The sequence below is a fragment of the Ranitomeya variabilis genome, chromosome 6, assembly GCF_051348905.1.
Source record: "Ranitomeya variabilis isolate aRanVar5 chromosome 6, aRanVar5.hap1, whole genome shotgun sequence".
Classification (NCBI taxonomy): Eukaryota; Metazoa; Chordata; class Amphibia; order Anura; family Dendrobatidae; genus Ranitomeya; species Ranitomeya variabilis.
Genome location: NC_135237.1, coordinates 564,805,846 through 564,950,024, shown reverse-complemented (window position 1 = coordinate 564,950,024; position 144,179 = coordinate 564,805,846). Strand labels below are relative to the sequence as shown.

The 144,179-nt window shown below is 45.7% G+C and overlaps 3 protein-coding genes across 3 annotated transcripts; all 3 read left to right on the top strand.

Annotated features, from left to right (window-relative positions):
• Positions 1 to 25,652: 25,652 nt before the first annotated feature.
• LOC143783088 (exosome complex component RRP41-like) lies at positions 25,653 to 36,393 on the top strand. The gene is made up of 3 exons (XM_077271343.1): positions 25,653 to 25,910; positions 26,439 to 26,645; positions 35,681 to 36,393. Exons 1-3 carry the CDS (start codon positions 25,740 to 25,742, stop codon positions 36,050 to 36,052), a joined length of 750 nt encoding a protein of 249 aa, XP_077127458.1. The 5' UTR covers positions 25,653 to 25,739; the 3' UTR covers positions 36,053 to 36,393.
• A 7,977-nt stretch (positions 36,394 to 44,370) lies between these two features.
• LOC143783087 (GPI-anchor transamidase component GPAA1-like) lies at positions 44,371 to 74,878 on the top strand. The gene is made up of 13 exons (XM_077271342.1): positions 44,371 to 44,435; positions 53,727 to 53,816; positions 54,021 to 54,200; positions 54,645 to 54,756; positions 55,822 to 55,969; positions 56,149 to 56,250; positions 57,343 to 57,539; positions 57,673 to 57,869; positions 59,971 to 60,124; positions 61,064 to 61,135; positions 61,226 to 61,422; positions 73,699 to 73,869; positions 74,191 to 74,878. The coding sequence occupies exons 2-13, from the start codon at positions 53,743 to 53,745 to the stop codon at positions 74,432 to 74,434; spliced, it is 1,848 nt and encodes a 615-aa protein (XP_077127457.1). The 5' UTR covers positions 44,371 to 44,435; positions 53,727 to 53,742; the 3' UTR covers positions 74,435 to 74,878.
• An 11,793-nt stretch (positions 74,879 to 86,671) lies between these two features.
• Positions 86,672 to 121,516, top strand: LOC143781649 (uncharacterized). The gene is made up of 5 exons (XM_077268361.1): positions 86,672 to 86,891; positions 107,092 to 107,252; positions 114,358 to 114,759; positions 117,868 to 117,941; positions 120,044 to 121,516. The coding sequence occupies exons 2-5, from the start codon at positions 107,189 to 107,191 to the stop codon at positions 120,131 to 120,133; spliced, it is 630 nt and encodes a 209-aa protein (XP_077124476.1). The 5' UTR covers positions 86,672 to 86,891; positions 107,092 to 107,188; the 3' UTR covers positions 120,134 to 121,516.
• The last annotated feature ends 22,663 nt before the right edge of the window (positions 121,517 to 144,179 follow it).

The following is a 144,179-nucleotide window of genomic DNA, read 5'->3' as shown; positions in this document are numbered from 1 at the left end:
TTATTTCTTATGGTAGTTTTTGAGCAGTCTTGTGGCATCAGTTACCATGGCGACCCTAGTATTTCCGGTTCCCCAGGTGATCTGCATTTCCGCCGCCTATTATTATTTAAAAACCAGCCTGCCACACCATTCACTATGCCCCCTGAGGAAGGATAACATCCGAAACGTGCGTTGGGGTGTGTGCACGCTTTCCAGGAGCCTCTACACTGGTGCCATCTATCATTAAGGTAGTATTGTCCAATTTCATGTATTGTCTATTTTCCTAGTGATGTAACATGTGCTCTAATTCTTGGAGCATTATTTATTCTTTTAGCTTCACAACTCCCTTTTTGCTTAGACACCGTCTCTTAGACCGCCACATTGTGACGTGGGGATTTTTTTCTATTGATATCACTATTGTGTATTGAGTAACCTGGTTTGCGTGCATACCTGCCGTTTTTGTACCATTGTCATGTTGGTTGCATGTACTGCATGTCATCCCTTGGCCTGATGGCTTTCTTTTTGTCCTTTTATTATTATGTTATAATAAAGTAATTTTCACTTTTATATGCATATTGGACTGTGTTGGTCATTTTTTTCTCGGCATTTTGTTATGCCATGTGTTGCTCTTCAGAATCTTAAAAATAATAAACGATGCCCAGGAACAACAGGATGAAGCAAACCAGATGAAACTTTTGGATACTGATTCATAAAGCTGCAATAATGAAGAGTGAGAAAGGAAGCTATGCATAGCACCCCAACAGGAGGAAGCAGTGTGGTGGCCGCAGACAGAAGGCATGCATCCGTTCCCCCTAACACCCACATGACGGAAGTTGCCATTCCAACTGTTAGATCTTCCAGAGTCTGGTAATATTTTAAAGACTCTGCTGATAACTCCAAACAGGCAATTTCCAGCACCTGCCATGCCCGCATCAGCAGGGGTAGCAAAACTACCTTCATGACCACCAGCATGATCAGGCACATGGCAGCAAAGCACCTGACTTTGTGGGCCAAACCCCAGGCTCCAGGAACACTGTCTGCAGGTGACACCACTGCTTCTTCCACTGTTTTGCGTACAAGCCAATCCACAGTCCATGCGAAGATGCCTCATGCCCTGCACCTGTTGTTGCCCATAGTCAAGCAGCACCATCAACAAGTCCGTCCACGTCCTTGTCCCAGCACAGCCTTCAATTGTCTATACCCCAGTCACAGGAATGCAAGCGGAGATAAGCAGTCAACGCCCCAAGGCCACAGTATTAAACTCTCACATTACTCATCTGCTTGCGCTTGAAATGTTGCCTTTTAGGCTCATTAAGACGGATGCTTTCCAGAACCTGATGGCAGTGGCCATCCCAAAGTACTTGGTACCCAGTCGCCAATATTTCTCCCGGTGTGTTGTACCGGCATTACAACAGCATGTGTCCCGTAACATAACCCGTGCCCTCAATAATGCTGTTACTGGGAAAGTCCAACTAACCACGGACACGTGGACAAGTGCTTGTGGACAGGGACAGTACATCTCACTGACTGCACACTGGGTTAACATAGTGGAAGCCGGGACCCAGTCGGACCTTGGGATTGAACATATCCTCCCGACGCCGAGGATTGTGGGCCCTACGTCAATCAGGGTTGCCCCCACAGTCTCATGCACCTCCTCCTCCTCTTCAGCCTCCATCTCTGAAATGAGCACATCAGTCAGAAGCTGGAAGCACTGCAGCACTGCCTCAGTCAAGCGGCAACAGGCTGTGTGGAAGCTAATCTGCTTAGGTGACAAACCGCACAATGCTGAAGAGTTGTGGACAGCGCTGAAAGAGCAGTCAGATTTTTGGCGGTCGTGTGTGACAATAGCTGGAACATGCTGGCGGCTCTGAGGCAAGGTGAGCTCACACATGTACTTAGCCTGGCCCATGTGCTTAACCTCGTCGTGCAACATTTTTTCAAAAGCTACCTGGAGCTGCCGGATCTGCTTGTGAAAGTACGCCGTCTGTCCATTTTAGAAAGTCAGCTACAGCTTCAGAAGTCCTTGCCACGCTTCAGCAGCGTTTGCAGCTTCCGGCTCACCGACTGGTATGTGATGTCCCCACACGTTGGAACTCTACACTGCATATGTTGGAAAGGATTTGTGAGCAGAAGAGGGCAGTTGTTGACTACCAGCATCAACAAGGCCGTCTTTATTCAGTTTAGACTCCGCACATAAGACCTCAGGAGTGGACATGGATGTCAGACATATGTACAATCCTGCAAAACTTTGAGGACTGCACCAAAATGGTGAGCGGCGATGATGCCATAATAAGGCTACTTTCACACTTGCGTCTTCTGGCGGCCGTCACAATGCATCAGTGTGATGTATCGACAGATGCGTCAAAAATAGTGAAAAACGGATGCAACGCATCCAGTATTTCGACGGATCCAGTATTTCGACGGATCCGCTAGACGGTTCCGTCGAAAAACTGGATCCGTTGTGTTCGTTTTTACTATCCGTTTCATCCGTTTTTATGACGGATCCGTTTTCCATGCCTAAAAATGGGAGTCTCCCAAATGTGATTGGGTACTGGAAAATAGGGAAAACTATATGTTGACTGTTTTTACAGCCCATCTTTGAAAGGGTTTAGAGTGCTTGTGAGGATTGCGAACGTAGTTACTGATATGATTTTTGAGACCAATCGGCTGGATATAATAGTTCGGGAGGAGGCAGCAACAAGACGGAGGAGGCAGCAACAAGACGGAGGAGGCAGCAACAAGACGGAGGAGGCAGCAACAAGACGGAGGAGGCAGCAACAAGACGGAGGAGGCAGCAACAAGACGGAGGATGCTTCAACAGCGACGTCGCAGACTATGGATACATCCCATAAACGCACAGCGGATGACCCGATGCGTCTATTCAACTCTCTACATGGAGTTGCGGCAGAACCCGGAGAAATTTTTTAATTATGTTCGGGTGAGGCAAGAACTTTGATGTTTTGCTGGAACAAGTTGGGGATGTCATCCAAAGGCAGGACAGATGCATGAGGTCTTCCATCTCACCGGCGGAGCGGCTGATGGTGACACTGCGGTAAGCCTACTTGTTATGTTTTTTTTTTATCATTGTTCATATTTAATGCCATGTAAACATGTTTTAACCTATGGAAAACCACATCAGCAGTGAACATGCTGCAGAAAACACTGCGCTGAAACACTGCGCTGCATTTTCTGCAGCATGTTAATTTTTTTATTGTTTGCGGCCATTCCACAGTGTTTAACACCTGCTCCATAATAGGAATGCACAGATGTAAAAATGCTGTTTTTAATGTGCACAACAACAGAAGAAAAACTTCCGCAGTGCCATTTATTGAAACTTTAAAAAAAAATAATATTTGTGTAAATTGCTTAAAAATGTTATGCTGGTCTTTGCAATTTATACTAACATTTTTATTTGTTTTTCACAGATTCCTTGCTACAGGAGAATCCCTAACTTCACTACATTACCAGTTCCGCCTTGGAATATCAACAATTTCCGGAATTGTGAAAGTGACCTGCCTGGCTATATGGGATACCTTGCACCAGGAGTACATTCCTGTTAGAAAAAATAACCCTTACTTTTTCAAGTAATAATACGGTGAGGATAGAAAAGGAAAGCAATATTGAATTGTGTGGATAAAACAAATCTTATTTAATGTCCATTCAAAAAGTGATTACAAAAATGAAGAAAAAGTAAATTCATAAGTTCATAGCACATAAAATTAAATATTAGATTATAAAAGAGAAATCAAGCATTGATCTTACATATGGTCTTGAAGTATGATGTGGTCTGGTCCATGTGGAGAGTCTCAAGAAATGAGAGATCTGGCCCACTGGAGCTGGGTCTGGCCTTATATACTCTTTTGACCCATAGACTTACATTGGTTACTATTTTTCTACCTCATAACCACATATGGTGATCTACCGCTATGTCCATAGCTCGTACCATATTAGCAGAACCTAGTAGCTTGCATAATGGTTCTGTACATTACCTCATTCCATATTGCCTAAATATATTTTGTTTGTGTTAGTTACAAGTAACTATAGTCAACCACTTATAGCCTCAACTTGACAAGTATCCTCTAGCTTTGACATACAAAGAACAGATGTAAGCCAAGATCCCCAGAATAACTTACTATCACACACTACTTAGAGCTTTTGAATTGAGCTCTGCATGTACGTTAAGTAATCAATAATATTATTTTATTATTAATATTTTACATTCCCCCCTGATTATGATTTGAGAAATATCATAATCAATCCTAAACTCTTTCTCTCACCATTCGTATCACATTCATTCTTTATTCTGAAAACCTTGAATTAACATCTGTTTTGAATGTCATCTGAATTTTGAAACCTCTAAAATTAAATAAGAGAGTTATATTTTCCTTTTTAACATTTCTCTCAAAATGTCATCTTCCTTTTTCATTTCTGTCTTTATCTATTTATAAATGTTCTTAATTTTACACATAACTATTTGATATATTATACACAGCAAAACTATAATAAATATCGGATTAGATAATACATTTCCTGCTGCCATTTTCGCTGAAGACTGTGACCAACTAGTTACTGATTTTCCTAAATTTCTCCACCAAGATGAGCCTGAGATACTTGTCCATTCATGTTCAATATCATTTAAATTCCCTTGCTCATGTCTGAATACAATTTCAGCTTCTTTTAATTGTTTTGTTAATAAATTTAACAAACCCTTGTCTTTCTTTATCTCATTTGTCCACATATTCCAAGGAAAATTATTAATTTGGGACAAATTGAATTGTATTGGAAGAAGTTTTAGATTTCTTGAACCTATTAACGTTATATTAATACTTCATTCCTTCTTTTTTTTTTAATTCGTTTATTAACCGCATAATAAAAGTATACAACATACACATTTGTATTCAATGGTAATACAATCAGTATAAAATATGTGCATTGTATATATAACTAAGTATCATAACTATGTTTAGCATATCATTTACTCCATTTGAACCAAACAAACATAACATGGAGTCATAAGAATTTAGTTTTTAAACCATAACTATATCCTATTAACTACCTTTCTGCCGCGTAATACTAACTCAAATCTATCTCTGCTTAACCTCTATAGAAAATATAATACCCTGCCTCAGAGTGACAACTATGAATTTAAATTTATAAAGTAAGGTGAGAGGTGTTCCATCCGCTCCAAATTTTTTCAAATTTACCTGGACATCCTCTATTTTGATATAGGGTGCGTTCATATGGAACAACTGAATTTACCATCTCCACCCAGGCTCTCAGGGAGGGGGACGAACCCCCCATCCATCGCATTGCTATTACCTTCCTTGCCAAAAAAAGTCATTCCCGTAAGAAGATCCCAATATGGTGTCCCCAGGTCTCTTCATCCCACACCCCAAATAAACAAATTAATGGTTCAAGAGGAACAGAGGGAACTACCATGGACGAAAGCAATGTCACCTCTCTCCAATATTGAAGGATAATAGGGCAATTCCACATCATGTGGGCAAAATCTGCGTCTGGTGAATGACAACGCAGACATTCCGAGGAGTGGAGTCGACCCATTTTGAAAAGGCGCGTGGGGGTTAAATATGACTGATATATTATGTACAGTTGAGTCATTCTGTTGATACCCCAAGTGGGGACTCTAAAATTTCCTCCCATTCTTCTTCCTGTACCTCAGGAATAAGTCTCTCCCATTTCCCCCTGATGAGTCTTATAGCGGATCCAGTCCCCACTGATAGCATGTAAGTATATAAGGAAGAAATAAGGCCTTGGGGACCCTGGGACTTGAGGATTCCTATCAATGGCAAAGAAGAAATTGTACGGCCCGCATCCACCCCCCTCATGAATGACTGGAAAGCTGACCTTAATTGTAAAAAACGAAAAAATTGGGATCTTGGAACATCACACTTAGTTTGCAGCTGTTCAAAGGACACAAAGGTCCCCTGGTCATACAAATCCCCCACCGAGGCAACACCCCGCGGTACCCAGAAATCAGTAGATGGGTGATCCAGCAGTGCCGGAAAGTAATTTTTTTTCCATAGGGGCATTTCTGCTATAATATCCGTAAAAGCAACAACTTTTATTTGTCTCCAAACTAATCGTGCCAGCCGAAGCATGGGCAGTAAATGAGGTGTTAGTTCTTTCTGACTCTAAGAAACTCAGTGGGCACTCCACTCGAGCAGAGTGAAGCAGATGGTGTTCAGAGTTGGGGAGACAGCCACCAGGCATCCATGTGCTTAATGTTTTAACCTGTCCAGCCAGATAGTATAGAAAGAAATCCGGCAGCGCCGCTCCACCCCCCGTTTAGGTCTCTGTAAAACCGACAGTCTAAGTTTGGGCCTAGATTTCCCCCATATAAAAGAAGTAATTTGAGAATTTAAATTGGCAAAGAGGGACTTAGGTATTGGCACTGCGCTATGTTAAAGGCGATAACTAAGTTTAGGGAGTAAAATCATTTTTATTAGGTTAATACGGCCTGCAACCGACAGCGGGAGCTTTGGGAGAACTTTCACATTTCCCTCAATACAATATAAACCTATTGTCAGATTTTCAGCATGTACACAGGATGAAAAGTATGCAGAAACAACTTCTTTTTCTGACATAACTTGGAAACAAATCTTATTAGCGCTTATTGGTGTCACCAAGTCATGTATCGTGTGTACATTCTCAACTCTGGCATGACATGAGGTATGATTATGGAAACATGAATGATAAATGACTTTATCCTGTCCAGGTAGACACATTACTTTAGAAACAAAATTTAAGCATGAAGAAATGTCTAAGGCTACGTTCACATTTGCGGTCAGCGCCGCAGCGTCGGGCGCCGCAGCGTCGCCGCATGCGTCATGGGCGCCGCAGCGTCGCCGCATGCGTCATGCGCCCCTATATTTAACATGGGGGCGCATGGACATGCGCTGTGCTGCGTTTTGCGCCGCATGGCCGCAAGCGTTGGACGCAAGAAACGCATCAAGTTGCATTTTTTTTGCGTCCAACTTTCGGCCAAAAAGGACGCATGCGGCGCAAAACGCAGCGTTTTAGCGTGCGTTTTGCCGCGTTTTCGTTTGCGTTGTGCGCTGCGGCGCCGGCGCTGCGGCGCACAACGCAAGTGTGAACGTAGCCTTACTGTTCAGTGTTTGTACCGTCAAATGCAAAATCTGTGTACTGTAATTGATAGAACAATTGTGTATGACTAACAGGAATTCCCAGAACAGTTATAGGAACCAGGGTTTCTTCTCTTCTCGACACTGGAATCAGTGATGTTCCTACACAAATGTTCTGTTCGCATCCTAACCACTTATTTACCCACAAATCTGTATGATTTAATGCAAAACTATACTCCGTAGGCAAATTTCTCATTAATCCTAAAGGTGTAATTCCACTTTGTAAGGCTTGTGCAATCGTTTTCAGATTGGTGGAATATTCAATCTGAATTTCTAGACATGTTTTGGCCACTTGAGATTCCTGTTCACTTTCTATTAAAGCCAAAGTAGCATCTTGTAGATGTGATACAGAAGATCCCAATACAACAGCAGTGTTCAAAACCATCTTTTCAAGGACTTGATTCAAACTTTTCTGAATCTTTACTCCTTTACCTCCAATATACCCAATATTTTCCAAATCTGATTTAAGTGTATGTATGTCCATAGTGTTAATTAGACTTCCTACTGTACCTAATCCCCCCAAAATACCTTCTAACACTCCCCTCTTACTTCTAACTTGTGCTGGGGTTCTTTTCCCAAACCATTGTTCTATTCCCATTTCCATATTAATGAGATATGATTGACATTGAGGATATCTAGAAGAAATTTTCCAATAAGACATGTTAAAAGTCCATATCATAGTCATGAACACTCCATCTCGTAATATAGGTTTAGATTGGAATTGGTTAATTTGGAAAGGAGTAGATGGTTGAAATCTTGTCTGTGTGCAAACATTATCTACTGCTGACCATATATTTACATCTTTACATTGTTTGTAATTATTTTTCGTTAAAACGCAACATTGGTAAAGTCCAGAATCCTTAGGAGATGGATTATCTACAGAAAAAATAAATTCTTATTCAACCATCTCACATTTCTGGATTGACCTCTGTGTATAACATTTGTTGGACCATTTGAAAAACTTCCCAAAAATAATCTATCTTTGGTCCAGGTTAACAGGGATTCCGAAGGTAACTCTAACCTTGTGTTGCATTTTAATGACAAAGGAGACATATTTTCTTGGCTATGTACTGCTTGTGGGATAACCCTTACTTCTGGAACTATAGTATTTGTTACTGTAAAAATTACAGATACCTGTACTTGCACTGGTTCTCTAGTTATCTGGAAGTTCCATGTTTTTACCCAATCTTCATCTCCTTCTGTAGTAGAAAGTAATAAAGGATCTAAAGTTTTCCCAAAAAGTTGTGTTTTTAACCAAATATCTGTTTTGGATGTTCCAACTTTTCCTTTTGTGATCATATCATTTGTAATATCTCCTGACCACACAGCTTTTTCTTCGCCTTTTATCTCTATATTCCAGTATAACACATCTGTAGGATTACATTCCCATGTGCCTGTCTTATTATTGTGTACATAATCTCCTTGTAACTGTATAAACCCAGTCTTAGGTCCTGTGGTAGCATGTAATGTTATGTTAGTGTCGTGTATGAAGTGTAACTCAATACAGCATTTTACCCCATAATAACCCATGCAAATGTTTCCAGTAATATCTACTGAATTGTCCGGTATATCTTCATCTTTTAGGTTTTGTAGACTTGATCCTCTTGGTTTCCTCGAATGTAGAGTTCTTTTGAAAGGTTCATTCACTTCACTAATGTCTGTTCCATGATGCAAGATATCTTCTGCGTAGATCACAGTTGAAATAGTACAAAGTAGCAGAAATGTGATTCCCATCAGATAGTAACTTTTTCTGGGAAATGTCGTCTTCTCCTGAAGGATTGATGTTGAATCTCTTCCATCAAGGACATGGTGTTTCATATTCCAGCTCTTATTGGAATCCATTTCTTCCTAAAAGAAATGCAGTATCATTATTTTGCAATATACAATTTGCATTGATCGACATGTACCCACACTCTTTGTTGTCTGCGGGTATTTTTAACCACATTAGATGCTCGTTGCACAAGAATCATCACCTGTCCCATGGTTTCAATGATATCAAAGGGACCTTCCCAGTTACTTTCCCAACGTCCATTCTTCCTGAAAGTTTTGATCATCACCTGAGCCCCTTTTTTGAATTTGGATTCATATGGTGGCTCCATTCTCTGCATTCTTGATGTAGCATGTGGAAGAATCGTTTTCAAATTTTCCTGCAACAATTGCAACCATTTGGACCTTGCAACAGCATCTTTTTGAGGTGTGGACAAAAATGGTTCATGTGGAAAAATCAATGGCATTTTTCTTCCTGTCATTAGTTCAAAAGGAGTGAACTGAGTTGGAGAAGAAGTTGTTCCTCTTACACTCAACAATACAAAAGGTACGGCATAAACCCAAGTATTGCCTTTGTCTAATAGCATCTTGGCAATTCTGGATTTTATTGTTCTATTCATCCTTTCCACAATACCAGCAGACTGTGGATGGTAAGGTACATGGAACTGTTGTTGTACCCCTAGAATAGTACAGTACCCCTAGAATAGTACAAACGGCTTGCATGATTTAGGTGATCATTCTTGGGATTCCCCAAGTACAAAAGACATGATTAACTAATGCTCTGGCTGTAGACAAAGCATCATCTTTCCTGACAGGTAAAATTTCAACCCATTTAGAAAAAACATCTACTACAACCAATGCATACCTGAGACCATTATTACCTGATGGTAACGGACCAATATAGTCGATTTGTAGTGTAGACCATGGACCATCTGCAGGTGCGGTTCGGAGTAGTGGCGGTTTCTGTCCTTTTGGTCTTGGATTAATTTGGGCACAAATGAGACATGATTGGACAATACTTTGTACTGTCTCTTCCATTTTTTCCCAGTAAAATTTCTCTCTGAGAATGTCTAACAATTTTTGTTGGCCCAAATGACCCAAACTTTCAAGATTATATTTTGTGAACTCAGATGTAGCTGTTGTGGTACAACAGGACGCAACTCCCCGTTTAAGTCATGACACAAAAACCCGTTTTCTCAAACAAAGGGAGGTTTTGAATCAACCCGGGAAGCAACAAGAGATGTATCTTTTTCTTGTTCTTCCGCAAAAGAAGGGATATGCGTGTCTGTTCTTTGAACTGCTAAAAGCTCAAAAGTCTCAGGATGAAACACTTCTTCTGTCAGGGCTGCCTCTTTGGCTAACCTATCTGCAGTAGCATTTCCAACAGATAATTCATCATCAGATTTTTTATGGGCAGGTACTTTGACAATAGCAAAACCATTAGGGTTTTTTTATGCTATTTTAAAAATTGTTTTCAGTGTGTCACTATGCACAAGAGTCTTATTAGAAGTATCTACATAGCCTCTTTTTTCCCAGACTGGCAAATAATCTGTCAGTGATCTCACAACATAGGAGCTATCACTGTAGATTACAATGGGACACTGATCATCAGCTTCGTTCAGCTGTAGTACCATTTTTACTGCTTCTAGCTCTACCCTTTGAGCTGAAAAATGACTTGGTAATTTGTGTTTTACAACCTGTTCTCTTTTGGGATAAAAAAATGGAATATCCTCCCTGATGAAAGAACTAAAACAACTACAAGTGGATGTCGCCTGCATACAGGAGACGAAATTCCAAAATGGTAATTATCCAAACTTTTCATACAGGGATTTCCCACACTTATACAGTTCATCAGCAACAAAGAAAAAGGCAGGGGTAATTACCCTGATAAAAAACACAGTTCCTTTTAAATTTGTTGAGGAATTCACTGACCGGGGGGGTAGATACCACATCCTAATATGCAAAATAAACTCAATTCTAAGTACGATTGTGAATGTATATTGCCCCAATATCAAGCACAAGAGCTTTCTTGATAAGATCTCCAAAAAAATTCAAGCAAAAAAAAAAGGGAAATCTATATATTTTAGGAGACTTCAACATGGTACCCGATGGGAAGCTAGACTCCTCATCCCTAACTAGACATCTCACAAAAGACCTTAGTAACTGGTTACTAAACAATGAGCTCTATGATACATTTAGATGCTTGAACACATCATCTAGGGAATATACACACTTCTCCTCGGTTCATAGGACATTATCAAGAATTGATTTATTCCTTACAAACATTTTTTCCCTTACCAAAATTAAAAAATCCTCCATTTTAGACAAATCGTTCTCGGATCACTCTCCTCTCCTAACTGAAGTGTTGACCGGACCTGCACTCAAAAATAATGCTCTATGGAGATGCAACGGTTATTTATTGAACATCCCAGAGTGCAGGGAGGAGATCGAAACTTCCCTAAAACTATATTTCGAAGAGAATGAGACTGAGGGAATGAGCCCTTTTACAATATGGTGCTCTCACAAAGCAGTGGTGAGAGGAAATATGATCCAACTGGCAGCAAAAAATAATTCAAAGAAAAGAGAAAAAATTAAAACCATTCAGACGCAGATTAGGGCAAAAGAAACTCCTCAATAACAGAGATCCCAACTCCCAACAAATACACATTGAAACCCTCAGACTAAGACAGGAACTAAATAGGGTTATTATGGAGGATTTTGAAAAAATTACAAACAAATCAAAATTTAAAGCATATGCTGAAACAAACAAACCCACAAAACTTATGATGACCAAAATGAAAAAAGAGAATAAAAAGTAGAGTGAATAAAATTAGAACCCACACTGGAGATACAAAACATCACCCACAGGAAATTGTTGAGGAGTTTGCAAAATATTATAAAGACTTATATAATATAAGCTCAGAATCTCAAACAAGAATACAAAAAACAACAGAATTTTTGAACAGACTAAAGCTCCCACAAATTGACACTACTGATTTATCCTCCCTAAACCTATCCATTAATGATCTAGAAATTAAAGAAACAATAAAATCACTAACATCCCAAAAATCTCCCGGCCCGGACGGTTTGATTAACGAATACTTTAAGAAATTCGCAGAAATCCTTGTAACTTGTATGACAACAGTTTTCAATCAGGCATCACAAACAGGTCAGTTCCCAAGGGAAATGCTGGAGGCCACCTTCATAATGATCCCTAAATCTCAAAATGACAAAGAGGAGGTTAAGAACTTCAGACCAATTTCACTTATCAATACAGATATTAAGATTTCTTCAAAGATTCTGGCCACAAGACTGAGAGATTTCCTCCCTAAATTAATTAATAACGACCAAACGGGTTTTATTAAAGATAGACAAACTTCTGACGGGTCAAGAAGACTCCTTAATATTGTCAACAGAATCAACTCCACACACACCCCATCGATTCTTATCGCGTTAGACGCTGAGAAGGCGTTTGACCGAATAAACTGGTCTTATTTAAAAAGTGTACTCTTAAAATTTGGATTTGACAGATCATGGTTAAACTCAGTTTTTTCCCTTTACTCTTGCCCAAGCGCCAGAATCTACATCAACAATAACCTTTCCAAACCTTTTGGGATAAGAAATGGGACGAGACAGGGATGCCCTTTATCGCCCCTACTTTTTGCTTTGGCAATTGAACCTTTGGCTGAAGCGATACAAAAGAATGTTAATATCACAGGATTTGATACCCCAAATAAACAATTCAAAGTTAGTCTGTTCGCGGATGATATGTTGTTGACCCTTATGGATCCACTCAATTCCACTATAGCACTTTTGGAGACATTGAAAGATTTTTCCCAAATCTCAGATTTTAAAATAAATAATCATAAATCTAAGATACTGGAGTTCTTCCTGCCAAAAGATACAATTAAATCTATAAAGGAGATATCTGATTTCTATTGGGAAGAGGAAGAAATTATTTATCTGGGGGGTCACATTCAGGAAGACTATATCAAATACAGTCAGAGCGAATTGCGACTCAATTTTGTCTAACATAATAAAAGACTTGCAGGCATGGGAGAAGGTGGGTTTGTCATGGTTGGGAAGGGTCTTAGCAATCAAAACCATTATATTGCCAAAAATGTTATATATCTTCAGGGCACTCCCCGTAACTTTCCCGGCAGTCTTTTTTAAAGACTGCAATAAAAAGATCTTCGAACACATTTGGAAGGGTAAAAGGGCCAGGGTTTCCAGAAACATTTTATACAAAAATAAGTTTAATGGGGGAATGGGAATCCCAAACATACGAGCTTACTATATGGCAAATTTGATTAAACAGAGTCAACATTTGCTAATGGAAGGCATAAAACCTGCATGGTGGGATCTGGAGACCCAGATTCAGGTTACTAAACCCCTGAAGATGATCCTTCTTGAACATATACTCAATTTAAATAACTATAAATTAAAACACCCAATTCTTTCGACAATTGCATACGCTTGGGGATCACTGGCCACCCAAAGGGATAACGATATACAAAATCCGAGAGACAAACTCCCTTTAACACTGATAGCTACAGCTTTGGGGACCACTTTTCCCGAAAATTGGTTAAAGAGTGGAATTGACAAGCTGGGTGATCTGGTCAGTAACAATAAAATAAAATCCTTCTCAGAAATTAAAGAAAAATATAATATCCCGTCTGAGGAAATTATGCAGTACTTCATCAGAAAAGAACTAGTTAAAAAATTTATTGATAGAACAACATTAAAATCAGAAATCACGTTTCTCCTAAAAAACACAAATCATAGGATATTCTGGAGTACAGGGTTAATTTACAAGTCTTTCAACAAAGACAATGAGTTTAAGAAAAACCAATATATTCTCAAAGGGAGAGAGACATCCAATTTAGGGCCACTAGGAAAGATTGGGAAAAAACCATAGGTCATTCATACTCATCAACAATTTCATTTCCTATACACGAATCATATTTCAAGCTCTTAACCAGATGGTATTTAACCCCATCCAGAATCGCACATTTTAACGTTGATGCGTCTCCGCTGTGTTGGAGAGGTTGTGGATGCAAGGGTGATATAGCGCATGTCTTTTGGTCGTGCCCAAAACTTGGGAACTTGTGGAAAGATATTTCTGAATATATTAGCAACCTTATCAGTAGAGACTTCGTTCTCTCACCGCCGAAGTTATTGTTCTCCCTGGATCTGGAGGATATCCACCCCTCCACTAGACATGTTATTATCCACCTTCTGCTGATAGTAAAGAATCTAATCGCTACACTCTGGAAAAGTCTCGAACCCCCTGACGTTGTGGACAGGTTACAAACACAATGCGCTAGATTTTAAATTTGCTGTAATGAATGATTGCATGCATAAATACGATAGAAAGTGGAACACCATCCATCAAAGTTCTAATTAGCAGACAAAGATGTCTGGAATTATAGAACGCAGAGTTTATTCCTAATGTATATAGTTTACCTTTGTAGAAGTTAGTGACAATAGACAGAAATGGAGACAAAAATCTTCATAACTAATAGTTCTGTCTACATTCTGGTTACTTATACTCCTTTCCTTCCCCTCATCCCTCCATTCCCCTCCCCCCCCCCTCTTTTCCTACATACTGGTTATTTCGATGAAGCTTATAACAATATTACATAAAGTATGGTTGTCATGTTAAAAATTTCAATAAAAACACTTAAATGAGAACCATTACCCATATATATGGTGTTTTGGTTGGAGAACAGATTCCCAAGAAGTCATTGCTATCACCATGGGAATACTTAGCCAATGTGAGACTTTCAAAAGACCAAATTTGGATTACTCATTTAATAGCTAAAGGAGAACACTCCTCTTCGTCTCTTTTGGGTTTTGGCTGTCTTGCTCCGATCTGGTATAGAGATAATGGATTTACTGATCAGGTTAGTTGCAACTTTAGAGAGAGGAATATGGTGGATGGACATGACCAACAAAAAAGTGCAGTCACATGAGACAAAAGAAGTACGGGATATACACTCTATTTTAGTCTCTGCTGTAGGTCAGCTTTTTGACTTCGACACAAGATTTGTCAAAAACTTGATACCTCATATAATCAGCAATGGACAGAAAATATGCATGACGCCCACTGAGATAGCCACACTGGTCAGTGCATCTCCTTCTGAATTTGTTGGATTTGCTAACATTGCATATTGGAAGTACCTCATAAAAGACATCCAAATCCCTGATGTCAGGCATTTGAATGCATGTGGTATAAAGAAAGAAGAGGAGAAATCCCCACAAGGAAATCCAGAACCAGATAAATCCTCCAAAACCACGGAAAAGCAAGACGAGGCCACAACAGAAACTGAAAAGACTAGCCCCTCGGAGGGTAAGAGACCTTTATCTGGAGAGAGTACTGCATCCTTTGAAAGTCTAAAAACACCATCTGAATCTTGGGGTAACATTATGGATCAAGTGGATCCCTCTTTTAGAGCATTGAATGAAGAACAAGGCAAACTTCTTGATAAGTGTTTCAGCAGAATAACTTCCCCTTAAATAGCACTCGAAGAAGCAAACGATCAAATTGACGATGTTTACAAGAAGTTCAAACTACTTGAAAATATTGTAGAAAGATCAACGAGAACTATAACTGAACTCCAAGGCATCATTGAGAGTCAAAGAGGAAAGATTGATGGACTGTCCAGAAGGATCTATGACACTGAAAAGGTTTCCATCCCTATTCCAGCTGTACCAGCACCTAAGCACACACCCATAAATGAGCAGCTTTGGGGTCAAACCGAGTTCTATATAAAATGTCTTCCAGACTCTATAGCACCCGCTTATCTTGAAAGGGCAAGGAAGCTCCACGCTGAAAACAATGTTGAAAAGATTGAGAAGCTTCATAAGGCTCTTCGGAAACTAGTCGAAACATAACAATATACAACCAACTATTGCAAACCAACCACCAAACCGACAAATGGGCCCAACACACACAGCCCCATCCAGCCAGCACTGACGCAGACACGCCCCCGTCCATTCACACTTCAAAAATATGTCAATCTTCTACCTCAGACAAAAAAAATAAAAATAAATAAATAAATCACACACATTGAAACAGTCTATTATCTCAGTCACACATCAGGTCTATGTGTAGTCTTCAAAACTTCAGCCATACATTCCAGTTTTTGGTCAGATACCCTTGGTGTAGACAGAATTTTGTGGTTTTTAAAATTTTAAAAAATACATCCCACTTATTGAAACAGTCTGATATCTCAGTCACACGTCTCGTCTATCAGTGGTCTTCAAATCTTGGCTTTTCAGACATACATTCTAGTTTTTGGAATGATACCCATGGTGTATACAGTATTTGGTGTTTTTTTTTAATTTTAAAAAATACATCCCACATACTGAAACAGTCTGTTATCTCAGTCACACATGGTCTTCAAATCTTGTCTAATCAGACATACATTCCATTTTTTTGTCTGATACTCTTGGTGTATACAGTATTTTGTGGTTTGAAAATTTTTAAAAATACAGGCCACATATTGAAACAGTCTGTTAGCTCCATCCGTCGGCCATTATATGTGCGTTCTAAAAAGTTTTTTTTTCATGCACACATTTGAAATTTTGGTCTAATACCCTAGGTCTATACACCATCTTGGTTAAAACAAAAAAAATTCTACAGTGTGGTAGTTCCTTGACACGCCTCATCTATCTGTGGGCTACAAAGTGTGCTTTTGAGGGTTCCATTCTCCTTTTTTTGCTGTGTTACTCTAGCTCTAAACAGTAAACACTATTTTGCCATGAATTTAAAAAATAAATTGTTTCACCCCCCCCCCCCCCCCCATAGGGAAATGTTGGTCAGCCCATACACTTAGGGCAGTATTAGTCTAGGAGACATGCTCCTTGGTAATGGGAGTTTTGTTTAGGAGGCCCTCCTCCATGTTTCTTCCAAGGGGGACATGGGATGCGTGCTAATTTGGGTCAAGGCGGCCCTTGCATTGAATGCATAAGGAACCTGTATGGCAGGACCAACTGAAGACTGTGAAGTGGGTTTTCCTGTGGCTATCCAGTATCTGGGTTCAAAGGCTTATTGGGGTACATATGACTTGATAGCAAGGCAGGCTTTGCATTCAATGTAACATTTTTTCAGGAAGACCACCTGTACCTCTCATGAAAGGGGTATTGTGGTGTGTTGTAATTCTTGGCAGCCCAGCCACTCACTGCATAGAAGACCCACTGTTTAATAATGGCCCTTTAAGAATATTAATGCTGCCTGATGCCCCTTTAAAAATAGGCTTTGTGACTTTAGAAGAAGTTCTTCTGTTGGGTGTCGAGTTCCCACCTCTGCACAGGGGGAATCTCAAACCACCTCCGCTGCGGTCTCCAATTCTACATCAGCCGCAGTGGAGTCTGCTCAGTGGAGACATTGGTCCCAGCGTCTGGCTCAGGCTGATACTGGGTGTCTGGTTACTACTGTTCTTCCAGGCTCTGCCTTTGTAGCCAGTACTGGTCAGCGGCGAGCGGACGTCTCTGGGACTAAGTCCTGCTTTTCCCCTTCTGAGCATGCCCAAGGTATGACCTCTCATTGGAGGTCAGGGGTCACATGCTCAGGTACTGCAGCAGCTCCCATTGGTCCTCTAGGAAGGTCCTGAAGTTGCTGCAGCTATAAGGCCATGTGCACACGTTGCGGATTCTGCTGCAGATTTTTCTGCAGGAGATTTGGAAAATCCGCAGTGCAAAACCACTGCGGTTTTCACTGCGAATTTTCTAGCGGTTTCTTCTGCGGATTTACACCTGCAGTTTCCTATTGGTGCAGGTGTAAATCCGCTGCTGAATCCGCACAAAGAATTGACATGCTGCGGAAAATAATCCGCTGCGTTTCCACAGCATGTGCACAGCGTTTTTTTCCCCATAGGTTTACATGGTACTGTAAACTTAGGGAAAACTGCTGTAAATCCGCTGCGGATCCGCAGCAAAATCCACAGCATGTGCACATACCCTAAAAGGTTTGCATGGCCACACGGCCATGCGCTAGTATCAAACCAATGTCTATGATATCAGAGCCAGTGTGGTCATGTCTGGATGCGGCTAGGTTTTGGCTGAAATAAGCCGCTAGAATACCGGCACCTCCGGTGAGGAGTTGTCTGTTTTCTCTGACTGCATGACCACAGTTTGCTCTGGTTGGTAGCTGTGTACCTCTGTGAGGTTAACAGGGCACAGCATCTTGTTCTCAGCGACTCTGTGGAGTTAACAGTTGGCTTATACTGCCATTTGCCAGCAGCAGGTTCCTCTCCTGCATGGTGGACCCCGGGTTGCGAACGAACCTAATTATATATATATATATATATATATATATATATATATATATATATATATATATATATACACACTCGGTGCGTTCCGCCAACCCTAACATCCTCCTTCAGAAATGTAACAAGATGTGTCTCCTTATGTGTCACACACCACATGGCCAGCTAGGGATGCTAAATGTTACAATGACATTTCCAAGTGAATGCATTTGTATTCATCAAAAACGCTGCGTGTGAACATAGCCCAAGTTGGGGAGGAACATTTTGGTCTGGGGTAAATTATTTTGCCTTTTATACAAGTCATTACCCTGGAAAGGATGTACCTTAACATATTTCCCAGCAAAATCCATTTTGGTTTTGTATTTGTATGTTTTTTGGTGCACCTGTAAAAATGGCGTTAAACTAGGACAACATTGCTTACAGCTGGGACCTAGAAATGGGGTGATCCCCATGATGTTCCTGTGTCATTTGAGCAGTGTTTCAATCATTTTCAGATGTTTTTAGACCTTAAAAGGACCCCTGGGAATGATCGCGGTAAAAACACTCGGTTTCCCCATAGACTTACATTGGGCTCGTTGCTCGGGTCGAATACCCGAGTATTCCAATCCGCTCGACCCGAGCAACGAGCACCCGGCCATTTTAGTGCTCGCTCATCACTATCCATTACTCAAGATGGCTCAAAAACATCCTGCAAAATCAGTTAAAGAGTAAAAAAATAAAATTGCACTAGACCCAAGTTTTGGCCAACATCCTCCACCTCTCCTCCACTGGCCCACGGCCCGCAGCCAAACCCACATCATCCTGACCAACATTGTTGGCAAACAAAAACACCCTCCAACTAACTAGCCAGCCAATCTTTTTTTTTTTTTCAGGATACAATGTGGGCTCAAACAAACAAGACAAGAAAGAGGTGCATTTTTCAATTAAAGCTTTTGGTTCAGAGATGTCTGCACAACAGCCTCATATACCCAGAATCCCACCATCTGGCTGGTGTTTTGGGTTCTGAAATACATTTTTAACCAGAGACTCTGGACCATGTGATGTCCCCACCCTTTATTCCCTTTAGTCAGTTATCCATGTGTCCACTCGAGTTTCTGCTCCTTCACCTTTTTCTACATCCAGTCCATGCCCTGATTGCAAGTTCCCCCACTTTTTTTTTCTTTTTGCTGCTATAAATCATAATTATGTTTTGGCGCATTAAAATAATATGCCCATTTTTCTTTTTTTTTTGGCATACAAATCTATAAGTTTTTGTGTATAAAAAAGGCCTTGTCTCATTTGTAACTTTAAAAAAAAATTGGGTTTATTTGTTGTTTTAATCAGTAAATCACACACTCAACACTAAAAAGCATCAGCGGGAAAGTGTACAATTTTGGCTGATGATTATAGTCTGTGAAATGTGCAATATACATGGAGTTTCACAAACTATTAATATAATCACCCAGTTGTATTTACACTTTATTAGTTAATAAAATGGAGGACCCCAGAAAAACAAATGTGCACATGTTGAGTAAAATTTCTGCATTTCTTGGATGCAAAAACGCGTGATTTTGGTGAATGTCTGCCTGACATGAATTAAGTCAATGGTGAAAACGTAGGATAAAAACGTGGAGAATTGACATGCGATTATTTTTTGCACCAAATCTGCAAAAATACTCAAAATCTGCATGACACGTCAGACTTCTCGTTCACTTTGCTGGCATCAGATTTTGTCACAAATCCAGGAAGAAAAAATTAGGCAAAAGCGCACCAAATCTGCAACGTGTGCGCACAGCCCTATAGGTACGAGCGATATCTGCAAAAAACATGGATACTCGTACGAGAAAAACCATTGTGTGAACAAGGCCGAAGGTGTAAGTAATGCCTGATAATAAACATAGTGGGTAAATATACAGGACGTACAGCCATGGACCGCTGTTGTACTATTTCCTGCAGGTTTCTGGAGGATTTGCCTCGTGACATAAATGCGCTTCACAGGTACTTTTATTATTTATGGTTATTTTCTTCCCTTTTTTATATTCTATAATGTTTTTAGTTCTTGGAGAAGGCAAAGAGCACATCAGAATAAGTGATGTTTTTTTTCTTTTTCTGTATTCAAATGTGAATTTTTCCCTGCTTTTCCTGTTGTATGACGCAGTTTTTGTTTTGTATTACGGCGCTGTAAGTTCACTTTCTGCCTCGTCTGTTTCTTAATTCAGTCTCATTTATACTGAACGTGATTTTCAGATACTGTATGGAGCCCTGTGTGGCGTTTTCGCTTGTATCCCCCTTATTATTGTCATTTATAAACCTATAATTGAAGTTTAAACACTTTCGTGTTTTAGTTCAGTAATTTTGTTTTAAATTTTCACATAATTTGCTGATTTTTGTCTTTTTTCCATCTTTTGCCCTCAGTTATTCATCTCCTCTTTCGTTCTTGGAGGATCTCTGTATGTAGTCACTTTTGTGCCGTCATTTGCTGTCACTATTGATCATTTGTCCGCTCTGCGGCATTTTTCCCCCTCATCTCCGCAGTTTCCTCATTTATAACACCACGTGTATTATTGAGATTTTTGTCATTGTGGCGTCCTGCACTAACACTACAGATTTCCTGACATTTCAGCGTCTGTATATAGCTCTCAGACACAGCTCTGACTGATTTTCTTCACAGGAGCCATCATGTGAGGTAATTTTACCTCACAAAATCACTAAATCCCTAGACCATATTCCCACTGACGCCATTTACAGCAAGCAGTGCTGTCTGCTGTCTAACTACCAAAGCTTTGCTGTGTAAATGCGTCACAGACAAGTTTCCTGCCCTCACACAGCTCACACAACCTCCTCTCTACATCGCACGTGTGATTAAAATGGCGCCGTCAGCTTCACATCGCTCCTTTTATACCACAGAGGACAGAGCGTCATCGCAGAGATCTCCAGCGACACCTGGTGGTGGGAGGACGGATTGCTGGATAATATTACACAGTGTGCGATAGGACCTTCCGTGACGTCATGCCCATGTGACCGGCTCGTAGGTGGCTGCTGGTACCTGGTGCTGTAGGACCTTCCGTGACGTCACGCCCATGTGAGTATATACTGCGCGGTGCTTCCTGGTGTCAGGCTCCTCCTCCTCCAGCTGTGAAGTGTTGTGTGCAGAAACATTGTATAAATAAAGTTGTGAGAGACTTCATAGTGTGTGTGGATGCAGCAGTGCGGAGTTTGCTGTTTGGCACATGTACAAGTGACTGAGTGGTTATTGTCAAGCCGAGTTTGCCATGTAGCAGAGCTTGCCGTGTAGCAGTGCAGAGTTTGCCATGTAGAAGGGCTAGTGTGCTATGTAGCAGAGCCGAGTTTGCCATATAGCAGACCTGAGTGTGCCATGTAGCAGAGCTAGTGTGCCATGTAGTAGGATTGAGTTTGCCATGTAGCGGAGCAGAGTGTGCCATGTAGCGGAGCTGAGTGTGCAATTTAGCAGAGCTGAGTGTGCCATGTAGCAGAGCTGAGTGTGCCATGTAGCGGAGCTGAGTGTGTGTGCCATGTAGCGGAGCTGAGTGTGCCATGTAGCGGAGCTAAGTGTGCCATGTAGCGGAGCTGAGTGTGCCATGTAGCGGAGCTGAGTGTGCCATGTAGCAGAGCTGAGTGTGCCATGTAGCAGGGCTGAGTGTGCCATGTAGCAGAGCTGAGTGTGCAATTTAGCAGAGCAGAGTGTGCCATGTAGCAGAGCTGAGTGTGCAATGTAGCAGAGCTGAGTGTGCCATGTAGCAGAGCTGAGTGTGCCATGTAGCAGAGCTGAGTGTGCCATGTAGCAGAGCTGAGTGTGCCATGTAGCAGAGCTGAGTGTGCAATGTAGCAGGGCTGAGTGTGCAATGTAGCAGGGCTGAGTGTGCCATGTAGCAGAGCTAGTGTGCCATGTACTAGGATTGAGTTTGCCATGTAGCGGAGCAGAGTGTGCCATGTAGCGGAGCTGAGTGTGCCATGTAGCGGAGCTGAGTGTGCCATGTAGCGGAGCTGAGTGTGCCATGTAGCAGAGCTGAGTGTGCCATGTAGCAGAGCAGAGTGTGCCATGTAGCGGAGCTGAGTGTGCCATGTAGCGGAGCTGAGTGTGCCATGTAGCAGAGCTGAGTGTGCCATGTAGCAGGGCTGAGTGTGCCATGTAGTAGAGCTGAGTGTGCCATGTAGCGGAGCTGAGTGTGCCATGTAGCAGGGCTGAGTGTGCCATGTAGCAGAGCTGAGTGTGCAATTTAGCAGAGCAGAGTGTGCCATGTAGCAGAGCTGAGTGTGCAATTTAGCAGAGCTGAGTGTGCCATGTAGCAGGGCTGAGTGTGCAATGTAGCAGAGCTGAGTGTGCCATGTAGCAGAGCTGAGTGTGCCATGTAGCAGAGCTGAGTGTGCAATGTAGCAGGGCTGAGTGTGCCATGTAGCAGGGCTGAGTGTGCAATGTAGCAGGGCTGAGTGTGCAATGTAGCAGAGCTGAGTGTGCCATGTAGCAGGGCTGAGTGTGCCATGTAGCGGAGCTGAGTGTGCCATGTAGCAGAGCTCAGTGTGCAATGTAGCAGAACTGAGTTTGCTGAGTAGCAGAACTGAGTTTGTCATGCAGAATGCTGTAGATAAGCCCCTGATGTCGGTGGGCTTAGCTCACCTTCGATTTTGGGGGTGACAGATTCTCTTTAATAATACACACACACATCAATAATAAAGTATTTTAATGAAATTAATACACACATGGGGTTGTAAAATCTTTATTGTACGCTCAATCCACCTGAAGACCCTTGTTCTGTAAAAGAAAAAAACAACAATATCCCATACCTCTCCGGCGCTCAGTCATGTCCCACGCTGTAAATCCATCCGAAGGGGTTAAATACATTTACAACCAGGAGCTCTGCTAATGCAGCTGTGCTCCTGGTTGTAAAAACTGGGGAATGAATGGGAAGCAGGGGAACGTAGCTACCTAGACTTGCGGTGCTGCGCCCCCTGGTGGCATAAACTGATATGAACTCTAGCGTGGGAATTTTTCTGAATATTTTCTCACGCTCAAGTTCATATGAGTTTATAAGCCCCCACCGAGTTTATTTTTTTGTGCCCTGAGCTGATGTTTTTATTGATATCACTTGGGGTAGATATAACGTCTTGATCTCCTGTTATTGCGTTTTATTTCAATATTACAGCAACCAAAAAAAAACAAAAACGTAGTTCTGGCTTTTTGAATTATTTCTCATTACGCCATTTACCGATTGGGTTAATTAATTTTATATTTGTATCGCACTTTAACAAACATAAGAATACAAAATATGTATATATATTTTTTCATTATTATTTTAAGTGGGGCAAAAGGGGAGATTTCAACTTTTTTTTTAATATTTTTTTTTAAACTTTTCACTGTATTTCAAACTCCCGTTAGGGGATGTGACCCCTTGATCGTCTGATCCCTTGTTCTGTACACAGCAGCGCTATTAGTTTTGTTGTATATAGCAGATATCACCGTCTCCTATGAACAGAAGCCACGTTCACAGGAGACCGTCAGGGCAGGCACGGGGGTCTTCAGCAGACCCTATGGTGTCATGGTGCCCCAGGATTGTGATGGATGTGTGGATTGACCCGTCCTCCTCCCGGCACAGTGTCACAGATTAACAGCGGCATTTAAGTGGTTAACAGGTGGAGCGCCGCTCTTTAATTTTGTCTTTCATTTTTTATTTTTGCATCTTTTTAGCGTAAAATATTTCATGTTCCGCTTAAAAATTTTAACTTACCGTAATTTAATTAAAAAAAAAAATCTGCCGCCGTTTGTCAAATCACTTCTGGGGGGAAATGGAAAACACTCGCTCTAAGGGCTGTCCCACACGTCCAAATAATTCCGGTACCGGAAACAATCGGTACCGGAATTATCCGTGTCAGTGTGCCCCTACGTTTCTTGTGTACATCAGTGTGGCACACGTGTGCAGCCCGTGTGCCCACTGGGTACCACACGCACCGTGCTGGGTACCACACGTACGAGCATCTGGTGCTGAATCCGCGATTCATATGTTCCCTGCAGCAGCGTTTGCTGCAGAGAAAATATGAATAATAGTGTTTAAAATAAAGATCTATGTGTCCGCCGCCCTCCCACCCTCTGTGCGCCCCCCCCCCCCCCCCCGCTGTTCAGAAAATACTCACCCGGTCCCTCGTTGGCTGTCGGTGCTTCCTGGTCTGGCCGCGGCTTACTGTATGCGGTCACGTGGGGCCGCTCATTTACACTCATGAATAGGCGGCTCCGCCCCTATGGGAGGTGGAGCCACATATTCATGACTGTAATCGTCGGCCCCACGTGACCGCATACAGGAGAAGATGGGGCCAGACCAGGAAGCAGCGAGGGAGCGGGTGAGTATTTTCTGAACAGTGGGGGGGCGCACAGGGGGTGGGAGGGCGGCGGACACATAGATCTGTATTTTAAACACTATTATTCATATTTTCTCTGCAGCAAACGCTGCTGCACAGAAGATATGAATCGCGGCTTCAGCACCATGTGGGGGGGACAGCGCTTACTGTAGTGCTGTCTCCTGCACGCACATGGACCCCAGACGGAGAACGTCCGTGTGAGGTCCGTGTCTTACACGGACCCATTGACTTTAATGGGTCCGTGTAATACGTGCGCTCCCACGAACACTGACATGTCTCCGTGTTTGGCACACGGAGACACGGTCCGCAAAAAATCAATGACATCTGAACAGATGCCTTGATTTTAATGGGTCTACGTGTGTCAGTGTCTCCGGTACGTGAGGAAACTGTCACCTCACATACCGGAGCCACTGACGTGTGAAACCGGCCTAAGATGGTGCAGAATGTAAAAAAAAAAAAAATCACAATTGAGTCAAATAAAAATATCTGAAAACCCCGAACCCCGACCACAACGGCCGACGTAAAAGAAACAAAAAACTGTAAAAAAGGAACAAACTAAAGGAATGAAGCGAAAAACGCCAAAAAGTAGACGATCACAAATGTGCATGTAACCAGGAGCTTAGCCCCTTCCTGTCAGGACCACTTTTAGGTTTTATACCATTTTTTTTTTTTTTTTTTTACTGAAGCCAAATATTTGTGGTATTATTTCTATATGAGAACCTGCTGTGCTTATTCATTTATTTTTCGGGGGGGGGGGGGGGTGAGACAACGATGGGGGTGATGATTTGTGTTTGTCAGCGACATCGTTTTGGGAACCAAAAAAAAACTATTAACAAAATGTTATTAACTCTTTGTAGGCAGAAAAGTCAGCAAGCAGCAATGATGTTGTTTTTTTCCCATGTTAAAATGTATTTGTTTTTGTGTCGCCAATTTCTTAAAGAGACAAATTTTACATTTTCCGTAGTTTTACTATTTTTGGATACGGTACATATGACTTTTTGATCACTTTTTGTTTCAGTTTCTCCAGGAGCGTGTGTATTCTGGCTCCTCCCACACATGTGACCAGTCACATGACCATGACATCACCAAAGGTCCTTTAGTTCTTCCAGCAGTACACCCTGGAGCCTGGCTCCACCCACACATGTGACTGGTCACATGACATGGCCTCATCAGTGCTCCTTTAGCTTCCTGCAGCAGAGGGAGCAGCATGGCTGGTCTGGAGCTGCTGTCTGATCAGGGCTACCGTGTGGACGGGAGGAAGGCCGGGGAGCTGCGGAAGATCCAGGCCCGGATGGGAGTGTTCGCACAGGCTGACGGCTCTGCGTACATGGAGCAGGGGAACACCAAGGCGCTGGCGGTGGTGTACGGACCCCACGAGGTGACGGTTACAGCCCCAGATGATACATATTGGGCCTATTCATTATTGCATTTGCACCTTTTTTGCCTGTTTTTTGCCTGTTTTTAATTTGCGCCTTTTGTTTGTCTCGTTTTTTTCCCTGTTTTTGATTTGCACCTTTTGTTGATTTTTAGTTTTCCTGATTTTTGCATGTGATAAATCAATTGCAACTTTTTATAACGTTTCGTAATTTCTGTGCACATTTACTCCGATCCCACCTCCCCTCGCCCGTCACTGACCTCCCTTACCCTTGGAGGCATTTCATATACGCCTGACTTTTTTTTTTTTACTCAAATTTTGCAAGCATAAAAATGGTGAAAAATAAAAAGCCCTTTTTTTTTTCATTCATGAATCCGTGTGTGTCATGAACGCCAAAAGAAAACAGAAATAATTAATCCGATCCAAATTCTGTTGTAAAGTTACTTCACTTTTACTTTACCACAATCAAGCTTTATTGACATTGTATGGTGCTGACACTCTCTGTTCTCTCTATTTCGTTTATTTTCTTAGATTCGCGGCTCTCGGGCCAAAACCCTCCATGATCGCGCGGTGGTGAACTGCCAGTACAGCATGGCCACCTTCAGCACCGGGGAAAGGAAGCGCCGGCCGCACGGAGACCGAACGTCCACCGAGATGACCCTGCACCTGAAGCAGACGTTTGAGGCCGCCATCCTCACCCAGCTGTATCCGCGCTGTCAGATTGATATATACGTGCAGGTGAGAAGGGGCGACGCGCGGTATCAGTGCAATAATAAAAAAAGGAATTTTAAACTTAGGAGTTTTCCCTCTTTTTTTTTTCCCCAAAAGTAAAGATGGAAAAAAATAAACCTATTCGTTATTAACATTCAAAAAAGTTGTTTGTCAAATTATGAAGTTATTTAACCTACCGTATATTCTCGAGTATAAGCCGACCCCCCCCTAATTTTGCCACAAAAAACTGGGAAAACTTAATGACTCGAGTATAAGCCTAGGGTGGAAAATGCAGCAGCTACCGGTAAATGTAAAAAATAAAAATAGATACCAATAAAAGTAAAATTAATTGAGACATCAGTAGGTTAAGTGTTTTTGAATATCCATATTGAATCAGGAGCCCCATATAATGCTCCATACAGTTCCTGATGGTCCCATTAGATGCTCCGTATTAAAATATGCCCCATATAATCCTGCATAAATGTTAATTGTGGCCCCATAAGATGCTCCATACAGATATTTGCCCCATATAATGCTGCACATGGCCCCATAAGATGCTCTATAGAAACATTTGCCCCATACAATGCTGCATAAAGGTTGATGGCCCCATACGATGCTCCACACATTATGGCCCCATACGATGCTCCACACATTAGGGGCCCCATGAGATGCTCCACACATTATGCCCCATAAGATGCACCATACATTTGCCGCATTTGCTGTTGCTGCGATTAAAATAAAAAAAATCACATACTCGCCTCTTTTCGCTCAGGCCCCGGCACCAGCGATAGTCACCTTCCTCATTCCATGCGCTGCCCTGTCTTCCATTCTCTGCACTGACTGTTCAGGCAGAGGGCGGCGCGCACACTAATTGCGTCATCGTGCCCTATGACCAGAACAGTCACAGCCAGGGGACGGAAGACAGAGCAGCGCGCAGCGGTGGAACGGGGGACAGGTGACTATCGCGCAATGCTCACCTCCCACGATATACTCACCTGCTCCCGGCGCGGTCCCTGGCAGCGTCTCGCTTTCAGATGGTCTCCGGGAGCCGGCGGCATCTTCCTGTGTTCAGCAGTCACATACCGCTCATTACAGTAATGAATATGCGTGCATATTCATTACTGTAATGAGCGGTACCACGTGACCGCTGAACACAGGAAGAGCTGCCCGGAGACCATCGGAGATGCAGGGACTGCGCCAGGAACAGGTGAGTATATCACAGCCGCCGACCCCACACCGACACTGACTCGAGTATAAGCCAAGAGGGTCACTTTCAGCCCAAAAAAGTGGGCTGAAAATCTCGGCTTATACTCGAGTATATACTGTATATAGTAAATAGTGAAACAAGAAAATAAAGATGAAATGCTCCATTCTCCAATAAAAAAAAAAATAGAATAAGAAATAGAGATGGGCGAAACAGAACAGCAAAGATCGGCATCCGTACTGAACACCTACTGTTTGGGCACATACACCGAACACAGACTTCACCAGGAAGTCCGTGTTACTGTTCGGGTTCGGCTGCCCAACCACCGGGTGTTTGTGACACTGCCATGTGCATGATAGCGCGGCAAACACCACTTCTGATCGGTGGTGAAATCATCCCCGCTGGTCAGAGAGTCACGGTTCCCTCGCTGTCAAATGACAGCATGAGCGCTCAACTGTGATCGGATGTAGAAAGTTTACGTCCGGTCACTGGTGTCAGCTGATGGGACAACTGCTGCCATCATCCGTCACCTGCTGCCGCTAAGAACAGCGAGAGCAGGAGTGGCTGATGGGAGTATTCATCTGCTGCTCCTGTGCTGTAAATAAATAATAATAAAAAGAAAAAAAGACCCGCCTAGGTTCCCCCTATTTTTGATAACCAGCCTGGTAAAACTCGCTCTGGGGGCTGCAACCATCAGCTGTCAGCTTCAGGAAGGCTGATTATCAAGAATAAAGGGTCCCCACGCCGTATTTTTTTAATTATTTAAAAAAAAATGTAGTGAGGTCCCCCTCATTTTTCACAACCAACCTTGCTAAAGCAGACAGCTGGGGGCTGGTATTCTCAGGCTGGTAGGGGGCCATGGATATGGCCCCCCCAACCTAAAAATGGCAGGTCAGTGCCACCCAGAAAAGGCGCATCTATTAGGTGCTCCAATTCTGGCGCATTGCCTGGCTCTTCAACACTTGCCCTGTAGCGGTGGCAAGAGGGTTATAGTTGAGGGGTTGATGTCACCGTCAAGTGACATAAAGCCCCGAGGTTAGTAATGGAGAGGCGTCAATAAGACGCCCCCATTACTAACCCCATAGTCACATTGAGAAAAAAAAAAAAGCAACAACAATAAAGTCCTTTTATTGAAAAACAGACTCCTTTAATAATCTCAATAAAACCATACTTACGACCTCGCTTAATTCCACTGAAGCCCTCGATCTCCTGTAATAAACCAAAAATAATAAAACAACAATATTCCATACCTGTCCGTCGTTCTGTCCCATGCCATCTGGGGGATAACTGGTTTTGAACCTGAACGGTGCCAAGATGCGACCGTCCAGGCTGAGCACCACGGGTGACTGAACTGCTGCGAGCGCAGCCTCATTGACTAGCGGTGACGTCACGGAGGCTCCGTTCCCAGCCGGGATGAACTGCGGTGACCTCGGTGAGATCCCGGCTAGCACCGTGAGAATTATTTACTTACAGCGCAGGTAAACTTTATACCTGCGATCACAGCTGAGCGCTCACGCTGTCTTCTGACAGTGTGGGAACCGCGGCTCTCTGACCGGCCGGGATGATTTCACTGCCGATCAGGAGATTTGCACATAACAGCGCAGCAAGCACTGAATGTTCGGGCCCCAAGTGAATGGGGTCCGGGTATTGTTCTAGTACCCAAACTTTTTCAGCCGAACCCCCTAGATCTGAGCATCCTGGTGTCCGCCCGTCTCTAATAAGAAGTGACCAAAACGTCTTGTGTCGGCCAACATGACGGTGATAAAAACTGCAGGTCGGCACTCGACAGATCCATCAACAGGAATAAGAAATACAGAGCAGATTTCAGAAAAAATATATATATTATAGGAACAATTCCATTATAAAAAAAAAAAAAAAAAAAAAGTCCTGTTTTTTAAACCACTAAACTATAAATAAAAGCTACACAAGTTGGTTCGGCGCGGCCACAATCGCACCGACCTGTAGACTCCGATCTCCAGCTCATTTTTACTGCACAATGAACGAATGAAATCAATGGTGGGACTTTTTTTTATTTACCCCATATGGATTCTTCCCCCCTTTTATCAGTATGTTTTATAGTATAATAAATGATGCCATTCAAAACTACAGCTTGCCCCCAAAAAAACAAGCCCTGCTATGGCGATGTGGATCGAAGAATGAGAAAGTTGTGGCATTTGGAAGAAGGAGAGGGGGAAAAAAAGCACAAAAATTAAAATTGGCCCTGGCCAAAAGGGGTTAAATGTGGTGCAGAAAGTGCCACGTGCTGCTCCTTTCTGCTCCCATCATGGAGGAGCTCTTGACCAATTGGTTGCTGGACTGTGCTACTGATCTTCGTGCATCTAATTATAATGGAAGCCGTACCCATTAGATGACGGTTGGCCGAACCATGCTCCTGCACACACTCGGCTGACAGTCGCCTCTCTCGTGCAGGAGAGCACTCTCTCTGTCGACAGCTGCCTCTCTCCTGCAGGGGAGCGCTCGCTCTGTCGACAGCTGCCTCTCTCCTGCAGGGGAGCGCTCGCTCTGTTGACGGCCGTCTCTCTTGTGCAGGGGAGCGCTCGCTCGGCCGACAGCCACCTCTTCCTTGCACGGGAATTCCCTCTTGTGTTCTTTGTGAGAAAGGCGCTGACTTACCACGGAGAGAAATGTGATCAGTAGTCAGAAATCAGACATGTCCACTTGACATCTCTGCAACCATCAGTCGTACAGTGCCCCCATACAAATTAGAAACTGGACAAAACTATCTATTAGAGGAACCTAATGTGTACAGAGCCTTAACTGTGCAGTATCCAAAGCCCCGGAGCCTTATCCTATCTCTGTATGCTGAACTTCTATTGTTCTCTGTTAGGGTACCGTCACACATTGAAATTTCCATCGCTACGACGGTACGATTCGTGACGTTCTACGATATCGCTGTGTCTGACACGCTACTGCGATCAGACACCCTGCTGAGAATCGTACGTCGTAGCAGATCGTTTGGAACTTTCTTTCATCGCTTGATCACCCGCTGACATCGCTGGATCGTTGTGTGTGACAGCGATCCAGCGATGTCTTCGCTTGTAACCAGGGTAAACATCGGGTAACTAAGCGCAGGGCCGCGCTTAGTAACCCGATGTTTACCCTGGTTACAAGCGTAAACGTAAAAAAACAAACCGTACATACTCACCCGTCGGTGTCCTTCAGGTCCCTTGCCGTCTGCTTCCTGCTCTGAGTGCCGGCCGGAAAGTGAGAGCAGATCACAGCGGTGCTGCGCTCTGCTCTCACTGTACGGCTGCACTCAGTGCAGGAAGCAGACGGCAAGGGACCTGAAGGACACCGACGGGTGAGTATGTACTGTTTGTTTTTTTACTTTTACGCTGGTAACCAGGGTAAACATCGGGTTACTAAGCGCGGCCCTGCGCTTAGTTACCCGATGTTTACCCTGGTTACCCGGGGACTTCGGCATCGCTCCAGCGCCGTGATTGCAACGTGTGACCGCAGTCTACGACGCTGGAGCGATGATCATACGACGCTGCGACGTCACGAATCGTGCCGTCGCAGCGATGAAAATTTCAATGTGTGACGGTACCCTTATCAGCCAAATAGAGTGAAGGAACCTTGTCCTTGATATCTGCTCTTTCCTTTGCAGACAATACAATCTCTTGTATCAGGCTAGGAGTGACCAACTGTCATCTATTGCTCTCTGTTGTCAGCCGTCTGTGACTGCGGAAGGGCCTTATATATAGCAGAATTTTAGTTTATACTATAATTATAATAATTTTTATTTATATAGCGCCAACATATTTCGCAGCGCTTTACAACTTATAGAGGGGACTTATACAGACAACAGACATTACAGCATAACAGAAATCACAGTTCAAAACAGATACCAGGAGGAATGAGGGCCCTGCTGCTCGCAAGCTTACAAACTATGAGGAAAAGGGGAGACACGAGAGGTGGATGGTAACAATTGCTTTCGTTGTTCGGACCAGCCATAGTGTAAGGCTCGGGTGTTCATGTAAAGCTGCATGAACCAGTTAACAGCCTAAGTATGCAGCAGTACAGACACAGAGGGCTATTAACTGTATAAAGTGTATGAGAACATGATGCGAGGAACCTGATTATGGTTTTTTTTTTTTTTTTGAATAGGCCACACAGGGATAGTTAGGTTAATGCGTTGAGGCGGTAGGCCAGTCTGAACAAATGCGTTTTTAGGGCACGCTTAAAACTGTGGGGATTGGGGATTAATCGTATTAACCTAGGTAGTGCATTCCAAAGAATCGGCGCAGCACATGTAAAGTCTTAGAGACGGGAGTGGGAGGTTCTGATTATTGAGGATGCCAACCTGAGGTCATTAGCGCAGCGGAGGGCACGGGTAGGTTGGTAGACTGAGACCAGAGAGGAGATGTAGGGTGGTGCTGAGCCATGGAGTGCTTTGTGGACGAGGGTAGTAGTTTTGTACTGGATTCTGGAGTGGATGGGTAGCCAGTGTAATGACTGGCACAAGGTAGAGGCATCGGTGTAACGGTTGGTGAGGAATATGATCCTGGCAGCAGCATTCAGGACAGATTGGAGCGGGGAGAGTTTGGTAAGAGGGAGGCCGATTAGTAGAGAGTTACAATAGTCCAGACGGGAATGAATAAGTGAGACAGTAAGAGTTTTTGCAGAGTGGAAAGTAAGAAAAGGGCGAATTCTAGAAATGTTTTTGAGATGCAGATAAGAAGAGCGAGCCAGTGATCGGATGTGGGGGGTGAATGAAAGCTCGGAATCAAGGATGACCCCAAGGCAGCGGGCATGTTGCTTGGGAGTAATGGTGGAACCGCACACGGAGATGGCAATGTCAGGCAAAGGTAGGTTTGTAGAGGGAGAGAACACGAGGAGTTCAGTTTTTGACAGGTTCAGTTTCAGATAGAGGGAGGACATGATGTTAGAGACAGCGGTAAGACAATCACTGGTGTTTTCTAAAAAGGTCGGCGTGATAACAGGAGAAGAGGTATATAATTGGGTGTCGTCAGCATAGAGATGGTACTGGAAACCAAATCTACTGATTGTTTGTCCAATAGGGGCAGTATACAAAGAGAAGAGGAGGGGGCCTAGGACTGATCCTTGAGGAACCCCAACAGTAAGGGGAAGGTGAGAGGAGGAGGAACCAGCAAAACATACAGTGAAGGATCGGTCAGAGAGATAGGAGGAGAACCAGGAGAGAACGGTGTCCTTGATGCCGATGGAGCGGAGCATAGTGAGGAGGAGCTGATGATCCACAGTATCGAATGCTGCGGAGAGATCCAAGAGAATTAGCATGGAGTTGTGACCATTGGATTTAGCTGTTAGTAGGTCATTAGAGACTTTAGTGAGGGCAGTTTCAGTAGAGTGTAAAGAGCGGAAGCCAGATTGAAGAGGGTCGAGAAGAGAGTTATCTGAGAGATAGCGGGTAAGACGGGAGTGGACCAGGCGTTCCAGGAGTTTAGAGATGAAGGGAAGATTAGACACAGGTCTATAATTAGCGGCACAGTTTTGGTCAAGGGAGGGTTTTTTAAGTAATGGATGTATGATGGCATGCTTAAATGAGGAGGGAAAAATACCGGAAGTGAGGGAAAGGTTGAATATTTTTGTTATGTGAGAGGTGACAGCAGGGGAAAGGGACTGGAGGAGATGTGACGGAATGGGGTCACTGGTGCAAGTGGTCGGGCGAGAAGATGCAAGGAGCCTGCTTACTTCTTCTTCAGTAACTGATTCAAAGTCAGAGAGTGAACTAGATGCAGTGGGGGAGGGAGGACAGTGCCTGGTATGAAGAGATTGGGAGATGATTTCCTGACGAATGTGGTCAATTTTTTCTTTGAAGTAATTGGCCAGATCGTCAGCGCGGAGATCTGTGGTTGGGGCCTGCTCTCTTGGGTTGAGTAGGGACTGGAAAGTGTCGAAGAGACGTTTAGGGTTATTGGACAGTGAGGTGATGAGGGTGTTGAAATAGGTTTGTTTGGAGAGGTGAAGGGCAGAGTTGTATGTTTTTAGCATGAACTTATAATAGATGAAATCTTCGGGTAGATTAGATTTTCTCCACAGACGTTCGGCGCACCTGGAGCACCGCTGCAGGAAGCGTGTTTGCAGCGTGTGCCACGGTTGTCGCCGTCTGTGGCGAGTTGTTCTATGTATAGGAGGAGCAGCTTCTTCCAGGGCACTTTGCAGGGTTTCATTGTAATGGTTCAGAGCAGAATCAGGACATGAGATGGAGAAGATTGGGGCCAATGAGGACTGCAAGTTCTTCATAAGTTTCTGGGTGTTAATGGCCTGTATGTTTCTATAAGTGTGGAAAGTGGGGGTGACCTGAGCGGGATGGCAGTTCTTGATAGAGAATGAAAGAAGGTTGTGGTCAGAGAGCGGGAGAGGGGAGTTTGTGAAATCATCCACTGAGCAAAGTCGGGAGAAGACCAAGTCGAGGGAGTTTCCATCTTCATGCGTTGGAGAGTTAGTATGCTGCAAGAGGCCGAAAGAGGAGGTTAGAGATAAAAGGTGAGAAGCAGATGGGGAGAGGGGAGAAGCAATGGGGATGTTGAAATCACCCATAAGGGTGGGGGTGTCACAGGAGAGAAATTGTGGAAGCCAGGTGGCAAAATGATCCAGGAACTGGTGAGAGGGGCCGGGAGGATGATACACCTTCAACTCGCATGGAGAAGGGGACGTAGAGTCTGACAGCATGGACCTCAAAGGAAGGGAATACAAGTGAGGGTACTTGGGGGATAACTTGGAAGGTACATTTGGGTGAAAGGAGCAGACCAACGCCTCCACCTGCTCTGTTGTCTGATCTTGGGGTATGAGAAAAGTGTAGTCCACCATAGGAGAGAGCAGCAGCAGCGGTTGTGTCTGACTGCTGGATCCAGGTTTCAGTAAGAGCCAGGAGATTAAGAGAATTAGAAAGGAAGTAATCATGGGTGAAGGAGAGTTTATTACACACAGAGTGAGAATTCCAAAGAGCACAATTGAAAGAGACAGAAGGCATGCATGGAATATTAATAAGGTTAGAGGGGTTTCTGGGTGTAGCAGTTGGGAGGTTTGACTGGCTATAATATGGGGGCCGGGGTTTGGAGAGATGTCTCCTGCGACTAGGAGAAGGAGGATAGAAAGAGTGAGCAGATGGTTAAGTGATTTGTGAGAGCGTCTCTTGTGTTGGATGGTGGGACTGAATGGATCTGCGCTGTTAAGCAATGTGAACAGAGCATGAGTGCTATACATAGGAGAGGACAGGACAGAGGGGCCGATATGGATGGAGTGTAAAGAGTTTATGCAAGGGCGGTGAGTGAATGCAGCAGCCAGGATATAGATTATACAGATACATATGGTGAGTATTTGTTCTGTTTCAAGTGAATAGGGAGTAGGTTTAGATTGTCTTACCTGTCTCCTGCCCTGTCTATCTGCCATGTTATAACTGCGTCATACTTAGAAAAAAATATACTTTGAAAAAAAAGTGCACGAATGCATCCCCAAGCTATGTCTACATTTATAGAAGGCTAGCTTTTAGATCTCACTTTTTTTTTTCTTCTCTCCCCCTCTTGTTACCAATCAATCTAACTCAGTTGAGACAGCAGGACACAATAAATGTAGTGATCAGATAAACAAATGTCCAGGTCTGCATGGATCATAAACCCCTTTGAAAAAGTTATGTGATCTCTTTACATAGGGACAAGCAGAAGTGAGTTAAATATCTATAACCACAAACAAATGCATAATAACATGACTAACATATATAGATATATGCAGGATTCAATGCCGAAGATAGAATGACTCAGATACCATCCAAGCCGCTTGCTGTCAGGGAATGGAGCAATAGACATGCAGGATAGTTCAGTTCAGGGAATGAATTATATACTTTTCCCCCTTTTAGATCCTGCAGGCTGATGGCGGCAATTACTGCACGTGTGTGAACGCTGCCACCCTGGCGGTGATCGACGCCGGCATCCCCATGCGGGACTACGTGTGCGCCAGCTCAGCCGGCTTCATCGAGGACACGCCGCTGGCGGATCTCAGCTACGTTGAGGAGTCGGCGGGGGGACCCCACTTGTCTTTAGCGCTGTTACCTAAGTCTGAGCAGATCGCGCTGCTGGAGATGAACTCGCGGCTGCACGAAGATCACCTGGAGCGAGTGATGGATGCGGCCAGCAAGGCGTGTAAGGACGTGTACGCGGTGCTGGAGCAGGTGGTGCGCGACCACTTACAGGAGGTGTCGGCGCTGGTCGGAGATCGGGGGGCGGCGTAGAGGAGACTCTGGATCTTCACTTACAGCAATCAAAATGACAGATATGGCACTCACCCCAAAGATGCTGTAATTAAAGTCCTTTATTTGCTACATCCAGCTTTAGACATTCATGGAGAGGCGGCAGGAAGGGAATAAGGAGAGAGGAGCCATAAAGGCCGGATCTCCACATAGAAACGCAGACTGCGGGGAAGGAGCCAGGGACACATTCCTCTATGTTTTGGTTTATTAAATAAGAAAAGTTTCTGGGTTTTTTTATATTTTTGCTCAAGTTTTATGTTGAAGAAAAAATTTACTTAAAATGGAATATCACTTTAATAATGAAAGCTATTTTTTCTGCAGTATTTCTTCTTCTTGTTGTCAGTGAAGGGAAATGATCTGATTTACATTTAATGGCTGTGAAGCTGTCCAGGTCTTCTCCTGCCCACAGAGCTGAGGGTTAGTGACAGTGTGTCAGTCCGGGCTGTACCGGAGCTGAGCAGCAGCTTTTCTTCTTCTTTTCTGGCCTCCAGACGACACTGATCCCTTGTAAGAAATTCTGACATGTAAGAAGAAAAGTGAACAGGAATATTTTCATTCTCTGACTGGTAGCAGAGGTTTGGAAATGGTGAGAAATCGAAGAGTGATGTACAGAACGTAGGAAGTGGCAGGAAGGTATCATCCCGCTGTCAGTCATCCTCCGGTTCAGTCTCCTATTGTCTCTCCTGTCAGGGGGGTCATCGCCCGGTGGGGCCACACTTTCCTCTCCTATCTTGGACATCTCCCTGTATGGCCGCCCTTCCCTTTCCCGTCGAGGGGGGTCATCGCCCGGTACGGCCGCCTTTCCCTCTCCTATCTTGATCATTGCCTGATATGGCCATCCTTCCCTCTCCCGTTGGGGGGTATCATTGCCCAGTATGGCCGCCTTTTCCTCTTCTGTCGGGGGAGGGGGGTCATTGTCCGGTAAAGCTACGTTTCCTATTGTCATCGTCTGGTTCGACCACCTATCCCTGTCCTGTCTGGAGGTCATTGTCCAGTACGGCCGACTTTCCCTCTCCTATCTTGGTCATCACACAGTACCGCCGCCTTTCCTTATCCAGTCTGGTGTCATTGCCCTGCATGGCTGCCTTTCCCTCTTCTATCGGGGAAGGGATCATTGTTCAGTACGGCCATATTTCCTATTGGGGTCATCGCCTGGTTCGACCACATTTCCCTCTCTCGTCGGGAGGTCATTGTCCGGTACAGCCGTCTTTCCTTCTCCCATCGGGGGGTCATTGTCCTGTATCGCCGCCTTTCCCTCTTCTATCGGGGGGGTCATTGTCCTGTACCGCCACCTTTCCTATTGTGGTCATCGCCTGGTTCGACCACCTTTCCCTCCCGTCGGGAGATCATTGTCAGGTACGGTTGCCTTTCCTTTTGACCGAGGTTATCACCCTGTACGGCCGCCTTTGCCTCTTCTGTCGGGGGAGGGAGGTCACTGTCCGATATCGTTGCCTTTCCTATTGTGGTCATCGCCTGATTCGACCACCCTTCCCTCCCGTCGGGAGATCATTGTCAGCTACGGTTGCCTTTCCTTTTGACCGAGGTTATCACCCTGTGCCTTTGCCTCTTCTGTTGGGAGAGGGAGGTCACTGTCCGATATCGTTGCCTGTCCTATTGTGGTCATCACCTAATAAGGCCACATTTCCTTCTCCTGTTGGGGTTCAAATTGGTCTAAGCATGTGGTGGTCTTGTCATGAGTTGAGGGGTCCATAGATGGGGGCAAGTAAGTTCTGTGTTAAATATGAATTTTAAACTTTTTTTTTCCTGAAGTTTTTTTTATTATATATATGTGAAAAAGCAGCACAAAAAATAGTCATAGGGTTCAAAAGCTAGTAAATACCCTGGTAAATATATCCACAAAAATGGAAGCAGCACACCATGGTAAAGTCAATCTATGTGCAGTTTAATTGCCACATGGGCAACTATACTGCACATAGTTTGTTTGACTTTACCATGGTGTGCTGCTTCCATTTTTGTGGATAAACATAAACATATATATTTCCTGTCTGTTCATTTTTTTTTTCTTTTAGCTTTTTGTGGGCATCCTCTGGGAAGCCCCAGCTGCGATAGAAGAGAGTGCAGCAATCCTCAGAAGCAGCAGAACGGTCAGTGCTTCATCTCCAGGTCTGCAGCCAGAACAGCTGCTGTTAGGCCCGATGGTCAGTGGAGAAGGAGCGGCTCCCGCTCTGAGGGTCTCTAATGATTCAAGGACCTAATTTTGGGGAGGCAGGAAAATTTCCTACAGCGCCCTGGATCTGAGCTGCCATGTTCCTTTATTGTGTCCCCTCTGGTGCTCGGCACGAAGGTTCCTCTGCGGCTTCATACAGAAAAACATCACCGAAAAAGGAACCGCACTCAGTAGTACAAGATAAAGATGGACAAACATTCCCATCATCCCCTCCCCGTCCCATCATCCGCTCACACATCTATCATTCCAACATCTCATGTGCTCACCCCCCATCATCCACGAACCCCCCCACTGGCAGTTTTCAGAGCTTCCAGGGCCGACTACTCCCACCAGTGGCACCTCGTTTTTGGTAGGCACCCACAGAGAGGGGGTAAAGACAAGCTTTGTAAGCTGACAGTCCATTGAGGTAAGTGGCCAGCTGACCTGATCGACAAAACATGGCTTCTCCAAACGTCTCCATGGGGCCAGTTGACTGGAGGGTCCCAACATGGCTTTTCTGAACATCTCCATGGTTTCAGTGATGGTCAATAGAGCAGGTCTGTATTCCGCCAGATGGGGCCGAGGTCCCTTAAGTTGGAATCCTGTAGAAAATCTAATCTGTATCCGTCTGGATGGAGCCATTATGCCTTGGCCGTTGTTCTGTAGAGTCTCACTGGGAACAGAGGCAGATCCCTCTTTTATAGTTCACAACTCTCCTGCAGGCCATTATCCACAGGTCACCGAGAAGGTGGGATGAAGTCACCTCTCATTGTTCGAGTATTCCATCAATCTGCATAGTTTGTCCTTCACTGTTTGCAGGTAAAAAAGCAACATAGACTTATACAATGAGTAATCGACATATTAGCAAACCAGTAGAAGTTGTTATAATAGGTAAATTCAATCTACAGCAAGAGTCAATGTTCAGACTCATATGAACACTAGCTCATGTGCCTGAGACTACTGAATATATGTCTGGAATAATTAAGAATAAATGCTGTGTCGTCACATAAGGCAGTGACTAGCTTAGGTTGTGACATTAGGGTAAAGATGTTAATCTTTGGGACTAGCCCATAGTGGGATCGGCTTAGCGTTCGGGTAAGTGACTGCTTCCTGTTTAGAGTTAGGGACAAGTACAAATAGGAAGTATTCTGTGAGCAGTGCTGCCATTGTGGACAAACTACAGCTAAGACTAAGGGACTAGGGAGTAGCGCGACCTACAACTGGCTGAAGAGACAGAGGCTTTCCATCTTAAAGGGATCTTTGGATAAGACGACGTGTCAGAACTGGTGGGGGTCCCAAGCGGTGGATACAGGGCGCCACTAGTGGAAGAAATAGGATGCGGAGCTGCTGAGCGGGTAGAGAAACTTGCTAATCAGGACTATGGTGAAGAGCTGGACAGTGGTGAAGTGCGACGAAACATTGTGCTTCACAGCTCTGGAGTACAACTCAGAGGGAGGAAACTGTGAAAATGCCTTACACCATGAAGGAAACGTCCATAAGGCTGTGTACCCTCCACCCCGCGTATATAACCCGAACCAAGCTACCGTTCAGTAAAGACGTGGTGGGAGCGGGGGTCTCCTTTACTGAACTGTGAAACCTACAGTCCTGGCCGGCCAACACCATCGGCTGCACGCGGCCTGAACTGACGCAAGGCCCTCACAACACCCGGCCAGGGCCCACGCCTTCATGTAGCACGTCGGGCGCGACTGGTGGCAACCAGGCCTCATCTGCGGCTACTGCCCCACACCGCGCTACACGTCAGCAAACAGGATGAGCTTCAGGGCCACTGCCATGGATACCACTGATATTATGGGGGCACTGTGGATATCACTGTTATTATGGGGACACTGTGGATATCACTGTTATTATGGGGGCACTGTGGCTATCACTGTTATTATGGGGGCACTGTGGCTATCACTGTTATTATGGGGGCACTGTGGCTATCACTGTTATTATGGGGACACTGTGGATATCACTGTTATTATGGGGGCACTGTGGCTATCACTGTTATTATGGGGCACTGTGGCTATCACTGTTATTATGGGGGCACTGTGGATGTCACTGTTATTATGGGGGCACTGTGGATATCGCTGTTATTATGGGGGCACTGTGGATATCACTGTTATTATAGGGCACTGTGGATATCACTGTTATTATGGTGCACTGTGGATACCACTGATATTATGGGGGCACTGTGGATATCGCTGTTATGGGGACACTGTGGATATCACTGTTATTATGGGGCACTGTGGATATCACTGTTATTATGGTGCACTGTGGATACCACTGATATTATGGGGGCACTGTGGATATCACTGTTATTATGGGGGCACTGTGGATATCACTTATTATGGGGCACTGTGGATATCACTGTTATTATGGGGACACTGTGGATATCACTTATTATGGGGGCACTGTGGCTATCACTGTTATTATGGGGGCACTGTGGATATCACTGTTATTATGGGGGCACTGTGGCTATCACTGTTATTATGGGGGCACTGTGGCTATCACTGTTATTATGGGGGCACTGTGGATATCACTGTTATTATGGGGGCACTGTGGATATCACTGTTATTATAGGGCACTGTGGATATCACTGTTATTATGGGGCACTGTGGATATCGCTGTTATTATGGGGGCACTGTGGATATCACTGTTATTATGGGGGCACTGTGGATATGGCTGTTATTATGGGGGCACTGTGGATATCACTGTTATTATGGGGGCACTGTGGATATCACTTATTATGGGGCACTGTGGATATCACTGTTATTATGGGGGCACTGTGGATATCGCTGTTATTATGGGGGCACTGTGGATATCGCTGTTATTATGGGGCACTGTGGATATCACTGTTATTATCGGGGCACTGTGGATATCACTGTTATTATGGGGCACTGTGGATATCACTGTTATTATGGGGGCACTGTGAATATCACTGTTATTATGGGGGCACTGTGAATATCACTGTTATTATGGGGGCACTGTGGATATCACTGTTATTATGGGGACACTGTGGATATCGCTGTTATTATGGGGCACTGTGGATATCACTGTTATTATCGGGGCACTGTGGATATCACTGTTATTATGGGGCACTGTGGATATCACTGTTATTATGGGGCACTGTGGATATCACTGTTATTATGGGGGCACTGTGGATATCACTGTTATTATGGGGGCACTGTGGATATCGCTGTTATTATGGGGGCACTGTGGATATCACTGTTATTATGGGGGCACTGTGGATATCACTGTTATTATGGGGCACTGTGGATATCACTGTTATTATGGGGCACTGTGGATATCGCTGTTATTATGGGGCACTGTGGATATCACTGTTATTATCGGGGCACTGTGGATATCACTGTTATTATGGGGACACTGTGGATATCACTGTTATTATCGGGGCACTGTGGATATCTCTGTTATTATGGGGCACTGTGGATATCACTGTTATTATGGGGGCACTGTGGATATCTCTGTTATTATGGGGGCACTGTGGGTATCACTGTTATTATGGGGGCACTGTGGATATCACTGTTATTATGGGGCACTGTGGATATCACTGTTATTATGGGGCACTGTGGATATCTCTGTTATTATGGGGCACTGTGGATATCACTGTTATTATGGGGACACTGGATATCACTGTTATTATGGGGACACTGTGGATATCACTGTTATTATCGGGGCACTGTGGATATCTCTGTTATTATGGGGCACTGTGGATATCACTGTTATTATGGGGGCACTGTGGATATCACTGTTATTATGGGGACACTGTGGATATCACTGTTATTATCGGGGCACTGTGGATATCACTGTTATTATGGGGACACTGTGGATATCACTGTTATTATGGGGGCACTGTGGATATCACTGTTATTATGGGGGCACTGTGGATATCACTGTTATTATGGGGGCACTGTGGATATCGCTGTTATTATGGGGGCACTGTGGATATCACTGTTATTATGGGGGAACTGTGGATATCACTGTTATTATGGGGGCACTGTGGATATCACTGTTATTATGGGGGCACTGCGCATATCACTGTTATTATGGGAGCACTGTGGATATCACTGTTATTATGGGGGCACTGTGGATATCACTGTTATTATCGGGGCACTGTGGATATCTCTGTTATTATGGGGCACTGTGGATATCGCTGTTATTATGGGGCACTGTGGATATCACTGTTATTATCGGGGCACTGTGGATATCTCTGTTATTATGGGGCACTGTGGATATCGCTGTTATTATGGGGCACTGTGGATATCACTGTTATTATGGGGACACTGTGGATATCACTGTTATTATCGGGGCACTGTGGATATCACTGTTATTATGGGGACACTGTGGATATCACTGTTATTATGGGGGCACTGTGGATATCACTGTTATTATGGGGGCACTGTGGATATCACTGTTATTATGGGGACACTGTGGATATCACTGTTATTATCGGGGCACTGTGGATATCACTGTTATTATGGGGCACTGTGGATATCACTGTTATTATGGGGACACTGTGGATATCACTGTTATTATCGGGGCACTGTGGATATCACTGTTATTATGGGGGCACTGTGGATATCACTGTTATTATGGGGGCACTGTGGATATCACTTATTATGGGGGCACTGTGGATATCACTGTTATTATGGGGGCACTGTGGATATCACTGTTATTATGGGGGCACTGTGGATATCACTTATTATGGGGGCACTGTGGATATCACTTATTATGGGGGCACTGTGGCTATCACTGTTATTATCGGGGCACTGTGGATATCTCTGTTATTATGGGGCACTGTGGATATCGCTGTTATTATGGGGCACTGTGGATATCACTGTTATTATGGGGACACTGTGGATATCACTGTTATTATCGGGGCACTGTGGATATCACTGTTATTATGGGGACACTGTGGATATCACTGTTATTATGGGGGCACTGTGGATATCACTGTTATTATGGGGGCACTGTGGATATCACTGTTATTATGGGGACACTGTGGATATCACTGTTATTATCGGGGCACTGTGGATATCACTGTTATTATGGGGCACTGTGGATATCACTGTTATTATGGGGACACTGTGGATATCACTGTTATTATCGGGGCACTGTGGATATCACTGTTATTATGGGGGCACTGTGGATATCACTGTTATTATGGGGGCACTGTGGATATCACTTATTATGGGGGCACTGTGGATATCACTGTTATTATGGGACACTGTGGATATCTCTGTTATTATGGGGACACTGTGGATATCACTGTTATTATGGGGCACTGTGGATATCACTGTTATTATGGGGCACTGTGGATATCACTATTATTATGGGGCACTGTGGATATCACTGTTATTATGGGGACACTGTGGATATCACTGTTATTATCGGGGCACTGTGGATATCACTGTTATTATGGGGGCACTGTGGATATCACTATTATTATGGGGCACTGTGGATATCACTGTTATTATGGGGACACTGTGGATATCACTGTTATTATGGGACACTGTGGATATCTCTGTTATTATGGGGACACTGTGGATATCACTGTTATTATGGGGCACTGTGGATATCACTGTTATTATGGGGCACTGTGGATATCACTATTATTATGGGGCACTGTGGATATCACTGTTATTATGGGGACACTGTGGATATCACTATTATTATGGGGCACTGTGGATATCACTGTTATTATGGGGCACTGTGGATATCTCTGTTATTATGGGAGCACTGTGGATATCGCTGTTATTATCGGGGCACTGTGGATGTCACTGTTATTATGGGGGCACTGTGGATATCTCTGTTATTATGGGAGCACTGTGGATATCGCTGTTATTATGGGGACACTGCGCATATCACTGTTATTATGGGAGCACTGTGGATATCACTGTTATTATGGGGGCACTGTGGATATCGCTGTTATTATGGGGACACTGTGGATATCACTGTTATTATGGGGGCACTGTGGCTATCACTGTTATTATGGGGGCTCATACACGCCGGCAGCAGCTCCCACTCTATGTAGAGACTATAGGTGCAGTTCCTCTTTCTGTCAATAGGTGTCGCTGTCTCCTCCTTTCAGTTTCCATGGTCACCACTTGTGGCCGCTCTGTCTTTTTCTTCCTGGTCTCTATGATGCGGAAATCTCTGCAGTGACAGCAGCTGGAGGTGAGAGAGACAGCGGGTGCGGGGTCTGTGTGATGACCGGACAGTGCAGTCACCAGGAGCGGTGTATAATGTGTGCACGGTGACCGGGACAGTAATGTCTGTGTGTCAGTGACTCCTGTGTAATGGCATTACTGATGCCTGTACGCTATAATGTCTCCCCCTCAGTCCCCTGTACGGTATAGTGTCTCCCCCTCAGCCCCCTGTACGGTATAGTGTCTCCCCCCTCAGCCCCCTGTACGGTGTAGTGTCTCCCCCCTCAGCCCCCTGTACGGTGTAGTGTCTCCCCCTTAGCCCCCTGTACGGTGTAGTGTCTCCCCCCTCAGCCCCCTGTACGGTGTAGTGTCTCCCCCTTAGCCCCCTGTACGGTGTAGTGTCTCCCCCCTCAGCCCCCTGTACGGTGTAGTGTCTCCCCCTTAGCCCCCTGTACGGTGTAGTGTCTCCCCCTTAGCCCCCTGTACGGTGTAGTGTCTCCCCTTGTACGCTATAGTGTCTCCCCCTCAGCCCCCTGTACGGTATAGTGTCTCCCCCTGTACGGTATAGTGTCTCCCCCCTCAGCCCCCTGTACGGTATAGTGTCTCCCCCTCAGCCCCCTGTACGGTATAGTGTCTCCCCCCTCAGCCCCCTGTACGGTATAGTGTCTCCCCCCTCAGCCCCCTGTACGGTATAGTGTCTCCCCCCTCAGCCCCCTGTACGGTATAGTGTCTCCCCCCTCAGCCCCCTGTACGGTATAGTGTCTCCCCCCTCAGCCCCGTGTACGGTATAGTGTCTCCCCCCTCAGCCCCCTGTACGGTATAGTGTCTCCCCCCTCAGCCCCGTGTACGGTATAGTGTCTCCCCCTGTACGGTATAGTGTCTCCCCCTCAGCCCCCTGTACGGTATAGTGTGCCCCCCTCAGCCCCCTGTACGGTATAGTGTCTCCCCCTCAGCCCCCTGTACGGTATAGTGTCTCCCCCTCAGCAGGGTGGATAAAAATCAATGTTTTTTTTAAAAAATCAAAAAAATCGGATTTTTTTTATTTAAATCGGATTTTTTTCAATAAACTGCTTTTTGAGGAAAATATTTTACCATCCAAAGGTTCTTCCATCATGAGATAAAGCTGAGTTGTTTAACTCAGTAGAATAAAGGCTGTATATGTGTAACATTCACAATGCCATGCTCTTCCAGAGGTTTCTGTAGGATGCTGACTATCCAACAAGTTTGGGCATGTCAACTGAATGGAAAAAGAAACTAAACCAAAAGTGAAACCAAGCTAGAAGTGTGGAATTAAAGGGGCAGTATGAACAAAATGTGGAGGCTATTAATAGTTTATACAATTAAGACATGCTGCTTTTAAACACCTACCTATTGCCATATAGTAAAACAAAAAAGATTTTTTACTTACTTTGGGGTCCCCCCCTCACCCTGGCGTTAGATCGTTGCCCCTAGTTTCGTCCATGTAACTATGGGCGCACATGCGCACTGCTCTCACTTCTCATTTTAATCGTGATTTATATTAAAAAAAACCTTTTGATTTAAATCAGTGATTTAAATCATGATTTAAATCGGCGTGATTTAAATCAATCCACCCTGCCCCTCAGCCCCCTGTACAGTATAGTGTCTCCCCCTCAGCCCCCTGTACGGTATAGTGTCTCCCCCCTCAGCCCCCTGTACGGTATAGTGTCTCCCCCCTCAGCCCCCTGTACGGTATAGTGTCTCCCCCTGTACGGTATAGTGTCTCCCCCCTCAGCCCCCTGTACGGTATAGTGTCTCCCCCCTCAGCCCCCTGTACGGTATAGTGTCTCCCCCTTAGCCCCCTGTACGGTATAGTGTCTCCCCCTGTACGCTATAGTGTCTCCCCCTCAGCCCCCTGTACGGTATAGTGTCTCCCCCTGTACGGTATAGTGTCTCCCCCTCAGCCCCCTCTGTACGGTATAGTGTCGCCCCCTCTGTACAGTATAGTGTCTCCCCCCTCAGCCCCCTGTACGGTATAGTGTCTCCCCCTCAGCCCCCTGTACGGTATAGTGTCTCCCCCTGTACGGTATAGTGTCTCCCCCCTCAGCCCCCTGTACGGTATAGTGTCTCCCCCCTCAGCCCCCTGTACGGTATAGTGTCTCCCCCCTCAGCCCCCTGTACGGTATAGTGTCTCCCCCTCAGCCCCCTGTACGGTATAGTGTCTCCCCCTCAGCCCCCTGTACGGTATAGTGTCTCCCCCTCAGCCCCCTGTACAGTATAGTGTCTCCCCCTCAGCCCCCTGTACGGTATAGTGTCTCCCCCTCAGCCCCCTGTACGGTATAGTGTCTCCCCCCTCAGCCCCCTGTACGGTATAGTGTCTCCCCCTTAGCCCCCTGTACGGTATAGTGTCTCCCCCTGTACGGTATAGTGTCTCCCCCCTCAGCCCCCTGTACGGTATAGTGTCTCCCCCCTCAGCCCCCTGTACGGTATAGTGTCTCCCCCTGTATGGTATAGTGTCTCCCCCCTCAGCCCCCTGTACGGTATAGTGTCTCCCCCTTAGCCCCCTGTACGGTATAGTGTCTCCCCCTGTACGGTATAGTGTCTCCCCCCTCAGCCCCCTGTACGGTATAGTGTCTCCCCCCTCAGCCCCCTGTACGGTATAGTGTCTCCCCCTTAGCCCCCTGTACGGTATAGTGTCTCCCCCTGTACGCTATAGTGTCTCCCCCTCAGCCCCCTGTACGGTATAGTGTCTCCCCCTGTACGGTATAGTGTCTCCCCCTCAGCCCCCCCTGTACGGTATAGTGTCTCCCCCTGTACGCTATAGTGTCTCCCCCTCAGTCCCCTGTACGGTATAGTGTCTCCCCCTTAGCCCCCTGTACGGTATAGTGTCTCCCCCTGTACGCTATAGTGTCTCCCCCTCAGCCCCCTGTACGGTATAGTGTCTCCCCCTGTACGGTATAGTGTCTCCCCCCTCAGCCCCCTGTACGGTATAGTGTCTCCCCCCTCAGCCCCCTGTACGGTATAGTGTCTCCCCCTTAGCCCCCTGTACGGTATAGTGTCTCCCCCTGTATGGTATAGTGTCTCCCCCTCAGCCCCCTGTACGGTATAGTGTCTCCCCCTGTACGGTATAGTGTCTCCCCCCTCAGCCCCCTGTACGGTATAGTGTCTCCCCCTGTACGCTATAGTGTCTCCCCCTCAGCCCCCTGTACGGTATAGTGTCTCCCCCTGTACGGTATAGTGTCTCCCCCCTCAGCCCCCTGTACGGTATAGTGTCTCCCCCCTCAGCCCCCTGTACGGTATAGTGTCTCCCCCTTAGCCCCCTGTACGGTATAGTGTCTCCCCCTGTATGGTATAGTGTCTCCCCCTCAGCCCCCTGTACGGTATAGTGTCTCCCCCTGTACGGTATAGTGTCTCCCCCCTCAGCCCCCTGTACGGTATAGTGTCTCCCCCTTAGCCCCCTGTACGGTATAGTGTCTCCCCCTGTATGCTATAGTGTCTCCCCCTCAGCCCCCTGTACGGTATAGTGTCTCCCCCTGTACGGTATAGTGTCTCCCCCTCAGCCCCCCCTGTACGGTATAGTGTCTCCCCCTCAGCCCCCTCTGTACGGTATAGTGTCTCCCCCCTCAGCCCCCTGTACGGTATAGTGTCTCCCCCTTAGCCCCCTCTGTACGGTATAGTGTCTCCCCCCTCAGCCCCCTGTACGGTATAGTGTCTCCCCCTTAGCCCCCTGTACGGTATAGTGTCTCCCCCTGTATGGTATAGTGTCTCCCCCTCAGCCCCCTGTACGGTATAGTGTCTCCCCCTGTACGGTATAGTGTCTCCCCCCTCAGCCCCCTGTACGGTATAGTGTCTCCCCCCTCAGCCCCCTGTACGGTATAGTGTCTCCCCCTTAGCCCCCTGTACGGTATAGTGTCTCCCCCTGTATGGTATAGTGTCTCCCCCTCAGCCCCCTGTATGGTATAGTGTCTCCCCCTGTACGGTATAGTGTCTCCCCCCTCAGCCCCCTGTACGGTATAGTGTCTCCCCCCTCAGCCCCCTGTACGGTATAGTGTCTCCCCCTTAGCCCCCTGTACGGTATAGTGTCTCCCCCTGTATGGTATAGTGTCTCCCCCTCAGCCCCCTGTACGGTATAGTGTCTCCCCCTGTACGGTATAGTGTCTCCCCCCTCAGCCCCCTGTACGGTATAGTGTCTCCCCCTTAGCCCCCTGTACGGTATAGTGTCTCCCCCTGTACGCTATAGTGTCTCCCCCTCAGCCCCCTGTACGGTATAGTGTCTCCCCCTGTACGGTATAGTGTCTCCCCCTCAGCCCCCCCTGTACGGTATAGTGTCTCCCCCTCAGCCCCCTCTGTACGGTATAGTGTCTCCCCCCTCAGCCCCCTGTACGGTATAGTGTCTCCCCCTCAGCCCCCTGTACGGTATAGTGTCTCCCCCTGTACGGTATAGTGTCTCCCCCCCTCAGCCCCCTGTACGGTATAGTGTCTCCCCCCTCAGCCCCCTGTACGGTATAGTGTCTCCCCCCTCAGCCCCCTGTACGGTATAGTGTTTCCCCCCTCAGCCCCCTGTACGGTATAGTGTCTCCCCCCTCAGCCCCCTGTACGGTATAGTGTCTCCCCCTGTACGGTATAGTGTCTCCCCCTCAGCCCCCTGTACAGTATAGTGTGCCCCCCTCAGCCCCCTGTACGGTATAGTGTGCCCCCCTCAGCCCCCTGTACGGTATAGTGTCTCCCCCTCAGCCCCCTGTACAGTATAGTGTCTCCCCCTCAGCCCCCTGTACAGTATAGTGTCTCCCCCTCAGCCCCCTGTACGGTATAGTGTCTCCCCCCTCAGCCCCCTGTACGGTATAGTGTCTCCCCCTTAGCCCCCTGTACGGTATAGTGTGCCCCCCTCAGCCCCCTGTACGGTATAGTGTCTCCCCCCTTAGCCCCCTGTACGGTATAGTGTGCCCCCCTTAGCCCCCTGTACGGTATAGTGTGCCCCCCTCAGCCCCCTGTACGGTATAGTGTCTCCCCCTGTATGGTATAGTGTCTCCCCCTCAGCCCCCTGTACGGTATAGTGTCTCCCCCTGTACGGTATAGTGTCTCCCCCCTCAGCCCCCTGTACGGTATAGTGTCTCCCCCCTCAGCCCCCTGTACGGTATAGTGTCTCCCCCTTAGCCCCCTGTACGGTATAGTGTCTCCCCCTGTATGGTATAGTGTCTCCCCCTCAGCCCCCTGTATGGTATAGTGTCTCCCCCTGTACGGTATAGTGTCTCCCCCCTCAGCCCCCTGTACGGTATAGTGTCTCCCCCCTCAGCCCCCTGTACGGTATAGTGTCTCCCCCTTAGCCCCCTGTACGGTATAGTGTCTCCCCCTGTATGGTATAGTGTCTCCCCCTCAGCCCCCTGTACGGTATAGTGTCTCCCCCTGTACGGTATAGTGTCTCCCCCCTCAGCCCCCTGTACGGTATAGTGTCTCCCCCTTAGCCCCCTGTACGGTATAGTGTCTCCCCCTGTACGCTATAGTGTCTCCCCCTCAGCCCCCTGTACGGTATAGTGTCTCCCCCTGTACGGTATAGTGTCTCCCCCTCAGCCCCCCCTGTACGGTATAGTGTCTCCCCCTCAGCCCCCTCTGTACGGTATAGTGTCTCCCCCCTCAGCCCCCTGTACGGTATAGTGTCTCCCCCTCAGCCCCCTGTACGGTATAGTGTCTCCCCCTGTACGGTATAGTGTCTCCCCCCCTCAGCCCCCTGTACGGTATAGTGTCTCCCCCCTCAGCCCCCTGTACGGTATAGTGTCTCCCCCCTCAGCCCCCTGTACGGTATAGTGTTTCCCCCCTCAGCCCCCTGTACGGTATAGTGTCTCCCCCCTCAGCCCCCTGTACGGTATAGTGTCTCCCCCTGTACGGTATAGTGTCTCCCCCTCAGCCCCCTGTACAGTATAGTGTGCCCCCCTCAGCCCCCTGTACGGTATAGTGTGCCCCCCTCAGCCCCCTGTACGGTATAGTGTCTCCCCCTCAGCCCCCTGTACAGTATAGTGTCTCCCCCTCAGCCCCCTGTACAGTATAGTGTCTCCCCCTCAGCCCCCTGTACGGTATAGTGTCTCCCCCCTCAGCCCCCTGTACGGTATAGTGTCTCCCCCTTAGCCCCCTGTACGGTATAGTGTGCCCCCCTCAGCCCCCTGTACGGTATAGTGTCTCCCCCCTTAGCCCCCTGTACGGTATAGTGTGCCCCCCTTAGCCCCCTGTACGGTATAGTGTGCCCCCCTCAGCCCCCTGTACGGTATAATGTCTCCCCCTCAGCCCCCTGTACGGTATAGTGTGCCCCCCTCAGCCCCCTGTACGGTATAGTGTGCCCCCCTCAGCCCCCTGTACGGTATAGTGTCTCCCCCTCAGCCCCCTGTACAGTATAGTGTCTCCCCCTCAGCCCCCTGTACGGTATAGTGTCTCCCCCTCAGCCCCCTGTACGGTATAGTGTCTCCCCCCCTCAGCCCCCTGTACGGTATAGTGTCTCCCCCTTAGCCCCCTGTACGGTATAGTGTCTCCCCCCTCAGCCCCCTGTACGGTATAGTGTCTCCCCCCTCAGCCCCCTGTACGGTATAGTGTCTCCCCCTGTACGGTATAGTGTCTCCCCCTCAGCCCCCTGTACGGTATAGTGTCTCCCCCTCAGCCCCCTCTGTACGGTATAGTGTCTCCCCCTCAGCCCCCTGTACGGTATAGTGTCTCCCCCTCAGCCCCCTGTACGGTATAGTGTCTCCCCCTCAGCCCCCTGTACGCTATAGTGTCTCCCCCTCAGCCCCCTGTACGCTATAGTGTCTCCCCCTAAGCCCCCTGTACGGTATAGTGTCTCCCCCTCAGCCCCCTGTACGGTATAGTGTCTCCCCTTCAGCCCCCTGTACGGTATAGTGTCATTACACTGCGATGCTTCTTATATCCACCCGTATATTATACTGTGTCGCCCCTCCGTCCCCCCGGCAGTTTTATCACATCGGTGTATTATACTTTTGTTATCTCTCCCGGCTGAAATATCCAACGTCTCCTGACTCCAGCACACTGGGTGCTACAATAGGAGTTTAATACACCGGTGTGGGGGCCGCACATTATAGCACCCAGTGTGCTGGAGTCAGTAAACAGCGGATATTTCAGCACGCTGGGTGTTGAGTCCATCCAATCTGCAGCAAAAACTCAGGTGTAAAAATGTTTGTGGATTTGCTGAGTTTCTGCTTGCATTTTTACAGACTTCCTATGGTGTTTCCCACGCTGTCCTCTGTGTTACAGCGAGGGAAAGACCGGCGAGGCGGTAACCTTACCAGCTGTAAGATTGTTACTGTCAGTCACAGTGCTGGGGGTTCACGCTGTCAGATGTCAGTGTGACCCCGTAGCTGTGACTGTGACCCGCAGTAAAAAACTTACTGCAGGTCACAGGCATCGGCTGATGAGAGACTACTACTCCCACCAGCTGACGCCTGTGTTCAAAGTAAAAAAAACAAAACACATTTAACCCCCGGAGCTTTTTTTTATTTTTCCGTCAACATGGCCATGTGAGGGCTTGTTTTTTGCAGGACGAGTTGTACATGGTTTTACCATGTCTTGTACTTGAAAATGGGAAAAAAATTCCAAGTGTGGTGAAATTGCAAAAACAAAAGTGCAATCCAAGACTTGTTTTTTGTTTGGCTTTTTTGCTAGGTTCACTAAATTCTAAAACTGATATTATGATTCTCCAGGTCATTACGAGGTCATAGACACTAAACATGTCTAGGTTATTTTTTATCTAAGTGGTGAAAAAAAAATTTCAAGCTTTGCTAAAAAAAAATATAAAATTGCGCAATTTTCCGATACTCGTAGCATCTCCATTTTTCAGGATCTGGGGTCAGGTGAGGGCTTATTTTTTGCGTGCCGAGCTGTCGTTTTTAGTGATACCATTTCGGTGCAGATATGATCTTTTGATTGCCCGTTATTGCTTTTTAATGCAATGTCGCGGCGACCAAAAAAACGTAATTCTGGCGTTTGGAATTTTCTCGCTACGCCATGTAGTAATATTAATTAATAAAATATTACAACACCCTGTGTGTTTATTTCATTAAAGGACTTTGTAAAAATGTGTGTGTGTTTTATTAACCATTTCATACAATTGGATTAATAATGGATAGGTGACATAATTGACGCCTCTCCATTATTAACCTGGCTTAATATCACCTTACAATAGCAAGGTGACATTAACCCTTCATTACCCCATATCCCACCGCTACACGGGAGTGGGAAGAGAGTGGCCAAGTGCCAGAACAGGCGCATCTTCCAGATGTGCCTTTTCTGGGGTAGCTGGGGGCAGATGTTTGTAGCCAGGGGGGGCCAATAACCATGGACCCTCTCTAGGCTATTAATATCTGCCCTCAGTCACTGGCTTTACCACTCTGGCGGAGAAAATTGCGCGGGAGCCCACGCCAATTTGTTTAGCAATTTAACCCTTTATTTTAGCAGCTACAGCGCCCAAATTTTGCACATACGCACTACTAACATTAGTAGTGTGGAATATGCAAAAAAAAAGGGGGGATATGAGATGGTTTACTGTATGTAAACCATGTCTCATATCCTGTCGGGTTTGGGAAGGAGAAATGAAAAGCCGGCAATTGAATTACCGGCTTTTCTCTCTAACACCGCTGCGTATTTCTCGCAGGTCACACTGCTCGTCCGTGTGTAATCCGTATTTTTCTCGCCCCCATAGACTTTCATTGGCGATTTTTTTGCGCAATACGGTGACAAACGCAGCATGCTGCGATTTTGTACGGCCGTACAAGACCGTATAATACGGATCAGTAAAATACGGCTGATAGGAGCTGGGACATAGGGAATCATTGGGCCGTGTGTAATGCGTATTTTACGGATGTAGTTTATGCGCTCATACGTCCGTAAAACTCGCTAGTGTGAGGCCGGCCTTAACAGGTATCGCGAAGCACGCTGATTTCTGCCAGTTGCTGTTTGGTTACAGCCTATGTAGGTTCATTCTGTTAATGCTCCTACATAGGCTGGTGACTGTATGTGTGTGTGTGTGTGTGTGTGTGTTTATTTAACACATTACTTACTGGTTTAGTAATGAGGGTGTCTGGCTGACATCTCTTCATTTCCTAGGGCTTGATATCAGCCAAATGCTCAATATGCGCACGTAGCGTTATTCTTCTATTATCACTCCCCGGCTGTAGTATCCAGCGTCTCCTGACTCCAGCACGCTGAGTGCTGTAATGACCGGCCTCAGCACCGGTATATTATGCTTCTAATATCCCTCCCCGGCTGTAATTCCAGCATCTCCTGACTTCGGTTATAATGGTGCAGTCACTGTCCTCCTCTGGACTTCTCCTTTCTCCGCTTCTTTCTGTTTTGTATTTTATTACAGGGAGCAGACTGGCACCATGGGCATCCTCTCTGACCCGAACCGGCGACAGGCGCTGGCACGTCTCATCACACGGCTCAACTCCCCGCTCTGGTGAGTGCGTGAGTGGAGCACGGGAGGAAGAGACCGAAATGCTGCTGGGGGTGAGAGAGAGAGAGTGACATGCTGGGGGTGAGAGAGAGAGCGATCAGTGTGTTGTTCTTTTCCGCTCTTTCTATGATGGTCTGTGGGGGGCCTCCTTCAATGAAGGGTCCTCATTATATCAGTGGTCTCTCATAATTCTGTGCTTCCCCCCAGCATCATCAGCTACCTGATCGGGGTCGGCTGGTTCCTGGGTTTGGCTTTCCAGCCGTTAACGCTGCGCTCCTACATATCAGAGAACTCCATGGGCTCCACCATGGTGGACGAGAAGTTCATGTACGGGGAGAAAGCGCTGTCCTACGCCCGAGAATTCGCCGCACACAAGAAGTCAGCCGGGTGAGTGACCAGATCCTCCTCCGCACTCTGCTGACAGCACACAGGTCACCGCATCAGAGCTGCGGCCAGAGCACACACCCGACATCCTGCTGTGACTCGGGGATCAGAGTGTGGACCGTGGGGAAGAAGGATCAGAGTGGGGTCAGGGATCATAGTGTGGACCGGGGGGGAGATCTAAGCAGACTCCCACCCCGGCTGTTTACACATAATACACTGTGTAATATTTTCTGCTCTGAAGCTTCTCACTATTCTCAGTATCTCCTCTTGCTGACATTTTGTTACATAGATGTAAATCCTGTGTCACATCTGTTAGTCATATCCAGTCCCCTTGGGCTGCAATCCAGGCTGTTAGCTGCACTGCCACATTGTAACAAACCCTCAGCGAAGGAGGCGATCAGTGCTTGGAGCAGGATGACAGCTAACACTCGTCTGCTTTCTGTGCAGGGGGTCTCCCGCTGCCTGGTTGGAGAGGACGATGCGCGGGATCGGGCTGGAGGTTTACACCCAGAGCTTTATCCGGAAACTGCCGTTCCCTGACGAGTCCACGGAGCGCTACGTATGTGTGTACGAGGGGACACGTATGTGTGTACGGGGGGACACGTATGTGTGTACGGGGGGACACGTATGTGTGTACGGGGGGACACGTATGTGTGTACGGGGGGGACACGTATGTGTGTACGGGGGGGACACGTATGTGTGTACGGGGGGACACGTATGTGTGTACGGGGGGACACGTATGTGTGTACGGGGGGACACGTATGTGTGTACGGGGGGACACGTATGTGTGTACGGGGGGACACGTATGTGTGTACGGGGGGACACGTATGTGTGTACGGGGGGACACGTATGTGTGTACGGGGGGACACGTATGTGTGTACGGGGGGACACGTATGTGTGTACGGGGGACACGTATGGGGGATATTTGTGTGTAAGGGGGGACACGTATGTGTGTACGGGGGATATGTATGCGTGTAGGGGGGGATTCGTATGTGTGTAAGGGGGATACGTGTGTGTGTACGGGGAGGGGGATACGTGTGTGTGTACGGGGAGGGGGATACGTGTGTGTGTACGGGGAGGGGGATACGTATGTGTGTACGGGGAGGGGGATACGTATGTGTGTACGGGGAGGGGGATACGTATGTGTGTACGGGGAGGGGGATACGTATGTGTGTACGGGGAGGGGGATACGTATGTGTGTACGGGGGGATACGTATGTGTGTACGGGGAGGGGGATACGTATGTGTGTACAGGGAGGGGGATACGTATGTGTGTACAGGGAGGGGGACACGTATGTGTGTACAGGGAGGGGGACACGTATGTGTGTACAGGGAGGGGGACACGTATGTGTGTACGGGGGGATACGTATGTGTATACAGGGAGGGGGATACGTATGTGTGTACAGGGAGGGGGACACGTATGTGTGTACGGGGGGATACGTATGTGTGTACAGGGAGGGGGACACGTATGTGTGTACGGGGGGGATACGTGTGTGTATGTACGGGGAGGGGGATACGTATGTGTGTGTGTGTGTGTACGGGGGGATACTTGTGTGTGTACGGGGGGGGGGATACGGCTGCGTCCTGGGAAGGCGCCTGCAATAATCTTATCCTTCTGTTGTCAGATGGTGAAAGGCACCAACGTGTACGGCATCCTGCGGGCTCCCCGCGCCGCCAGTACCGAGTCCCTAGTGCTCAGCGTCCCCTGCAGCGAGGGCCAGAACAACCACCAGGCAGTGGGGCTGCTGCTGGCGCTGGCCTCCTACTTCCGAGGTGAGACCACCGGAGAGGGGCTGCGGTATAATGCCGGTACGTGGCAGCCCCGGGGGTCCTCAGAGGACACCGGTCACATATAGTACACTTGTCCATAATGTCAGGCAGCCTTTACACCCTCCTATAGGGGCACGTACGGTAAATGGCAATACTCTTGTGACTCTGGTCCGTGCACTCAGGTCAGATCTACTGGGCGAAGGACATCGTCTTCCTGGTGAACGAGCACGACCTGATCGGCATGGAGGCCTGGCTGGAGGGCTACCACGACGTCAACGTGACCGGTACAAGAGACCCACACCCCCCATTGCCCCTCAATATCTTCTCCGTGCTGATAATTTGTTTCTTTGTATCAGAGAGTTTGCCCAATTGTAACGAACCCTCAGCTGTGACTGGTGTCTCGCCTGAATGGAGTTTTCTTGTTTAGCCAGAATGTTTCCATTCACTTTAGAAGATTGCGGAACTTTTTCTTATTGATTAAGCTTTATATATTCTTATAAACCCAGACATGAGCCGCCTCGCCACGATAACCGCTGATCGGGGATGTTTTAGGGGTTGGCGTCCCGATCCATGATAGATAAATAGCTTGGCACTCAACTTGGTAAATTGCGATGATATTTTTTATTCAGATGGCAGTCCAAAATTAAACGTTTCGGTCAGACAATAGACCTTCTTCAGTAAACCGACTGCTTTAGATATTAAGGATGGAGGATGTCTCTTAATTAGGGAGTAGGTCCTATGTGGACCTGTCCGGGAATAGTAGTAGCCCAGGTATGTCACCAGGGAGGAGTATAGTGTATGGGCCTGGTGTTCCAGGTTTGGAGAAACACTGTAGCTAATGTAGGTAGCTTGCTGATAACTCAGTATGAGGATATATGTCCACAGAGATATAATAGGAAATGTAAATGCCAAAGGCATAAAGAGGAACTGTGTAGTATATATTATAGCTGCAAGAGCCAGTAGGTTCAATAGAATAGTACAATTATTATTGAAGATGTATAGAGGCATCTAATGGAAAGGGCGTGCTAGATTAAACACGTGGCCCATGTGCGGTGTGCAGCTGGTATGCCTCAACGCGGTGTCCGCCGCTAGTTGAAGGCGTCCCGATCCAGTCCTATATTAGTTATTACAGACCCACAGCAATCAGCCGATCATTCCTTGTGTATTGTTTCCACTTATATCTGGCTGGCTGGGTCTTGTAGTGCTGCAGGTCCACATGTATGAGGCGCTGCCGTGTACCTGGCTTATTAGCAGTATTGGGCGCCCCTCTGACCTGTGCAGTGTGAGTGCCCCTCTAGTGCTGGGTGGGCTTCTTGCATTCTTCTGCTGCCATCTAGTGGCTGTCCTGAGTATTGCGTGCTCTTTGCACCTTACAGACATACAGTCGTCAGTGATGATGGGACGAGCGGGAGCCATCCAGGCGGCCTTGTCCCTAGAGATCAGCAGCGACGTCATCACCAGCTTTGATGTGGTCGTGGAAGGGTTGAACGGGCAGCTGCCCAACCTGGATATGGTCAACCTGTTCCTAGCGTTCTGCCAGAAGAACCAGCTGCTGTGCACCATTCAGGGCAAGGTGAGGCACAGTGAGACCCCTGCTGCCCCCGTCAGCTGTAAATTGTCAGATGTAGCTCTACTCCAGTGTCTGGGTGGAGTGCGGCGCTTTCTACTTTCCCTCCTGTTGACACCGCTTCCCTCTCGTTGACCAGCTGCAGCGCAGTGACTATGACACCATCCCTGGATACCTGCACAACCTGCACACAATGCTGCTCATGGTCCTGAAGCAAGGCTCCGGCCGACCTCAGGGAGACCACGGCCTCTTCCTCCGCTACCACATAGAAGCCATCACCCTGCGCGGCATCAACAGCTTCCGCCAGTACAAATACGAGATGGTGACCATCGGAGAGTAAGTGAAGGAGAATCTGGTCATGTGAGGTCCTGGTACCGCACATGGGGTCAGTAACGTCTCTCTTCTAGTACTGCACATGGGGGGTCAGTAACGTCTCTCTTCTAGTACTGCACATGGGGGTCAGTAACGTCTCTCTTCTAGTACTGCACATGGGGGTCAGTAACGTCACTCTTCTAGTACTGCGCATGGGGGTCAGTAACGTCTCTCTTCTAGTACTGCACATGGGGGGTCAGTAACGTCTCTCTTCTAGTACTGCACATGGGGGGTCAGTAACGTCTCTCTTCTAGTACTGCACATGGGGGTCAGTAACGTCACTCTTCTAGTACTGCGCATGGGGGTCAGTAACGTCTCTCTTCTAGTACTGCACATGGGGGTCAGTAACGTCACTCTTCTAGTACTGCGCATAGGGGTCAGTAACGTCTCTCTTCTAGTACTGCACATGGGGGTCAGTAACGTCACTCTTCTAGTACTGCACATGGGGGTCAGTAACGTCTCTCTTCTAGTACTGCACATGGGGGTCAGTAACGTCTCTCTTCTAGTACTGCACATGGGGGTCAGTAACGTCTCTCTTCTAGTACTGCGCATGGGGGTCAGTAACGTCTCTCTTCTAGTACTGCACATGGAGGTCAGTAACGTCTCTCTTCTAGTACTGCACATGGGGGGTCAGTAACGTCACTCTTCTAGTACTGCGCATGGGGGTCAGTAACGTCTCTCTTCTAGTACTGCACATGGAGGTCAGTAACGTCTCTCTTCTAGTACTGCACATGGGGGTCGGTAACGTCTCTCTTCTAGTACTGCACATGGAGGTCAGTAACGTCACTCTTCTAGTACTGCACATGGGGGTCGGTAACGTCTCTCTTCTAGTACTGCACATGGGGGTCAGTAACGTCTCTTCTAGTACTGCACATGGGGGTCAGTAACGTCACTCTTCTAGTACTGCGCATAGGGGTCAGTAACGTCTCTCTTCTAGTACTGCACATGGGGGTCAGTAACGTCACTCTTCTAGTACTGCGCATGGGGGTCAGTAACGTCTCTCTTCTAGTACTGCACATGGAGGTCAGTAACGTCTCTCTTCTAGTACTGCACATGGGGGTCGGTAACGTCTCTCTTCTAGTACTGCACATGGGGGTCAGTAACGTCTCTTCTAGTACTGCACATGGGGGTCGGTAACGTCTCTCTTCTAGTACTGCACATGGGGGTCAGTAACGTCTCTTCTAGTACTGCACATGGGGGTCAGTAACGTCACTCTTCTAGTACTGCACATGGGGGTCAGTAACGTCTCTTCTAGTACTGCACATGGAGGTCAGTAACGTCTCTCTTCTAGTACTGCACATGGGGGTCAGTAACGTCACTCTTCTAGTAATGCACATGGGGGTCGGTAACGTCTCTCTTCTAGTACTGCACATGGGGGTCAGTAACGTCTCTCTTCTAGTACTGCACATGGGGGTCGGTAACGTCTTTCTTCTAGTACTGCACATGGGGGTCAGTAACGTCTCTCTTCTAGTACTGCACATGGGGGTCGGTAACGTCTCTCTTCTAGTACTGCACATGGGGGGTCAGTAACGTCTCTCTTCTAGTACTGCACATGGGGGTCGGTAACTTCTTTCTTCTAGTACTGCACATGGGGGTCAGTAACGTCTCTCTTCTAGTACTGCACATGGGGGTCGGTAACTTCTTTCTTCTAGTACTGCACATGGGGGTCGGTAACGTCTCTCTTCTAGTACTGCACATGGGGGTCAGTAACGTCTCTCTTCTAGTACTGCACATGGGGGGGTCGGTAACGTCACTCTTCTAGTACTGCACATGGGGGTCAGTAACGTCTCTTCTAGTACTGCACATGGGGGTCAGTAACGTCTCTTCTAGTACTGCACATGGGGGTCAGTAACGTCTCTCTTCTAGTACTGCACATGGAGGTCAGTAACGTCACTCTTCTAGTACTGCACTTGGGGGTCAGTAACGTCTCTTCTAGTACTGCACATGGGGGTCGGTAATGTCACTCTTCCAGTACCGCTGCGGTGACAGTGCACTCCATCAAGTGTCCACTAGGAGGAGCCAACCAACCCCGGACCTGAGCTGTTTCCTTTCTTTTTGTTCCCAGGACTATTGAAGGGATGTTCCGCAAACTGAACAACCTGTCGGAGCGGCTGCACCAGTCCTACTTCTTCTACCTTCTTCCTTCCCTCAACAGATTCGTGTCTATCGGGATTTACATGCCGGCCATCGGCTTCATCATCCTCATTCTCATCCTCCGAATATCCTAAACTGCACGGTAATGGTTGGTTTATTTCCTGCCCCCCCCCCCCCCCGTAGTGCTCTGACGCTGAGCTCGGACATTATCGGGCCGATGGCTGCACTCACTGAATCTTTCCTGATATGTCGTTCTTATCCATCAGCAGAGCAGTGCAGTGATAATTAGCCACCACTAGAGGGAGGTGGTGTACACCTGTATACAGCATTGACTTCATTGGGAATTGTACTCGTTTGTATGTAGATGGCGCCCCCTAGTGGTAAAAATGGGAAGAAAATGAAAAAAAAAAAAATCAAAGCGAAAAAGGAAACGATGGACAAAAAGGAAAAATATCCAGCACCGACCTTTAACAGCTGCAAATGGAGGCAGCTCCGATCGCTGCTGTTTACGCATTTAGATCAATCACTGACAGTGACATTTATATGGTTCCTTTGCTGATACACATTCACCTCCATTAAAACAGGGTACTGATGGGCTGTAATGGCAGCCGGGGGCCAAAGGAATACTCACATCGTCGCCGTATTGTCACCTACCGGTGTCTGGGCTGCATGTGAGACCATTAGTGTTCCCTGTATTCTGCAGTATATGGTATATATGTTCTCAGGTTCAAGTCCCCTAAGGGAATTAAAGTGAAAATTAATAGAAAAATATTTTTAAAGAATATAGAAAATAAAACATTTGCTTTAACCCTCATTTTCCCAATTAAAAAGTAATTTAAAAAAAATTATGATCTGTTTTATACCTGGGGAGTCGCCATTTAGCAAACCAGACCCCCAACATTTTGCAGTTTTATCCAAATTGACTTCTCTCCAATGGATCTTGAGTTATCATCCTCCAGTCACATCCAGAGCTTACAGGGAATCCTCAGAACTGTGGATGCAGCTTTGGTTGTGACTGGAGTGTAAGAATTTATCTGTGCAATGATCCTTGACTTTGTCCTCACGCTCTGGATCTGTGGATTAAGCTGAGCCGGACAGAGACGACGAGCGAGGACGGAGCTGGAGACGGTGACGCGGTTCGTATATATTCCCCCCATCCCTGTGATGATCCAGGGGGGCCGCAGATCCCCAGCCCGGACTGATGGTCTGTGTCGCTTGTGTTGTAGGCGGGCAGACCCGGCATCCTGCAGCTGGCAACCCCCATCGTGATCTGCCACGCCACGGGGCTCAGCCTGTACTACATCCCGGTGCTGAGCCAGGAGATGGCCACCGACCACTTCCCGGTGTCGGAGTCCGAGGCGGTGGTGCTGATCGCCATTGCTATATACGTGGCAGGACTGGCGCTGCCCCACAACACGCACAGGTACGACGCCGGATCCGCACATGTCGGAGGGATGGTCGGTACTGGTAGAGAAGTCCCAAGAAGTTCGCAGCATCTCAAGCTGAAATCCGTCAGATAAATTGTTCGATGTTTGGGTGCTCGACAATTATGTTCTAGGGCTTTTTAACCCTTTGGTGGTACGTCCGGGTCCCAATGTACAGAGCAGGCTCGGGTATTGCGTACAGTATTTGGTTTGACGCATCCGGTAAGGTCCGGACTTAAAGAAATTTTCACATCTCCAAGATCCTATTTCAATATGTAGTAGGTGTAATAATATTAGCAAATACCTCCAATTATAAAGGTAGTATAGTTTTTCTGATTTACTATGTCACTTTCCCCATGTGCAGGCATTGTAGTATCCTAGTATCCGTGGTTACGACCACTAAGAGCTAACTCACTATATGAGTGGTCGTAACCATGGATACCTACGCTACTATAAAGCCTGGCACATGGGGTAAGTGGCATAGCTTATAAGAAGAACTATACTACATTTCTAATTAGAGGTATTTGCTAATATTATTATGACACCTACTACATATAATGATAGGATCTTGGAGATGGGAATACGCCTTTAAAGAATTATTCATCCCACATAGAGATCTTCAAAAAAACAAAATGTTCGATATACTGCCCAAAAAGATAGAATAAATAGCGATAAAAAACATAAAATATATATACTTTTTAGAGATGGGCGGACACGTGGATGTTTGGGTTTGGCCGAACAGTTACAAAAAGTTCGGGTACTAGAACAGTACACGGACCCCATTCACTTGAATGGAGGGCCCGAACATCCAGTGTTTGCTGTGCTGTCATGTGCATGGCAGCTAGACAAACGCCGCTTCTGTTCGGCGGTGAAATCATCCCAGCCTGTCAGACAGCCGCGGTTCCCATGCAGGCAGAAGTCAGCGTGAGCGCTCAGCTGTGATCGGAGGTATACATTTTGCCTTCGGTCAATGGTGTCAGCTGATAGGACTACTGCTCCCATCATCCAACACGTGCTGCCGCTAATAACAGTGAGAGCAGGAGCAGCTGATTACAATATTCATTAGCCAATCCTGCGCTGTAAATAAATAATTTAAAAAAAAACAAAAAACCTTTTCATGTATTCCCCTGTATTTTTGTTAACCAGTCAGGCAAAACTCACAACTGGAGACTGCAGCCCTCAGCTGTCTGCTTCAGCAAGGCTGGTTATCAAGAATAGAGGGGTCCCCATGCCGTATTTTTTAATTATTTAATTTAAAAACATAATAACGTGTGGGGTCCCCCTCATTTTTGACAACCAACCTTGCTAAAGCTCACAGCTGGGGGCTGGTATTCTCAGGCTGGTAAGGGGCCATGGATATTGGCCCTCCAACCTAAAAATAGCAGCCCGCAGCTGCCCAGAAAAGGTGCATCGACTAGTTGCGCCAATTCTGGCATTTTGCCCGGCTCTTCCCACTTGCCCTGTAGCGGTGGCAAGTGGGGTTCATATTTGTGGGGTTGATGTTACCTTTGTATTGTCTGGAGACATCAAGCCCACGGCTTAGTAATGGAGAGGAATATAAGACTCCCCCATAACTAACCCCATAGTCACATTTTATGAAAACACAGACACCAAGAATAAAGTCCTTTAATTGAAAAAATGACACAGACTCCTTTAATAATCTCAAACCATACTTACGACCTCGCCTAATTCCTCCGAAGCCCTCGATCTCCTGTAATGAACCAAAAATAATGAAACAACGATATATCATACCTGTCCGTCGTTCTGTCTCACGCCATAATCCATGCCTGGGGGAAAAACAGTTTTCAACCTGGACGGTGCCAAGATGCGACCATCCAGGCTGAGCACCACGGGTGGCTGAACTGCTGCGAGCGCAGCGTCAGTGACAAGCGGTGACATCACGGAGGCTGCGGTCCCAGCCAGGCTGAACTGACGTGACCTCCCTGCTAGCACCGTGAGAGTTTTTCTCACGGTGCTAGCGGGGATTTCACCGAGGTCACGGCAGTTCAGCCCGGCTGGGACCGCAGCCTCCGTGATGTCACCGCTTGTCACTGACTCTGCGCTCGCAGCAGTTCAGTCACAAGTGGTTCAATATCATATTCTCAGGACGATTTTACTACACAAGTGAGTCCCTGAGTCCCGAGCATCAATGGTAGAACTTCATTTCTGGGTAGGGGGGAGTTATGGCTCTTGGGAACCTCTGACATTTGAAATCACTCCCAATTTTCCCAGTTAACCCCTTTCTGACATCGGACGTACTATCCCGTCGAGGTGGGGTGGGCCCGTATGACCACCGATGGGATAGTACGTCCAGCGCGATCGGCGGCGCTCACGGGGGGAGCGTGGCCGATCGCGGCCGGGTGTCAGCTGCATATCGCAGCTGACATCCGGCACTATGTGCCAGGAGCGGTCACGGACCGCTCCCGGCACATTAACCCCCGGCACACCACGATCAAACATGATCGCGATGTGCCGGCGGTGCAGGGAAGCATCGCGCAGGGAGGGGGCTCCCTGCGGGCTTCCCTGAGCCCCCCGCAGCAACGCGATGTGATCGCATTGCTGCGAGGGTCTTACCTCCCTCCCTGCCTGCTCCAGACCCGGATCCAAGATGGCCGCGGATCCGGGTCCTGCAGGGAGGGAGGTGGCTTCACAGAAGCCTGCTCAAAGCAGGCACTGTGAAGCAGCCTGCACTTCTCTCAGATCGATGATCTGTCAGAGTGCTATGCAAACTGGCAGATCACCGATCTGTATTGTCCCCCCCTGGGGCAAAGTAAAAAAGTAAAAAAAAAAATTTCCAAATGTGTAAAAAAAAAAATAAAAAAAAATATTCCAAAATAATGAAAAAAAATATATATATTTTATTCGGACTCCCATGACAGCACCATGAGAGAGGGGATCCGCCCCTTTAGGAACAGGAAACCCACAGATACAAAAGGGCGGCACCTCTCCCACGCATCAGTTGGTTTCCTGTTCCTAACGGGACGGGATCCTACAGATTTTACAAAAGGATCCCAGGCCGGCCGGCCGACTCAGGTAGCGAGGGGGTCTCCTACCTCGGCCGGTGCGGAGTCCCTGGTAGATGTCGCAATGGTCCTGGCAGGGCTGCATATGGGCGACATTCCAGCAGAGAGCGGTCACCGGTGGTGTCCTGTCTCTAGACCAGCGCCGCGTAAGTATGTCCCCTGGGTCCCCTCCTTCTGGGGTAGCTGGGGTCTCAGGTATGCGGCGATGCTTGGCGCCATCCGGAGGTGCTGCGGCTCTGTCCGGCGTCCTCGCCGCTCTGTGCGCTGATGGGAAGCGCTGGGAGGCCGGGTGACGCCGGGGGAGGAGTCGGCAGTCACTTCCGGGTTCTGGGGTCCTGCGCATGCGCAGTGAATACCAAGATGGCGGCGCCCACCGGTACAGCGTCGCCGGCATTCTGAGCCCCGGGGGGTTTACCACCTGCACCAGAGGGAGGCCGGAAGAGGTAATCAGGGGAGCGCTAGGCACAGCTGCTGACCGGGGGAGAGATTATAAAAAGAACTCCGGATCGTGATCCCTTGCTTCTGGCCTCATATCTGGTAAAGATGGAGGACGAGCACGTGCAGCTTCTGGAAGCCCAGAAGCCTAAAGAGAAGGATCGCGACAAAAGGAGTAGTGAATCTGGCCACAAAAGCACCTCCAGACAGGGGTCTGGAACGTCAGCCAGGAGAAATCCCCCTCGGATTCCGGTACTTTTTCTTTGGGCAGCGCTGGTAAGTGATCTTCGTGAAAGTTCACTCAGTGACATGATTCCCCTCATATGTTCCATTATAGGGGAAGAAATGTGCCGGGAAGGCGAAACACAGGGAATGTGGAATCTGCGGGGTTCCCCTACCTGATTCGTGCCCTAAAAAGTTATGTGGCCCCTGTATACAGCAGACGGTGAGGTCTCAGGAAAGGGGAGAGGGGGAGAGCATTATATCTACAGGGATTAGATTGCTTTACTTACCCCCCTCAGGTGGCGGAGGAATCCCTTACTATGACCACCAGCTTAAAGGAGATGATCAGAATGGAGGTCAGACAATCCTTAAGGGGTTTTTCTCAAGGAGGAAGCTCTAAATCCAAAGCTCCGTTACTCTCCGATTCTTCAGTAGAAGAGGATAAGGAGGAAGTTTTCTCCGGTTCGGCTGCGTCATCCTCTTCCTCGGATGAGGACACCGCCCGCTTCTGTCTACCCCTCGAACGAGTGGATAAGCTGGTCAAGGCGGTCAGAGGAACGATGGGCATAACGGAACCGAGACCCAAACTTTCCAAGGAGGAAATCATGTTCAGTGGGTTGGAGCAGAAAAAACGTAGAGTCTTCCCGCTCAACGAAAAAATCCAGGCTCTTATCAGTAAAGAGTGGAAAAAACCTGAGAGAAAGGGTTCCTTACCCCCAGCGCAGAATATCCGTTTGATGATCCTGCAGTCACCAACTGAGAAAAAGCCCCTAAGTTGGATGCGGCAATAGCCAAAGTGGCCAAACGGGCCTCTCTCCCCTTTGAGGACATGGGGACCCTTAAGGACCCCCTTGATAGAAAAGCGGATACCTTTCTAAAAAGTACCTGGGAGATGGCGGCCAGTTCTTTAAGGCCTGCGGTGGCTTCAACCTGTACAGCCAGATCAATGATGGTCTGGTTGGAACAATTAGAGACTCAGTTAAAAGAAGGTGCATCAAGGGATTCTATCCTGACTGCCTTACCACTGATCCAAGAAGCAGCTGCTTTCTTATCAGATGCATCTATTGACTCTGTCAAAATGGCTGCTAGGGCAGCAGGTCTCTCGAATGCGGCCAGAAGGGCTCTTTGGCTGAAATGTTGGCCAGGCGATATACAGTCAAAATCAAAACTCTGCATCATTCCATGCAAAGGGGAGTATCTATTCGGGCCCACCTTAGATGAACTCCTAGAAAAAGCGGGAGATGACAAAAAGAAGTTCCCCAACCTGCTGGGATCCTACCGCCGTCCCTTTAATAAAAGAAGGTTCGGTCGCGGAGGGAAGCGTACCTTTTCACCTTCAAGGGATCGGTCTAGGTGGGACGACAGACGTAGACGAGGTACGGGATATATGTTCCGTCGTTCCTCAAAAGAAAGGAAGAAGGAGGACAAATGACTAGAAGCCCCGGTGGGGGGCAGACTTTTGCATTTTGGTTCAGAATGGTCAGAGATCACGAATAGTGTCTGGGTGCAAGATACTATTTCTCGAGGTCTTACTCTTGAGTTCTGCCATACCCCACGGGATAAATTTATGTTAACACCCTTACGTTCTAATCCCCTAGAACAATCTGCTCTAGAAGAAGAGGTTTGGTCTCTCTGTTCTAAAAATGTTCTTACACAGGTTCCAGAGACTGATAGAGGGAAAGGATTCTATTCTCCCTTGTTTCTTATTCAGAAACCTGATAAAACGTATAGAACCATTATAAATCTCAGACATCTTAATAGTTTTTTGGTTAAGCATACCTTTAAAATGGAGTCCATTAGCTCAACAATAAAGATACTGTTCAAAAACTGCTTCATGGTGGTAGTCGACTTAAAGGATGCCTATTACCACGTACCTATTCATGTGAATTTCCAGCAGTTCTTGAGGGTAGCAGTATTAATGGGAGGAGTTGTTTATCACTTTCAGTACAGAGCTCTTCCTTTCGGTATAACATCAGCCCCTAGAGTATTCACAAAAATAGTGGCAGAGGTGATGGCTCACTTGCGAGAAGCTAATGTCCTTATCGTCCCATACCTTGACGATTTCCTCATAATAGGTAACTCGGTAGAACACTGTTTGTCCCAACTAGAACTAACTAGGGTTACGCTGGAACGCCTGGGCTGGATAATTAATTTTGAAAAATCTCGATTACAGCCTCAAAAAATTCAGAAGTTTCTGGGCTTATTACTAGATTCAACTACACAGCAGTGTTATCTTCCGGAAAATAAACTATCTCAGATTCAGCATCAGGTACAAAAAGCAGTAAATACACCCTCTATGACCCTGCGGCAAGCTATGTCCCTGTTGGGGTCCCTCACATCGTGCATACCAGCGGTAAGGTGGGCACACTTTCACACTAGATCCCTCCAGAAAGAGATTTTGGTTAAGGATAGGATCTTGAGGGGTGTATTAGAGGAAAAAATAACGCTAGAACCAGCGACTCTCAAATCCCTAAGTTGGTGGCTGGATAGGGATAATTTGTCAGCTGGTGTTCCCTGGATGATAGACGTGTCCAGGGTTGTGACTACGGATGCCAGCTCCTCAGGTTGGGGGGCTCACATGAATGACATCGTAGTGCAAGGCCAATGGGAACCATACTCAACATCCTCTTCCAATCAGAGAGAATTACTAGCAATCGAATTGTCAGTTAAAAACCTCCTCATGTATCTGCAGGGCCACCACGTCAGGATCCTCTCAGACAACCGGGTGGCAGTCTCCTATATAAATCATCAAGGAGGGACACGCTCCGAGGCTCTGATGCAGATCACAGATCGTCTCCTCCGGATGGCAGAAGAGAATTTACAATCTTTGACTGCTCTGCACATCACAGGAAAAGACAACATAAAAGCGGACTTTCTCAGCCGCAATGTTCTAAAGCAAGGAGAATGGTCTCTAAACGGAGACATCTTCAAACAGATTGTACGCTTGTGGGGTCAACCGGTAGTGGACCTATTTGCCACAAGAGAAAACAAAAAAGTAAAAAACTTTTGTTCCCTAAATCCCAGGGAGAATCCACTGGCAGTGGATGCATTCCTCATAAAATGGGATTTTTCTCTGGCCTATGCCTTCCCGCCACTGAACCTACTACCTCTAGTGGTGAGGAAGGTCAGAGAAGACCGTGCGAGACTCATTCTGATTGCTCCCTTTTGGCCCAGGAGAACCTGGTTTTCATGGCTCAGGACGATGTCAGTGGGCGATCCATGGGTACTTCCAGACATCCCAAATTTGCTCTCCCAGGGGCCGATACTCCATCCACAAGTGAAGGGACTTCATTTGACGGCTTGGAGTTTGAGCGGTCATTGTTAGAAAATAAAGGCTTCTCTCCTAAATTAGTCGATACCCTTTTAAGAAGTAGAAAGCCAATAACAACAAGAATCTACTCCAGAACCTGGAGAAAGTTCTTAGCTTCCTCAGAATTTAATATTAATGACGGTGTACCAATACGTCAAATATTGGAATTTTTGCAAAGAGGGTTAGAGTTAAAACTCTCCACAAGCACATTAAGAGTACAAGTTTCAGCACTTGGGGCCCTGTTCTCATGTAATATTGCGGGCAACTACTGGGTGTCAAGATTTATTAAGGCGGTCGGGAGAATTAGACCGTTATATAGAAACAAAATGGTTCCATGGGATTTAAATCTTGTCCTTTCTTCTTTGACAAAGCCCCCTTTTGAGCCGTTGCATGAAGCCTCAGTCAGGATGTTGTCTCTCAAAACAGCTTTCCTAGTAGCTATAACATCAGCTCGCAGGATAGGAGACATCCAGGCACTCTCTAGACTTCCCCCGTATACAGAATTTCTCCAGGATAGAGTTATCCTTAGACCGGACCCAGCCTACTTACCAAAAGTAGTATCCCAGTTTCACAGATCGCAGGAGATAGTTTTACCTTCGTTTATCCCTAATCCTTCTAACCCTAAAGAAAGGGAGCTCCATACCTTAGATGTCAGGAGATGCCTTCTTCAATATATCTCGGTCACTAATGATTGGAAGAAGGACAATGCGCTATTCCTGTCCTTCCAAGGTCCAAGGAAAGGGGCTAGAGCATCTAAATACATACTAGCTAAATGGATTAGGGAGGCTATCTCTCTTGCTTACACGACAGGTGGGGGTCCGGCTCCGCAGAATCTGAGGGCACATTCCACCCGAGCCATGGCGTCATCCTGGGCAGAGAGGTCTGGAGTGTCGGTCGACCAGATATGTAAGGCGGCCACATGGTCATCCCCTTCCACCTTTTTCAAACACTATAGATTGGACTTGGGGTTCTCCTCAGATCTCACCTTCGGGTTAAGGGTGCTGCAGGCTGTGGTCCCTCCCTAAAAATGGCTTACATCTCTGTAAATCTCTCGTGGTGCTGTCATGGGAGTCCGAATAAAGCATTAAGCTACTTACGGGTAGCGGCATTTTTCGGAGGCCCATGACAGCACCCTTAGTTCCCTCCCTTTTCACATGGGGTTGCACATCTTGGGGTTATAAATAACTAAATAATTTAAAGAAGGAATGTTATCTTCTCACGTGTGTTACTTTATTAAACTCATTGTGTTTAATTGTATGCAATTTTGTGTTTGCTTGTCATTAACTGCGGTTAGTCCTCTCAGGCTCTGTAATCCAACTGATGCGTGGGAGAGGTGCCGCCCTTTTGTATCTGTGGGTTTCCTGTTCCTAAAGGGGCGGATCCCCTCTCTCGTGGTGCTGTCATGGGCCTCCGAAAAATGCCGCTACCCGTAAGTAGCTTAATGCTATTCCCATAAATACATTTCTTTATCTAAATAAAAAAAAAAACAAACAATAAAAGTACACATATTTAGTATCGCCGCGTCCGTAACGACCCGACCTATAAAACTGGCCCACTAGTTAACCCCTTCAGTAAACACCGTAAGAAAAAAAAAAAGAAGAGGCAAAAAACAACGCTTTATTATCATACCGCCGAACAAAAAGTGGAATAACACGCGATCAAAAAGACTGATATAAATAACCATGGTACCGCTGAAAGCGTCATCTTGTCCCGCAAATAACGAGCCGCCATACAGCATGATCAGCAAAAAAATAAAAAAGTTATAGTCCTGAGAATAAAGCGATGCAAAAATAATTATTTTTTCCATAAAATAGTTTTTATCGTATAAAAGCGCCAAAACATAAAAAAATAATATAAATGAGGTATCGCTGTAATCGTACTGACCCGACGAATAAAACTGCTTTATCAATTTTACCAAACGCGGAACGGTATAAACGCCTCCCCCAAAAGAAATTCATGAATAGCTGGTTTTTGGTCATTCTGCCTCACAAAAATCGGAATAAAAAGCGATCAAAAAATGTGACGTGCCCAAAAATGTTACCAATAAAAACGTCAACTCGTCCCGCAAAAAACAAGACCTCACATGACTCTGTGGACCAAAATATGGAAAATTTATAGTTCTCAAAATGTGGTAACGCAAAAAATATTTTTTGCAATAAAACGCGTCTTTCAGTGTGTGACGGCTGCCAATCATAAAAATCCGCTAAAAAACTCGCTATAAAAGTAAATCAAACCCCCTTTCATCACCCCCTTAGTTAGGGAAAAATAAAAAAAATGTATTTATTTCCATTTTCCCATTAGGGCTAGGGTTGGAGCTAGGGTTAAGGCTACAGTTAGGGTTGGGGCTAAAGTTAGGGTTAGGGTTGGGGCTAAAGTAACTTTAGGGTTAGGGTTTAGATTACATTTACGGTTGGGAATAGGGTTGGGATTAGGGTTAGGGGTGTGTCAGGGTTAGAGGTGTGGTTAGGGTTACTGTTGGGATTAGGGTTTCAGTTATAATTGGGGGTTTCCACTGTTTCGGCACATCAGGGGCTCTCCAAACGCGACATGGCGTCCGATCTCAATTCCAGCCAATTCTGCGTTGAAAAAGTAAAACAGTGCTCCTTCCCTTCCGAGCTCTCCCGTGTGCCCAAACAGGGGTTTACCCCAACATATGGGGTATCAGCGTACTCAGGACAAATAGGACAACAACCTTTGGAGTCCAATTTCTCCTGTTACCCCTGGGAAAATACAAAACTGGGGGCTAAAAAATAATTTTTGTGGGAAAAAAAAGATTTTTTATTTTCACGGCTCTGCGTTATAAACTGTAGTGAAACACTTGGGGGTTCAAAGTTCTTACAACACATCTAGATAAGTTCCTTGGAGGGTCTAGTTTCCAAAATGGGGTCACTTGTGCGGGGCTTCTACTGTTTAGGTACATTAGGGGCTCTGCAAACGCAATGTGACGCCTGCAGACCATTCCATCTAAGTCTGCATTCCAAATGGCGCTCCTTCCCTTCCGAGCCCTCCCATGCATCCAAACGGTGGTTCCCCTCCACATATGGGGTATCAGCGCACTCAGGACAAATTGGACAACAACTTTTGGGGTCCAATTTCTCCTGTTACCCTTGGGAAAATACAAAACTGGGGGCTGAAAAATAATTTTTGTGGGAAAAAAAATTTGTTTTATTTTTACGGCTCTGCATTATTAACTTCTGTGAAGCCCTTGGTGGGTCAAAGCGCTCAAAACACATCTAGATAAGTTCCTTAGGGGGTCTACTTTCCAAAATGGTGTCACTTGTGGGGGGTTTCAATGTTTAGGCACATCAGTGGCTCTCCAAACGCAACATGGCGTCCCATCTCAATTCCTGTCAATTTTGCATTGAAAAGTCAAACGGTGCTACTTCCCTTCCGAGCTCTCCCATGCGCCCAAACAGTGGTTTACCCCGACATATGGGGTATCAGCGTACTCAGGACAAATTGTACAACAACTTTTGGGGTCCAATTTCTTCTCTTACCCTTGGGAAAATATAAAATTGGGGGTGAAAAGATAATTTTTGTGAAAAAATATGATTTTTTATTTTTACGGTTCTGCATTATAAACTTCTGTGAAGCACTTGGTGGGTCAAAGTGCTCACCACACCTCTAGATAAGTTCCTTAGGGGGTCTACTTTCCAAAATGGTGTCACTTGTGGGGGGTTTCAATGTTTAGGCACATCAGGGGCTCTCCAAACGCAACATGACGTCCCATCTCAATTCCTGTCAATTTTGCATTGAAAAGTCAAACGGCGCTCCTTTCCTTCCGAGCTCTCCCATGCGCCCAAACAGTGGTTTACCCCCACATATGGGGTATCAGCGTACTCAGGACAAATTGTACAACAACTTTTGGGGTCCATTTTCTCCTGTTACCCTTGGGAAAATAAAACAAATTGGAGCTGAAGTAAATTTTGTGTGAAAAAAAGTTAAATGTTCATTTTTATTTAAACATTCCAAAAATTCCTGTGAAGCACCAGAAGGGTTAATAAACTTCTTGAATGTGGTTTTGAGCACCTTGAGGGGTGCAGTTTTTAGAATGGTGTCACACTTGGGTATTTTCTATCATATAGACCCCTCAAAATGACTTCAAATGTGATGTGGTCCCTAAAAAAAAATGGTGTTGTAAAAATGAGAAATTGCTGGTCAACTTTTAACCCTTATAACTCCCTAACAAAAAAAAATTTTGGTTCCAAAATTGTGCTGATGTAAAGTAGACATGTGGGAAATGTTACTTATTAAGTATTTTGTGTGACATATCACTGTGATTTAAGGGCATAAAAATTCAAAGTTGGAAAATTGCAAAATTTTCAAAATTTTCGCCAAATTTCCATTTTTTTTGCAAATAAACGCAGGTAATATCAAAGAAATTTTACCACTATCATGAAGTACAATATGTCACGAGAAAACAATGTCAGAATCTCCAAGATCCGTTGAAGCGTTCCAGAGTTATAACCTCATAAAGGGACAGTGGTCAGAATTGTAAAAATTGGCCCGGTCATTAACGTGCAAACCACCCTTGGGGGTGAAGGGGTTAAAAATTAAAGAAATTAAAATAATAAGGTGATTAATATTCATTATCGCCGCATCGGGAAAGTCTGATCTATAAAAATCTCAAACGCTACGGAAAAAAAACAACAACAATGTGATAATTGCCATTTTTAGTTGTTACCGATTTTCCCATTTTCAGTCCATTTTCGTCTCACAGTAAAGCAGCCCCCAGTACGGCTGTGGGGAAGGGAAAATGAAAACGGTATTTCTCTGGAGTGAACATTGATGTTGTGGGAAGAGTTTAGTGCGTAGGAAACGCTGCAGACGGTTTTATCTTCACATGGTGAGCGACAAATCTACAGGCTGGGCCATTTATATGGATCCACCTAAATAAGATGGGAACGGTTAGTGATATCAACTTCCTGTTTGTGGCACAGTAGTATATGAGAGGGGGAAACTATTCAAGATGGGTGGTGACCATGGCGGCCATTTTGGATCCAACATTTTTTTCCAATGGGAAGACAGTCATGTGACATATGAAACTTACTGAGAATTTCACAAGAAAAACAATGGTGTGCTTGGTTTTAGAAAAAATAAAGTTGGATCAAAAATGGCCGCCATGGTCAACACCCATCTTGAAAAGTTTTTCCCTCCCATATACTAATGTGCCACAAACAGGAAGCTGATATCACCAACCATTCCCATTTTATTTAGGTGTATCCATATACATGGCCCACCCTGTAGAACTCCCTAATAGAGCCGCACCTGTCTCTGTCCCGCAGGGTCCTGACGGGGGCCGGCTCGGACCGGGGCTGGATGATGCTGAAGCTGATCTCCCTCCTGTATCTGGCCGTCCAGCTGGGCTGTATCGCTGTCATTAACTTCTCCCTGGGGTTCATCCTGGCCGTCACCATTGTGCCAGTGGCCGCCATCGTCCAGCCCGTCGGACCCAAGTAAGTGCTTCCTGCAAATAATAAATCTCCAAATAACTTGTCTTGTCCTAATTGCACCCAGAGCTGCATTCATACCTCTGCTGTTCTCCTGGTATAGTCTGAGCCTGCACATCCTTACTTTTTGCTTCCTGTATACTTTTTTTTTTTTTTTAGCCACATTATTGTAGCTGCTGTACTGAAATCTGCAGTAAGCTTAAAAAAAAAAAAACGGCAGAATTTTGATTGCAGCTCTGGAGATGTCTGGTGTAGGAGAGTTCTGAGCCTCTTCAGACTGACAGCTTTTTTTCCCCTGTTTTGCATTAATGTCTGTCCTGTTTCCAGGCTCCTTTTCGCGGGGCTGCTGGTCCTGGTCACGCCAGCCACCACTCTTCTGGGCAGCATCTTCCTGTACCGGGAGCTGATTGAGTACCCAGTGACTCTCCTGGAATGCTGGCAGCTCTTCCTCCAGGCCATCGCGGGGGGCATGCTGGACCACTACCTCTACGGATCACTCCTCTTCCCTTTCATCGCCTTCTTTGTGTACCCCTGTTGGCTGCAACTGTGGAACGTGGTTTTCTGGAAATAATACTGGATTTTAGTTCTCCGTAAGAAATGTCTCTAAGAGAGAACGTCAAGAGCATTCTGAGCGAGACAGACCCATCGGAAGGCAGTGATGTGGTCTGGTGGTGGAGATGGTGGTGGCTTGGCTCAGACAGGAGCAATCTGGAGAAACTGGAAATATTTATTGCCACTTTATAAAAAGTGACGGATCCTTCATATGATGCATGAGACATTTTACTGACTACTGCACTTCTTTTTTTGTTCCTATATGGGAATGAGATTCAAACTTTCTACTGTAAACCAACTTCAGGAACATGGCTCCCAAGTGACGCGGTGCAATGATGACAAAGCAGCGGATGGATACAGATTCTTCAGGAGCAGCAGGTTTTACCACAAAAGCAAAACTCCGACAGCTCCTAATAAATGTGACATAATAATAAAAAGATGAATAAAAGTACAGAATGTTTTTAAAGAGTTGTAATGTTATTTATAAGGATATAACTACTATAATACTGCCCCCTATGTACAAGAATATAACTACTATAATACTGCCCCTATGTACAAGAATATAACTACTATAATACTGCTCCTATGTACAAGAATATAACTACTATAATACTGCCCCTATGTACAAGAATATAACTACTATAATACTGCTCCCTATGTACAAGAATATAACTACTATAATACTGCTCCTATGTACAAGAATATAACTACTATAATACTGCCCCTATGTACAAGAATATAACTACTATAATACTGCTCCTATGTACAAGAATATAACTACTATAATACTGCTCCTATGTACAAGAAAATAACTACTATAATACTGCCCCATGAACAAGACTATAACTCCTATAATACTGCCCCTATATATAAGAATATAACTAATATAATACTGCCCCCTATATATAAGAATGTAACTACTATAATACTGCTCCTATATACAAATATATAACTACTATAATACTGCCCCCTATACATAAGAATATAACTACTATAATACTGCCCTCTATATATAAGAATATAACTACTATAATACTGCCCCTATGTACAAGAATATAACCACTATAATACTGCCCCTATGTGCAAGAATATAACTACTATAATACTGCTCCTATGTACAAGAATATAACTACTATAATACTGCCCCTATGTACAAGAATATAACTACTATAATACTGCTCCTATGTACAAGAATATAACTACTATAATACTGCCCCCTATGTACAAGAATATAATTACTATAATACTGCTCCCTATGTACAAGAATATAATTACTATAATACTGCTCCTATGTACAAGAATATAACTACTATAATACTGCCCCTATGTACAAGAATATAACTACTATAATACTGCCCCTATGTACAAGAATATAACTACTATAATACTGCCCCTATGTACAAGAATATAACTACTATAATACTGCCCCTATGTGCAAGAATATAACTACTATATAATACTGCTCCTATGTACAAGAATATAACTACTATAATACTGCTCCTATGTACAAGAATATAACTACTATAATACTGCCCCATGAACAAGACTATAACTCCTATAATACTGCCCCTATATATAAGAATATAACTAATATAATACTGCCCCCTATATATAAGAATGTAACTACTATAATACTGCTCCTATATACAAATATATAACTACTATAATACTGCCCCCTATACATAAGAATATAACTACTATAATACTGCCCCCCATGTACAAGTATATAACTACTATAATACTGCTCCTATGTACAAGAATATAACTACTATAATACTGCTCCTATGTACAAGAATATAACTACTATAATACTGTCCCTACGTACAAGAATATAACTACTATAATACTGCTCCTATGTACAAGAATATAACTGCTATAATACTGCTCCTATGTACAAGAATATAACTACTATAATACTGTCCCTACGTACAAGAATATAACTACTATAATACTGCTCCTATGTATAGGAATATAACTACTATAATACTGCTCCTATGTACAAGAATACAACTACTATAATACTGTCCCTACGTACAAGAATATAACTACTATAATACTGCTCCTATGTACAAGAATATAACTGCTATAATACTGCTCCTATGTACAAGAATATAACTACTATAATACTGTCCCTACGTACAAGAATATAACTACTATAATACTTCCCCTATGTACAAGAAAATAACTACTATAATACTTTCCCTACGTACAAGAATATAACTACTATAATACTGCTCCTATGTACAAGAATATAACTGCTATAATACTGCTCCTATGTACAAGAATATAACTACTATAATACTGTCCCTACGTACAAGAATATAACTACTATAATACTTCCCCTATGTACAAGAATATAACTACTATAATACTGTCCCTACGTACAAGAATATAACTACTATAATACTGCCCCTATGTACAAGAATATAACTACTATAATACTGCCCCTATGTACAAGAATATAACTACTATAATACTGCTCCTATGTACAAGAATATAACTACTATAATACTGCTCCTATGTACAAGAATATAACTACTATAATACTGCTCCTATGTACAAGAATATAACTATTATAATACTGCCTCATATGTAAAGGAATATAGCTACTATAAAACTGCTTCTACATTTTTTTTTTTTTCTTCTAAAAATATTGCAAAAGCAGAAACACTACCGTCCATGATGCGGGGGTGAAGTTATCTTGTTGGTTGCTTTGAGTTTTGGACCCAGTCTTGTTCTTTTATTGTTTCGCAGCCCCAGAATATAGTAAACTATAAATGTTATTATGTAAAATGTTCCAGACTCTCAACAATGACTTGTAAGCAGTGATTGTAATCAATAGACGGGAATTGTGAATCCAAAATAACTCTGTGTGCCGCACGTCACTGTTTTCTCATAGACAGGAAGCTGCTAATCTATATTTCCTGTGTGTGCCGTAAACACGAAGAACCAACAAAAGGCGCGTGTCCCAATGAATATGGCATTTGCTTCTGCGCTAAAGATCTCGTATTTCAGTACCAAGGGCCCAATTCATCACTGCTTTTCTGACAGATTTTTGCTGAGGATACCTCTTAATTAGTGACTTTAGGAAATCGCAAAAGCAAATTTGAAGTTTTCTGTTTTTTACGTTAATGTGTCTTTTTCAGATACTTTTTGACTGATTAATGAAATGTTTCTTTGTGACAACATAGCATTTATTCTTAATTATTCCAGATGTATTTTCCAGAAGGATAAGAGACCTAAGCCATTGTTCATATGAGCCTGAACGTTGACTCTTGTATTGATATTTGTTGCAACTTATTGTGCTGCTATCCTTGGAAGACAGGGAAGCCGGATAATTGAACAATCGATGTTTTCTAATATGTTGTTTACCCATTGTATTAGTCCATGCAGCTTGTTGACCTGCAAACAGTGAACGACAAACTTTACAGATTAATTGAATACTCAATGAGAGTTCACCTTATCCCACCTTCCCCCTTACCTGTGGATGATGGCCTGGAGGACAGCTGTGGGTGTAAAAATGGACCTCTAGCCTTCTTGGCCTCCTATGTAGAATTTGGCAGTCAACTTCGAAGACACTGCAACTGCTGGCTCAATGGTTGGAGTGCCCACTCAGCTGATGCCCTCCGGGACCTAATTGTCCTCGAGCAACTTATGGAGAAAATGACCCAAGAAACATGAGCGTGGGTAGCTGACTGGAATCTCAAAACCCCAGAGCAAGCAACCCAATTAGCTGAGGAATTTACAGCTAATCGACCCCACTGGAGACTACAGTTGTGGCCAAAAGTATTGACACCCCTGCAATTCTGTCAGATAATACTCAGTTTCTTCCTGAAAATGATTGCAATCACAAATTCTTTGGTATTATTATCTTCATTTAATTTGTCTTAAATGAAAAAACACAAAAAGAATTGTCCTAAAGCCAAATTGGATATAATTCCACACCAAACATAAAAAGGGGGTGGACAAAAGTATTGGCACTGTTCCAAAAATCATGTGATGCTTCTCTAATTTGTGTAATTAACAGCACCTGTAACTTCCCTGTGGCATCTAACAGGTGTTGGCAATAACTAAATCACACTTGCAGCCAGTTGACATGGATTAAAGTTGACTCAACCTCTGTCCTGTGTCCTTGTGTGTACCACATTGAGCATGGAGAAAAGAAAGAAGACCAAAGAACTGTCTGAGGACTTGAGAAACCAAATTGTGAGGAAGCATGAGCAATCTCAAGGCTAAAAGTCCATCTCCAAAGACCTGAATGTTCCTGTGTCTTCCGTGCGCAGTGTCATCAAGAAGTTTAAAGCCCATGGCACTGTGGCTAATCTCCCAAGATGTGGACAGAAAAGAAAAATTGACAAGAGATTTCAACGCAAGATTGTGTGGATGTTGGATAAAGAACCTCGACTAACATCCAAACAAGTTCAAGCTGCCCGGCAGTCCCGAGGGTACAACAGTGTCAACCCGTACTATCCGTCAGTGTCTGAATGAAAAGGGACTGTATGGTAGGAGACCCAGGAAGACCCCACTTCTTACCCCGAGACATAAAAAAGCCAGGCTGGAGTTTGCCAAAACTTACCTGAAAAAGCCTAAAACGTTTTGGAAGAATGTTCTCTGGTCAGATGAGACAAAAGTAGAGCTTTTTGAACAAAGGCGTCAACATAGAGTTTACAGGAGAAAAAAAGAGGAATTCAAAGAAAAGAACATGGTCCCTACAGTCAAACATGGCGGAGGTTCCCTGATGTTTTGGGGTTGCTTTGCTGCCTCTGGCACTGGACTGCTTGACTGTGTGCATGGCATTATGAAGTCTGAAGACTACCAACAAATTTTGCAGCATAATGTAGGGCCCAGTGTGAGAAAGCTGGGTCTCCCTCAGAGGTCATTGGTCTTCCAGCAGGACAATGACCCAAAACACACTTCAAAAAGCACTAGAAAATGGTTTGAGAGAAAGCACTGGAGACTTCTAAGGTGGCCAGCAATGAGTCCAGACCTGATTCCCATAGAACACCTGTGGAGAGATCTAAAAATGGCAGTTTGGAGAAGGCACCCTTCAAATATCAGGGACCTGGAGCAGTTTGCCAAAGAAGAATGGTCTAAAATTCCAGCAGAGCATTGTAAGAAACTCATTGATGGTGACCGGAAGCGGTTGGTCGCAATTATTTTGGCTAAAGGTTGTGCAACCAAGTATTAGGCTGAGGGTGCCAATACTTTTGTCTGGCCCATTTTTGGAGTTTTGTGTGAAATGATCAATGTTTTGCTTTTTGCTTCATTCTCTTTTGTGTGTTTTCATTTAAGACAAATTAAATGAAGATAATAATACTAAAGAATTTGTGATTGCAATACTCAGAAACTGAGTATTATCTGACAGAATTGCAGGGGTGTCAATACTTTTGGCCACAACTGTATATGCCTGCCGATACCAGGAGATCCCTTAACCAAGGATTTGAGTGGCCACAAGTCATTCAACCAGGACTTTCCCTCTACCCAGCAGATGCCCCACAGGACAAAGGTTTACAAACAGGACACATGATTTGCCCAACCCACGGCGCTGTTACATGTGCGAGTACCTTGGACACATGGCCAAAGATTGTCTACAGGGCTGGGCCCCATTCCTTGAGCCCATCTGCCAGCCCAACCGTTTAATGTCTGCCAAAACAAGCTATCAGGGTCAGAGGGACACTACCCCTGGGAAACACCAGCAGAGGATTTAGTGATATACCCTTTTCACACTAAATGGCAGATTTACCACCCTACACTAGACAACCTCCATAGCCACCTCCAGCCAGTCATGGTCAATATCAAGGCCCAGGGATCTCAGAACACTCTGGTCAGCTCAAATATTGTTAACCCTTGAACACCATTTATCAGGCCGCCAAGTGACCATCTCCTGGGCTGGGTTTCAGTGCTCTCTGAATGGGCGCATTTACATGGTCAATTTATCGTCCGATGTACAAGAGAAGGCGCTGGAGGAGTTCACTATGAAGTCCATGTTAGTGTTCAGGTTTGGCCCCCCAAACACCGGTTGTTTGTAGCGCTGTCATGTTCATGACCGCGCGGCAAACACCACATATGATTGGCGGTAAATCATCACCGAGCGGTTCCCACGCTGTCAAATTTACCTCCTGTCATTGGTGTCAGCTGATGGGACTACTGCTCCCATAGAGCTAACGCCTGCTGCCGCTAAGGCCAGGTTCATATTGCGTTAACGGCAGCCCGTTCAACACATGCGTTAACGGGCTGCTGTTAACGCAAGTGCCGATTTGATATAGTGCTAGTGCAGATAGAGCTAGCAGATGCTCTATCTGCGCTAGCAGTGACGGACCCGGAAATGCTGCAGCCCACGTCCCAGGGTCCGTCACTCAATGACGTCACATCGCTAGTGCAGGCCCATTGTGGGCGTGCGCTAGCGATGCATCCGACATAGGGCATAATGGCGTTAATGGACTGTGTTACACCGCATTATGTTGCGGTGTAACGTAGTCCGTCTAACAGATGCCATAGACGCAATGTGAACCTGGCCTAATAGAGCAGTAGCGGCTGATGGGAGTATTCATCAGCCTGCACTGTAAATAAATTTTAAAAAAAATGGCATGAGTTCCCTTGTATTTTTGATAACCAGCCAGGGGCCGTTAGCAAGGTTGGTTATCAAGAATAGAGGGGTCCCCACTGTGATTTGTTTAAGCTATTTAAATAAATAATTTTAAAAAATGGCGTGGGTTCCCCCCATTTATGACAACCAACCTTGCTAAAGCAGACAGTTTGGGGCTGGTATTCTCAAGCCGGATAAGGGGCCATGGATATTGACCTCCCGCAGCCGTACCTATTTCCACTGAATCCCTCGTCTCCTGTAAAAAAACAAAAATAAAAAGCAACCATATCCCTCACCTTCCCGTAGTTTTGTCCCACGCCGTAATCCATGTCTGGGGGATAAACGGTTTTCAATGTGGACGGTGCCAAGATGCGACCATCCAGGCAGATAACCACTTGTGAATGAGCTGCTGCAAACGTAGCCTACGTGACTAGTGGTCACATCATCGAGGTTACTGCTGGTCACTGAGGCTGCATTCCCAGCCGGGCTGAGCTGTGGTGACCTCAGTGAGATCCCCGCTAGCACTGAGAAAAAGTCTTGCAGTGCAGAGGTGAGTTTACCACTTTTTCAAATTCACCACAGTGACATTCTCCTGATGAACTGCTGTGAACGCCTTGGAAAAGGATAGATGCACCCCTAAGCGGGAACATAACGCCCTCCAAAATGTAGATACAAACTAGGTCCTCCGATCTAACACCACATCAGAGGGAACCCTGCGAAGCTTCACAATCTGTGACAAACTATATGTGTGCATAGGAAGAAACCTGTCAGTCTAAGACGTGTAGTCCGAGACGAATAATCCTCAGACGACTTTTCAAAGTATATTTTCTGTAAAATGCTGTAGTGTAAAATATACATGACTGTGATAATACAGTCAGACTTTGATTCAGATGACAGGAACCATTTAAAGTTTAGACATGTTAGTTCGAGACATTCTATAGTCTGCAGCATAGTTTTCAGCTTAATTGGGTAGGTTTGGACAGTATAAGTAGAGTCTCATTGATATAAGAGGGCAGGGTCACCTCATCATTAGAAGTCAGGGTCAGCAGAGTCATCTCATCGTTAGAGGTCAGGGTCAGCAGAGTCATCTCATTATAGGGCAGGGTCAGCAGAGTCATCTCATCATTAGAGGTCAGGGTCAGCAGAGTCATCTCATTATTATTATAGGACAGGGTCAGCAGAGGCATCTCATCATTAGAGGTCAGGGTCAGCAGAGTCATCTCATTATTATAGGGCAGGGTCAGCAGAGTCATCTCATCATTAGAGGTCAGGGTCAGCAGAGTCATCTCATTATAGGTCAGGGTCAGCAGAGTTATCTCATTATCATTAGAGAGCAGGGTCAGGAAGGTTATCTCATTATCATCAGATGGCAGGATCAGCAGAGTCAACAATTTGGTGCATTTTCCACTCGTAAATCATTTTTGCATAATTTTCTAAGCATTTTATGGCAAGGTTTTATGCAGCTGAGATGTGCTAAAGCAAGTAATAAAACCACAGCATTTTGCTACCCTCAAAATTATAGTTAAAGACATAAAAAGCCACATAAAAACAGTGAGACAAAAAAAAAACACTGTATTTTTAGAAATGGTTTTTAGATGTGAATCTTCTGCCAGAAAAATCCATGTAAAAAATAAAACTGTGGGAACATACTCCACTAGGGAAAGAGGAGAGACAGTACTCATTAGGACATCTTCACACAGTCTTTTGTTTGGGATTTTTCTGGTGGAAAAATCTACATCTAAAAACATTTTAATTTCCTTTTTTACTGAAGTTTTCTAAGAACACACATTTTTTACACTGTTTTATTGTGGGTTTTAGACGCATTTTTAATCATATTGGGTGTCGCAATCGGGTGTTTTTTTATACATTTCTGTTTCATAAAGATAATTGGAATCGGCAATGAAAACTGCAGCAAATCCATAGATTTACATTTAAAAATGCACCAAAGAATTGATATGACGCTTTTTCTAATGTGTGGAAAAAAAACGAGATGTGCACTAAATAGGAAGCTTTCTGGATGTAATTTTGAAGAGTTTTCTGATGTGGATTTTGGCACAGAATCTGCACCAAAAACTGCATAAAAAACTCTGTGTGAACATGTCAGGAGTTAAAGGTTGTGCTGAGCTTGTCCAGGTGACTTTGTAAATATCAGTCATCCTTAGATGTGCTCTGAGCAAATGCTATACTCTGTGTTCTGCCTTCCGCAGGACTTATAGCAGTTACCGCTGGCCGGTGGAGCAGGCTGGCAGGAATGGTGAGAAACATGAAGGATGACAAGGGACAAGATTAATATCTTGGTACCGTGTTAGACAGTAGATAGAAAAATATTTAGAATTGAGAGTCCTCAGTGGTTGATACCTTTTAATGGCTAACTGAAAAGATGGTAACAAATTGCAGCTTTCGAGACTACTCCTGTCTCTTCATCAGGCAAAGACTAATACAAATTCTGAAGAATCACATATTTATACACAACATAGTATAGGGGAAAAAAAAAAAAGGGGGAGAGGGGAAAAAAACCCATGGATAAGCCAGGTGACATGAAGCAGGATTACCATGGGTGATAAACAGTTACGTCCATAAATATTGGGCCAATTCTTAGATAAGGATTGTTTTATTGTCCTGTGATTAGGGTCTGTTTGATGACCCCACATGGTCTGATGGGCAAGTTCCTTAGTTGTAGTTAGTTGATGTAAAAAGACATAAATTCGTGTGACACATTCATTCCTGCAGTTAGAGTGTTAAAGGTCGTCATCAGTTTATATTCCCAGACTCTCCTGTCTTTCTGCGATTTGAAGTTACCCTTTAATACAAGTAATTTCATGTCCATAATGTTATGATTTGGGAGACAAAAATGTTTGGCCACAGGTAGATCCATTCTTTTTTCTCTTATTGTATGGCGGTGAGAGTTCATCCTTGTTCTCAGTTTCTGCCCTGTCTCCCCCACATACAGACCCCCAGTTGGACATTTAGTACAATTAATTAGGTACACCACATTAGAAGTGACGCAGCTGAAAGTACCTGGTATCTTGTAGTCCTGATGTGAATTGGGGATCTTTATCTTGTCCGTGGTCATTATAAATGGACAGGTTTTAGATTTTTTCTGGTTGCAAGGAAAGGTTCCTGCAGCATTACAAAACTGAAGAAGAAAATAACCGGGTGCCTCTAGTGGTTACCTACAATCCAAATCTGGAGGCGCTAAGGGGAGCTGCACGGAAATTACAACCGTTACTGCAAAAAGATGCCCAATTACAATCCATTTTTCCAGACCCCCCACTACTGTGTTTTAGGCAGCCCCCAAATCTAAGAAGCATCATTGTCACGAGCTCCCTGTCGTCTCCAACAGCTGCAGGAACCTTTCCTTGCAATCAGAAAAAATGTAAAACCTGTCCACTTATAATGATCAAGTCCGCTTACCAGGATACTAAAAGAGGATAGAGAGGTAGGGTCCCGCCAGAGTACCGGCTCCCGACACGTGTTTCGCGGCTACAGGACACCGCTTTTTCAAGGAAGTGCAGTAATAAGTGAAAGGACCTATTCTTATGCCAGCTGGTCAGCGTCACATGTCCAGGTTTAACCAATGCCGGCGGCGCATGCGCATGGCGGCGGGCGGGTCCGCCATGGGGGCAGGGCGCAGGGCCAAGCGCGCGCGCCGGGAGTGACCTGGAGCGCGCGCACAAGGCCGAAGTGCGCCCGCCCACATGGGGGAGCCGCCCACCAACCGGGCGATGCGCACGGCCACTAGCAAGGAGTAAAAGCTGGAAGTCCGGACAGACGGGTATAATATGTTAACTTGTATATATGGGAATAAGGAGAGCATAGATAGGCCGCAAGGCTGAGGGATCTATATAAAAGTCCGGTGGGAACCGTCCGGACACCGGCAGGGACACAAAAGAGAAAAGGAAAAGTTGTGCCAAAATGCACACAACAAGACATACAGAGGATGCACAAAAGTGCATGGACATAGTGCTCTGGTACAGAGACAACAACTAGATCAAATGTATAGCGTTAGTGCAAATATTAAATCACTAGACTGTGGCCCGATTCTAATGCATCGGGTATTCTAGAATATGCATGTCCCCGTAGTATGTGATTCGCGGCAGACTGTGCCCGTCGCTGATTGGTCGAGGCAACCTTTATGACATCATCGTCGCCATGGCAACCATTATGACATCATCGTCGCCATGCTGTGCCCATCTCTGATTGGTCGAGGCCGCCCGACAAACCGTCGACCACTCCATATAAGGTATGGTCTACAAACCGCCGACCACTCCATATAAGGTATGGTCTACAAACCGCCGACCACTCCATATAAGGTATGGTCTACAAACCGCCGACCACTCCATATAAGGTATCCTGTTTGTAGACCATACCTTATATGGAGTGATTTCCAGGACAGACAGACAGACAGACAGACAGACAGAAAGACAGACAGACAGACAGACAGACAGACAGACAGACGGAAAAACCCTTAGACAATTATATATATAGATACTCTCATGATAACCAGATTATATATACATCCTAAAGGAGAGATAGAATAATAATTAGATGTCGTAGAGCCGATAATAAATGTTATACATTGTATATCCATTAGGTAACATAATTATGTCCATATCAAGCATCCAATGGATGGCACATATAATATGATGGTCTTTTGTTCCTATAGGTGTCCACATCCCACCACAGCAAGAAACTTCAAGGCGACGAATCCAGACCAACCAAGGAGACCAGCGGTCAAAGGCAAGGTCCACAGGTAAGAAAAATCATTAGTGCTACAATAATAGAACAGAAATAAAAACAGTTAAAAAGCAGTTTAAAAACAAAGAACAATGGCGAGATAATGAAAGGACCCAGTTCAATCACATATTGTTAAAGGTATGGGGCAAAGCTCAGGGACTCATTGAGTCCTCTAGGAGTCACACAGTCCAAAAGGACAATCCATTTTGTCTCGATCTGCGCGAGACGTTTCTTATTATCGCCACCTCTCACGCCCAGGTGAAGCGCATCAATCCCCCGAACAGATAGTAATCTTGAATTGCAGTTATGGTGCAGCCAAAAGTGTCGGGGGAGTGTTTTTAATTCTGCCTCTGTGGGCACCGTCCTGGCCGCGTCAATGTCCCGCACATGCTCTCGTACCCGGATCCTAAGTTCCCGTGTGGTGAGACCCACGTATATCTTTGGACATGGACAGGTGGCATAATAGATAACGTTGGTTGACCCACACGAGATCCGATGTCGTATCTGGAAGGTTTTCAAACCATCACTAGATTTAAATTCAGAGCAGCGCAGGACATTGGCGCAGGCAAAACAGTGCCCACACGAGGTACATCCTGGGCGGGGGCCAGCAGTGCCAAAGGGGTTGTTGGTTATAGGGACATAATGACTCCTGACTAACATATCACCGAGGTTCATACCCCTTCGTGGCGTGACATCATATAATGTATCTGTTCAGGGTGCGATGTTTCTTTAAGATTCCAGCCCATACGATGGATTGCGGTGGAAATTCAGATTAGATTTTATTCACTCTCTAAATTATAATAAAACTCCTTGAAAAAGACAAATAAATAGTAGTAATAGGATTTCCCTCGTCCCACTATTATGCGGTCCTGGCTGCGGCTGGCCTCCACGCTCTCCATCCTGTCCTCCACTTCTGCCTCCTCCTTCAGATTCTCCCAGTTGTTTCCTCTCTCCTCGCACATCTGTGTCAGCCATTGTTTGTGAGGACTCCGGGATCTTATGTGGCTTCAGACCATTGTCTCTCCGCAGCTTCTGATTCTCTGCCAGATGTCAAGGAAAAGGGAGGAGAAGGATCTAGAACATTGTGATTGAAGACGAACGGCGAGAAGATCTCAGAGACGTGTGTAATCTAGGGGAGACGGGTCTACTACAGGTAAGTCCAAACCTGACCCGGTCCATGACAGTCCTAGAGTCTGTCCGTGTCTGGGACCATCTCTGAGGCTGGAGGAGCCGGAGGTCGCTGCTCTGGGGCCACAGATCTCATCTGTACACATTTACTATCGGCTTTATCCTTTACTGTGAGTTTTCTATTCAAAAAGTCTGTCTGCAAATTCTGGCCAAAATACACAGAAAAAAAGGAAAAAAGGAGGCGAGCGCTTAGACCGGAGATGCCGCAAAGTGATGAGTTCTGTCAGAAATAATCATAATAATACTAATACCGGATTTACAAGGTTATAGAACCAGCGCCCTCCTCCTCGTTATACTGCCCTTGTCCTCACTGGTTTTTATCTCTCATTTTTGGCTCTATTTTTCTTCTTTAAGTTTCTTGCTATTTCTCTGTTCTCGGGGGTTACTCTTTCTTTCTTTCTTTCTTTCTTTCTTTCTTTCTTTCTTTCTTTCTTTCTTTCTTTCTTTCTTTCTTTCTATCCTTTCCCCTTTCCTTCTTTCCTATTCTATTTTTCTTGCTCTCTCTTTCCTTCTTATCTTTTTATTTCTTTTTTTCTATCTCGTTCCTTATTTTTCCTCTTTCTTTTTTCTTTCTTTCTCTCTCATTTTACCCTTTCTTTCCTTATTTCTTTTTCTACTTTTCTTTTATCTTTATTTTTTTCTCTCTCTTTCCTTCTCTTTCCTTCTATTTCTTCTATCTTTCTTTTTCTCTCTTTTTTCCTCTTTCTCACTTGCTTTCTGGCTTTCCATCATTTTCTTTGTTTCTTTCTTTCTTTCTCCACACTCTTCTTCTCTACCTTTTTTCTATCCATCTTTATTTAATAACTTTCTCTTCTTTCACTTTTTATCTTTTTCTTCTCTTTTCTCTTTTTCTTTTTTTTTTCGTCTCTTTCTCTGTCTACCTTTAGAATAATCCAGAAACCTGAAGGGAAACTCTGCCTGAAATCCGTCACATCTTTTACTCTTTGACCCATCACATAGATGAATTTAGGGTTTCTTCCCTTTCTTCCAGTGACCGGGATCTCTGCCATCTCTGCCTATAATGTAGATATGTGCAGAGCGTTCTCATTCACTGACATCTAGCAGAGATCTTGGAGCTGATCCCGGATTGAAGCACGAGGGGGCCGGTTTATTAGCACATTTGCCTTTTTTACGTCTTTGGAGTTTTTTCACCTGTTTTTTATTTGCACATTATTCTTTTAATTTGCACTTTTTTTGTAACTTTATTTTATGTTTTTGCCTGTGTTTTTATGTTCTTCATTCTGAGCAGCGTGTGGAGTGTCCAGATGCGCCACAGCTTTTCAACAAACTTTGTTCCGGGGGCCGAACCCAAATAGTAACACAGACTTCCAGAAGAAGTCCGTTTTCGGGGGTCCGTGCACAGACACTGGGTGTCCGATACGGCCCCCGAACTTTACCGCTCCAGGTTCACCCATCTCTATGAGAAGTACAGAGGATTCATCGTCTCTGGGACTCAGCGCAGAACGGGAGACGTCTCAGGGGACGGAAACTTCCTGTAGAAGAAGCCTCAGACGGGAATGTACAAATACATATTAGGACCTAGAATAGTGGGGCCGGGGGCTGATGTGACGTTCCTACGTCCACCTGGAGATTCTGAGGTTTCTGGAGAAATATTTACAGTGAATCCACAATGGATCAGCGCCTCCTGATCATCTTATCAATGAACATCAAGACAATTCTCCATAGGGGGCAGAACGGCTAAGGAAGAGGGAAGTTTGCATTTAATGGGGCTTTAATTTTGGGAAGATAATATAAACACTACTTAAAGGAAATCTGTCAGCAGGTTTTTCCTATTTAATCTGAGAGCAGTATAACATCCCCTGATTCCAGCGTGGTGTCACTAATTAGGCTGTGTGCTGTAGTTTCAATACAATCAGTGTTTTATTCAGCAGGAGATTATCACTGCCGGACTAGGTGTCACGTGCCAGGTAGTCCAGCTAATCTGTATAACCCCACCCCCACCTCTGATTGGCAGCTTGCTGACCATGTACACAGGAAGCTGCCAATCAGGAGAGTGGGTGGGGTTATACAGAGCTCAGCATTCTGATCACTGTTACATCTACGGCAGAGAAAACAGGGATTTTATCGAAAGTGCACCAAGCAGTCCAATAAGTAGCACATCACTAGAATCAGGGTCTCTGCCTCTACATCATACAGCTCTCAGATTCCATGGCAAAAACCTGCTGATATACAAGTGCTTCTCACTAAAATAGAACACCACCAAAAAGTTAATTTCAGTTCTTCAATGCAAAAAGTGAATCTCATATATAGAGTCATTACAGAGTGATCTATTTCACGTGTTTATTTCTGTTAATGTTGATGATTATGGCTTACAGCCAATGAAAACCCCAAAGTCATTATCTCAGTATATTAGAATAATTAACAATAAACACCTGTAAAGGATCCTAAGTGTTTATAAAGGTCCCTTAGGGTACTGTCTCACAGTGGCACTTTGGTCGCTACGACGGCACGATCCGTGACGTTGCAGCGTCGCTTGATTATAGCTCCAGCGTCGTAGACTGCTGTCACACTTTGCAATGCACGGCGCTGGAGCGATAATTTCATGACGTAGTTGCGATGTAGAAGTCATACGGGACATTGGGAATATCGTGCACACCTTTGTTACACGATGCGATCATGCCGCCACAGCGGGACACTTGACGACGAAATAAAATTTCAAACGATCTGCTACGACATACGATTCTCAGCGGGGTCCCTGATCGCAGTAGCGTGTCAGACACAGCGATATCGTAACGATGTCGCTGGAACGTCACGGATCGTGCCGTTGTAGCGACCAAAGTGCCACTGTGTGACAGTACCCTAAGTCTGTTTCAGTAGCTCCACAATCATGGGGAAGACTGCTGACCTGACAGATGTCCAGAAGGCAGTCACTGACACACTCCACAAGGAGAGGAATCCACAAAAGGTCATTACTAAAGAAGCCGGCTGTTCACAGAGTGCTGGATCCAAGCAGATTAATGGAAAGTGGAGTGGAAGGAAAAAGTGTGGTAGAAAAAGGTGCACAAGCAACCGGGATAACCGCAGCCTGGAAAGGATTGTTAAGAAAAGGCCATTCAGTAATGTGGCGTAGATTCACAAGGAGCGGACTGCTGCTGGAGTCATTGCTTCACCACACACAGATGTCTCCAGGACATGGACTACAAGTGTCACATTACTTGTGTCAGCCACTCATGACGAATAGACAACGCCAGAAGCGTCTTACCTGGGCCAAGGAGAAAAAGAACTAGACTGTTGTCAGTGGTCCAAGGGGTTTTTCTCAGATGAAAGTAAATTTTTCATTTCATTTGGAAATCAAGGTCCCAGAGTCTGGAGGAAGAGTGGAGAGGTCACAATCCAAGCTGCTGGAGGTCTGGTGTGAAGTCTCCACAATCAGTGATGGTTTGGGGAGCCATGTCATCTGCTGGTGTAGGTCCACTGTGTTGTATCAAGACCAAAGTCAGCGCAGCCGTCTACCAGGACATTTCCGAGCACGTCATGCTTCCCCTTTGCTGACAAGCTTTTTGGAGATGGAAATGTCATTCTCCAGCAGGACTTGGCCCCTGTCCACACGGCCAAAAGTACCAATATCTGGTGTAAACACAACAGTATCACTGGGCTTGATTGGCAGCAAACTCACCTGACCTTAACCCCATAGTGAATCCATGGAGTATTGTGAAGAGGAAGATGAGAGACACCAGACCCAACAATGCAGACGAGCTGAAGGCTGCTATCAAAGCAACCTGGGCTTCCATAACCCCTCAGCAGCGCCACAGGCTGATCGCCTCCATGCCACGCCGCATTGATGCAGTAATTGATGCAAAAGGAGCCGCGACCAAGTACTGAGAGCATTTACTGAACATACATTTCAGTAGGCCAATATTTCGGATTTTAAAATCATTTTTCAAGCCAGTGTTATAAAGTATTCTAATTTACTGAGATAATGACTTTTGTGTTTACATTAGCTGTAAGCCATAATCATCAACAGTAACAGAAATAAACACGTGAAATAGATCACTCTGTGTGTAATGACTCTATAGAATATATGAGATTCACTTTTTGTATTGAACTGAAATAAATAAACTTTTTGATGATATTCTGATTTAGTGAGAAGCACTTGTATATGTTTTTTAAAGGGTTTATCTAGGAGTTAAATATTGATGACTGATTTTTAAAATAATGGCATCAATATCAGATCGATCGGAGTCTGACACCAATCAGCTGCTCAATACTCTGGTGGTGGCTGGATATACATAGTATTTGGAGACAGAACAGCACAGCTCCATACACTGTGCAGTGGCCATTCTTGGGTACTGCGGCTCAGCTCCTATAGATGTGAATGGAAGCTGAGTTGCAATTCTTGGGAAGAACCACTACACAGTGTACGGCGCTGAGAACAGCTGATCAGTACCGATGCCTGGCAGGGATGTTACTAAAGTCTTAAAAGATCAGAAGCCCAAGCCCCAAAGAATGTTTCCATTTTCATTCACCAATGAGAAAAAAATGTATATATGCAGTCATGGCCAAAAGTGTTTGCACCCCTAAAATTGTTCCAGAAAGTAAAGCATTATTCCCAGAAAATTATTGTAGTTATACGCGTTTTGTTATACACATGTTTATTTCCATTGTGGGTATTATAACAGCACAAAAAAACAGAGAGAAAAAGACAAATTGGAAATAATTTCACACAAAACACCCAAAATGGACAAATATAGCTGTCATCTTGGCAAAATTATGGGTAAACAACTTTGTTTCAAGCATGTGGTTCTTGTTCAAACTCGCCTGTAGCAAGTAACAGGTGTGGGCAATATGAAAATCACACCTGAAACCCAATAAAAAGGGGAGAAGTTGCCTCAATCTTTGCATTGTGTGTCTGTGTGTGCCCCACTAGGCATGGAGAACAGAAAGAGAAGAAGAGAACTGTCTGAGCATTTGAGAACCAGAATTGTTGAAAAATAACAATCTCAAGGTTACAAGTCCATCTCCAGAGATCTTGATGTTCCTTTGTCCACGGTGCGCAACATAATCAAGAAATTTACAACCCATGGCACTGCAGCTAATCTCCCTTGTTGTGTATGTATGAGAACGATTGATGATAGTAGTGCAGGATAGTCCAGATGTTGGGTAGGCATCCCCAATCAAAGTTCAAAGAAATTCATGCTGTCCTGCAGGTTCAGGGTGCATCAGTGTCAGCGCAAACTATCCATCCACATGTGAATGAAATTAAATGCTATGGCAGGGGACCGCGGAGGACCCCACTGCTGACAGAGACATAAATAAGCGAGAATGCAGTTTGCCAAAATGTATGTGAGTGATCCAAAACCCTTCTGGGAAAGTGTCTTGTGGACAGATGAGACTAAGATAGAGATTTTTGGTAAAGCACATCATTCTACTGTTTACTGAACATGTAATGAGGCTACAAAGAAAGAAACACAGTACCTACAGTCAGATATGGTGGAGGTTCAAAGATGTTTTGGGGTTGTTTTTTGCCTCTGACACTGGGTGCCTTAACTGTGTGCAATGCATCATGAAATCTGAAGATTACCAAAGGATTTTGGGTGGCAATGTAGAGCTCAGTGTCAGAAAGCTGGGTTTGTGTCATGGGTCTTCCAGCAGGACAATGACCCCAAGCATACTTCAAGAAGCCCCCAGAAATAGATGGAAACAAAGCACTGGAAAGCTCTGAAGTGACAGCAATGAGTCTGGATCTAAATCCCATTGATCACCTGTGGAGAGATCTTTATAAACTGTTGGGAGAAGGCAACTTCACATATGAGAGATCTGGAGCAGTTTGCAAAAGAAGAGCGGTACAAAATCCCAGCTGAGAGGTGTTATAAGCTTGTTGATTGTTATAATAAGCAACTGACTGCAGTTATTTATTCCTAAGGGCGTGCAACCAAATATTAAGTTGAGGGTGCCAACTATTTTGTCCGGGCCATTTTGGGGGTTTTGTAATTATATCCAATTTGCGTTTTTTTCGTGTTGCTCCAATATACATAAAGGAAATAAACATGTGTATAACAAAATATGTGTAACTGCAATAAGTTTCTAGGAGAAATGCTTCATTTTCTGGAAAACTTTCAAGGATGTCAACACTTCTGGTCATGAATGCATAGTGACTTACAGGGAACGTTCTTCTGGTTGGATTCATTCACTCTTGCTGTCTTTTTCATCTGGACCAGACCACCATGATGAATTTTGTCTGCAGAGTCTGCAAATTGTCTCTTCAGAGAGGAAGAGGACTAGAACTCTAGTGCCACCTATTGGAAGTAACAATCCTAATAGTCAATGTCGACCCTTTAACGAGCCTTGTCACATGACTTAGGATAATAGCCAAACCAGAATCTCAATTTGCAGACACTGTGTTTCGGGATACTGCCCCTCAGTGCAAAGTGGAGATCTGGTTTGGCTGATTGAGAGGCGTCTGACCGGGATCCAAGAAGTATCGTTTCTCCTTGCGGAGATTGACATGCTAAGCATGCCGAGATGAGGAGACTTAAAGCCACTATGCTCCTCTGGGAAACATGCAAATTGTCTCTTCAGAGAGGAAGAGAACTAGAACTCTACTGTAGTGACACCTATTTAAAGTAGCAATCCTAACAGTCAAATCTGCAGAGTCTGTAACTTGGAGACACTTTTCACATTTCCACCTTCTCCAAACCTACATTGGCTTCCAATTTTGCTGCTACTCTCAATTCTGTGGCTCAAATAATAATCGCCCCCAAAGTGCCCTCTCCAGTTATAATCACCCCCAGAGTGCCCTCTAAATTAATAATACCCCTAGAGTGTCCCCACAGAACTCTCTCCAGTAATAACGCTGCCTGAGTGTCCCCTCTAGTAATAATGCCCCCAAAGGACCCTTTCCAGTAGTAATGAGCCATTATTGACCCTCCCAGTAATAATGCCCCCACAATACCCCTACAGTAATATTAATCCGTTAGGGCCCAATCCAGTAATAGTGCAACATCCAGTAATTCTCCCCATAGTGCCCATCCAGTAATACTGATCTGTTAGTGTCCGGTCCTATAACGATGAATCTTCACTACCCCCTACAGTAATCCCCCTTAGTGCCCCTCCAGCAATATTGATCCATTAGTGCCTTCTTCAGTAATGATGTACCCAGAGTGCTCTCTCCAGTTAGAATGCCCCCATAGGGCATCCTCCAGTAATGATGATCCACTAGTGACTGGTCTGGTAATGATGCCCCTTCTATACCCCCTACAATAATAATGTTCTCATAGTGCCCCCTCCAGTAGTATTGATCTGTGTCTTCCCCATGTATAATGGCTTGCACTTTACTTCTCCTTTCGATTCGAGGCAGAAATGGCTTGTAATGAGTTTGTGGGTCATCCCACGAGCCCCTGATTAGCAGAGAGCCATCGTGTGCTAGATGCAGACCTGTTCCACCTCATCATATTTGGAAGGGGTAATGGGACTTATTCCTTTCTGTCTCGTCTTATCTCTGCCTGTAAGACACGGAGACACTGCAGTGGACAGATGAATGGGGGCACGGCACCAACTATTGTCTGCGCTGGACGGAACCGGCGGCTCCTGAATAATCCCAGAGGAGCCGATCTACAGATACAGAGGAACAATGTGGAGGCCACCTGTAACCCTGCAGATTACACACTTACATCATGAAGAAAGGACTTCATAGATCTGGAACAATAAAAGGTGGAGCAGATACATTGTGCATGTGTTTATACACATAGCTCCTGAACATTGGAGCAACTGGTGCAGATTTTGGCTTTCGGCAACGATCATTCGAGGGAGAACTGACAGCAACAAAACTGAGGTCATACACATCAATATATCAGTATCAAACCCTAACAATCAACAGTCCTTGCAACCACAGACAGATGATGGCCCCATGTGTAAGAACAGTATTTTGACTCTTTGCATTTATCAACTCATCATTAACGCACAATTTCACCAGTTTTTGAGGTGGAAATAGACCCCATTACATCTGGGGCATCTGTGTGGCTACACAGGTTGCATCAGTGGTATGCCCGCCCTTGCTCAGCACAAGCCTGCAGCTGTTGCATTCTTTAACACTTCTGACCACTGTCAGTTTGCCATTTTAGGAAGTGGTGAATAGAATGAGAGAACTTGTTTGGAAAACGTTCACCAATCTCAAATTCGGCACGAACGTAGCACATTCGGATTTGTGTTCGCTTTCACAAGCATTTTTTTTTACTCAAAGTCGGCAAAGTTCAGTCACAGTTCGGTAAATGATCGCGTTTCCCGCTAATGTTTTTGCTATTACTATGGCTAGGATAGTGGTGCTGTATAAATAGCGGCGGGAACGGAAGGAAGTGTTTGATGAGGGGAGGCGGTGTGGAGAGGCTAGAGGAGCAGCATGCTCTTTTTTTTCCACCTTAACTTTGTGTGTTGATTCCGGCAGCCAATCAGGGCACAGAAACGATCCACAACGTCATAACACAAGGTCTTCTGTGAATGGCTGCCGATGTCACATGTCCCTGGCCGTATAAAAGGCAGACATCTTGTTTTGCTAGCGCCATTTTCTCAGTGTCACAGTGCAGAGAGGTTGCTCCTCCGCTAGTGATGGTGCTGAAAGTGAACTTGTTAGTTAAATAGCTAGGATCCTGTCCTATGTGAAATCGATCTTCCAGCATAGAACTAGATTGTGGAAACACTGTATGGCAGTCTCTGGAAGCGCCGTTTGCTACTACAAATCGTTTGTGATAAAACTGTGTTTCAGTGGCAAATCAGAAGGTCAGAATTCCTCTTAAAAATCATTAGGTATAACAATGTTGTTCAGGCACACTATCTAAGAAAAGGTATTAATGTTAATGAAAGGTCAACTGAACAAACACCGTCTTGTCCTATCCAAAGAACACTGACAACATCTGTTACTGGCCAGCCTACTCGACTCACTTTCTTTGGCAGCCGCACAGAAGTATGCATTATAGATGAGGCTCAGAAAGAGCATGTGCTACAGTGGATGGCAATTGCTGCATCAATTGGCCTCTCCTTCCCTTCCTTCACCTTAGTGGAGCGCCCCCACACCGCCGCAGGGCCGAGGGGTACCCGGAGCCGGGCCTCTGAGTCTCAGTTCTGGGGTTGTCACGGTGGCTAGACCCGGTCCGTGGCCCCGTCTGTCAGTGGGGAACGTCCAGTGCAATAAGTGGGGTGCAGGTCGCGGTAAATAACGAGGACACCAGGTTGCAGTCTCTTTACCTCTTTACTGAAGATCTCTGGGTCCTCAGTCCAGAATACGGTTCACCAGGCTGCGCAAGTCCGGCCGGTCCAATGGCACTTCCAGAGTTCTCTTCACAGGAGGAAATCTGTGCCTTCCCCCTAGCGCTATGTGTTGTGGTCCTTCCCTGCTGTGCTTACGGAAAGTCCCCACAACTGTTGTGTCTGTTTCTTAAGTTCCCTCACAACTCGTTCAGATGATGTTCTTCTCCTCCGTCCCTCCCTGATGTTCTGGTTAGGACGGCACCCGTATGACGAGTAGGCTCGGAGCTCTTCCGGGACCCTAGAGTCGCCCCTCTCCTAGTGCGCCCCCCATGTCTTCATAGGTGATGTATGTTAGACAGCCCGCCTGAGACTGACTGCCCTGCCGCTGTTTGAAGTATTGCTTGAAGCTGAATGTTATGATACTTCCTCGGCGTTCCGGCCACCGGTAGTGCGCCTCAGCAGGATGTTGCTTCGATCTTACAGCACGACTCCTACTGGTATTTCTCCTTTGCGTGATCTCGTTTCTCACTCAGCACAATCTATCTCTCTTCTAATCCTTTCTTGGGCACCGCCGCTACCCGGAGCAGGCACGGTCCCGTTACGTTCGTTCTTCTTGCCAAGCCTCTGTCAGGATCCCACCCCTGACAGAGACCCTACTGTATCTTCCCCCCACAACACCCTCTGCCACAAGGTGTTGCCTGGTTCCAACCCAGTCAGCTTCTAATCTAACTTCCTGCCTGACCCCCAGTTTACCCACTATGGTGGGGAGTGGCCTAGTCAATAGAACCCTTAGCTCCCCCCGGAGGCCCGGCTGTGAAATGTATTGGTGTCTGTGATACCTGGTCAGATGAACTCCTTCAGTGCCATCAGACGTACCATAGCTCCCCATAGTGGCGGAGCCACAGTACTGCAACGACCAGGACTCTGGGGCGCTGCACTCCCCCCTGGTTAAACACAGTACTCCGGGACTGGGAAGAAAACAACAATACAAGTTAGCAAAAAGACATACAGTTTTGTTGAGTGCAATAACAGTAAGTATACTTGAACAGAGCTTCCCTTTATGGGAGGTGAGGACACTTGAACGTTACAAAACATGGTTAAACATTAAACATTATAAATTACAGGCTATAAATAACTCCTGTTACCCAACCGGGCATTCTACTTAGTATAAATTCTAGAGCAATATTTTAACATCGCCCTTAAGGACGTACACTCGGCATCCATTAAAGACCTTCTTATAATCACATTATAAGGCAAATTTAACTTTACATTCTCCTTCTTTAATCTGCAGGACCGCCTGTCCTATCGGCGCCAGACCTACTGCCTCTCCTTTCTATACAGGACCGCTCCTTTCAGCCCGAGCCTTCTGTCTTTTCAACTACTATACATGGTATAGAACATAACACACTTTCGGGTTTGAGAACACTGAGCCATCTACATATGGCTCCTAAGAGGACTCACTACCTAACCCCTACGGGTTCACTCTCTGTCCCCGGTATCACATTATTAACTCTTCTTCTTACAATAACTAACTTCTTATGGAGGACTCAGGGTCTACCTTCTATCCCCCCTTTTCTATCAACATTATTAAATATCGAACTTCCATCTTTACTCTTCTTACTACCGACTATGCAGGACACTGTGTCTACCCCTACGGGCCTACTGCATCTTTCTTCTAGCTCTCATTCTTTCTTCTAAAGGACATTATCAACATTTCTTTGTCTTACAGCCAACTAGTTCAATACAAGTAACTTCAACATATAAGCATTATCATCACATTACTGTTCTAAAACAGTATCACTCATAAGTACACAGTTGAGCATCCCCTTTAAGAGAGGATCGAGTCTTTATGAGGTAGCGTATCTCCTCAGGCTACCAGTCCTTACTCAGCAAAGGCTCCGGTATGGTATCTTCGCAAAGAGTCTCTTTCCAAGTAAGACCAGTAGGAAGCGCCTTTAAGAAGGTGCAAACTATATACAGGAAGTTTGTATCATGCACTGTTCCTGATTACGGCAGTTCTTATAACATTGTGGAACAAAAAAGCAAAAATGAAAGTGAAAGCAAAAATAAGAAGCAATAGGGATCCCGGGTAAACAAAGGGATCCCTTTAAGAGTTAACCCAGGACGGGTTTTAGCAGCAAAATAGCAAGGAAATAAACAGTTAACTATTTACAGTTTCAGGTTTCCGAGGCTTAGTTGGACGGCTTCCAGGGCTGCACCTGGCACTTAACCCTTCTTGGCCTGGGCAAAGTGAGGTCCAGGGTTACACCCAGTGCTGGACAAACGCCGTTAATCCGTCTTTCATGTACGATTAAATCATGCGCAGCGATGGAGGTCTGCGCAGCTTGAGTATGGGCATCTGCTGCAGCAGAGGTAGCGGCTGCTGCAAGATCAGTCACTGGAACGGAGTCAGCAGCTGTGGCACTAGCAGTCACTGGAGTGGTGTCGGTCGTCAGGGCAGGGTGGCTCTTCCTACCTGCTTCAGATGCGGTTCCTCCGGTGCCGGTCTGCTCCGTCTCCGCTGGGGTCTGGAACGCTGGCTGCGGGGCCTTGTGCTGCGACGCTGTCATCTCTGCTTGCAGCACCTCGCTTTCCGGCAGGGCCTTACTTTCTGGCTTCGGAGCGCTGGAACTTCTTTCTTGCTCCGGACCAGACGAGGCTGCCGACAGACGTCTGGCGAGGCTCCCGATGATGGTCTTCTTCCACCCGGCCTCAGTGCTCAGCTGCATCCGCCGGGGTTGATGGATCAGCCCGTCCGCTCCGGTCTGCAGGAGGTCAGCGTCAACTGTGGAGGTCTGGCTGCGGTGCCTCTCCGGGTAGCTGGGGGAGTCCTCGGCTCCGACCCCACGCTCCGGCTCCGGGCGGCTGGCCATGGCGGCCTCCATGTTGCTCGCTCCTTCTTCCTGGTCCTTTTCCCGCTCTCTTCTTCGTGGGCGGTTTCGTTTTCATTGTCTCTGCCCACCATTAAGGATCAGGAGGCGGATCTCGGCTGCTGACGGACACGTCCTCAAGGGGCCGAGATATTTAGACTGGGCGGCCATTGTCTTTCGCGCTCTTCAGCTTGTTCACGCCCACTTCCACGCCCTTCTTCTTCTCCTGCGCTCTCCTTAGCGCTGTAATGGCGGCGGTTTTGGCGGGAACTTCTGGCGGCAAGTGGCAACACACAGTCCTTGTAATAAAGCACAGTCCAAGCACGATAAATCACAGTTCCAAGGCACACATGACCTGATTCTTCAGGCTTAAGTAGATCCTGTTCGTGATGCCAAATTTGGAGCGCCCCCACACCGCCGCAGGGCCGAGGGGTACCCGGAGCCGGGCCTCTGAGTCTCAGTTCTGGGGTTGTCACGGTGGCTAGACCCGGTCCGTGGCCCTGTCTGTCAGTGGGGAACGTCCAGTGCAATAAGTGGGGTGCAGGTCGCGGTAAATAACGAGGACACCAGGTTGCAGTCTCTTTACCTCTTTACTGAAGATCTCTGGGTCCTCAGTCCAGAATACAGTTCACCAGGCTGCGCAAGTCCGGCCGGTCCAATGGCACTTCCAGAGTTCTCTTCACAGGAGGAAATCTGTGCCTTCCCCCTAGTGCTATGTGTTGTGGTCCTTCCCTGCTGTGCTTACGGAAAGTCCCCACAACTGTTGTGTCTGTTTCTTAAGTTCCCTCACAACTCGTTCGGATGATGTTCTTCTCCTCCGTCCCTCCCTGATGTTCTGGTTAGGACGGCACCCGTATGACGAGTAGGCTCGGAGCTCTTCCGGGACCCTAGAGTCGCCCCTCTCCTAGTGCGCCCCCCATGTCTTCATAGGTGATGTATGTTAGACAGCCCGCCTGAGACTGACTGCCCTGCCGCTGTTTGAAGTATTGCTTGAAGCTGAATGTTATGATACTTCCTCGGCGTTCCGGCCACCGGTAGTGCACCTCAGCAGGATGTTGCTTCGATCTTACAGCACGACTCCTACTGGTATTTCTCCTTTGCGTGATCTCGTTTCTCACTCAGCACAATCTATCTCTCTTCTAATCCTTTCTTGGGCACCGCCGCTACCCGGAGCAGGCACGGTCCCGTTACGTTCGTTCTTCTTGCCAAGCCTCTGTCAGGATCCCACCCCTGACAGAGACCCTACTGTATCTTCCCCCCACAACACCCTCTGCCACAAGGTGTTGCCTGGTTCCAACCCAGTCAGCTTCTAATCTAACTTCCTGCCTGACCCCCAGTTTACCCACTATGGTGGGGAGTGGCCTAGTCAATAGAACCCTTAGCTCCCCCCGGAGGCCCGGCTGTGAAATGTATTGGTGTCTGTGATACCTGGTCAGATGAACTCCTTCAGTGCCATCAGACGTACCATAGCTCCCCATAGTGGCGGAGCCACAGTACTGCAACGACCAGGACTCTGGGGCGCTGCATTAGCATCACACACAGTACAGTCCTCAGAGGTGGCACCTAATCACCCTTGTTAGCCCACATCACAAATTTCCAAATGTCCAACTAACTGGGGGGAACCACAGATGGGCCATTCTGCATAGCTGTTCACAAATTCTATTGCATGGGCATCAGAGGTCTGCTCTGAAGAATCACATAATCTAGAGGAGGAAAGCATCTGCACCAATGCCCCAAATTTTTTCATGCTGGATCCGGAGCTGGACGAAGTAGGGTCCGAGCAGAATACATAGCCTCTTCAACAGACATTAACCATATAGGGTGGAGGTGATCCTGATGAGACTCAGATATCGGAGGCGGACTGTCAGGGCAGGAAGAGGAGAAGAGTGATACTCAGTGTGAGGAGTGTGACAACAGAAAGGATAACAATGAGGTTGTAGCTCCCACTTGGTATGAACCCAGATGTATGCAGCTGAGTAGCTTAGCAGAGGAGGTGGAGGACGAAGATGAGGTTACATTGCAGCTTCCCACACAGACACGAAGTGATACAACCATGACAAGCACTGCATCCTCAGCCCAAACTCTGGCTCTGGCCAGCACCGGTCGCAAGTGTGTGATTCGTAAACATGCAAAAATGAAGTAAGACAATCCACCAAAAAGATAACAGAAAGTGTTTTTATTTGACTTAGGGTACCGTCTCACATAACGATTTACCAACGATCACAACCAGCGATACGACCTGGCCGTGATCGTTGGAAAGTCGTTGTGTGGTCGCTGGGGAGCTGTCACACAGACAGCTCTCCAGTGACCAACGATGCCGAGGTCCCGGGTAACCAGGGTAAACATCGGGTTACTAAGCGCAGGGCCGCGCTTAGTAACCCGATGTTTACCCTGGTTACCAGCGTAAAAGTAAAAAAAAAACGTACATACTCACATTCCGGTGTCCGCCAGGTCCCTCGCAGTCTGCTTCCCGCTCTGACTGACTGCCGGCCGGAAAGTGAGAGCAGATCACAGCGGTGACGTTGCCGCTGTGATCTGCTTTCACTTTACAGCGGCACTCAGTCAGAGCGGGAAGCAGACTGCGAGGGACCTGAAGGACACCGGAATGTGAGTATGTACGTTTTTTTTTTTTTTACTTTTACGCTGGTAACCACGGTAAACATCGGGTTACTAAGCGCGGCCCTGCGCTTAGTAACCCGATGTTTACCCTGGTTACAAGCGAATGCATCGCTGGATCGCTGTCACACACAGCGATCCAGCGATGACAGCGGGAGATCCAGCGACGAAAGAAAGTTCTAAACGACCTGCTATGACGTACGATTCTCAGCAGGATCCCTGATCGCTGCTGCGTGTCAGACACAGCGATATCGTACGGATATCGCTGGAACGTCATGGATCGTGCCGTCGTAGCGACAAAAGTGCCACTGTGTGACAGTACCCTTAGTACATAACAGGCAATTAGACAACAAATAAAACCATATCAGTGACAGAGCTCCTGAAGGCAAGGAATCAGGTGCAACAAGAAATCATCAGGCGCAACACTACAGGTACAGCATAGTTAGTTAGAGCTTAATAATCAGACCTATAGATTGAGTAAAGTGACAGTGCATCAAGTACTGTATATCTAGAAAGAGTTGCGGCGCCCCCGCACCGCCGCAGGGCCGAGGGGTACCCGGAGCCGGGCCTCTAGTTCTCAGTCTCGGGGTTGTCACGGTGGCTAGACCCGGTCCGTGGCCCTGTCCGTCAGTGGGGGACGTCCGGTGTAATAGGTGGTAGTAATGGTAGCGATGGAGCGGTACGGTTGTGGGGTGTAAGTCGCGGTAAATAACGAGGACACCAGGTTGCAGTCTCTTTACCTCTTTACTGGAGATCTCTGAGTCCTCAGTCCAGAACACGGTTCACCAGGCTACGCAAGTCCGGCCGGTCCAATGGCACCTCCAGAGTTCTCCTCTCAGGTGGAAATCTGTGCCTTCCTTCTAGCGCTATGTGTTGTAGTCCTTCCCTGCTGTGCTCACGGAAAGTAACCCCACAACGGTTGTGTCTGTTTCTTAAGTTCCCTCACAACTCGATTTGATGTTCCTCTGTAATCCACCCCTTCCCTGTATTCAGGTTGGAATGGCACCCGTTTGTCAGGTAGGCCTGGAGTTCTTCCGGGACCCTAGAGTCGCCCCTCTCCCGCAATTGCCCCCCAAGACTTCATAGGTGATATGTGGTAGACAGCCCGCCTGAGACCGACTGTCCTGCCGCTGTTTGGAGTATGGCTTGAAGCTGTATCCTAATCCACTCCCTCGGCGTTCCGGCCACCGGTATTGCGCCTCAGCAGGGTGCTGCCTCTTTCAACAAAACCCCTGCTGGTATTCTCCTTCTGCTTGATCTCGTTTCTCACTCAGCACAATCTATCTCGCTTCTAGTCCTTTCTTGAGTCCCACCGCTTCCAGGAGCCTGCGCGGACCCGTTACGTTCTTTCAATGCCAAGCCTCTGCCAGGATCCCACCCCTGGCAGAGACCCTACAGTCTCTCCCTTCACAACACCCCCTGCCACAGGGTGTTGCTCCATTCAATCCCGTCAGCGTTCTCTTCTAACTTCCTGCCTGACCCCCAGTTTACCCACTATGGTGGGGAGTGGCCTAATGAATAGCACCCTTAGCTCCCCCCGGAGGCCCAGCTGTGAAACATATTGGTGTCTGTGATACCTGATTGGAGGAACTCCTTCGGTGCCATCGAACGTACCATGGCTCCCCTTAGCGGCGAAGCCACAGCACTGCAACGACCAGGACTCTGGGGTGCTGCACTCCCCCCTGGTTAAACACAGTACTCCGGGACTGGGAAGAAAAAACAACAATACAGATTAGCAAAAAGACATACAATTTTGTTGAGTGCAAAACGATAAGTATACTTGAACAGGCTTCCCTTTATGGGAGGTGAGGACACTTTTAACGTTACAAACATGGTCAACATTATAAATTACAGGCTATGCATAACTCCTGTTACCCAACCGGGTATTCTACTTAGTGCAAATTCTGGAACAATAAATTAACATTGCCTTTAAGAAACATACACTCTTAGTTTACCAAAGGCCTTCCTATAATCACATTACAGGGTAAGGTAACTTCACATTCTCCTACTTTGAACCTGCAGGACCGCCTGTCCCTATGGCACCAGACCTACTGCCTCTCCTTTCTTTTACAGGACCGCCCCGTTCAACCAGGGCCTACTGCCTTTCGCTACTATACATAGTATAGACATAACATTCCTTTCGTTTAAAGAACTCTGAGCCCGCTCTACTCGGCTCCTTTAAGGACTCACTCTCTAACCCCTACGGGTTCGCCTTCTGTCCTTAGTAACAAAGTAACTTTCTATGGGGACGCAGGGTTGACCTTCTATCCTCACCTTCATCATTACTTCCTTACTTTCAGCTATGCAGATCTCTATCTCTACCCCTACGGGCTCTCTGCATCTTTTCTTTCTGCAAAACATTATTTAGATTTCACATTTCAACAAATTCAACACATATAACTTAGCATGTAAAACAGTTACATTTCTTTTTCAAGCTTCATTATCACATTACTGTTCTGCAACAGTATCTTTCACAAGTTCAATTTCACACATCCCCTTTAAGAGGGGACCAAGTCTTTCTAAGGTAGCTCGTCTTCTCAGCCTACCAGCCCACGCAAAGGTTCCGGTATGGTATCTTCGCAAAGTGTCTTTAACTAGAACCGGTAGGAAAGGTATCTTCACAAAGTGTCTTTGGCTCAAACCAATAGGGCAAATATCTTCGCAAAGTGTCTTTGGCTAAAACCAGTAGGGAGCACCTTTAAGAAGGTGCAAACTATTTACAAAAGAAAGTTCGAATCATGCACAGTCCATGATTTCTGCAGTTTGTGTAACTTGGTGCAAAAACTTCAAGAAAAAGAAAAACAAACAAAGGGGATCCCGGGTCAACAAAGGGATCCCTTTAAGAGTTAACCCAGGACGGGTTTTAGCAGCAAAACAGCAAGGAAATAAACAGTTAACTATTTACAGTTTCAGGTTTCCGAGGCTTAGTTGGACGGCTTCCAGGGCTGCACCTGGCACTTAACCCTTCCTGGCCTGGGCAAAGTGAGGTCCAGGGTTACACCCAGTGCTGGACAAACGCCGTTAATCCGTCTTTCATGTACGATTAAATCATGCGCAGCGATGGAGGTCTGCGCAGCTTGAGTATGGGCATCTGCTGCAGCAGAGGTAGCGGCTGCTGCAAGATCAGTCACTGGAACGGAGTCAGCAGCTGTGGCACTAGCAGTCACTGGAGTGGTGTCGGTCGTCAGGGCAGGGTCGTCCTTCATACCTGCTTCAGATGCGGTTCCTCCGGTGCCAGTCTGCTCCGTCTCCGCTGGGGTCTGGAACGCTGGCTGCGGGGCCTTGTGCTGCGACGCTGTCATCTCTGCTTGCAGCACCTCGCTTTCCGGCAGGGCCTTGCTTTCCAGCTTCGGAGCTCCGGTCCTTCTTCCCTGCTCCGGACCAAGCGAGGCTGCCGACAGGCGTCTGGTGAGGCTCCCGATGATGGTCTTCTTCCACCCGGCCTCAGTGCTCAGCTGCATCCGCCGGGGTTGATGGATCAGCCCGTCCGCTCCGGTCTGCAGGAGGTCAGCGTCAACTGTGGAGGTCTGGCTGTGGTGCCTCTCCGGGTAGCTGGGGGAGTCCTCGGCTCCGACCCCACGCTCCGTCTCCGGGCGGCTGGCCATGGCGTCCTCCATGTTGCTCGCTTCTTCTTCCTGGTCCTTTTCCCGCTCTCTTCTTCGTGGGCGGTTTCGTTTTCGTTGTCTCTGCCCACCATTAAGGATCAGGAGGCGGATCTCGGCTGCTGACGGACACGTCCTCAAGGGGCCGAGATATTTAGACTGGGCGGCCATTGTCTTTCGCGCTCTTCAGCTTGTTCACGCCCACTTCCACGCCCTTCTTCTTCTCCTGCGCTCTCCTTAGCGCTGTAATGGCGGCGGTTTTGGCGGGAACTTCTGGCGGCAAGTGGCAACACACAGTCCTTGTAATAAAGCACAGTCCAAGCACGATAAATCACAGTTCCAAGGCACACATAACCTGATTCTTCAGGCTTAAGTAGATCCTGTTCGTGACGCCAAGTCTGCGGCGCCCCCGCACCGCCGCAGGGCCGAGGGGTACCCGGAGCCGGGCCTCTAGTTCTCAGTCTCGGGGTTGTCACGGTGGCTAGACCCGGTCCGTGGCCCTGTCCGTCAGTGGGGGACGTCCGGTGTAATAGGTGGTAGTAATGGTAGCGATGGAGCGGTACGGTTGTGGGGTGTAAGTCGCGGTAAATAACGAGGACACCAGGTTGCAGTCTCTTTACCTCTTTACTGGAGATCTCTGAGTCCTCAGTCCAGAACACGGTTCACCAGGCTACGCAAGTCCGGCCGGTCCAATGGCACCTCCAGAGTTCTCCTCTCAGGTGGAAATCTGTGCCTTCCTTCTAGCGCTATGTGTTGTAGTCCTTCCCTGCTGTGCTCACGGAAAGTAACCCCACAACGGTTGTGTCTGTTTCTTAAGTTCCCTCACAACTCGATTTGATGTTCCTCTGTAATCCACCCCTTCCCTTTATTCAGGTTGGAATGGCACCCGTTTGTCAGGTAGGCCTGGAGTTCTTCCGGGACCCTAGAGTCGCCCCTCTCCCGCAATTGCCCCCCAAGACTTCATAGGTGATATGTGGTAGACAGCCCGCCTGAGACCGACTGTCCTGCCGCTGTTTGGAGTATGGCTTGAAGCTGTATCCTAATCCACTCCCTCGGCGTTCCGGCCACCGGTATTGCGCCTCAGCAGGGTGCTGCCTCTTTCAACAAAACCCCTGCTGGTATTCTCCTTCTGCTTGATCTCGTTTCTCACTCAGCACAATCTATCTCGCTTCTAGTCCTTTCTTGAGTCCCGCCGCTTCCAGGAGCCTGCGCGGACCCGTTACGTTCTTTCAATGCCAAGCCTCTGCCAGGATCCCACCCCTGGCAGAGACCCTACAGTCTCTCCCTTCACAACACCCCCTGCCACAGGGTGTTGCTCCGTTCAATCCCGTCAGCGTTCTCTTCTAACTTCCTGCCTGACCCCCAGTTTACCCACTATGGTGGGGAGTGGCCTAATGAATAGCACCCTTAGCTCCCCCCGGAGGCCCAGCTGTGAAACATATTGGTGTCTGTGATACCTGATTGGAGGAACTCCTTCGGTGCCATCGAACGTACCATGGCTCCCCTTAGCGGCGAAGCCACAGCACTGCAACGACCAGGACTCTGGGGCGCTGCAGAGTCATCAGTGAGGCTCATGTGGCTATGTTAACACAGGTATCATAAATAAGATATATCTCCTATAGAGTCATAGTAAACGTTGATTACAGCAGTACGAGAATCACACAAAGTAATTGCTCTTACCCATGACTGTCCTGTGACGCTGCGCACACTGCCCCAACGCACGTTTCGCGTGGGCTTCCTCATGGGACTGTTGTAATTAAATCCACTTACAACAACGCTTTTTAGCTGCAAATACATAATTAAAAAAGAAAAAAATTGTCTGCGGATTTGGACGACCCCTTTAGCTTTTGTGTTAATTGTTTTTCTTACATTTTAGGAAAATGACGCATCGTCTTCCCCCAGCACAGGTCGGGCCCCGTGGTAGAGACACTGCAAGACATTAGTGCATGATCGTCTACTGATAACAGAGAGCAATGCCTCAGAGACGGGATGTGACGCTGCTGCCCACACTGCTCCTCGCCTCCATGACTTTATACGGTGAGTTCCACAATATCCTGCTGCGTCCAATAATGCATCCGATGTTTCTTCATGTCCTATAAGATATTATGGAGAAAGGAAGACCCCTTTATTTCTAGAGATTTTAGGGGCTCCCCAACCTGATCCATGAATACAATGCAAGCCGTGTAGTGGTAAATGACACAGACAGATGGAAAATGTGGCTACACGACAATGATGGCGTGGAGGTAATTCAGGATCAGTGGAAAGCTGGGTGGCGACCCCTCCGGATCGTGTAACAGGGTCTGTAGCTGCACACACACAAGGCCAGATATTGACTACTTGTTGTTTAGCCCATATATCGAGCCCCCGGCAGGAAGTGATTTTCGTGTAGCGGATTGTTCCTCATGATCCCGGCGCTCGATGCATTTCACCCACATGTGGAGACGCACACGGACAGGAAATCCGGACATCCTGCTGTCTGTCCTGAGGCTTCTTCTTCTGGCAGCGGTTTCCTTCTCTTGTAGTCAGGAAGGCCTCGGAGTTATATAGTGTATAGTGTACTGCTCCCCACCCGCAGCAAGTCACAGAGTAGACATGATGGGAGTAGTGAGTTCCCAGAATTATGGCCGGATCCAGGTGTGTAGAATCCGGGGAGAAATATTAGGATGACTTCCCCTTATCGTAGATGGAAATTGTCACGGGGTCCTTTTTTCCGATACCACACAATCAACAGAGCGAGGGAAGTGTGAACAATCCCAAGACCTTTTATTATAGGCAAAACTAAAAGGTCCATAAACAATCCACCACTCTGAGGATACAATAGTCCAGAAAACTAATGCAGTTCAGCAGCAGGATAAATGTCCAAGGAGATGAGAGTCCAATAATCCAGCAGACAGAGGATAAGATGGTCCATATACTCTCCTTCCTCTCTTAGGGTACCGTCACACAGTACCATTTTGATCGCTACGACGGCACGATCCGTGACGTCGCAGCGTCGTATGATTATCGCTCCAGCGTCGTAGACTGCGGTCACACTTTGCAATCACGGCGCTGGAGCGATGCCGAAGTCCCCGGGTAACCAGGGTAAACATCGGGTAACTAAGCGCAGGGCCGCGCTTAGTAACCCGATGTTTACCCTGGTTACCAGCGTAAACGTTAAAAAACAAACAGTACATACTCACATTCCGGTGTCTGTCCTCCGGCGTTCTGCTTCTCTCCACTGTGTAAGCGCCATAGCCGGAAAGCAGAGTGGTGACGTCAGACGTCACCGCTGTGCTCGCTTTCCGGCCGGCCGACGCTCACACTGCAGAGAAGCTGAGACGCCGGAGGACAGACACCGGAATGTGAGTATGTACTGTTTGTTTTTTTTACGTTTACGCTGGTAACCAGGGTAAACATCGGGTTACTAAGCGCGGCCCTGCGCTTAGTTACCCGATGTTTACCCTGGTTACAAGCGAACACATCGCTGGATCGCTGTCACACACAACGATCCAGCGATGTCAGCGGGTGATCAAGCGACGAAAGAAAGTTCCAAACGATCTGCTACGACGTACGATTCTCAGGAGGATCCCTGATCGCTGCTGCGTGTCAGACACTGCGATATCGTAACGATATCGCTAGAACGTCACGAATCGTACCGTCGTAGCGATCAAAATGGTACTGTGTGACTTAGCCCTTAGGTGCTTGATCACAGGATCTGATCTTGTGTCTCACCTCCCTGATATTTTACAAGTCTCCCTCCTCATTCACAGGTGAGGGGGGGGGGGGAGGAGAGGAGGTCTCAGGGGCTCATTGTTTTAACAAGCTAGGTCAATATGTCATTAGCATATTAGCAAACAGTACTGTGGCGGCTGATATCAGATGGCAACAATAGCCATTCATCAATTAGCAAATAACTCATCTTACAAGAGAACGCCACGAACATCAGTAAAACATTAATACCAACAAAATGATCCCCACATACCATATCCCACCATCACAACCTCTCCCCCCTCTTAATAAGTGAGCACGCCATGAGGTCTACACAGACATCTGGCCTGCTCACTTTAGTCCACTTTGCTCCACTGTTTATAGTTCCTTGTACAATGGCAGGGGTTGCAATAATCATGAGCACTTTTTGTCCTTCCATAAATTCCCGGGTCCTGGCTTTATGATCATACCAGGTTTTTTGACTGAACTGGGCCATTCGCTAATGTTCATTAGCCAAGGTAGCTAACTGGGCGAGACAGTCTCTGAACTCTAGAGCATAGGGAATGATGGGTGCTCCAATGTCTGCGCTATCTCCCTCCAATTGTTCTTTCAGAAGAGTGAGAGGCCCACGGACCTTCTGGCCAAACAGATTGCTCCCCAGTGTGGTCCGGATGCCGTGGTGCTTAAAGGGCCTGTAGTCGGCTGACTGCTCCCAGAAAATGACACTAACTCCCCAATGTCATTTCCAAGGAGGATATCTGCAGGAAGTCCTCCCATAACTCCAATCCAACACAGTTTTTCTCCAAAACATAATCCAAACGCACAAAAGATCGCTGTATATATTTGCGGGCACCCCCTGCCAGGACAATGGGAATTCCAGGACCCTGGTGAATTGCCTCAGGTCGAACCACACGGGGGTCAGCGATAGTCAGGAATGCCCCCGTGTCTCTAAATCCTGACACTTTGTATCTTTTAATCAAGACATCCTGCAGGTGGCAATGCCGTTGCTCTGGGTAGCTAAAGGACAAAGGCCAGAGTCCATACACTCCAGGAGGGGTATCTATGGAGCCGTGGTCGGTGGTCCACTCTGGTGGGGGGGGTGGTAGCTCTTCCTCAGGCGGGATGGAGTGCACAAGATGCACTGGACGAGGTGGGGCTCCCTCTGAATCCTTGAGGGACAGCCAGACTGCAAATGCCCAGGTTGCCCACACCCATAACATCTCTCTGTGATACCCCCAGGTCGTGGTCAGAACTGTTGGGGCCCAGGATTGTGAGGCGTGATTGTCATCGGCTTGCGACTAGGTGGAAGGGCAGATATAATCGGAGGGAGACGGGGCGCAGGAGCAGGCCGTGGTTCATTGTCCAGAAGCCTCCTCCATTGCGGTCGGATAGTAAGGGCTTCATCGGCCAGGGCTGCAGCTCTATCCACGGTGCACGGCGTGCGCTCCCGGACCCATTCCCGTACCTCTGCGGGGCACTTGGCAAGAAATTGTTCTATAAGGATCGCCTGTATAACATATTCCACAGTAAAGGTATTTTCTGCTTCCAGCCATCTCCGACATGCCTGGGACACCTTATGTGCATACATCCTAAACGATCCCCCTGTAGTGCATGGGAGGTCTCGGAACTTGGCCCTATATGAGTCTGGGGTGATAGCATGGTAATCCAGGATAGTCTGCTTTACAATGTTATAATCCCGATTCCGTTGTGAGTCAATGGTTCAATAAGCCTACCGCCATGCTACCGTTCAGGAGTCCCACTAACAAACGCACCCAGCCAGAGTGGGGCACCTCCATCACAGCACACTGCTGCTCAAAGTCCTTGAAGAACCCCTCCACATTTCCGGAAGCCTCGTCAAATGGCTTAAACTCTGCGGGTGATCCGTACAGGCTCCCGGATCGTTGGGTTTACACTCCACATTGCATTACTCCCTCTTTCGATCTCCATTGCCTCTTGTCTTCGCTGTGCCCGGCGGGCAGCCTCCTCCTTGTACTCCTGAGAGACACCTGAGCCCAGAACCGTCATCTCTTCTTCGTACCACACCACCCACTGGATTTTTGGGGTGGGGATCCTCGTCTCCTGGGCTTGCCCTTCAGACATATGGGACTAGGTGGTCTGGGTAGCACTAACCATTAGATCAATTAAGGCCTCTTAATCAGTCCCTGGTAGTTCAGGCCCAGGTCTCTGGCTCTCTCCTGTAAACTGGATACAGTCCAATTTCTGGGTTACACTCTGTTGATCCCGCTGCTGCCACAAGTTGTCACGGGGTCCTTCTCCGGTATCACACAATCAACAGAGCTAGAGTATAGTAAACAATTCCAAGACCTTTATTTAGGCAAAAATATGAAAGGTCCATATACAATCCACCACACAAAGGATAAAATAGTCCAGACCACGAATGCAGTTCAGTAACAGGATAAAATGTCCAACGATCCTACAGACAGAGGATAACACAATCCATATACTCTTCTTTCTCTCTGAGGTGCTGTGAACACATCATAGTTCCACACAGAACTGATCTGTGTCTCACCTCCCTGATATTTTACAAGTCCCCCTCCTCATTCACAGGTTAGGGGGGAAGGTGGCAGGGGCTCATTGTTTCAACAAGCTAGGTCAATATGTCATTAGCATATTAGCAAACATGATTATTCACTGATCCTGTGAGAAGACAACAATACAGAACTGTGGGGGCTGATATCAGATGGCAACCACAGCCATTCATCAATTAGTAAATAACTCATCCTACAAGAGAACACCATGATAATTAGTAAAATATTAATACAAATAAAATGATACCCACATAACATATCCCACCATCACATAGTGCATATATACCAGTGCCATATAGTGCACAAATAACAGTGTCATATAGTGCATATATAACAGTGCCATATAGTGCATATATATATATATATATAGTTCTATATAGTGCATATATAACAGTGCCATATAGTGAATAAATAACAGTGCCATATAGTGCATATATAACAGTGCCATATAGAGCATATATAATAGTGCCATATAGTGCATATATAACAGTGCCATATAGTGCATATATAACAGTGCCATATAGTGGATATATAACAGTGCCATATAGTGATTATATAACAGTGCCATATAGTGCATATATAACAGTGCCATATAGTGATTATATAACTGTGCCATATAGTGGATATATAACAGTGCCATATAGTGATTATATAATAGTGCCACATAGTGCATATATAACTGTTCCATATAGTGATTATATAACAGTGTCATATTGTGATTATATAACAGTGCCATATAGTGATTATATAACAGTGCCATATAGTGCATATATAACAGTGCCATGTAGTACATAAATAACATTGCCATATAGTGCATATATAACAGTGCCATATAGTGATTATATAACAGTGCCATATAGTGATTATATAACAGTGTCATATAGTGCATATATAACAGTGCCATATAGTGCATAAATAACAGTGCCATGTAGTGCATACATAACAGTGCCATATAGTGATTATATAACAGTGCCATATAGTGCATACATAACAGTGCCATATAGTGATTATATAATAGTGCCATATAGTGCATATATAACAGTGCCATATAGTATATAAATAACAGTGCCATATAGAGCATATATAACAGTGTCATATAGAGCATATATAACCTTGCCATATAGTGCATATATAACAGTGCCATATAGAGCATATATAACAGTGCCATATAGAGCATAAATAACTGTGCCATATAGTGGATATATAACAGTGCCATATAGTGATTATATAAAAGTGTCATATAGTGCATAAATAAAAGTACCATACAGTGCACAGATGACCGCACCATAAGATGCCAGTTTTGATGAAACCAGAAGACGGTCGATCGGAGACAAGAGCACAGGACCGATGGCTGTTCGTGTGCGGCCTCGTCTGATCTCAGAAGCTCAGTCACAAGTTTTCATTACAACCACAGAGATAAGAAGAATCGGACGAGCCCCTTACATCACATTACCTAAGGGTACCGTCACACAGTACCATTTTGATCGCTACGACGGTACGATTCGTGACGTTCTAGTGATATCGTTACGATATCGCAGTGTCTGACACGCAGCAGCGATCAGGGACCCTGCTGAGAATCATACGTCGTAGCAGATCGTGTGGAACTTTCTTTCGTCGCTTGATCACCCGCTGACATCGCTGGATCGTTGTGTGTGACAGCGATCCAGCGATGTGTTCGCTTGTAACCAGGGTAAACATCGGGTAACTAAGCGCAGGGCCGCGCTTAGTAACCCGATGTTTACCCTGGTTACAAGCGTAAACGTAAAAAAAACAAACAGTACATACTTACATTCCGGTGTCTGTCCTCCGGCGTCTCAGCTTCTCTGCACTGTGTGAGCGCCTGCCGGCCGGAAAGCGAGCACAGCAGTGACGTCTGACGTCACCGCTCTGCTTTCCGGCTATGGCGCTTACACAGTGCAGAGAAGCAGAACGCCGGGGACAGACACCGGAATGTAAGTATGTACTGTTTGTTTTTTTTACGTTAACGCTGGTAACCAGGGTAAACATCGGGTTACTAAGCGCGGCCCTGCACTTAGTTACCCGATGTTTACCCTGGTTACCCGGGGACTTCGGCATCGCTCCAGCGCCGTGATTGCAACGTGTGACCGCAGTCTACGACGCTGGAGCGATATTCATACGATCGCTGCGACGTCACGAATCGTGCCGTCGTAGCGATTAAAATGGTACTGTGTGACGGTACCCTAAGAGAGGGGCTGTTGTAATTGGGGAAAGAAAGGATTTACAATGATAAACGATGATTCCTGCAGAGGTTTATTGTGAATTCCGCAGAAGTCCTTCACCAGCTCTGTCCAATTAACTAGACTTTCAAAAACAAAAAACTGAACCCGCAGACACCTCGACATCAGATACACCCTGTGTTACTGCTTCTATGAATAACACCTATAAAGCTAACACAAAATGATGAAAGATATACAGGTTTAATTGTCTAAATAATAATCAAGGTATAAAATGTTTTACCATAACACATATAATATGGAAACACTACCTCCAAATAACAATGCTATGTAATGTCTCGTAACAACACCATGTGGTGCCCATGCCGCACAGTGCTCAAATATTACCATACTGTGCCGAATAGTCCTGATGAGGGGCACAGTCTCTCCTGGTGACCTTGGGAAGGCTCCTGATGGAGAATATGGCGGCAGACCTCATGGCTTCGGCACCACAGGATCTGGTTGCTCTTGTTGAGGTCACCCACGTGTAGCATGGAGTAATGCGCTCATCGATGGCGGATACCAGGTAGTTGCCCTTTGTGCCTCTCTTAAAATCCCACCTGTGCCTCAGGGTAGGAAACTCCTAGGCCTAATCTACTTTTGCCGGTGGGCACCGTTGAGTCTCTGCCCGTGGTCGGGAATCTCACAGGACTTTCTTCTTTCTTGGTTTAGGTTTTCTGCTGGTCTGGGCACAGAGTGACACCATAGAACTGACTACGACCAGTGGGAACCAGGGAAGTGCGATGTCACCAGCAGGGTTCAATATAGCGACTGGAGGGAACCTCTCTATTGACCTCCCGCACCGACACATCACCAGTATGGTGCCAAGGGTCACCATTCCTGCACAAGATACTGCACTGAATATGGACAAAGCGCAAACATCAGCCGCCAACCTGAATAGTGCCACAATTCCACTGCCGACTGCCCTGACTACAAACACCGGAGGTGTCAAGGAGCCAACTGCTATAACCGATGACGCGAAAACCCTCACACCTGGCAACATAGGAACTACAGGCAGCACCAACACCATACCGCGGGCAATAAGGGGATCCAGAGCAGCCTCCAACTCCACAGGTGAGAGTTATCCCTCTGTCGTCTGTAGTGTTACATAGGACTGCAGGTGACATCTACTATATTATCTGTACTCAGAATCATAGAATGTTAGAGATTCAAGGGACCTCCAAGGTGATCGTACCCAACGCCCCGCTCAATGCAGGAGTCACTAAACCATCTCAGGCAGATGTCTGTTGAGCTTCTGTTTAAAGACCTCCATTGAAGGAGAACTCACCACCTCTCGTAGCAGCCTGTTCCACTCATTAATCACCAAGGAGGAGTAGAGAAGAATAATCACGTGATCTAGACTCTATGCTCCTCTTATTACATCCTAGAACTGTGTTTGCCTTTTTTGCTGCTGCATCACACTGCTGACTCATGTGCAGTCTGTGATCTATTAGTATACCCAAGTCTTTTTCACACGTGCTGTTGCTTAGTTCTATTCCTCCCATTCTGCTCTGTCTTCTCTAGTGTTAGCTATCCCTCCTAGCTTTACATCATTTGCAAATGTGATTAGTTTACCTTCAGTTCCCTTATCTAGATCATCTATAAAAATGTTGAACACTGGGGCCAGGACAGAGGCTTGTGGTATCCCACAGGAAACACTTTTCCAATTGGATATGCAACCATTTATTACAATTCTTTGAGTACGATCACTAAGCCAGTTATGAATCCACCTAACCATAGCCTTCTCAATCACATACTTGATCATTTTTTCAATAAGGATAGTATGAGATACTTTATCAAATACTTTGTTGAAGTTCAGATATACTATATCTACCGCATTTCCCTAATCCACCAAGTCAGTGATTCCATAATAGAAAGAAATTAGATTAGTCTGGCAGGACTTGTTTGCTACAAACCCATGATGGCTCTGGTTAATTACTGTATTCTTATCCAAGTACTTACATACATGCTGTTTAATAATTTGTTCACATCTTTGACTTTTCTTTTGCTTTTGACATATCCACAAAATCCTTTTTTACTGCTTTTGTTCTTGTTCTCTGTTCTACATTTTGAAAGATAAAGTTATCAGCAAGAGAAGATCAGAAATGTCTGGACCTGGTACTTTTTTCCTGAGTGAGATTCCCAACAAATATTTGGATAGTTAAAATCTCCCATGATCACTATGTCACACTTTTTTGAGAACAGAGACATCTGATGTAAAAAAAAAGTTTATCCATATTTTCAGTCTGACCAGATGGCCTATAGTAAATACCTACAATAGTGTCCTTTCTGTTGCTCTCTCTTTGAATTGTTACCCAGTTTCTACAGAGCTACCAGTCTCTGAAGCTTGGATCTCTGTAGAGATATATACATTTTACAGTGCAACTGCTCCTCCCTCCTGTTAATCCTGCTTCTAATAAATAAGGACCCGGTCCTTTTGTCTGCCCTTATTCATACACTGAGGTCAACTCTGACACATTGTAAGGTTTTTAATATTAGATAGCGTAGGACCCGTCCTGATCTGGGTCACCTTGTCGACAGTGGGATGGCTTTTATGCTATTTTTTTTTTATCAAAAACAGTATTACTCAGAACCCTGTGTTATTTAAATGCACTTTTACTTTTTACTTATTTAGTTACAGCTGGGTTTTTGCTCATTTTGTTTCTTGTAGGTTTTGTCTAATAAATAAGTTGCAGCCTTAAAGGTTTGTATTCCAATAATGTGTATCATACCACCAAGTTTCAGTGATGCCTATGAGATCACTGTGTTATCTGTGGTGTTACATAGGACTGCAGGTGACATCTACTACATTAACTGTACTCACAGAGTTATCACTTCTGTACTCAGAGAGTTATCACTGTGTTATCTGTGGTGTTACATAGGACTGCAGGTGACATCTACCACATTATCTGTACTCAAGAGTGTTATCACTGTGTTATCTGTGGTGTTACATATGACTGCAGGTGACATCTACTACATTATCTGTACTCAGAGAGTTATCACTGTGTTATCTGTGGTGTTACATAGGACTGCAGGTGACATCTACTACATTATCTGTACTCAGAGAGTTATCACTGTTATATGTGGTGTTACATAGGACTGCAGGTGACATCTACTACATTATCTGCACTCAAAGAGTTATCACTTCTGTACTCAGAGAGTTATCACTGTGTTATCTGTGGTGTTACATAGGACTGCAGGAGACATCTACTACATTATCTGTACTCAAGAGTGTTATCACTGTGTTATCTGTGGTGTTACATGGGACTGCAAGTGACATCTACTACATTATATGTACTCAGAGAGCAATCACTGTTATCTGTGATGTTACATAGGACTGCAGGTGACATTTATGTGGTTCTTTTGCTGATCTTTCTCAGTATTTTTACTCCTCTTGCTGTTGTTCGGCAATTTTCCCCTTTTTTTTAATAACAATTGTGTTCAGATCTCCCTCTAGTGTTCATATTGAGAATAGCAGGGAATAATGATTTGTGGTGCGATGTACCTAGCACTGCCTACAATATATAAAGCCTCTGATTTATAATAATTGAAGCCTAAGAAGAAATTATGGATAAAGAATCTGTGGTTTAGAAAACAATAATTTTATTAGATATATGAAACATGAATTACAGGTTTAAAAGTGAGTCAGCCAGTAGATAGCGCCACAACACATTTACTGGAGATGTGACTGCCCCAGATTCACATCAGTGAGACATGCGCCGTCCACATGAGCGTTACAACGGACAGTTAACGTTATGCATCCTCATTGGTCGGCTACTACATTTTAAAATCTCTGCTCCATGGGTGACGTCGATACCACAGAAGAAGGCACGTAGTTGAAGCGCGCGTCGAGGTGCTGGTGACACACCACAGCAGGAGGTATAAACACCCTACTGTGTTGTGGCGCCATCTACTGGCTGGTTCACTTTTAAACCTGTCATTAATGTTTCCTATATCTAATAAAGCGATTGTTTTCTATATCACTTGTTCTTTATGTATAATTTCTTCCTACCGTGCTGAACCTTGTATCGTTGTTATTATTATTATTGTTATTATTATTATTATTATTTTAGACACTCAAACCTTTTTTTATTTATTTTATATGGGATTTCTCCAATTTGTTACTTGATTGATTGTTTCAGCTTTGTTTATAATAATTGATGCTATTTGATGTCCTCGCAGGCCGTGTTTCTATAAAGGTGAAGCTGCAGAGCAGCGCTCCCAGAGACGAAGCAATACAAGTGTTTTTGAAAAAGGTAATTTTAGAAGTAAGGTTCGGCAAGCCTGATATCTATCCTGATATTGCTCCAATCATATTTAGTGTGGTGTAAGAAAGCAGCCATGTTTTTTTTATCTACCCCTTTTAAATTACAGTACCATTGATCATTAAAATGATGATGATGAAATACTGGTGTCAATCTCACCCACTATTTAAATATTTCTTAGTGATTTAATTAACTGCCATTGACAAAAAGGTTTGGTTTAATAGGTCATCTGTAAGGTGTTATAAAGGGACCAGTTCTGCTCGTTGGTTCTTCTAATCAGCACTCTTTTTTATATCGTGTACTTCACTGAGGTGATGCCTACATGACTGGTCCTTTCTAGCTCCTGACTAGCACTTTTGTTGCTGGTTTTGTTACGACACAGCTGTCGGGTGACCTGGGACCAGTGGAAGGCTAAGGAATTACCACACATACCAACCAAGCAACAGTCACAGATAACTCCTCCAAATCTCCTTCTCATATGTGCTCCTCTCCCTCCGTAGCCATGCAGCAAATGCTAGCTCTGACAAGGATTAGTATCAGTGCCCAGATTATAAAGGGGAAAGGAGTAGCTAAGTGAGCTCCGCTGTGAGCACAAGGATTTCCAACATGGCCGATTAACTCCTGTTCTGCCAGAAGAAATAAACACATTTAAAATGAAGGTGAAGTGCTTCTTCTCAGCGCTGGAGTAGGAGCAATCAGACGCTGCGGTCTTCTGGCTCCACACTGTCACGGTAACCCTGTGACAGGTTTATACTTATGCCCACTAATTCTGTTTTAAAAGATGTCGTACCTGGGACCAGTTCTGTTGGTTGTTCCCTTCTAACCATCACCATCTCCACCTTGTTTTTATATCATGTACTTCACATGATACCTAGATGACAGATCTTTTATAGCTCCGGACCGACACTTTGGTTAAAAGTTTACATTTGTGCGCACTAATTGTGGTGTAATAGGTCATCTATAAGACGTAATTTCGGGACCGGTCCTGCTGGCTGGTTCTTCTAATTGTCACTCAGTTCTATCACGTATTTCACAGGGGGTGATGTGTTGTGAACTCTGTTCTGGAACTCCCTCCTGTGGTCAGGAATGGTATTTCTGTGAGTTCGGTCTGTGGGTTCCCTCTGGTGGCTGAAAGTGGAGCTGCTGGTCTGGAGGTGGTTTTCTCAGCTGCATCGTTTAAGACTGGGCTGGTTCCTCTATTTAACTCTGCTCAGATCGTTACCTGATGCCAGTTGTCAATGTATCTGTACTGGTTCAGATCTCACTTGGATCTCCTGATAACCTGTCTACTTCAGCAGAAGCTAAGTCCCTGTTAAGCTCATTTGTTGTTCATTTGTGTGCTGAATATATTTCTGAGTACCTGCTAAGTTTTGTCCAGCTGGCTATCATGATATTGTCTCGCTAGCTGGAAGCTCTGGGTTGCAGAGTGGCACCTACCGCGCCGTGAGTCGGCGCGGGGGGTTTCTTGCTCACTCTGCGTGGCTTTTTGTAGTTTTTTGTGCTGACCGCAAAGATCCCTTTATCTATCTTCTGTCTATTTAGTAAGTCGGGCCTCCTTTGCTGAAACCTGTCTCATTCCTATGTTTGTGCCTTCCTCTTAACTCACAGTCAATATATGTGGGGGGCTGCTCTTTTCCTTTGGGGAATTTCTCTGAGGCAAGGTGAGGCTATATTTCTCTTTAGGGGAAGTTACCTCTCAGGCTGTGAAGAGTCGTCTAGGCAGAGTCAGGTACGATCCACGGCTAATTCTAGTGTGTGTGATAATAGATTAGGGCTGCGGTCAGCAGAGCTCCCACTTCCCAGAGCTCGCTCTATTTTGCAGTTTTGACTATCAGGTCATTCCCGGTGCTCCTAACCACCAGGTCCAGCCATAACAGTGATGCCTAGATGAAAGGTATTTTCCAGCATTTGTTACCACTCTTTTTTTTTTTAATGCTCTTTGTTTGTGCCCGCTAGTCCTGCTTCATTTGGACATATATATGTGTGATAAGGGGACCGACCTTAGCGGTCGATTTGTTATAACGATCACCATCTCCATCTTATTTTTGTTTTGTACTTTTTGCTTATGTTATGTTTGTTTTGTTTTCTTTTAGGCCTGTGACTTTTTTCAAAGTTTGCATCTTGAAGACGTGACTGTGACGCTGGGACCGGAGCGAACGCCTATGTCCTGCTTCAAAAACTAGCATTCTAGTCTCTTCATCTCGTGAATTCCACAATCTTGAGCAGATGACATAAAACAAAACCTGTGGCCATGATGTCAGAGAATGTCATCTGATGTCATACAACGGAATGATCCCACTGCTGTGGTAGAAGACTCCATTCTTACCGGTTCCAGCTTTGTGCCAAAGGTTTCACAACACCCGTGTCAACATTATGTTTGGAGTTTTCCACCTGAAGATCTCAATGGAGCGGAGCGGTCACTCACCTTACTGCCTCACTTTAACTTTCCCATCACTGATCTGACCCGATCCTAAGTAACACTGTTGGAATCTGGCCTTTTGGACCGTGGTGTAGTAGGGTTGGGGGTGCAGAGGCATTGGTAAGACGTGCTCTGCCCAATATAGGAGACCGGTACAGTAGATTTGTTATAATAGTTGGGACCCTCTTATAAGTTTTTCATTGGGGTCCAAAACATAAATAAGAAAACTACTTAAAAACTACAAATGATGCTAAGTTATCAACATAGTATTATATTCCCATGTGTACACTTCATGATGATGGGCATCCGTGTTACTGAGACTCCTATATCAGATCTGTGGAGGTTCAACTTCTGGCACCCCCAATGATCAACTGAGTAAGGGGTCAGAGCTCATTGAAAATGACACAGCGCCATACATTATGTAGTGACCATGAGTGGTACTGCAAGCAGTCCTCCATGCAAATAAATACAGGAGTAGAGCTTGCAGTACCACTCACGGCCACAAGACAATGCGCGGAGCTGCAGCTTCCTCAGTCAGCTGATCGGTGTAGATGTGCCCGGAGTATTATAGGTCAACAGTATTAAAGTCACAGAAACCCCTTTAAGGTTGCTTATAAGTGGAAGACCACCAAGTGAGCACATGCAGCTACGTACAGGGGTTTCTCACAAAAGTGGAATATCATCAAAAAGTTAAATTATTTCAGTTCTTCAATACAAAAAGTGAATCTCATATATTCTATAGAGTCATTACACACAAAGTGATCTATTTCACGTCTTTATTTCTGTTAATGTTGATGATTATGGCTTACAGCCAATGAAAACCCACAAGTCATTATCTCAGTAAATTAGAATAATTAACAATAAACACCTGCAAAGGCTCCTAAGTGTTTATAAAGGTCCCTTAATCTGTTTCAATAACATAATAAGGCCGGGGACACACTTAACGTATAAAAAAACGGTCCGTTTTTCACGGCCGAGAATCGCACAAATGTTTCAAAAACAGTGATCCGTGTGCAGTGCGAGGATGCGATTTCCTCGCATAAAATGATCCGTGTGACATCCGTGTGACATCCGTATGGCATCCGTATGCCGAGATTTTCTCGCAAGCTTGCAAAACCGACATCTAATGGATTTATGTGCTCAAATGTTCGGGAAAACATATATACAGTATATATATATATATATATATATATATATATATATATGTCATTGAGACACATATATATATATACTGTATTTATATTTCATTCAGCGCGATATCTGTGAACAGCCGGTAATTCAATTGCCGGCTTTGCATTTCTCCTTCACAAACCCGACAGGATATGAGACATGATTACATACAGTAAACCATCTCATATCCCCTTTTTTTTGTATATTCCACACTACTAACGTTAGTAGTGTGTATGTGCAAAATTTCAGCGCTGTAGCTGCTCAAATAAAGGGTTAAATGGCGGAAAAAATTGGCGTGGGCTCCCGCGCAATTTTCTCCGCCAGAATGGTAAAGCCAGTGACTGAGGGCAGATATTAATAGCCAGGAGAGGGTCCATGGTTATTGGCCCCCCCGTGGCTAAAAACATCTGCCCCCAGCCACCCCAGAAAAGGCACATCTGGAAGATGCGCCTATTCTGGCACTTGGCCACTCTCTTCGCACTCCCGTGTAGCAGTGGGATATGGGGTAATGAAGGGTTAATGTCACCTTGCTATTGGAAGGTGACATTAAGCCAGATTAATAATGGAGAGGCGTCAATTATGTCACCTATCCATTATTAATCCAATTGTTGGAAAGGGTTAAAAAACACACACACACGCGATTTAAAAGTATTTTAATGAAATAAACACAGCGGTTGTTTTAATATTTTATTGCTCTCTCATTCCATTTTCAGACCCTCGCTTGGCAAAACAATAAACACACAAGATACATACCCTCTCTGATGAACTGTCACGTCCCACGAAGTAATCCATCTGAAGAGGTTAACTAATATTACAGGCAGAGCTGCGATAAACCACTCGCTCGTGCCTGTAATCCCCGGGTGCTGAAAGGAAAGCAGTGATCTGTACTTACATTCAGTTGCGGTGATGCGCCCCTGCTGGATGTTCTCATGAACTGCAGCCTGGGAACTTTTTCCCACGCTCCAGGTCATATGAGGACATCCACCAGGGGGCGCATCACCGCGACTGAAGGTAACTATAGGTCATTGACCTACATTTCCTTCAGTCGCGGTGATGCGCCCCCTGGTGGATGTCCTCATATGACCTGGAGCGTGGGAAAAAGTTCCCAGGCTGCAGTTCATGAGAACATCCAGCAGGGGCGCATCACCGCAACTGAATGTAAGTACAGATCACTGCTTTCCTTTCAGCACCCGGGGATTACAGGCACGAGCGAGTGGTTTATCGCAGCTCTGCCTGTAATATTAGTTAACCCCTTCAGATGGATTACTTCGTGGGACGTGACAGTTCATCAGAGAGGGTATGTATCTTGTGTGTTTATTGTTTTGCCAAGCGAGGGTCTGAAAATGGAATGAGAGAGCAATAAAATATTAAAACAACCGCTGTGTTTATTTCATTAAAATACTTTTAAATCGCGTGTGTGTGTGTGTTTTTTAACCCTTTCAAACAATTGGATTAATAATGGATAGGTGACATAATTGACGCCTCTCCATTATTAATCTGGCTTAATGTCACCTTCCAATAGCAAGGTGGCATTAACCCTTCATTACCCCATATCCCACCGCTACAGGGAGTGGGAAGAGAGTGGCCAAGTGCCAGAATAGGCGCATCTTCCAGATGTGCCTTTTCTGGGGTGGCTGGGGGCAGATGTTTTTAGCCACGGGGGGGCCAATAACCATGGACCCTCTCCTGGCTATTAATATCTGCCCTCAGTCACTGGCTTTACCATTCTGGCGGAGAAAATTGCACGGGAGCCCACGCCAATTTTTTCCGCCATTTAACCCTTTATTTGAGCAGCTACAGCGGCCAAATTTTGCACATACACACTACTAACATTAGTAGTGTGGAATATGCAAAAAAAAATGGGGATATGAGATGGTTTACTGTATATAAACCATGTCTCATATCCTGTCGGGTTTGTGAAGGAGAAATGCAAAGCCGGCAATTGAATTACCGGCTTTTCTATAGAACACCGCTGCGTATTTCTCGCAATGCACACGCATGGTCCGTGTGTAATCCGATTTTTTCTCGCACCCATAGACTTTCATTGGCGAGTCTCGGCCGAGATACGCTGACAATCGCAGCCTGCTGCGAGTTCCCTCGGATCCGAAATACGGTGGAGAAAATATCGGATGATGGGAGCTGCACCATAGATTAACATTGGGCCGAGTGCTATGCGATTTTTTATCGCATAGCACTCGTCCGTATTACGGTCTAGTGTGACCCCGGCCTAACAGTATCACTGTGCTTGATTGGCAGCAAACTCGCCTGACCTTAACCCTATAGAGAATCTACAGAGCATTGTCAAGAGGATGATGAGAGACACCAGACCCAACAATGCAGACGAGCTGAAGGCTGCTATCAAAGCAACCTGGGCTTCCATAACCCCTCAGCAGTGCCACAGGCTGATCGCCTCCATGCCACGCCGCATTGATGCAGTAATTGATGCAAAAGGAGCCGCGACCAAGATTTGAGTGCATTTACTGAACTTACATTTCAGTAGGCCGACATGTCGGATTTTAAAATCATTTTTCAAGCTGGTGTTATAAAGTATTCTAATTTACTGAGATAATGACTTTTGGGTTTTCATTGGCTGTAAGCCATAATCATCAACATTAAGAGAAATAAACACATGACATAGATCACTCTGTGTGTAATTACTCTATATAATATATGAGATTCACTATTTGTGTTGAAGAACTGAAATAAATTCACTTTTTGCTGATATTCTAATTTAGTGAGAAGCACTTTTGGGGCAATGTGTTTGGTACATGAGCTGTTTTGGGACAGTGCACACCTCACGGCTTGCAGTGATGGAGGACAGGTGCATGGCTGTCACTACTGTGAGGTAGGCACTGCTGTGAGTGCAGGGAATGTCTGACAATTTCATGGATGGCATAAGCAAATGGCACTATCATATGTGGCACATGAAACGTGTGGTTAGCACTGTCATGGTTGGTATGTGTGGTGGCTGCATTAATGAGCTACATACGTGATTGACACTGTTTATAGGTGGAATTTGTGTGGTTGGCATCATTAAAGATGGCATGTATAGTTGTCATCATCATCGGTGATATGTGTGATGGGCACTAATATATGTGGCATATATGGTTGACACTGTTATGGGTGCCGTGTGTGGTTTAAACTGTCATGGGCGGCATATATGATTAGCACTGTTATAGGTGACATATGGTTGGCACTGTTATGGATGGCATGTGTGGTGGGCACTGTAATGAGCGACATGTGACTGGCACTGATATATGTGGCATATGTGACTGGCACTGATATATGTGGCATATATGACTGGCACTGTAATGGATGGCATGTGTAGATAACACTGTTAAGGATGGCACTGTTATGGATGGCATGTGTGGATGGCACGCGAGATGAGGCCTCAGCCATCATTTCTGTTTGATTAGTAATATTTTGTGTTTTAATGCTTTAAAAATAAATATGAAATAAGATATACCGTATATATACTGTAAATAGTCACATATTTTTCATAGATTAGGAAATTTTGTACAATTTAAATACTATAATAAATATATTGTTCAGTTACTTTTATAGCTTGAACTAATAGACCAAAGTGCCTGTGCCATATCGCCATACTGTGGTTATGTGATACAGTCGTACTGTACTTATATAATACCGTAATACTGTACTTATGCAATACCGTAATACTGAACTTATGTAATACAGTGCTTATGTAATAGTCATACTGCACTTATGTAACAGAGCCATACTGTGCTTAAGTAATACCACCATACAGTGCTTATGTAATCCCACCAGAGAGTGCTTATGGAATTCCGTCATGTGATTAATGGGCGGTATGTATCGCAGAGGTGGGTGGCCCTGTGATGGCAGCCTGGGTATGTTTTGCTCAGCAGATCTACTGCTGAGGGATTTGTTTTACATTGGGAAAGCTTCCAGGTGGCTTGGAGAGCTGGGTGGGTCCAGTCACCTACAAACCCACCCAAAGGGATGTGTCTGAATACCCAAGATGAAGCCTGTATATGATTGTGGGTTTGAGGACCTGCGGTGATGTCACACTCACCTGACTAGCCATGTGTCACCGGTACCTGGGTGTGGTTACACCTATGTAAAGGAGGTGTATTTGGCACATGGGAGCGAGTGCTGGCTAGTCTGAGCCAGAGCAAGGAGGCCTGTGAGATGCCTCCGGAGTGGATGGTCTGATGACCGTGAGTGATACTGACCGGGGTCAGTGAGAGACGTCTGTGGGACACCTCTGAGGATAAGAGGGATCCAAGAACCTGTGTGGCCAACACCAACAGGTAACGGACAGGGATCCGTGTTATACTAACTGGGGTCAGAGAGCGAAAGAGAGACTGTTTACTCTGTGGGATACCTCTGAGGATATGAGGCATCCGGGAACCTGTGTGATGGACGCCAACAGGTACGGACTGTAATCTGTGTTGTGCTGACCAGGGTCAGTGAGGGACTGTGGTTCCACTGTAAAGCCGAATGAGTACAGACGGTGTTCAGGCTGTTGCAGACTACCAAGTTCCTGAGGTTGCGGGTTATGCTGGTGTGTAAATAAACCAAATAGACTGTTTTTGTAAGAAAATCGTGCCTGTGTGCATTTATCCCGTTGCCAAGCGCGTGTCCCCCAAGACACGCAGTAAGCGCTATCTTACAATTGGTGCTAGACTGCGCACAACGGTCCAGGAAGCCCATGTGGAGGTGATTGCTGTGGCTCGGTTGGGTCACCAAGATTTGTTTTTTTTCCTCAAAACAACTTGCTGTAGATCGGCGGGTCCACGAAGCTGACAAGCGTCTGGCTGTAACTCAGCGGGGTTACGAAGAGTTGCCGTAGATCGGCGGTTCCATGATGTTTGCGGTGCGGAGCCGTGCAGAGCCTTGTGGAGAGGAGCTGCAGTTGCAGCAAGAATTTCTGCAGCAGCCGGAGCTGCAGTGGCAGAAGCAGTGGCTTGTGATCAGCAGCTGGAGGTGGCGGTGGTTTGTGACTGCAGCAGGAGCTGTGGTAGTGCCAGCAGGAGCTGGTGAGGTGTCATAAAATCATTGTTGGTCCAGATTGTGCAAACTCTTAAAGGGCCAGGGCAAGCCCAGAGACATATTGGTGTTCTGTGCGAACTAGGGCCTGAGAGTACCGTGGGGAGTCCACAGGGTGTAGCCCAGGGAAGGGGTGGTGTCCTAAAAAAGGGAGTGGTAACCCAAACAGGGATGGTTGCCTAAAAGGGGATGGAGTCCCAAAAGGGAGTAGTTGCCAAAAAGGGGGTGGTGAGCCTAAAGGGGGCAGTGACCCAAACGGGTGGTGGCCAAAAAAGGGGTGGAGTCCCGAAAGGGGGCCGTGTACCAAAAGGGATAGTGGCCCAAAAAGGGGCGGTGCTAGTTATATCAGTGGACATGTGTAAGGAACAGCAGTGTTTGTGTTATACTTATTCCGTGTGTGGCATAGACTTCCCGTTTGATGACAGGCTGCAGTTGTGTACCGTCATACACCGTGAAGGAGTCTCTGGACTGCTGGACTCAGTCAGGTGACTCTGACGGGAACTCCTCTCGTTCTCTGTCTGACCGAGAAAAAGGTCAAGGTTCGCTGCATCCATGGGGTCACTATGGACTATATTGTGGACAGAGTGATGATTGATATGTCCAAAAGTGTTGCTTGCCAAGATGGCGGTATAACACCGAACTTATTGTACCCCTTTCAGAGGGACCGGGACTTTGTGTTATTTGGAGATCTATGGGAAGTTGACGAAGTGTGGGGCTGCTCAGAGGAGAGACGGAATGGTAGTATGGAAGCTCCTCTACAGCAGGAGAATGGAGGGCTCTCGACTGGTTGCGTTGCATACTTAAAAGCATTAATACCTTCCAAAATTGATGGATCAGATGTCAGGTTGACCAGTGGGAAGGGTGCGTCTGCCCAACTTACAGACATGATATCACCTGACATGTACCACAAGATGACGATGGTAGCCATACCAGAACGTATGACGGGACGGAAGTGTGGGTCTGACCAATTCTGGGACTTGGCAGAGGTGACCAAAGGTGTGACCGTTGAAGACGTGTAAGCTCCAGGAATGGGTTCCGACACCGTTAGACATGGGGTCTGCTGATACCAGGTTGTCAGAGTGGGTGGTGGTGACTCTCATTCAGATACTAATGTTGTAGTTGAACAGAGTGGAGCCGACACCCAGATAGAGAGTGACTGGGGGGGTTCACCATACTGTGGAGTGTGACACAGACTCCGGGGGTGACTGTGACTCTGAGAAATTAAGGGAGTACAGTAAAGAAGAACCCCACAAGAAGGGCAAGACCTCCCGTCACAAGAGAAACAAGGGCCACAAAAAAGTTGTTCAGGTAACTCTTGCTGATAATAGAAGGTCATGTACTTCTACCTCCCATATGAGTTCTTTTTCAGACACTGAAGAGATTGGGAAGGAAGGTGATATGTTGCCCCTAGCAACTGCTAGGGTGGAGTTGGATGACCGGCCAGTTGATGGCGTTGTAGGAGAAGAAAACCTGGAGAACGATGGTATAGTGAGACTCCACGGAGATCACGAGGAACTGACCTGTTGTAGCCCCACATCTGTGGTGACAGAGAGGGGTGAAATAGCGGAATGTGTGATGTATACTGAAGTCCCCGAGAATCGGGACTAGGCTAAGGCTGTCACTACTGAAACTCAAGAGAGGGCTGAAGCTGACACTGTTGAGACCCAAGAGAGGGTTGAACCTGTTGATGAAGAAATAGGTAAAACTCTGAAGCGGCAGTGTGTGGGTGATCAAGATGGCCCATCTGAAAATATATTTAAAGAAGTGATGGTGTGACACGTGCTAGCCAAAAGAGAACAGGATCACGAAATAGAGATGATGACCGGGGTCAGTGAGAGACGTCTGTGGGACACCTCTGAGGATAAGAGGGATCCGAGAACCTGTGTGGCCAACACCAACAGGTAACGGACAGGGATCCGTGTTATACTGACCGGGGTCAGAGAGCGAAAGAGAGACTGTTTACTCTGTGGGATACCTCTGAGGATATGAGGCATCCGGGAACCTGTGTGATGGACGCCAACAGGTACGGACTGTAATCAGTGTTGTGCTGACCGGGGTCAGTGAGGGACTGTGGTTCCACTGTAAAGCTGAATGTGTACAGACGGTGTTCAGGCTGTTGCACACTACCAAGTTCCTGGGGTTGGAGTTCATGCTGGTGTGTAAATAATCCAAATTGACTTTTTGTAAGAAAATCGTGCCTGTGTGTGTTTATCCCGTTGCCAAACGAGTGTCCCCCAAGACACGCAGTAAGCGTTATCTTGCATGCCATACACTGCTTATGTAATACCGCCCTACACTTCTTATGTAATACTACCACACAGTGAACACATAAAGCAGAAGACTCGAACATTTATTAACTTGGGGTTTCGAAAGTGTCTGCTATTTTGGTGTGAAAGCAGCATATTTACAAATAAAAACTGCACAATCTGCATCAGTCTTAGAGATGCAGAAATAACAATGTGTCCGTCTTTTTTGACACAAGCAGAAACACGAGTCTACTGTGTCTATAAAATCTGACAGCCCATCAGAGGCTGCCACTATCCTGTCTATGGTGATTCCCAAAAAATCTTGACCCAGTGTTCAGCATAAAGAGCTAGATATGTGTGAATATTTCCTAATAGTGTCATATAGTGTAAGAATGACAGAGCCATATAGTGATTATATAACAGTGCCACATAGTGTAAGAATGACAGTGCCATACAGTGATTATATAATAGTGCCATACAGTGATTATATAACAGTGCCACATTGTGTAAGAATGACAGTGCCATACAGTGATTATATACCAGTGCCATATAGTGATTATATAACAGTCCATATAGTGATTATGACAGTGCCATATAGTGATTATATACCAGTGCCCTATAGTGATTATATAACAGTGCCATATAGTGATTATGACAGTGCCATATAGTGATTATATACCAGTGCCCTATAGTGATTATATACCAGTGCCATATAGTGGTTATTTGACAGTGCCATATAGTGATTATATGACAGTGCCCTATAGTGATTATATACCAGTGCCATATAGTGATTATATAACAGTCCATATAGTGATTATATGACAGTTCCATATAGTGAATATATGACAGTGCCATATAGTGATTATATACCAGTGCCCTATAGTGATTATATAATAGTGCCATATAGTGATTATATGACAGTGCCCTATAGTGATTATATACCAGTGCCTTATAGTGATTATATACCAGTGCCCTATAGTGATTATATAATAGTGCCATATAGTGATTATATGACAGTTCCATATAGTGAATATATGACAGTGCCATATAGTGATTATATACCAGTGCCCTATAGTGATTATATAATAGTGCCATATAGTGATTATATACCAGTGCCTTATAGTGATTATATACCAGTGCCCTATAGTGATTATATAATAGTGCCATATAGTGATTATATGACAGTTCCATATAGTGAATATATGACAGTGCCATATAGTGATTATATACCAGTGCCCTATAGTGATTATATAATAGTGCCATATAGTGATTATATGACAGTGCCATATAGTGATTATATGACAGTGCCCTATAGTGATTATATAGCAGTGCCCTATAGTGATTATATACCAGTGCTATACAGTGTTTATATACCAGTGCCTGGATATTACTACACAATGTGTGAAGCACAGCACGCGTCCCCTTTGTCATGTTCTCTCCTCAGCGCAGTCCAGTGTTTTGCAGCTTTGGGCTTGGTCTGGCCTGTGACGTCGGCGTCTCTGCGCTCAGGGCAGCCGTCTCTGCAGTGAGGTGTGAACAGGCCGCTCCTTATTGAGTCAGTCAGTTCTGCCAGTGACCACATCAGCACTTTAATCTGGGGCATTCATGAGAACAATGCGGAGCTCTCCATCCTCACATTCCTGCATCCTCACAATCCTCCACCAGCACAGGCTCGCTGCCCGCCATCTTACTGACTGTCTCCTGCACTTCGTCTGTGGTTTATTCAAAGCTCCGAATAGAACAAATCCTTACAGCCCCGGACTGACGGGAGGTGTATATAGTAATGTACGTATGTCTGTATGGAGCTTGTGCACTGGGGGGTCGTCATGGGGGGCAGAGAAGGGTCTTCCCCAAACTGTTCCCACAAAGCTGAAGCTATAAGTGTTCACAATGTCTTGTGCTGAAGATTAAGATTTCGCATCACTGGAGCTGAGGGTCCGAGGCCGCCCCCTGATAACAGCACATAGCATTATCCTCGTCCACCATCTGTACAGGGGGCACAATGCAGTCAGGGGGGAACGTCCTCCTGGAATCACCAAACCCAGACTCCTCCATCAGATGCAGAAAGAGAAGTGTGATCCGTCCCTGCACAGAACACGTCTCCTCCAGAGTCCAGTGGTGGCGGTGGATCACCCCCCAAGGGCCGTGGGGTACTCGGTACCGGGTCCGGTCTTCACAGGGGCATGTCATGGTGGCTGACCCGGTTCGTGGCCCTGGGACGTCCGTGTAAAAGGGAAAGGTCTTTAAAGGGATAAAGTTTATGTTTGTGACGCCACCTGTGGTATTCGGTCAGGGTGACCGACGCTACTTTAAGGTCTGCTGGGGTAATGTTATGGCAGCTAGATGGTATAACTTCTCAGAGGTGAAGTATGTCCCCAGGGCTTCCCGGTGTGTAGATGGTGAATGGCGCAGTGAAGAACGAGGACACAAGGTTGCAGTCTCTTTAACACAGTCCAGGGCACCAGATCACAGGGCAGGCAGAGTCCGGCCGGTTTGGAGGCAAGTCCAGAGTTCCCTTGTCCAGGTGGAAATCAGTAGCCTTCCCTTGCGCTGCGGTGGTGTAGTCCCTTACTGCCTAAGGCTTCACATAAGGGTCTCACAGATTTGATGTTTCGCTCTCTCTGTCCCCTATATAGGATAGGACAAAACCCGTATGACTGGTGACTTTAGCCTGTTTATAGGGTCTCTTAGATAACCCGGCTCTGTAGGTGTCACCGTGCCTCCTGGGTGTAGGTGCGGACAGGTAACCTGCAATTAGCTGTCCTGCCGGTCTCTGAAATAAGGCGTAGAGGTCCTTACTCCCTCGGTGTTCTGGCTACTGGGGTTCTGCACCTCAGAAGGAGGCAGCCTGTGCAGTGGTGGTCCCCTTCTGGTATCCTCTCCTTTGCTTCGACTTCCTTCACGCTCGCTGCAATACAGTTCTGCCTTTCAATGTCTCTTTCTGGGAGCAGCAGCTCTGAGGGCATGCACAGCTCCGTTAACCTTCTGTCCTCCTCAGACTCTGGTCTGGAACTGACAGAACTCCTGTCTGGAGCTCTGTCAGGAACTGACCTGACTCTCCCTACAGCCTACCAGTTATATATATGTGGGGAGTGACCTAATAAATCGGAGCAGAAGCTCCCCCTGGTGGCCTGGAGTGTGAAATGTGTTGCATGTTTGTGGTACCTGGATGCAGTTATCCTTCCTTGCCTCCAAACGTAGCATCACTCTCCCCAAGAGGAAAGCAATACCACTGCGATGACCAGGACCCTGGGGCACCACAGCGGCTTTACACCGCTCCATCCAACACTCTGCATTGTGCTTGGTAATGTACGGCTGCATGGAGCTGCTCATCCATGAAGCTCTTGGCGGGGTACAGTGTTTGTGCTGATATAATACAAAGCATTAGAAGACAAACAGGACTACTTCACCGCATCAATAGGAGAGCACATTAAGGTCATGGAGTGGCCTAGCCAGTCTTCAGACCTTGAGCCCATAGAAAACTGATGGAGGGAGTTGAAGCTCCGAGTTGTCATGACAGCCTCAAAATCTTAATGATTTAGAGATGATGTGCAAAGAGGAGTGGACCAAAATTCCTCCTGACATGTGCGCAAACCTCATCATCCACTACAAAAATGTTTGACTGCTGTGCTTGCCAACAAGGGTTTTACCACCAAGTATTAAGTCTTGTTTGCCAGAGGGATCAAATACTTATTTCTCACTGCAAAATGCAAATAAATGTATATAATTTATACAATGTGATTTTCTGGATTTTATCTTTGATATTCCATTTCTCAATGTTAAAATTAACCTACCCTTAAAATTATAGTCTGTTCACTTCTTTGTCAGTGGGCAAACTTACACAATCACCAAGGGATCAAATACTTATTTTCCCCCACTGTATATCATATGATATTTACCTTATAATACATTTATATACAGTCATGGCAGAAAGTGTTGGCACCCTTGGAATTGGTTCAGAAATTGAAGCTTTTCTAACAGAAAATTATTGCAATTCTACGTTTTGTTATACACATGATGTTTATTTCCTTTGTGTGTATTGGAACAACACAAAAAAACAAGGAAAAGAAGGCACATTGGATATAATTTTGCACAGAACCCAAAAAATGGGCAGGACAAAATTGTTGGCTCCCTCAAGTTAATATTTGGTTGCATCCTTTGGAATAAATAACTGCGATCAATCAATCACTTCCTATAACCATCAACAGGCTTTTTACACGTCTCAGCTTAGATTTTGGACCACTCTTCTTTTGCAAACCGCTCCCAGTCTCTCATATCTGAAGGCGACTTCTCCCAACAGCAGTTTTAAGATCTCTCCACAGGTGATCAATAGGATTTAGATCTGGGCTCATTGCTGCCACTTCAGAACAGTCTCCAGCGCTTTGCTTTCATCCATTTCTGGGGGCTTCTTGCAGTATGGGGTCATTGTCCTGCTGGAGGACCCATGACCCAGGACACAAACCCAGCTTTCTGACGCTAGGCTCTACATTGCGACCCAAAATTTGTTGGAAAACAGTACAATGATGTGCTTTTCTAAAAAGATTTCATGATGCCTTGCACAACGTCAACGCACCCAGTGCCAGAGGCAGCAAAACAACCCCAAAAACATCTCTGAACCTCCACCATATTTTACTGTCGGTACCACGGGTGGATTAAGGGTAGCCAGGGCCCCGGGCTGTTCAGACACTGTGGGCCCCCGGTCATGTGACGGGGTCATGCGACGGGGTCATCATATACCTGAACCAGATTATTCCAGAAAAATAGTTGCTGTGTGAAACTATAACCTGTCAAACATCCATTGATCTAGTCAATTTACGCTTCAGTTAGGAAGAAAAAAAAAACAACAAAACACAACACTATCACCATAAGTGCCAGTATTCACAGGAGATCTATACTTGGTATGCAGTGTCTGTGTAGCGGTTATACAGTGATCACCAGTGACATTATACACAGGACCTCTGTATATAATGTATAGGTAATACAGTGATCACTGGTGACATTATACACAGGAGCTCTGTATATAGTATACAGTGTATAGTGTCAGTGTATAGGTAACACACTGACTCACCAGTGACGTCTCTGGGTGTAGTCCTTCATCTTTCATCCAGCACAGACCGCCATCACTTCATCCAGCCAGGGCTTATCTCTGCAGGAAATAACTGTTATCTCAAGCTCTGCTTGCAGAACACATTACTTAATTTTTCCCAACTTCTACATTACACCACATGAAGAAAAAGAGGCGACATAGTGTCACTCTATGCACAGTAACAGGACCGCCACCCCCCATTTAAAACAGTATACTCAAAAAATAAAATAAATACATCACTGCAGTAATAATATCCCTTAATTGTATGGTAATTATAATATCCCCCATCCTGGCCCCGTGTATCTCATTCCTGGCTCCAGCCATATGTTCTCCCATCCTGCACTCATGAGTATCCATTCTGCCCCATATGATCTCCCCATCCTGCCCCATATGATCTCCCCATCAGTCTCCATCGTATCTATCCTGCCCCATGATCCTGTACGATCTGTCTCCAATCCTGCCCTATGTCTTTCATTCTGCCCAGTGTCTCCAATCATGCCCCATATCTACATTCTGCCCATGTCTCCAGTCCTGCCCCCAGTGTCCAGCATCTCTGCCCCCAGTGTCCAGCATCTCTGCCCCCAGTGTGTCCAGCATCCTGCCCCCAGTGTGTCCAGCATCCTGCCCCCAGTGTGTCCAGCATCCTGCCCCCAGTGTGTCCAGCATCCTGCCCCCAGTGTGTCCAGCATCCTGCCCCCAGTGTGTCCAGCATCCTGCCCCCAGTGTGTCCAGCATCCTGCCCCCAGTGTGTCCAGCATCCTGCCCCCAGTGTGTCCAGCATCCTGCCCCCAGTGTGTCCAGCATCCTGCCGCCAGTGTGTCCAGCATCTTGCCCCCAGTGTGTCCAGCATATTTCCCTCAGTGTGTCCAGCATCTCTGCCCTCAGTGTCCAGCATACTGGCCCGGGCCCCCCGGATTGCCGTTCGCAATTAAAAAAAAACAAACAAAAAAAAGACGAGTTCTCCTCACCTGTCTGCGCTCCTTCGGCGAAGCTCTCTCCTCGCAGCTGAAGCGCGCAGTCGCTGGCAACTGACAATGACATCAGACGCCGGCGACGTGCGCGCTGCGCCTGATGTCAGCTGCCAGCCTCCGATTGGCTGGCGGCTGTTAACTATTGACGTGCGGGCGTGTGCCCGCACATCAATAGCATTTAACTGCCGCAGTGCTGGTAGGGGCCCGGTGAGCAGATGAGACGGGGCCCAATGCGGGCCCCCTCTGCCCACCGGGCCCATACGCCAGTCAGGGCAGTAATGCCCTGATGGCGGCGATCAATCTGAGCGGTAGCCCAGGGCCCCCCACATCACTGGGCCCTGGGCTACCGCCCAGATTGACCCCATTATAATCCGCCCCTGGTCGGTACTGTGTTCTTTTCTTTATAGCATCATTACATTTTCAGTAAACAGTAGAATGATGTGTGTTACCAGAAAACTCTATCTTGGTCTCATCTGTCCACAAGACACTTTCCCAGAAGGATTTTGTCTTACTCGCGTACATTTAAGCAAACTGCATTCTCGCTTTCTTATGTCTCTGTCAGCAGTGGGGTCCTCCGGGGTCTCCTGCCATAGTGTTTGATCTCATTCACATGTGAATGGATAGTTTGCACTGACACTGACGTACCCTGAGCCTGTAGGACAGATTGAATTTCTTTGGACCTTGATTGGGGCTGCTTATCCACCATCCGGACTATCCTGCGATGTAACTTTTCATCAATTTTTCTTTGTCGTCTCTGTACAGGGAGATTAGCTACAGCGCCATGGGTTGTAAACTTCTTAATTGTGTTGCGCACCGTGGTAAAAAAAAACATCAAAATCTCTGGAGATGGACCTCTAGCCTTGAGATTACTGATATTGTTCAAGAATTCTGGTTCTCAAGTCCTCAGAAAGTTCTCTTCTCTTTCTGTTCTCCATGCTTAGTGTGTCACACACACACAATACAAAAATTCTCCCTTTTTATCTGATTTCTGGTGTAATATTGCCCACACCTGTTACTTGCCACAGGTGAGTGTTAACGAGCATCACATGATTGAAAAAAGTTGTTTACCCACAATTTTGGAATGGTGCAAACAATTTTATGTGTGTGACTGTATATACCATGGGGAAAATAAGTTTTTGGTGCACTGCCCATTTTGCAAGTTTTCCCACCTACATAGAATGGAGGAGATTTTTTTCGTAGGTACACTTCACCTGTGAGAGACAATCTAAAAACAATAATAAAAACCAGAAAATAATATTGTATGATTTTTAAATAATTAATTTGCATTTTATTGCATGAAATAAGTATTTGATACAATAGAAAAACAGAACTTAATATTTGGTACAGAAACCTTTGTTTGCAATTACAGAGGTCAGACGTTTCCTGTAGTTTTTGACCAAGTTTGCACACACTGCAGCAGGGATTTTGGCCCCCTCCTCCATACAGATCTTCTCCAGATCTTTCCGGTTCTAGCTGGACAGGCACAATGTTGAAAAATGGCACTGGTAGTTCTCACAGACCGTCGCTGCACCATCTGCCGGCCTCAATCGCCTTAAACTTTATCTGTACCATGGACAGGACAAGGAAAGGTCTTAGGCCAGCGGAAAAAAATGAAAAACTAGTGAATAAATCATTAAATCAGCGTGTACTCAATACTAACATTTAATCCTTACGGACACAAAGTTGCCATTCTGGAAATCCAGAAGAATTCCCTATTTAATCTCTGAAAGTGTTCAGGGGTACTATCAGGTACTTGCTCCAAAATGGTGGGATGTAGGCTGTCAGGATTTTTTAGATCATCTGTTAAAAAGTGTCTAACATACCAGATATGTCTAGATGCGCATTTTTTATATTATGTTTGCGCATCCTGTCATTAACAGGTTGGATGGTTCGTCCACCATACTGGAGATGGCAGCCAATCTCTAATAAATAGATGACAAATGATGTATTGCAGTTCAAAAATCACCTCCCTCGTTGTTCTAGGCTGAAAATTTCTGCAACCAAGCCTCAACATAGCACAACAAAGACATTCAGACATTCCACGCCGGTAGATCCCCGTCAGTTCAGGAGATAAAGACTGACCAGACATCTTGAATGACTTTTTAATTCTATTAATGCAATGTGACTTTATAGAGTTTTATTCCTTCTAAAAAGAATACTCGAAGCTTTAGATGGATTATTGGCCAAAACTGAGTCAACCCTCAACATGAACCAGTATTTGTTCAACATACCCTTAATAATATTATGGGACCTGTTAAAGGTGGTAATGAAACTATAAACCATATTTGAACCCTAGAATCTCTCGCCAATTTTGGGTTATCATTGTCCCTCATCTTGGCCAAACAATAAGCTGATGAAGATCTGTGGTAATAATAAAAGCATTCCATAGGGTACCTTAACAGTGGCCCTGTTAGGACATATGTCTGTATGGCACCCCAGGAGTTCAGGTACCACAATGGTGCTGCCTTCCTCTCGGGGAGGGTAGTGCTATGCCTGGAAATGAGGGATCCTTTTGGCAGGTAATCTCACACACAACACATTCTAACTCCAGGTCAGGAGGGGGAGCTCTTAACCCTGGTTTAGGGGAACTTCCCTGGATAAAGATCCTGGTCTTGAGGAGGAGTCAGTTCAGTTCAGTTTAGTCTGAGAGTGGACAGAGACAGGAGAGGAGCACAGTGGAAATGAGAAGGGCTCAGAGGGGAACTGCTTCTGGGCACCCTCAGAGCCAGAGCACAGAAACCGGGCACCGTGAGCCCAAGGTCGTGGGAGAGTATAAGTCGCACGACAGAACTGGAGGGAATAGGACTATATGTACATTGCCTGTGGTACAGCAGCAGCCTGGAGTCACTGTGCAGAGATCCCAGAAGGAACTGCTCAAGCTGCCTACCATACAGGTACTGTCCCAGGAGAGGAAAGAACGAGGACCTTGTTAGGATACTTCAGGCAGCAAGGGACTAATAGTGACCGCAAAGTGGAAGGCTCCCAACCTGACCTGCCAAGGGGACTTCTTGTTTCTGGGCTGCCTGGACTCCTTCTGTAACTGTTGCCGGTGCCCTGGACTGTGGCCTACCAACAGTACACCAGGTAAAGACTGCAACCCTGAGTCCTCTGTTATTTACCAACAACACATCATCCCTGCCATATACCTTGGGAACCCTGGGGACCCCGCTTCACCTGTGGGAAGAGTCACCATCCAGCCACCATACCATCACCCCAGAGGACCCCTTTAAGTGGCGTCGGTCCATACTGACTGAGAACCACAGGTGCCGTCACGAAAATAGACTTTCACAATACCCCTTAAAAGACTTCCCCTTTAATTGAGCGCCCAGGACACTGACTGGGTTGCAGCCACCGTGACATCCCCTTTAAGACCAGACCCGGTACCGAGCACCCCAGGCCCTGGCGGGTGACTCATCTGACCCCACCTAAAAAAAACTGACGGGGCCGTGGACTATAATGGTAAAGGTAGGGTGATCGTGCGCTCTGACATGCATCATTCTCAAGAGTGTACGCCTACAGGAAGGGTATATTATCGGAAAAAGTGCATGGCAGAGTGCACAATCGCTCTGCCGTCAACATTACAGTCTATGGCCCAGTCGGTGCATACGTCCGAACCCCGTTTTGTTGGTGGGGGAGAGTCGGACTTATGCCCTGACGGGGCCACTAAATGCAATGTGAAAGTACCCTTACGATACCTTTATGGTAGCCCTTTTCTCTAAACCTTTTGTTGAAAATGCCTGACTCAAAAAATCTACAATTTTTCGAATGCGCCACATTTCTTATCCACTTTGGAAGGTGGCCAGCCACTGGAATATTCTAAATAGCTATTGATGTCCACTTTCTCGAAATGCGTGGACATATAAATTTCACCATCATCATTCTTCGAAATAACCAGATCGAGAAATTCAATATCTTTCTCCGAAAAGGTGAATTCGAGCCTCCAAGGATTCTTGTTTAGGTTGTCAACAAATAATTGTGCTTCATCACGGGTCCCTGACTGAACAAAAACGAAATCATCTATAAATCTTCTGTAGAAGAGGTTGTGACCCATCAGCAGGAAGGATCCCGTAATGTGCAGGGATTCAAAATGCCCCATGAAGTGGTTGACATTACTGGGGGCAAATCTTGTCCCCATAGCACAGCCCCTCAACTGCCGGTAGGTAACACCCTCAAAAAAGCAAAGATGTGGTTGAGCATAAAATCGATACTTCGCAGAAGGAAATCTCTTTGGTGTTCAGGGATGGAATTATCCTGACGCAGATAAAACTCCATCGTCCCTAAGCCCAATAGATGGCCAATGTTGGAGTACAAGGAACTCGCATCCAAAGTGAAGAAGGTGCATCGAGGGAGAAGTGGAAGTTGTCTTCAATCCATAATCGGGTGTGAAGAGATCACGTACATAAGAATCAAGTTTAATGATATATTTCTGCAGGAATAAGTCTACGTAATGAGAAAGGTTCGACGTAATTGACTTCACCCCTTAAATAATAGGACGCCCAGCAGGGTTCGTAAGACTTTTGTGAACCTTGGGCCAAAAATAAAAAATAGGGCAACTGATGATGTTTGATATACAAAATATCTTCAGCCGCATTCTTCACAAAGTCATTATATTGTGTGAAATACCGTGAGGAAGGATCCTTGACCAATCTACAATAATATTTGCTGAAGCCATGCTATGTGTAGAGCAGCAGGCGATCGGAAGATTGCGGCTTCAAGTACTATTGAAGTCAGTAAAAAAAAATTGAAAAAATATGAAAAATGAAAAAAAAACAACACAAAAGTTCAAATTACCCCCTTTTGTCCTATTCAAAATAAAACAAAAAAATACACATATTTAGGATCACTGTGTTCAGAAATGTCCGATCTATCAAAATACAAAAACAATTAATCCGATTGTTGTTTTCTCGTTATGTCGTTTACCAAACAGGGCGCAAAAAATAAGCCCCAGATCACAAAAAACTAAACCACAAAGGGTATTGGAGAATGCCTTCAAAAGCAATTTTTTTTTTTTCTTACAAATTTTGGATTTTTTTCACCACTTAAATTAAATTTTGCAATTTTGGAATTTTTTTCCATTTTCCAGTATAATGTACAGCAAAACCAATGATGTAATTCAAAATAACACCTTGTTCTGCAAAAAGCAAGCTCTCATATGGCCATATTGATTGAAAAATAAAAAAAGTTATGGCTCTGGGAAGAAGGGGAGCGAAAAACAGAAACAGAAAAATGGAAAATCGCAAGACCATGAAGCAGTAAATGTGAGATGATGGAAGGTGTCCGGTGACTGTGGGTCACATATGAGGTCGGCCATACACCTGTGATTTCCGCTCTTGTGTCGGTCACAGATCACTGAGCGTCTGTACAAGATTTGTGTCTGTCGATCAGGCGAGAAGGAATGTCACCTGTCACCTGAGATGCTGGCAGATCTCACACGGGAAGAAGCTCCACACACGGACTATCCTGCAGGCTGCGGAGCATGGATTCTGGACGCAAGCGGAAAGTTCTCTGGATGCTTTTTTCTGTCTGGGTTAACGGTACGTTCAGTTTATTCTATAGATCCTCTGAATGGCTGATAACCGAGAACAAGACAATGCGCTGACTTTTGCTACAGTCATCCTCTCACTCCTTACAAGCAGTGATGACAAGTAACAAACAATGCAATTACCGATCCTGAGACTGAAGTGGGGGCCGTAACTGGGACCGTCCATGGTACTAACTGGTCAGAAATGGCCTGAAGGGTAAAAGGTGTCAACCTGTCATGCAGTAAACTTTTCACCAACTTGAACTGGCTGATAACAGAGAACAGTAGATTGTATTTAAATAGGAAATTATCAGATGGCAAAGATGGAATTCTGCTAAACTAATCACTACTGGTATAGTGTGCGCATGTGTATATATAGTATGTAGTGGGTACGGAAAGTATTCAGATCCCTTTAGATTTTTCACTCTTTGTTTCATTGCAGCCATTTGGTAAATTCAGAAAAGTTCATTTTTTTCTCATTAATGTACACTCTGCACCTCATCTTTACTGAAAAAAAAAATCAGAATTGTAGAAATTTTTGCAAATTTATTAAAAAGAAAAACTGAAATATCACATGACCATAAGTCTTCAGCCCCTTTGCTCAGTATTGAGTAGAAGCCCCTTTTGAGCTAGTACAGCCATGGGTCTTCTTGGGAATGATGCAACAAGTTTTTCACCCCTGGATTTGGGGATCCTCGGCCATTCTTCCTTGTAGATCCTCTCCAGTTCCGTCAGGATGGATGGTGAACGTTGGTGGACGCCATTTTCAGGTCTCTCCAGAGATGCTCCACTGGGTTTAGGTCAGGAATCTGGCTGGGCCGGTCAGGAATGGTCACAGTGTTGTTCTGAAGCCGCTCCTTTGTTATTTTAGCTGTGTGCTTAGGGTCATTGTCTTGTTGGAAGCTGAACCTTCGGCCAAGTCTGAGGTCCAGAGCACTCTGGAAGAGGTTTTCATCCAGGATATATCTGTACTTGGCCGCATTCATGTTTCCTTCAATGACAACCAGTCGTCCTGTCCCTGCAGCTGAAAAACACCCCCACAGGATGATTTATGTAAACTAGAAGCTTGGGCTGATAAATGGCAAATGAGCTTTAATGGGGATAAATGTAAGGTCATGCACTTGGGTAGAAGTAATAAGATGTATAACTATGTGCTTAATTCTAAAACTCTGGGCAAAACCGTCAATGAAAAAGACCTGGGTGTATGGGTGGATGACAAACTCATATTCAGTGGCCAGTGTCAGGCAGCTGCTACAAAGGCAAATAAAATAATGGGATGCATTAAAAGAGGCATAGATGCTCATGAGGAGAACATAATTTTACCTCTATACAAGTCACTAGTTCGACCACACTTAGAATACTGTGCACAGTTCTGGTCTCCGGTGTATAAGAAAGACATAGCTGAACTGGAGCGGGTGCAGAGAAGAGCGACCAAGGTTATTAGAGGACTGGGGGGTCTGCAATACCAAGATAGGTTATTACACTTGGGGCTATTTAGTTTGGAAAAACGAAGGCTAAGGGGTGATCTTATGTTAATGTATAAATATATGAGGGGACAGTACAAAGACCTTTCTGATGATCTTTTTAATCATAGACCTGAGACAGGGACAAGGGGGCATCCTCTACGTCTGGAGGAAAGAAGGTTTAAAGCATAATAACAGACGCGGATTCTTTACTGTAAGAGCAGTGAGACTATGGAACTCTCTGCCGTATGATGTTGTAATGAGGGATTCATTACTTACATTTAAGAGGGGACTGGATGCCTTTCTGGAAAAGTATAATGTTACAGGGTATATATATTAGATTCCTTGATAGGGCGTTGATCCAGGGAACTAGTCTGATTGCCGTATGTGGGGTCGGGAAGGAATTTTTTTCCCCAATGTGGAGCTTACTCTTTGCCACATGGTTTTTTTTTGCCTTCCTCTGGATCAACATGTTAGGGCATGTTAGGTTAGGCTATGGGGTGAACTAGATGGACTTAAAGTCTTCCTTCAACCTTAATAACTATGTATACACATACCGCTTAGAATTAACACCAAAAAGGTCTATCTTCATCTCATCAGACCAGAGAATCTTATTTCTCATCATCTGGGAGTCCTTTATGTGTTTTTTAGCAAACTCTATGCGGCTTTCATATGCCTTGCACTGAGGAGAGGCTTCCGTCGGGCCACTCTGCCATAAAGGCCCGACTGGTGGAGGGCTGCAGTGATAGTTGACTTTGTGGAACTTTCTCCCATCTCCCTACTGCATCTCTGGAGCTCAGCACAGTGATCTTGGGGTTCTTCTTTACCTCTCTCACCAAGGCTCTTCTCCCACGATTGCTCAGTTTGGCTGGACGGCCAGATCTAGGAAGACTACTGGTGGTCCCAATCTTCTTCCATTTAAGGATTATAGAGGCCACTGTGCTCTTAGGAACCTTAAGTACTGCACAAATTCTGATGTAACCTTGGTCAGATCTGTGCCTTGCCACAATTCTGTCTCTGAGCCCCTTGGCCAGTTCCTTTGACCTCATGATTCTCATTTGGTCTGACATGCACTGTGAGCTGTGAGGTCTTATATAGACAGGTGTGCGCCTTTCCAAATCAGGTCCTATCAGTTTAATTACACACAGCTGGACTCCAATGAAGGAGTAGAACCATCTCAAGGAGGATCACAAGGAAATGGACATCATGTGACTTATATATGAGTGTCTGAGCAAAGGGTCTGAATACTTATGACCATGTGATATTTCAGCTTTTTCTTTTTTATTAAATTTGCAAAAATTTCTACATTTCAGTTTTTTCAGTCAAGATGGGGTGCAGAGTGTACATTAATGTGGAAAAAATGAACTTTTTTGAATTTACCAAATGGCTGCAATGAAACAAAGAGTGAAAAATTTAAAGGGGTCTGAATACTTTCCGTACCCACTGTATATTACAGTGGTGCACAGATCGCTAGAAGATGCTGCAAAGAAAGAAACTTTGAAAAACATACGTGTTAAAAATAAAAAAATAAAAAAATGTAGTGAATAAAGATCAAAGAAATGTAATATGGTGCTCTGATGAGATATTCATCTGTATGGCTTCTGACAGGTCACTGATCCCTCACTGCCCCCTAGTTTACATAATGAATATTATATGTACGTACGAAAAAAAAAAAAAAAAACCTTCTGCAGGCAGACAGCGGCCGTGGCCCATGCGCTGCAGCAAAATCGCATGTGTACTGTGTATATAATTATTGTGGTTGAAGTTATCCTGATATCTATATTTTTTTTTCTTTTCAATATCAGGATAACCTCAACCATAATAATTATAGCATACCTCCCAACTTTTGAAGAAGGCAAAGAGGGATAAAGGTAGCAGCATGTGCATTGTGCTGCGTCAAATTTTAGGCCACGCCCTGACCACACCCATTTTACAACTAGTCACACACACACATATCCACGCCCCAACCACACCCATTTAGCACTGCTGATCACACTATTTCATAAACAATAATTCTAAACAGAAAAAATATGGCCACACAGTGCTCCATACTGTATAATGGCCACACAGTGCTCCATACTGTATAATGGCCACACAGTGCTCCATACTATATAATGGCCACACATGATGCTCCATACTGTATAATGGCCACACATGATGCTCAATACTGTATAATGGCCCCACAGTGCTCCATACTGTATAATGGCCACACATGATGCTCAATACTTTATATAATGGCCACACATGATGCTCCATACTGTATAATGGCCACACATGATGCTCCATACTGTATAATGACAACACAGTGCTACATACTGTATAATG

Coding starts and splice junctions, on each gene's coding strand:
- LOC143783088 (XM_077271343.1), top strand. CDS start 25,740: ATGGCTGGTCTGGAGCTGCTGTCTGATCAGGGCTACCGTGTGGACGGG. Junction 25,911..26,438: donor TGGTGTACGGACCCCACGAG/GTGACGGTTACA, acceptor TTATTTTCTTAG/ATTCGCGGCTCTCGGGCCAA. Junction 26,646..35,680: donor AGATTGATATATACGTGCAG/GTGAGAAGGGGC, acceptor TCCCCCTTTTAG/ATCCTGCAGGCTGATGGCGG.
- LOC143783087 (XM_077271342.1), top strand. CDS start 53,743: ATGGGCATCCTCTCTGACCCGAACCGGCGACAGGCGCTGGCACGTCTC. Junction 54,201..54,644: donor GCACACAAGAAGTCAGCCGG/GTGAGTGACCAG, acceptor CTTTCTGTGCAG/GGGGTCTCCCGCTGCCTGGT. Junction 54,757..55,821: donor ACGAGTCCACGGAGCGCTAC/GTATGTGTGTAC, acceptor TTCTGTTGTCAG/ATGGTGAAAGGCACCAACGT.
- LOC143781649 (XM_077268361.1), top strand. CDS start 107,189: ATGCCTCAGAGACGGGATGTGACGCTGCTGCCCACACTGCTCCTCGCC. Junction 107,253..114,357: donor CGCCTCCATGACTTTATACG/GTGAGTTCCACA, acceptor TTCTTGGTTTAG/GTTTTCTGCTGGTCTGGGCA. Junction 114,760..117,867: donor AGCAGCCTCCAACTCCACAG/GTGAGAGTTATC, acceptor ATGTCCTCGCAG/GCCGTGTTTCTATAAAGGTG.